Raw genomic sequence first — 107500 nt, 5'->3', positions numbered from 1 at the left:
AATTACATTGTAGCTATGTTAGGGTTAATATTTATTTTACAGGTAAATAGTTAATTATTTTAACTAGGTATAATAGATATTAAATAGTTATTAACTATTTAATATCTACCTAGTTAAAATAATTACCCAATTACCTGTAAAATAAATACACCTACACTATCAATAAATGTAATAAACTACAAACATCTATCTAAAAATACAATTAAATTAACTAAACTAAATTACAAAAAAAAACAAACACTAAATTACAAAAAATAAAAAAAAGATTAAAAGATTTTTAAGCTAATTACACCTATTCTAAGCCCCCTAATAAAATAATAAACCCCCAAAATAACAAAACTTCCCTGCCCTATTCTAAATTAAACAAATTTCAAAGCTCTTTACCTTACCAGCCCTTAAAAGGGCCTTTTGTGGGGCATGCCCCAAAGAATTCAGCTCTTTTGCATTCAATAAATACAATCCCCCCCCCCCCCATTACAACCCACCACCCACATACCCCTATTCTAAACCCACCCAAACCCCCCTTAAAAAATCCTAACACTACCCCCCTGAAGATCTCCCTACCTTGTCTTCACCACACCGGGCCGAACTCCTGATCCGATCCGGGCGATGTCGTCCTCCAAGCGGCAAAGAAGAAATCTTCCTCCGGCGATGTCATCCTCCAAGCGGCAAAGAAGAATTCTTCCTCCGGCGACGTCTTCCTCCAAGCGGCAGCAAAGTCTTCATTCTTCCGGCGGCATCTTCAATCTTCTTTCTTCGCTCCGCCGCCGCGGAGCATCCATCCCGGCCGACTGCTAAACTTGGAATGAGGTACCTTTAAATGACGTCATCCAAGATGGCGTCCGCCGAATTCCGATTGGCTGATAGGATTCTATCAGCCAATCGGAATTAAGTTAAAAAAATCTGATTGGCTGATTGAATCAGCCAATCAGATTCAAGTTCAATCCGATTGGCTGATCCAATCAGCCAATCAGATTGAGCTCGCATTCTATTGGCTGATCGGAACAGCCAATAGAATGCGAGCTCAATCTGATTGGCTGATTGGATCAGCCAATCGGATTGAACTTGAATCTGATTGGCTGATTCAATCAGCCAATCAGATTTATTTAACTTAATTCCGATTGGCTGATAGAATCCTATCAGCCAATCGGAATTCGGCGGACGCCATCTTGGATGACGTCATTTAAAGGTACCTCATTCCAAGTTTAGCAGTCGGCCGGGATGGATGCTCCGCGGCGGCGGAGCGAAGAAAGAAGATTGAAGATGCCGCCGGAAGAATGAAGACTTTGCTGCCGCTTGGAGGAAGACGTCGCCGGAGGAAGAATTCTTCTTTGCCGCTTGGAGGATGACATCGCCGGAGGAAGATTTCTTCTTTGCCGCTTGGAGGACGACATCGCCCGGATCGGATCAGGAGTTCGGCCCGGTGTGGTGAAGACAAGGTAGGGAGATCTTCAGGGGGGTAGTGTTAGGATTTTTTAAGGGGGGTTTGGGTGGGTTTAGAATAGGGGTATGTGGGTGGTGGGTTGTAATGGGGGGGGGGATTGTATTTATTGAATGCAAAAGAGCTGAATTCTTTGGGGCATGCCCCACAAAAGGCCCTTTTAAGGGTTGGTAAGGTAAAGAGCTTTGAAATTTGTTTAATTTAGAATAGGGCAGGGAAGTTTTGTTATTTTGGGGGTTTATTATTTTATTAGGGGGCTTAGAATAGGTGTAATTAGCTTAAAAATCTTTTAATCTTTTTTTTATTTTTTGTAATTTAGTGTTTGTTTTTTTTTGTAATTTAGTTTAGTTAATTTAATTGTATTTTTAGATAGATGTTTGTAGTTTATTACATTTATTGATAGTGTAGGTGTATTTATTTTACAGGTAATTGGGTAATTATTTTAACTAGGTAGATATTAAATAGTTAATAACTATTTAATATCTATTATACCTAGTTAAAATAATTAACTATTTACCTGTAAAATAAATATTAACCCTAACATAGCTACAATGTAATTATTAATTATATTGTAGCTATCTTAGGGTTTATTTTATAGGTAAGTATTTAGATTTAAATAGGAATATTTTAGTTTATAAATTAATTAGATTAATTTAATATAAATTTAGTTAGGGGTGTTAGGGTTAGATAGAGTTAATATAGTTAATATATATAATGTAATAACTATATTAACTATAATATACTTAGGGTTAATATAGATAACATAGCTGGCGGCGGGGTAGGTAGATTAAATTAGGGGTTAATCATTTTAATAGAGATGGCGGCGGTGTAAGGGGCTTACATTAGGGGTTAATAATTGTAATATAGATGGCGGCGGTGTTAGGGGCTCACTTTAGGGGGTTATAGATATAATATAGCTGGCGGCGGGGTACGGGAGCGGCGGTTTAGGGGTTAATAACTTTATTAGGTTGCGGCGGGGTAAAGGAGCGGCGGTTTAGGGGTTAATAGCTTTTTTATTGTTAGGCTAGTGAGGGGGGATAGCGGATAGAGGGTTAGACAGTGCGGGCTATGTTAGGGAGGCGTGTTAGACAGTGCGGGCTATGTTAGGGAGGCGTGTTAGACAGTGCGGGTGTTTTAGACTTTAGTCAGGTTTTATAGGCGCCGGCAGATTCTAACGTGCCGCAAGTCACTGGCGACGCCAGAAATTTGTACTTACGCAGATTTCTGGACATCGCTGGTTTGTGAGACTTACGGCACGTTAGCATCTGACGGCGACTTATATGGGGCGCGATCCGATATAGATCGCAGTTTGCGGCGCAAGCGAGGAGACCGGCGTCGCCCGCAGTTTCAGCTCGCAACTCGAGCCATCCCATATAAGTCGCCGTCAGATGCTAACGTGCCGTAAGTCTCACAAACCAGCGATGTCCAGAAATCTGCGTAAGTACAAATTTCTGGCGTCGCCAGTGACTTGCGGCACGTCTAAAACACCCGCACTGTCTAACACGCCTCTTAAACATAGCCCGACACGTCTAACACGCCTCCCTAACATAGCCCGCACTGTCTAACCCTCTATCCGCTATCCCCCCTCACTAGCCTAACAATAAAAAAGCTATTAACCCCTAAACCGCCGCTCCTTTACCCCGCCGCAACCTAATAAAGTTATTAACCCCTAAACCGCCGCTCCCGTACCCCGCCGCCAGCTATATTATATCTATAACCCCCTAAAGTGAGCCCCTAACACCGCCGCCATCTATATTACAATTATTAACCCCTAATGTAAGCCCCTTACACCGCCGCCATCTCTATTAAAATGATTAACCCCTAATTTAATCTACCTACCCCGCCGCCAGCTATGTTATCTATATTAACCCTAAGTATATTATAGTTAATATAGTTATTACATTATATATATTAACTATATTAACCCTAATTATATTAGGGTTAATATAGTTAATATAGTTACTATAGTATTTATATTAACTATATTAACTCTATCTAACCCTAACACCCCTAACTAAATTTATATTAAATTAATCTAATTAATTTATAAACTAAAATATTCCTATTTAAATCTAAATACTTACCTATAAAATAAACCCTAAGATAGCTACAATATAATTAATAATTACATTGTAGCTATGTTAGGGTTAATATTTATTTTACAGGTAAATTGTTAATTATTTTAACTAGGTATAATAGCTATTAAATAGTTATTAACTATTTAATATCTACCTAGTTAAAATAATTACCCAATTACCTGTAAAATAAATACACCTACACTATCAATAAATGTAATAAACTACAAACATCTATCTAAAAATACAATTAAATTAACTAAACTAAATTACAAAAAAAAAACAAACACTAAATTACAAAAAATAAAAAAAAGATTAAAAGATTTTTAAGCTAATTACACCTATTCTAAGCCCCCTAATAAAATAATAAACCCCCAAAATAACAAAACTTCCCTGCCCTATTCTAAATTAAACAAATTTCAAAGCTCTTTACCTTACCAGCCCTTAAAAGGGCCTTTTGTGGGGCATGCCCCAAAGAATTCAGCTCTTTTGCATTCAATAAATACAATCCCCCCCCCAACATTACAACCCACCACCCACATACCCCTATTCTAAACCCACCCAAACCCCCCTTAAAAAATCCTAACACTACCCCCCTGAAGATCTCCCTACCTTGTCTTCACCACACCGGGCCGAACTCCTGATCCGATCCGGGCGATGTCGTCCTCCAAGCGGCAAAGAAGAAATCTTCCTCCGGCGATGTCATCCTCCAAGCGGCAAAGAAGAATTCTTCCTCCGGCGACGTCTTCCTCCAAGCGGCAGCAAAGTCTTCATTCTTCCGGCGGCATCTTCAATCTTCTTTCTTCGCTCCGCCGCCGCGGAGCATCCATCCCGGCCGACTGCTAAACTTGGAATGAGGTACCTTTAAATGACGTCATCCAAGATGGCGTCCGCCGAATTCCGATTGGCTGATAGGATTCTATCAGCCAATCGGAATTAAGTTAAAAAAATCTGATTGGCTGATTGAATCAGCCAATCAGATTCAAGTTCAATCCGATTGGCTGATCCAATCAGCCAATCAGATTGAGCTCGCATTCTATTGGCTGTTCCGATCAGCCAATAGAATGCGAGCTCAATCTGATTGGCTGATTGGATCAGCCAATCGGATTGAACTTGAATCTGATTGGCTGATTCAATCAGCCAATCAGATTTTTTTAACTTAATTCCGATTGGCTGATAGAATCCTATCAGCCAATCGGAATTCGGCGGACGCCATCTTGGATGACGTCATTTAAAGGTACCTCATTCCAAGTTTAGCAGTCGGCCGGGATGGACGCTCCGCGGCGGCGGAGCGAAGAAAGAAGATTGAAGATGCCGCCGGAAGAATGAAGACTTTGCTGCCGCTTGGAGGAAGACGTCGCCGGAGGAAGAATTCTTCTTTGCCGCTTGGAGGATGACATCGCCGGAGGAAGATTTCTTCTTTGCCGCTTGGAGGACGACATCGCCCGGATCGGATCAGGAGTTCGGCCCGGTGTGGTGAAGACAAGGTAGGGAGATCTTCAGGGGGGTAGTGTTAGGATTTTTTAAGGGGGGTTTGGGTGGGTTTAGAATAGGGGTATGTGGGTGGTGGGTTGTAATGGGGGGGGGGGATTGTATTTATTGAATGCAAAAGAGCTGAATTCTTTGGGGCATGCCCCACAAAAGGCCCTTTTAAGGGCTGGTAAGGTAAAGAGCTTTGAAATTTGTTTAATTTAGAATAGGGCAGGGAAGTTTTGTTATTTTGGGGGTTTATTATTTTATTAGGGGGCTTAGAATAGGTGTAATTAGCTTAAAAATCTTTTAATCTTTTTTTTATTTTTTGTAATTTAGTGTTTGTTTGTTTTTGTAATTTAGTTTAGTTAATTTAATTGTATTTTTAGATAGATGTTTGTAGTTTATTACATTTATTGATAGTGTAGGTGTATTTATTTTACAGGTAATTGGGTAATTATTTTAACTAGGTAGATATTAAATAGTTAATAACTATTTAATAGCTATTATACCTAGTTAAAATAATTAACAATTTACCTGTAAAATAAATATTAACCCTAACATAGCTACAATGTAATTATTAATTATATTGTAGCTATCTTAGGGTTTATTTTATAGGTAAGTATTTAGATTTAAATAGGAATATTTTAGTTTATAAATTAATTAGATTAATTTAATATAAATTTAGATAGGGGTGTTAGGGTTAGATAGAGTTAATATAGTTAATATAAATACTATAGTAACTATATTAACTATATTAACCCTAATATAATTAGGGTTAATATAGTTAATATATATAATGTAATAACTATATTAACTATAATATACTTAGGGTTAATATAGATAACATAGCTGGCGGCGGGGTAGGTAGATTAAATTAGGGGTTAATAATTTTTATATAGGTGGCGGCGGTGTAAGGGGTCAGATTACGGGATAGATAAGGTAGATGGCGGCGGTTTTAGGGGCTCACAGTAGGGGGTTAGTTTATGTAGATGGCGGCGGGGTCGGGGAGCGGCGTTTTAGGGGGTAATAACTTTATTAGGGATTTCGGGGGGGGGGGATCGCGGTTGACAGGGAGATAGACATTGCGCATGCGTTAGGTGTTAGGTTTATTTTAGAAGATCGCGGTTGACAGGGAGATAGACATTGCGCATGCGTTAGGTGTTAGGTTTATTTTAGCAGCTAGTTTAGGGAGTTACGGGGCTCCAATAGTCAGCGTAAGGCTTCTTACGGCTGCTTTTTGTGGCGAGGTGAAAATGGAGTAAGTTTTCTCCATTTTCGCCACGTAAGTCCTTACGCTGCATATTGGATACCAAACTGCGTGGGTTTGGTATACCTGCCTATAGCCCAAAAAACTGCGGGCGACGGCAGAAATATACGCGCGTAACTTCTAGCTTACGCCGTATATAGGATACCAAATCCGCGCAATTATTGGCGTCGCCGGCTTTTGCGGGCGACGCTTTATATCGGATCGACCCCTAGGTGTCCAGGTACTTAGGGGTTGATTGCAGTAGGGCTCTTGAAGCTTAGTGTGGGATTGTGGTTAGGGTTACTGCTCATTGTGTGATCTGGGAGATCCCCCAATATAAATACGTAACACTGATTATTTATTGCGGTTACGGACAGAAGCTACTTAACAGCTAGAAGAAGCGATTATTATTTAGTGATGACTGATTTAAATGTGATAGCTCCTTAAAAATGTAGCAAATATTAATCATTTGCTGTTGCTATGTTATGACATTTTATTTTGCATGCTGACTGAGGTTATGTGTCTTTTAATGGTATGTGTCCAAAATAGCACAAACAAGTTTGCAAGTCTAGGAGGTGTTTTTATCTAAGTCTGACAGAAAATCTTTAGAGTTCACTATTTCAGGAAGTGTTTTTATCTAAGTCTGACAGATAATCTTTATTATAACTTTCTACAAGCAGTTTTGTCTTATCTCTTTTTTAGTGAAGTAATCCCTAAGACTATGGCCCCAGTGCAACCATCTCTGGCAACCAAATGGTTAAATGTATATAAATAAAACTGGTAGTACCAGTAGTTAAAGGGTCATTATAGTGAAAAAAAATACATACTCTAATTTGTTAGAGCATGTAATTTTGTCACTAGCGACCCTGCAACTCAACGTGTTTAACTCAAGTAAACGGATTAAACACATATTTAAAGTACCACCACAGATAACTGCTTGTGCAGAGAGCAAACTTGCACTAACTCAATCAGCAGCTATAATCACATGACCTAACTGCACGATCGCTGCTGCTGATTGGTTAACCGGCTTCTTCTGCTCTGGACCAGGAGCTCCCAAGCAGTATTTTAACTAGATGCTTAGCCCCCTTTGCAAGAGTTAAACATATAAAGTTGCTAATAATAAAATGACATGCTCTAATTCATTTTAGGTTAGGGTCACAGGGTCCATACTTATTTTTATTGCTGCCAGCAGTAAGAATACAGTATTATCTAGTTAGCGCTCTGCCACTAAATAATAGCAATTTAATTGTGAAACAACCATAAAAATGTAGCCACTATTGACAATTTGATGTTGCAATTTTTTTAACATCAGCTCCTTTTTTTGTGCTTCTACTAATTAAAGGGACATGAAACCCAAAATTTTTCTTTCATTATTCAGACAGATCATGCAATTTTAAACAAGTTCCTCATTTACTTCTTTTATCAAATTGTATTTGTTCTCTTTGTATCTTTTGTTCAAAAGCAGGGACATAAGCTCAGAAGCGTGCATGTGTCTAGAGCACTATACGGCAGCAGTTTTGCAAGAATGTTATCCATTTGCAAGAGCACTAAATGGCAGCACTGTTTCCTGCCATGTAGTGATCCAGATGCCTACCTAGGTATCCAGCAACAAAGAATACCATGGGGATAAAGCAAATTTGATAATAAAAGTTAATTGGAAACTTTTTTAAATTGTATGCTCTGTCTAAATCACAACAAAAATATTTGGGTTTTATATCCCTTTAAACCCTTCTTGCCGGGACTGATTTGTCTACATCGGAACAAAGTTCCAATGTATTATTATTATTATCATTTATTTGTATAGCGCCGCCAAATTCCGTAGCGCTGGAACAAATAAGTACAAATTGAAATCATGCAAACATTCATGCGATCACTTGATATTAATGATGGGATCGGGTCAGGGGGTAGTGCTTATGACACTAGACACCCCCTCCAGCCCGCGTTCCCATTTAAGAAGCGGCTAGGACTGCAGTCTAAAATCGTCTAAAGTAATACAAATAGTTCATCTTCAACAGACTGACATTTTTACTGAAATCTGAAAGGCAATCTTTACAAATACCTTTCCAGTGCAATTTTTATTTTCCAAAATGACTTTTTCCAGTGTAAAGTTAGACTCCTCTATTAATATCCCTCAGTCATTTCTAAAGGAATCTTGATCCTGTCTGGAAGTGCACACTTGTCACGTATATTGTCCTGTCTTTGTTTCCACCAACTGTCTTAAAACAAGGAATTCTGACAAACAAGGGGGATTCAGCAGTGCAGTAAATTGAAAGTGCGTAATCATTTTGGCTCCTCCTTTTTGCTTCACCTCTAGAGCTTATTTAAGCGCTGATTCTGCTTCTCAGTTCTCAAAACTGATATCATCTGAGAAGCCAAATCTATAGAGAATAATAAAAATCACTTAGACCATGGTGACAACTTTAAATAGGTAAGAAATTGTGAGTTTGGAAGACAAACGATATAGGTGCATTTTTCTGTACACATTTATTTCTTATGCTCATATGTGTTCTGGACATAGGTAGATAACAGACTGCCAATAACTGGAAATGCGAAGTGATGTGTTTAAAATAGGAAAGCTACAGTGCGCCACCTAGTGACTAATATATATATTATTTTTCTTTGCTTTTTTTTTTTTATATCTGTAATTCAGCCAAACACACCACAGGTTTAAGTTTAAATCAGAGGTCTGTCTTCAAAGTTTAGAAGATTATCAACTACCTTAAAAATGTTTATCTTGGGTGTTTGCGTGCATCGGGTGTAGCATTTGAATGCATGAGCACAATCAGAATTTTCACTAGAATGATTATCGCGTCCTCAGAGCTGTGGTTAAATCTTTTGCAAAACAAAAAATGTCACAAAACACATCAAAATGCATTACAAAGACAGCTACTCTCATAATAACACCATCTCATTAAAAAAATGTTTGTAAAAATGCACAAAAACAGTTATAAGTGGTCAAATATATATATGCACATACATACATATACGTCTTTCAAAATGTATATGCATCTATCTTTATGTTAAAGCCCTTTGCTTGCCTTTTTTATATATATATATAAGGCAAAGGTCTTTAACATAAAGATAGATACATATACATTTTGAAAGACGTATATGTATGTATTTATGTTTATATGAATTTAGATATGTATTTGTGTATTTATATGTGTATATATGTATTTACATATGTATAGATATCTATAGATATGTATATATTTATATATAGATATACTGTATATGTGTGTGTGTGTGTGTCCAGAGTCGCCATCAGGGAGTGAATAGGTTGACTCCTGTCAGGGGCCCAGTGGTCTAAGGGGCCCCATGAGGCAAGCACAACTATTATTAAAAAAAAATTAAAAAAAATTGGCAGCCACTAGAGGGCGCTACAGAAGAGTGCTATTGAGCGTGAGAAATGTCATTACAAGGAGTAAAGCATTAGCATTTGAGAGGATTTCTGAGTGTGCACTAAACCACAGTGTGAGACAGACTTGGCACTTCAGTTTGTACAGTGTGTGCCGGAGTCAGACGGCAGATCACTTTCATTTGCAGGGTAGGTAGGACTTACTTAGTAAATGTTTTTTATTTATTTTGGATTGTAACTTCAGTGTGGTAGTTGTATGGTTGGCCATGGGTCCATAAAAACACAATTTTTAGCAATATGCAGCAGTGTACTTATGATGCTGTAGAAATTCTATATTTAAAACCATGCAGAAATGTTTCCTCCTCAATACATAAATATTGTTTTTTATTTATTTATATAAATATATTTGAATTACATTCCAGTTTACTGCCCCTTTATGCAAGGACTTTCCAGATGCCAGGAGGCATTTTATCTAAAATGTGTACATCTGCATAAAATGTTATACTAACTTACTACCTTTACAACATTTCCAAGTTTGACTACACGTAAGAAAAAAGTGCATATACGTTTTAGTCACTTGGTCAAAAATTGCACATGTCAAAGGTTAAGTATGGGGCCCCAAGATTTCTAGTGGTGGCCCTGTGTGTGTGTGCACGCGCATTGGAGTCCTTTGCAGTTAAGCAGATGAAAACATGTAAAAGCATGTTTATGCAATATTCATTTTAATAAAGTGTTATACTATGTATTTACTCTAAATATTTCACATTCCAATGTTCTGCACATAGTAGAATATATTCTATGTATATGTATCATGTATATATATATATTTATACATATATATATATATATATATATATATATATATGTATAGATATATATTGTAATGAAATTCAATATATATATATTTATACAGGGAGTGCAGAATTATTAGGCAAATGAGTATTTTGACCACATCATCCTCTTTATGCATGTTGTCTTACTCCAAGCTGTATAGGCTCGAAAGCCTACTACCAATTAAGCATATTAGGTGATGTGCATCTCTGTAATGAGAAGGGGTGTGGTCTAATGACATCAACACCATATATCAGGTGTGCATAATTATTAGGCAACTTCCTTTCCTTTGGCAAAATGGGCCAAAAGAAGGACTTGACAGGCTCAGAAAAGTCAAAAATAGTGAGATATCTTGCAGAGGGATGCAGCACTCTTAAAATTGCAAAGCTTCTGAAGCGTGATCATCAAACAATCAAGCGTTTCATTCAAAATAGTCAACAGGGTCGCAAGAAGCGTGTGGAAAAACCAAGGCGCAAAATAACTGCCCATGAACTGAGAAAAGTCAAGCGTGCAGCTGCCAAGATGCCACTTGCCACCAGTTTGGCCATATTTCAGAGCTGCAACATCACTGGAGTGCCCAAAAGCACAAGGTGTGCAATACTCAGAGACATGGCCAAGGTAAGAAAGGCTGAAAGACGACCACCACTGAACAAGACACACAAGCTGAAACGTCAAGACTGGGCCAAGAAATATCTCAAGACTGATTTTTCTAAGGTTTTATGGACTGATGAAATGAGAGTGAGTCTTGATGGGCCAGATGGATGGGCCCGTTGCTGGATTGGTAAAGGGCAGAGAGCTCCAGTCCGACTCAGACACCAGCAAGGTGGAGGTGGAGTACTGGTTTGGGCTGGTATCATCAAAGATGAGCTTGTGGGGCCTTTTCGGGTTGAGGATGGAGTCAAGCTCAACTCCCAGTCCTACTGCCAGTTTCTGGAAGACACCTTCTTCAAGCAGTGGTACAGGAAGAAGTCTGCATCCTTCAAGAAAAACATGATTTTCATGCAGGACAATGCTCCATCACACGCGTCCAAGTACTCCACAGCGTGGCTGGCAAGAAAGGGTATAAAAGAAGAAAATCTAATGACATGGCCTCCTTGTTCACCTGATCTGAACCCCATTGAGAACCTGTGGTCCATCATCAAATGTGAGATTTACAAGGAGGGAAAACAGTACACCTCTCTGAACAGTGTCTGGGAGGCTGTGGTTGCTGCTGCATGCAATGTTGATGGTGAACAGATCAAAACACTGACAGAATCCATGGATGGCAGGCTTTTGAGTGTCCTTGCAAAGAAAGGTGGCTATATTGGTCACTGATTTGTTTTTGTTTTGTTTTTGAATGTCAGAAATGTATATTTGTGAATGTTGAGATGTTATATTGGTTTCACTGGTAAAAATAAATAATTGAAATGGGTATATATTTGTTTTTTGTTAAGTTGCCTAATAATTATGCACAGTAATAGTCACCTGCACACACAGATATCCCCCTAAAATAGCTAAAACTAAAAACAAACTAAAAACTACTTCCAAAAATATTCAGCTTTGATATTAATGAGTTTTTTGGGTTCATTTAGAACATAATAAAATTAATCCTCAAAAATACAACTTGCCTAATAATTCTGCACTCCCTGTATATATATATATATATATATATATATATATATATATATATATATATATATATATATATATATATATATATATATATATATATATATATATATATATATATACATATATATATATATATATATGTATAGATATATATTGTAATGAAATACCATTAGATATAGAAATATGTATTTATGCATAAATAGAACATATGCTGCTATTTGAAGAACATTGGAATGTGAAATATTCCTATTTCTCTTGTTAAGTGTATCCAGTCCACGGATCATCCATTACTTATGGAATATATTCTCCTTCCCAACAGGAAGCTGCAAGAGTCCACCCACAGCAAAGCTGCTATATAGCTCCTCCCCTAACTGCCATATTCAGTCATTCTCTTGCAAGCCTCAACATAGATTGGAGGTTGTGAGAGTCTGTGGTGCTTTCTACTTAGTTTATTCTTCAATCAAAAGTTTGTTATTTTTAAATGGCACCGGAGTGTGCTGTTTATCTCAGGCAGTATTTGGAAGAAGAATCTGCCTGCGTTTTTCTATGATCTTAGCAGACGTAACTAAGATCCATTTGCTGTTCTCACACATTCTGAGGAGTGAGGTACTTCAGAGGGGGAATGGCGTGCAGGTTTTCCTGCAGATAAGGTATGTGCAGTAAAATATTTTTCTAGGAATGGAATTGACTAAGAAAATACTGCTGATACCGAAGTAATGTAAGTAAAGCCTTAAATGCAGCGATAGCGACTGGTATCAGGCTTATTAATAGAGATACATACTCTTGTAAAAATGTGTTTTAAAACGTTTGCTGGCATGTTTAATCGTTTTTTAACATATGTTTGGTGATAAAACTTATTGGGGCCTAAGTTTTTTCCACATGGCTGGCTTAAATTTTGCATAGAAACAGTTTCCTGAGGCTTTCCACTGTTATAGTATAAAAGTTACAGTTGGTGCAGTTAAAATTACAAACAGTGACATTCAGCTTCCCTCAGCAGTCCCCTGCATGCTATAGGACATCTCTGAAGGGCTCAAAAGGGCTTCAAAAGTAGGAGCTGTTATGACTGTTTAAAACATATTTTTCGTTTTGTTAATCTGTTTTTTGTATTAAGGGGTTAATCATCCATTTGCAAGTGGGTGCAATGCTCTGCTAACTTGTTACATACACTGTAAAAATTTTGTTAGTTTAACTGCCTTTTTTCACTGTTATTTCAAATTTTGGCAAAATTTGTTTCTCTTAAAGGCACAGTAACGTTTTATATATTTGCTTGTTAACTTGATTTAAAGTGTTTTCCAAGCTTACTAGTCTCATTATTAGTCTGTTCTAACATGTCTGACATAGAGGAAGCTCTGTGTTCATTATGTTTTAAAGCCATGGTGGAACCCCATCTTAGAATGTGTACCAGATGTACTGATTTCATGTTAAACAATAAAGATCATTTTTTGTCTTTAAAAACATTATCACCAGAGGATTCTGTCGTGGGGGTAGTTATGCCGACTAACTCTCCCCACGTGTCAGACCTTTTGACTCCCGCTTTAGGGACTCACGCTCAAATGGCGCCAAGTACATCAAGGGCACCCATAGCGTTTCTTTACCAGGGGATTCTGTCGAGGGGAAAGTTATGCCGACTAACTCTCCCCACGTGTCAGACCCTTCGACTCCCGCTTCAGGGACTCACGCTCAAATGGCGCCAAGTACATCAAGGGCGCCCATAGCGTTTATTTTACAAGACATGGCAAAGGTGGTGAATAATATTCTGGCAGCAGTATTAGTCAGACTACCTGAAATTAAAGGAAAGCAGTTAGCTCTGGGGGTAGATACAGAGCATACAGACGCTTTAAGAACCATGTATGATACTACCTCACAATATGCTTAGTCTGTGGGTGATTTTTTTTTTTTTTTGACTCAGGGAAGATGATTTAACCTGATTCTGATATTTCTACATTTAAAATTTATGCTTGAGAACCTCCACTTGTTGCTCAGGGAGGCTTTGGCTGCTCTGAATGAATGTGTACAATCGCAGGGCCAGAGAAATTGTGTAGACTGGATAAATAATATGCAGTGCCGGTGTGTACTGATGTTTTTCCAATACCTAAAGAGGTTTACTAAAAAAAAAAAAAAAATTTTAATAAGGAATCGGATAGACCAGGTGTGCCGTTCTCTTCCCCTCCTATTTTTTAGAAGAATGTTTTCTAATAGTTTCCACCACACGGGACTTCTGGCAGACAGTTCCTAAGGTGGAGAGAAGAGTTTCTACTCTAGCTAAGCGTACCACTACCTCTGACGAGGACAGTTGTGCTTTTTAGATCCAATGGATAAAAAATGTTTATTCAACAGGGTTTTATTATGCAGCCCCTTGCATACATTGCTTCTGTCACTGCTGCTGCGGCGTTCTGGGTTGAGTCTCTTGATGAGGCTTTACAGTTAAGCGACTCCATTGGATGAATATATTTGACAAGCTTATGCTAGCCAATTCCTTTGTTTTCTGATGCCTTGTTCATTTGACTAGACTAACGGCTAAGAATTCTGTTTTTTACTATACTGGCGCGCAGAGCGCTATGGCTTATATCATGGTCAGCTGTCGTGACTTTAATAAATAAGCTACTTAACTTCCCTTCAAGGGGCAGACCCTATTCGGGCCTGGTTTGAAGGAGATTATTGCTTATATCACTGGAGGAAAAGGTCATGCCCTTCCTCAGGATAAGTCTAAATCAAGGGCAAAAAAAAAAAAAAAAAAAAAAGTCTAATTTTCGTACCTTTTAAAAACTTCAGGGCAGGTGTGGCATCCTCTTCCTCTAAGGCAAAACAAGAGGGAATTTTTGCTCAGTCCAAGGCGGTCTGGAGACAATCGGACCTGGAACAAAGATAAGCAGGCCAAGGAGCCTGCTGCTGCCTCTAAGGCAGCATGAAGGAACGGACCCCTATCCGGTAACGGATCCTATAGGGGGCAGACTTTCATTCTTTGCCCAGGCGTGGGCAAGAGATGCCCAGGATCCCTAGGCATTGGAATTTATATCCCAGAGATATCTTCTGGATTTCAAAGATTCCCCCCCAAAAAAAGGGGAGATTTCGCCTTTCACAATTATCTGCAAACCAGATAAAGAAGGAGGCATTCTTACATTGTGTACGAGATCCATCCAGTTCCAAGAGAGGAACAGGGACAGAGTTTTTACTCAAATCTGTTTGTGGTTCTCAAGGAGAGGGAACCTTCAGACCTATTTTGGATCTAAAGATCTTAAACAAATTCCTCAGAATTCCGTCATTTAAGATGGAAACTATTCGTACCATCTTAACTATGATCCAGGAGAGTCAATAGAGGACTACAATGGATTTGAAGGATGCTTATCCTCACATTGTGATGCATAAAGATCACCATCGTTTTTCAGGTTTGCCTTTCTAGACAGGCATTACCAGTTTGTAGCTCTTTCCTTTGGGATATCTACAGCCCCAAGAATCTTTATGGAGGTTCTGGGGTCGCTTTGGCGGTCCTTAGACCGCGGGGCATAGAAGTGGCCCCTTATTTAGACGACATCCTGATACAGGCGTCAAACATCCAAATTGCCCAGTCTCATACGGACGTAGTACTGGCATTTCTGAGATCACATGGGTGGAAAGTGAACAAGGAAAGAGTTCTCTATCCCCAATCTCAAGGGTTTCCCTCCTAGGGCCTCTGATAAATTCTGTAGAAATGAAAATTTACCTGACGGAGTCCAGGTTGTCAAAGTTTCTAAATTTCTGCCGTGTTTTTTTCATCCCATCCGCGCCCTTCGGTGGCTCAGTACATGAATGAAATCGGCTTAATGGTAGCGGCAAGGGACATAGTACCGTTTGCACGTCTACATTTCAGACCGCTGCAACTATGCAGAGGAACGGGGATTACACAGATTTGTCCCCCTGTTAAACCTGGACCAAGAGACCAGAGATTCTCTTCTCTGGTGACTATGTCGGGTCCATCTGTCCAAGGGTATGACCTTCCGCAGGTCAGATGGGACAATTGTTACAATAGATGCCAGCCTTTTAGGTTGGGATGCAGTCTGGAACTCCCTGAAGGCTCAGGGATAGTGGACTTAGGAGGAGACCCTCCTTCTAATAAATATTCTGGAACTGGGAGTGATATTCCATGCTCTTCAGACTTGGCCTCAGTTAGCAACTCTGAGATACATCATACTCAGTCGGACAATATACATGACTGTGGCTTACATCAGCCATCAAGGGGGAACAGAAGTTCCCTAGCGATGTTAGAAGTCTTACAATAATTCACTGGACAGAGACTCACTCTTGTCTATCAGCTATCCATATCCCAGGTGTTGAGAACTGGGAGGTGGATTTTCTAAGTCGTCAGACTTTTCTTCCGGGGGAGTGGGATTTCCTCCGGAGGTCAAGACCAAGCAGGAGAGGGCTTTGGTGTTTTTGACAGCGCCTGCGTAGCCACGCAGGACCTGGTATGCAGATCTGGTGGACATGTCATCCTTTCCATCACGGTCTCTGCTTCAGAGACAGGTCCCTCTACCTCAGGGTCCTTTCAACCATCTAAATAGAATCAATCTGAGATGGACTGCCTGGAGACTGAACGCTTGATGTTATCAAAGCATGGCTTCTCCGAGTCAGTCATTGATACCTTAATACAGACATGAAAGCCTGTCTCTAGGAAAATTGAACATAGATATGGTGTAAATATCTGATTGTTATGAATCCAAGGGTTACTCATGGAGTAAAGTCTGGATTCCCAGGATATTATCTTTTCTCCAAGATGTTTTTGAGAAAAGGGTTGTCAGCTAATTCCTTAAAAGGGGACAGATTTTTACTCTGTCTATTTTTTTGCACAAGCGTCTGGCAGGTATTCTAGACGTTCAGGCATTTGGTCAGGCTTTGGTTAGATCCAAGCCTGTGTTTAAAACTGTTGCTCCGCCATGGAGCTTAAACCTGATTCTTAAGGTTCTTCAAGAAGTTCCGTTTGAACCTTTTTTGTTCCATAGATATCAATCTTTATCTTGGAAAGTTCCTTTTGGGTAGCTAATTCCTCGACTCGTAGAGTCTCCAAGTTATCTGTGTTACAATGTGATTCTCCTTATCTGGTCCTTCGTACGGATAAGGTAGTCCTGCGTACCAACCTGGGTTTTTTCCTAAGGTGGTATCTAACAAGTACATCACTCAAGAGATAGTTGTTCCATGCTTGTATCCTAATCCTTCCTCAAAGAAGGAACGTCTATTACACAATATTGGACGTGGTTTGTGCTTTAAAGTTTTACTTACAAGCTACTACAGTTTTCATCAAACGTTCACCTTGTTTGTTGTCTATTCTGGACAGAGCAGAGGTCAAAAGACTTCAGCAGCCTCTCTGTCTCTTTGTTTAAAAAGCATAATTCATTTAGCTTATGAGCCTGCTGGACAGCAGCCTCCTGAAGGGATTACAGATCATTCTACTAGAGCTGTGGTTTTCACTTGGGCCTTTTTTAAATGTGGCTTCTGTTGAACAGATTTACAAGACGGAGTCTTGGTCTGCGCTTCATACTTTTCAAATTTAACAAATTTGATACCTTGCTTCTTCGGAGGCTATTTTTGGGAGAAAGGTTTTTTTACAGGCAGTGGTAACTTCCGTTTAAGTACCTGCCTTGTCCCTCCCATCATCCGTGTACTTTAGCTTTGGTATTGGTATTCCATAAGTAATGGATGATCCGTGGACTGGATACACTTAACAAGAGAAAACATAATTTATGCTTACCTGATAAATTTATTTCTCTTGTAGTGTATCCAGTCCACGGCCCGCCCTGTCACTTTAAGGCAGGTAATTTTTTCATTTGAACTACAGTCACCACTGCACCCTATGGTTTTTCCTTTCTCTGCATGTTTTCGGTCGAATGACTGAATATGGCAGTTAGGAGAGGAGCTATATAGCAGCTTTGCTGTGGGTGGACTCTTGCAGCTTCCTGTTGGGAAGGAGAATATATTCCATAAGTAATGGATGATCCGTGGACTGGATACACTACAAGAGAAATAAATTTATCAGGTAAGCATAAATTATGTTTTTAATGTCAGGTTAACGCACTTGAGAATATGTGATCTGATTTGTGCGCGAGTACAGTGTTTTTTCCACTTTTTTTGCTCCATTGACTTCTATGGGGGAATTCGTTAATGCAATCGCAATATTTTAAGTTCGGCTTTTTGCATGCATTGGGTAAGTGCGCAAGCAAAAACATTTTACTTTCAACTTGTAATATGAGCGCTTCCAGATGAGAGAAAAATGCTTACTTCTAGCAGAGTTAGTGCGCGAGTGGGAGCATAAAATACTGCTCCACTTGTAATCTGGCCCTATATGGGAAAATTTCTGCAGCTTTCAAGAAGTGAATCATCTTTTAAAGTAATATTCAACGCTCATTTGATAGAGGGGTTTTCTGACATTTCATACTAGATACCAGATTTTTTTGGTTATTGGGAGTTTCTATTTCTTCCTGTTTAAGCTACATAGAAAGAGAAGTAGTGCTTTTTTTGAATGATGGTTCATTTAATGCCCTAGGATGAAAATACCACAGTGAATATCAAGGGGGTATTCCATGTAGGATAGGTGACATTACAGCTTCTTTCTCCCCCCAATGAACTAAATAGAGGGTAACAACAACCCTCATTTAAAAGGGACTGAACTAGCTGTTTTTAATGTGTAATGAAATATCCTTCACCTAATATTCAACCTAAACACTAAGCACCAGGAACAGATTTTTGATAAGGGAAATGGGGCTTCCTCCAAAAATCACAAGACAGACAGAGGAAAGTTACAACTAAAGGTTTAGCTGAGCAAATAATTATTACTTTTTTTTGATTCAGAAACCAAACTAAGTCCTTCACATTATGACTGGTTATAAAGATCATTGAAATAAGGTCCAAATTAGCCATTGTTATTGATAATTGCAATTATTTGAACCCTGTTTAAGGACTGATAGCAGATATAATGTATTAGAGGATTACTTGTAATATAGTAACTTAGTGTAATGTTTTAATGCTTTGGAATAAAGTTACATTTTACCAAGAATGCTTTTTCTAGAAATGGCTGCCTTTTACCAAAAAATAATTAGTAGTAATATCTTGTAAATCGAGACTTCCGGTGAGCGGCACACCAAGATGGCAGCAAGGCATTGAAGCTCTGATATGCCATGTGAAAAAATCGTCTGAATGTAATGCCATCCACACCTCTCTTGACAATTTTTGTATCCGAGAACTATCGTGGATAGAGAATTAGACATCTTCTCTCCCCCGGAAGGCACTTTAAAAGATATTCACGAGACACAGTCACGGTGTCTTCTATCCTCCAAGATGGACTCTCTAACTAAAGAACTGATAGCTACATTTCTACCGCATCTAGGTAATCTTATAAAGTCTTTCCTGGCACTTCACAAGGAGATCCGGTCAGCTCAGGGACCACTCTTACCACTAGTTACCGCCCCTGTACTCGCTAAAGAAGATCTGCAATTCCTACACATACCTCAACATCATTCTTCTGGGGACGCAGCATGGCTAGCCGGCACTCAGTCAGACTCAGGAGATGGCGCAGATTGGCTTTCTAACTCTGGTGTACCCTCCTTGCTAGAAGATAGCTCTTACTGCGGATTAAAACCAGCACTGAAGGAAAACATCAACACAGCTCACGAATATGCCAACCTTCAATATATCCTCACACAAGCAGCAAATTGGTCCTACGTACACCCAGAGCTATGGATGGACTCAAACTGTGCATATAAGAGACAAAACCTGTTCGACAAATGCCTTCAATACCTACAGGACACAGTGTGAAGGCGCACTTGTGGAATTCAAGGAAAATGGCGGCACTGACTCTCATCTGGTGCTACATAGACTATCTGCAGCTGCAGTATAGCCCAAGTCTAATGTTACTCAAGAGTTCACTGGTGCAGGCTCCTAACGCTAGACATGGGAATGGCTGGAAAAACCTTCTCACACTTACCACCAGAGACATGAGTAAATTACTATGCCAGTCTATATGAAAACAAGTAGTGGTGGGATGAGTTACAAAATGTATTCCTTCTATAATCTGTAGCATAACGTTGAAAGGAATTCCTCACATAGTGGTGCCTTGACAGCTGCAATGAACTGTTTTCTTTTTGTATTTGCATTACTCTTGCATTGTTTGCCTCATTATTTGTTAGTTCTGTGATAGTCCAGGGGGATAATAATAATTTGACTGTCACATTAATTATCCCTGCACGCACTGAATATTTAATCTGCGACTATCACCTTTACATGGCCTATTATTATTTGAAAGTCAATTTAAACATAGTGTTAGTTTTATACTCTTGGTAGTCAGCATACTGATACTATGTTCTGATACCCTCTCCCTGCAATGGACAGACGTTTGTATTAGAGTTGTTTATATGTGTTTCTTCTTTTTTTTTTAACTGCTGGTACTTACTCTCATAAAATAATAGTTATTCTTTTTAAATATCTAATGTGAACAGTGTTTTGACATACTATGTTTCAAGCCACTTGTAATATAAAGTGACCACCTGCTCACTACACTTACAGATACATTCTAGCTGCAGTAATCACTTTAATACTGAAGATATATTGTGCAAACTACAATCCCACCACCTCATTCAAGCTCACTACTATAACCAATCCTGTAAAGCCTTTATATATACAATAAGAAAAACATACAGCCTTATTCTGAGGGATGGTTTATTTTAATACGGATATATCTCTCTAGCATTAACCTTCAGTCACTCTCTGTGCAATAATTATATATAGAAGGCTTGTGATTGGCTGTAGGATAATTTCTGGAGTCTTTCCAGGGTCACATCTACTCCACTGGGAGAGAGTATTAGCATTAGCCTGCTTTTGTTTGTTGTTTTTTAGTTTTGTTGTATTGAAAATATTAAAATCCCAAGAATGTGTACACATATTCTATAAGGAACAGTTATCGGACCTATAGCGGAACACATAAGAAAAAGTACCACCATATCTTACCTAATGTCAACATTTCCCTTTATGTATTTGATATCTACTTCTTTGCATGCTGTATGGTACTCTGCCCTGCGTGGCGCCTTGACAAGTAATTTGTATAACTTACACCTTGTTGGACATAAATAAAAGTTTAAAAATATATATATATTGTAAATCCCCAAGGGACATTACAAATCACAATTATCCACCTAGATTATTTAAAAAAATGTGCAAATAGTATTTGCATATGTACATTAAATCCAGGTCTTGTGTCAAGTCAACTGTTAATTCAGCATTGTTTTTTATGTTTGACTTTTGTCTATAGACTTTCCCAGACCGACACTCTTTCTGCAGTTTCTAATTAAGTTCTTCTTAATGAAACATCTACATGATCTTACAAAAACTATCGGCTAGATCACGAGTTTGGCGTTAGCCTTAAAAAGCAGCGTTGAGAGGTCCCAACGCTGCTTTTTAACGCCCGCTGGTATTACGAGTCAGGCAGGAAAGGGTCTATCGCTCACTTTTCTTCCACGACTCGAGGCAACCGCAAATCCCCTTACGTCAATTGCGTTTCCTATCTTTTTAATGGGATTTTGCCTAACGCTGGTATTACGAGTCTTGGAAGAAGTGAGCGGTAGACCCTCTCCTGTCAAGACTCCTAACGCATTTAAAAGTTAAGAGTTTTATGGGCTAATGCCAGAACATAAAGTTCTTAATTAAAGTGCTACAAAGTACACTAACACCCATAAACTACTATTAACCCCTAAACTGAGGCCCCCCACATCGCAAACACTATAATAATTTTTTTTAAACCCTAATCTGCCGACCGGACATCGCCGCAAGTTATATATAACACTCTCACAAACAATCCATCAGGTGCCAGGGTGCTAGAGTAGGTTTAGATATAGCGAACAGAAAACAGCACTCTCTGGACTTAACAGCAAGTAAACACTTTATTCGGTAACGTTTCGGGGAATGCTCCCCTTCATCAGACCAATATTGTACAAGTGAAACAAACATTTATGCACACATAAGTCCCTCCCCCAGTGAAAAAAACGCCAAACCTTGTTGCCATGGCAACCAATTGACAACATAACTCTTCATAGTTAATTAGTAGCAATAAACAATCAACAGAAAACTTGTGAGAGCAATCCAGATATAAAAGCATGCCATTATGTAGTATAGTGTAATGAGAGCACATTCATTTGGGGCTTAAATCAGAAGATGTAAAGAGCATTGTATGTAGCTCAATGGCAAATACCTAAATATGGCACTAATAAGATAATAGTTAAATAATAGGTAGTTGTATCTGGGCCGTATATAGATAGAGACAACAGTACCCGTACGTGAAGGCACACAGAAATGGATATACATCAAACAAAGTATCAAATCAATCGATACTAGAATAATTAAGCAAGAAACAGTGAAGTAAATGTAACAGCGAGACATGTGTGACCGGTAAAAAGCGTAATGTACATAATAAACATCTAATACACATAATCTCCCCCCGCTTGGATAGCCCAAGGATATCGAGCCACTGTACATTCTGTCTAACATTCAGTATATCAACTGCACTAACCGTATCAAATGTCCAAAATTGAATGAATATGTAATGCTACACACCGGATAGGGCTACTGGTTGTGTGTAAAACTTGCGATGCCCCCAATGTGAAAGGTTGCAAGGAGGCATTGACGCTCCCATGTAAGTCCGGTATCAGAGCCTCTGTGCCTAGTCTGCGCATGCGTATTAATATGCAGTGGAGCCCCGCCCCCTCCTCTAATCCCACTAGAGGTTTAGCAGTGATAGGTGCAGAGGAACAAGCCCCTATGTTTGTAAAAATCAAAGTATGTCCCACCAGTTTCTAGATGTAAAAATCGTCAGTTATAAGTGTGGGAAACGAACCGACTATGTGTGTAGCCATTTACAGGGCAAATCTGAACACGGTCTTACAACAATCGAAACCTGTGGAATCAGTAGTATAAGGGAAAACGGTGAGCGGCATGTCCAGTCTGTGTGTATAAGGTATAAACCTGTATCTGGTCTCAAAGTCAAATTTAGGAGAAAACAACAGGGGACCAGCCCATTATACAGGATAAACGCAAGGCGTGTAAACAATACATTAAACATTGTAGCAACATCATAAACGCAACTTGGTATAAAGTATACGTGTCCCAAAGCATAATGCAGAACATATAAATGGCCTGCATAAGAGACCCAGACAGGTAGAGAATACAGTGCAGAATCGCCACCACATAGGCGCTCAAGGTTGTTCAATAAATCACAATAGTACAGGATAATAATGCAGTCTCAGGGTTCAGCATAAACCCATGTAAACACATAGGTAAAAAAACTGTCACATATTGTAGAGGTTTAAATAGACTCATTGATAAATCATATACCATAAAGCAGCAGTGGGCCTGAGGAATTAACAAGTCCCTCTGGAACTACCATTGCCAGTCACAAAGTTCCACAAAGGCATGTGTACACACATAAATAAAGAACTAGTGGTTAGGCCAGAGCTGTTGATAGACTCATTAGTATACTAGCAGGGGACCTAAGGGATTAACAAATCATTCTGGGACCACCATTTCCAGCCAAATAGGCCTGTGTAAACACATAGGTAAAGTACTGTAGTGGTGTAAATCCATAGGTCGTATGACCTAGTGAATAGGGCGTACCTTAGTCTGTTCACAGGAAGCAATGCCAATCAATCCCCATGTTTAATCCTTTGGGGTGCACCATGTCCAGCTTATAGATCCATGCGGCCTCTTTTTTGGAGTAGCAGAGTATCACAATCACCCCCCCCCCCGTGGTATGGGTGAAATCATATATATATATGTGTGTGTATATATATGGGGGGGGGGAGGGAAAAAAACAAACAGGCCTGCAAAGCCAAGAGCGAGATTAATTTGGTCATAGCAAGTGATAACTCATAAATAGTGCTTAGTTAGCTATATCTAGCACTCAAAATAACAATATTTTGCTGGCTAAAATAATAGAGTTTCCTTTTTCCCATCTTCTCCTTTCCTTCTCCATTTCTTTGCTTATTACTTTTTTCCCTCCTTTTCTATAGGTCTATAAAAATCGTTACTAGACACCAATTAATAGCCTATACCATTGATCTTATAGATTTAAATAGTATTCTCTATGAATGAGCGCATTATGGTAACCCCCAAAACAGGGATTATACAAAGCTATAATATAAAGCTAGCAAAAGAAGTTTCCATATACATTTGAGCAGAATAACATGATTCTACACTCTATTCTACCAGAGAAATCCCAGAAGGATAAAAAATAAACTATCATATATGGGTCACAGTACGGGCATCATACGCTTACATAAGACATATAGATTTTAACATAATATATTAAACTTTAATAGAGATGACAAGATCTATCAACGACGCCCTTTAGTATGTTGCAGCTTTCAGTACTCCAAGCTGTGGTGAAATTGAAAAGTCAGCTGTTTATCAGTAAAGCATTCTGTTATATAAAAAAGCAGGATACCTCCCAGCAGGAACGTTCTGAATTTTAATGAACCACAGATATTTCAGCAGGGCGTCTTATGACCAGAAAATTGCCATCAACTCTCATCAATATATCCTAAATTATAGTAAGCCCAGCAGATCTCAGCAGAGCATCCTAAAAAATGCTAGGGCAGTTAAATCTTCAGAACGTGATCTGTGGTATAATAACACAGTCTTCAGCAAGCATGCAAGGCACTCTTGACAAAAAAAATCTTCCGGATCCCACAGAGAGATACAGCTAAGCACAAAAGCTAAATGGTAGTTTTAATATGTATCCCACAAACAAGGTAACTTCCAGAGTCCCGAGTATTAACAAGGATATAACTCTAAAATACCGTTTTTATTCTTGTGTGATTAAACCAACACACAGTATGGCTGGCAGAGTCTTTGTTTAAAGCTGCTGTACATCTTAGGTATAGTTACCGGTGAAGATTTCCACCTCTGGTCTTCAGTCGCGAGGATAGAGCAATGGGTACGACTTCCCCCACCAACCCAGCGCTCTTACCTGCAAGCGACACTTGGCTTGAGAGGGACTGGTCTATGCAGTTCTTCCGCTTGAATGTAAAGGCACTGTTTCCTCCCTGGGACATATACCTCCAGCACTTTTCATGACTCTGTATCATGCAGCGATAGCTTTATGCCAGGCGCAGCTGTGACCATCAGCAGAGGAGGCGTGCTTGCAAGTTGCGGTATCTGCCGCAAGCCAAACCAGCTGGTGAGGACTTATCGCACGGGTATTGGATTTACCGCAAGGCCCAAAACAAGCCCAAGAATCTTTATGGACCACGGGGTTAATGGCCTGGGGTACACGATCTTCGCACTGCAAACACTCCTGCAGCCGTCAAGGAGCAACTGACTTCCCCCACAGGAAGTCCTCGTCTTACCTGTATTATGTTACCTGGAGAATCAGGTACCAATAGATTTGAATTACCTGTTACAGCTTCAGAGGGCTCAGAAACAGCAATCTCCTCATCACAAGTGTGTTCAGCAAGAGCAGCATAGGAGTTTTGCAGTGGCAGAGGTTGTGGGAAATGCTTCTGGTTAGTGATGCACCGAAATGGAAATTCTGGACCGAAACCGAACCCAAAAATCCAGGATGCACTTGGCTGAAAACCGAAACAGATACTGAAAATGTCTTTTTTTTTTTTTTTCAAATTATTCTTAAATATTTTTTTTTTGCATAATTAGACTATTCGATGAATGAATCTGAATTGAAAACCTTCAAGCCAATAAAAAAACACTTTATTGAAAGTAACACACTAAAATTGGACAAAAATATCTTAAAACAATAATATGCTACACAATAATTTTACCAAAAAAAAAAAAACAGGCAAAAAATGATAATGCCATTTTCGGCCAAAATGTTTCTGCAACCAAAATTTCGGTGCATCCCTACTTAAAACAATATTAAATATCAATATATTGTATTATCCTTTAGTTCTACGTAACAGAATCAGATTTAACAGTTTTGGGTTTTTTTACCAATTATTCTAATAAAGTATAGTCCTAGAAAACTCATTACCTGTATATGCAAAACAGTAAGACAAGTAATGAACTTAAACAGCAGCTCTAGGCTAGCATCAAATTTGAAACATGCTACACAATAATTTTACCGAAAATAACAGGCAAAAAAAACCGAAAAATGAAATAGCCAAAAATGCCATTTTCGGCTGAAACGATTCTGCGGCCGAAATTTCGGTGCATCCATACTTCTGGTCTACTGTTTTAATTCTTCCAGAGCCTACAGTAACCCATCTGCCTCTCCCTGTTGATCTCTGGGATAGAGGGGCCTCTTTCCCTGTAAGAGGGAAAACTGCTTACAAACCGGACAGCCCTTAAATCTCCAAAAAGAAGCACGAAAAAAAAGTGCAAAACACCCATTGCACTGTATCTGAGACATTTTAAACTATGCAACACTTTAACAATAAGTAAAATAAAGTTATTCTTTACTGACTGACTAACCCTGAATAACTCTGAATAACTCCTGAAATAACTCAAATATCGTTATTTATTTAATCCTTTTTTAGCTTGATCCCTTTGCTAAGAAACAGAGCTAATTGTGGCAATAAAGGATGGAATCCAGCACAAAGCACAAGTCCTCAAAGTGGTGAGAATGTTTTCTTCAGAGTAACTGCCACACTCCAATATCATAATACAAAGGTTAAAGAAGGAGGAAATATTTCTCATATAATCCAAGATTTTATTGATACAGGATCAGACAACAAAAGACACAACGTTTTGGGGTCAATACCCCTTAGTCATGTGATAAAACACACCTAGAACACACCTGTTTAAATAGGCTAATCAATTAACCCCTTAATGCATCCTGCATAGTTATTTTAACACAGTAGTGTATTAACACTGACACCTGCTGGTCAGGTGTAAAATGGCATGTAAATTAAAAACAAAAACCTGTTAATCCAACAAGCCTACCAGGTAAAGAAAGATTTTTACAATTACTTAGTAAATTTAAACTTAGTGTCAGCACAAACAGAAATGCCTTCTCAGATATATGAACATTATAAATCATAAATTTGCATACAGAATTACATAATAGAACACAATATATTTGTGATGGACAAATATATGTTACAAAATCCGCCATGCAGACATTTCTCAGATGAGATAGCCAGATTTGATGAAAGTACCAATTTCATTTTATTATCACTTGATATGGATCACTATATTTCTAAGAGATATATGCTAGATGCCTAGAGTGATGACTCATAACCTAAATAATATCTCAATAGAAAACAGCCCAATTAATCTCTCTGTTCATCCCCTTCGGTTCCAGGGTATCTAATTTAAAGATCCAATAGGATTCACGTTGTTTCAATATTTGTGTCCTGTTACCACCACGTCTAGGGATTTTGACGTGGTCGATAACCTGGAACCGAAGCTGGCTGATGTTATGGCCAGCGGCCAAAAAATGATGTGCCACAGGGGCAGTGGTGACCTTACACCTGATGTTACTCTTATGTTCGGTTATACGGTCGCCCACCCGTCTGGTGGACACCCCTATATAAGCCCGCCCACAAAGACATTTAATCATGTAGATTACATAACTGGTATTGCATGTGTAATAATCTTTATACCTAAATTTATGTCCTGCTAGAGGGTGTGAAAAACAGGGGCTTTTAATAGATCCACAATTAGTACAGCCCAAACAGGGAAAACAACCCAGACTTTTCTTGGTGATATATGCCTGTTGAGGGGTTCTGCCAGGACCCACATCCGCCCTCACAAGAGTGTCTCTCAAACTTCTATTCCGCTTATAGGCTGGCATAGGGTATTGACAGAACTCCTCAACATTAGGAACACAGTTCTGTAAAATGTTCCAATGTTTGCGTATAATGCGTATAATGTTTTGACTTTGTCTACAAAAACCAGAGACAAACACCATTCTCCTGTTCTTGTTCTGCACTGACCTTGGTCTAAACAGTATTTCCCTATCTATGGCAGAAACATCATTCATGGTCTCTTTAATCAATGTGGGTGGGTATCCCCTCTGGATGAACTTATCACCCATCTCTTTGAGTCTGAGCTGTGACTTGTCAGCATCATCCACAATCCTTCTAATCCTGAGCATTTGACTGCGTGGGAGAGATTTCACCAGGGGTAGAGGATGTGCACTCTCATAGTGGAGTAGACTGTTCCTATCAGTACTTTTTCTGAACAAGTCAGTCTTAAAACCCCTACCATGCTTGGTAATAGTCACATCTAGAAAATCAATATTGGATTCGCTCCATACCAGTTTGAATTTAATGTTATTTGTTGAATGGTTTAAGTCAGTTACAAAGGACTCCAGAGCTCCAACGTCGCCCAGCCAAATACCAAAAATATTGTCGATGTAGCGCCACCAGGTGGCGCCACACCGATGAAATTCAGGATGCTCAAATACAAATTTTTCCTCAAATGAGTTCATAAAGATATTGGCATAATTAGGGCGACGTTGGAGTCCATAGCAGTCCCCTGTAATTGCATAAAAAACTGGTTCTCAAATAGGAAATAATTGTTATATAGAATTATTTCCAAGAGTTGCAAAATGAAGCAAACCTCAAAAGTGGAATATAGCCCACATGAAGACAGTGCATTACTGACCGCGCCGATGCCACCAGCATGTGTGATTGAAGTATATAGGCTGGTGACATCAAGGCTAAAAAGAATCAATTTGTCAGTAGTTAATTCCAAGTTGTGCAACTTTGTAAGGAAGTCATTGGTATCCTTAATGAAAGTGCATGACTGCTCCACCAGGGGTCTTAAAATTCTATCCAAATATATTGCTATGTTAGAAAAAATAGAGTTTGTCCCTGCAACAATGGGACGACCTGGTGGAGCAGTTATGAACTTATGAACTTTCGTTAGCACATACAGGACAGGAGTAATAGGGTCCTTCACCTGTAAAAACTGACCAGTTTTCTTATCAATGACTTCAGACCTCAATGCAAAGTTAACACACGATTGGATTTCCTGTCGCAATTTAAAGATTGGATTAAAAGAAATAGGCTTATAGACTGATTGAACGCTCAGCTGGCGATAAATTTCATCTTTGTAACTAGACTTATTGAGAATAACAGTTGCTCCGCCCTTGTCGGCTGGCTTCAAGATGATATCTGCATTCCCCCTAAGTCTAGACAAAGCCTGGTGTTCACTCTTAGAAAAATTATTTTCCTTAAATTGACCCTTTAAGTGCTGATTACTCATACGCTGTTGTAATTTCTTCATATCAGACAATACTAACCTTTCAAAGGTTTCAATACCATAGTGTGTCTGCTGTGGGTTAAAAGCACTTTTATTTCTTAAACCCAAATCACTGATGTTAAGAGACAATTTAGGGGCAGGTAATGCTGCATTAACACCATTTTTAAGGATCCCAGTACCTTGCATCAAATCAGAAGACAACTTAGGTTTCAAACATACTTCACCCAGTCCCAATTGAGTCCCATGTGATGTAGCATACCAATGCTTTAATCAGATATTCCTAAAGAACCGATGAATGTCCTTATAGGTCTCAAAGGGGTTGAAATCACTTGAGGAGCAAAATGACAGGCCCTTCTGCAGTACAGCCGTCTCATAGTCATCAAGATGATAATCGGAGCTATTTATGACTATGTCTTGCGGGATCGTGTTACCCTCACAAATTGAGGCTTCCCTGTCGATCTCACCTTGGCCAACTGGTTTCTGCCTGTGTTTGCGGCTGCCATGTTTCCTGGGACCCCTTCGCCATCGCTCTGGGTAAAATCCGGATTCAATTAGGACTGGGTGAAGTATGTTTGAAACCTAAGTTGTCTTCTGATTTGATGCAAGGTACTGGGATCATTAAAATGGTGTTAATGCAGCATTACCTGCCCCTAAATTGTCTCTTAACATCAGTGATTTGGGTTTAAGAAATAAAAGTGCTTTTTACCCACAGCAGACACACTATGGTATTGAAACCTTTGAAAGGTTAGTATTGTCTGATATGAAGAAAATACAACAGCGTATGAGTAATAAGCACTTAAAGGGTCAATTTAAGGAAAATAATTTTTCTAAGAGTGAACACCAGGCTTTGTCTAGACTTAGGGGGAATGCAGATATCATCTTGAAGCCAGCCGACAAGGGCGGAGCAACTGTTATTCTCAATAAGTCTAGTTACAAAGATGAAATTTATCGCCAGCTGAGCGTTCAATTAGTCTATAAGCCTATTTCTTTTAATCCAATCTTTAAATTGCGACAGGAAATCCAATTGTGTGTTAACTTTGCATTGAGGTCTGAAGTCATTGATAAGAAAACTGGTCAGTTTTTACAGGTGAAGGACCCTATTACTCCTGTCCTGTATGTGCTAACGAAAGTTCATAAGTTCATGACTGCTCCACCAGGTCGTCCCATTGTTGCAGGGACAAACTCTATTTTTTCTAACATAGCAATATATTTGGATAGAATTTTAAGACCCCTGGTGGAGCAGTCATGCACTTTCATTAAGGATACCAATGACTTCCTTACAAAGTTGCACAACTTGGAATTAACTACTAACAAATTGATTCTTTTTAGCCTTGATGTCACCAGCCTATATACTTCAATCACACATGCTGGTGGCATCGGCGCGGTCAGTAATGCACTGTCTTCATGTGGGCTATATTCCACTTTTGAGGTTTGCTTCATTTTGCAACTCTTGGAAATAATTCTATATAACAATTATTTCCTATTTGAGAACCAGTTTTTTATGCAATTACAGGGGACTGCTATGGACTCCAACGTCGCCCCTAATTATGCCAATATCTTTATGAACTCATTTGAGGAAAAATTTGTATTTGAGCATCCTGAATTTCATCTGTGTGGCGCCACCTGGTGGCGCTACATCGACAATATTTTTGGTATTTGGCTGGGCGACGTTGGAGCTCTGGAGTCCTTTGTAACGGACTTAAACCATTCAACAAATAACATTAAATTCAAACTGGTATGGAGCGAATCCAATATTGATTTTCTAGATGTGACTATTACCAAGCATGGTAGGGGTTTTAAGACTGACTTGTTCAGAAAAAGTACTGATAGGAACAGTCTACTCCACTATGAGAGTGCACATCCTCTACCCCTGGTGAAATCTCTCCCACGCAGTCAAATGCTCAGGGTTAGAAGGATTGTGGATGATGCTGACAAGTCACAGCTCAGACTCAAAGAGATGGGTGATAAGTTCATCCAGAGGGGATACCCACCCACATTGATTAAAGAGACCATGAATGATGTTTCTGCCATAGATAGGGAAATACTGTTTAGACCAAGGTCAGTGCAGAACAAGAACAGGAGAATGGTGTTTGTCTCTGGTTTTTGTAGACAAAGTCAAAACATTATACGCATTATATGCAAACATTGGAACATTTTACAGAACTGTGTTCCTAATGTTGAGGAGTTCTGTCAATACCCTATGCCAGCCTATAAGCGGAATAGAAGTTTGAGAGACACTCTTGTGAGGGCGGATGTGGGTCCTGGCAGAACCCCTCAACAGGGATATATCACCAAGAAAAGTCTGGGCTGTTTTCCCTGTTTGGGCTGTACTAATTGTGGATCTATTATTAAAAGCCCCTATTTTTCACACCCTCTAACAGGACATAAATTTAGGTATAAAGGTTATTACACATGCAATACCAGTTATGTAATCTACATGATTAAATGTCCTTGTGGGCGGGCTTATATAGGGGTGTCCACCAGACGTGTGGGCGACCGTATAACCGAACATAAGAGTAATATCAGGTGTAAGGTCACCACTGCCCCTGTGGCACATAATTTTTTGGCCGCTGGCCATAACATCAGCCAGCTTCGGTTCCAGGTTATCGACCATGTCAAAATCCCTAGACTTGGTGGTAACAGGACACAAATATTGAAACAACGTGAATCCTATTGGATCTTAAAATTAGATACCCTGGAACCGAAGGGGATGAACAGAGAGATTAATTGGGCTGTTTTCTATTGAGATATTATTTAGGTTATGAGTCATCACTCTAGGCCTCTAGCATATATCTCTTAGAAATATAGTGATCCATATCAAGTGATAATAAAATGAAATTGGTACTTTCATCAAATCTGGCTATCTCAATGGAGAAATGTCTGCATGGCGGATTTTGTAACATATATTTGTCCATCACTCTATTGTGTTCTATTATGTAATTCTGTATGCAAATTTATGATTTATAATGTTCATATATCTGAGAAGGTATTTCTGTTTGTGCTGACACTAAGTTTAAATATACTAAGTAATTGTAAAAATCTTTCTTTACCTGGTAGGCTTGTTGGATTAACAGGTTTTTGTTTTTAATTGACATGCCATTTCACACCTGACCAGCAGGTGTCAGTGTTAATACACTACTGTGTTAAAATAACTGCAGGATGCATTAAGGGGTTAATTGATTAGCCTATTTAAACAGGTGTGTTTTATCACATGACTAAGGGGTATTGACCCGAAACGTTGTGTCTTTTGTTGTCTGATCCTGTATCAATAAAATCTTGGATTATATGAGAAATATTTCCTCCTTCTTTAACCTTTGTATTAAGAAACAGAGCTAAACAGATCCCTTTAAAAACCCTCAGAAAGATAGGGTGTGGTCCCTCCTAACTGCTCACCTATTCAAACAATCTAATTGTTATCTAATTGCAATACTAACAACCAGAATACAAAAGAATGCAAATTAACTCAAACCTTTAACTATTCAATTGCTGTAGTGAAACTCTAATTCACAGCTCAGGTCTACCACCTGTGTAAAAACAGTAAATATAATGGTCTAGATTACGAGTTTTGCGTTAGAGGTTATGCGGTGCTAACGAGCAGTTTTGTCTCACCCGTCGTTAAAAGGCAAGAAGTGAGTGTTGAGCAAAATTTTGCTCATTACCGCACTACAATACCAGTGCTGCTTAAGTCAGGGGTGAGTTGGTCGTACGTGCTCGTGCACGACTTCCCCATAGGAATCAATGGGGAGAGCCGGCTGAGAAAAAGTCTAACACCTGCAAAAAAGCAGCGTAAAACTCAGTAACACAGCCCCATTGATTCCTATGGGGAAATAAAATTTATGTCTACACCCAACACCCTAACATGAACTCCGAGTCTAAACAACCCTAATCTTACACTTATTAACCCCTAATCTGCCGCTCCGTACACCGCCGCCACCTACATTATACTTATGATCCCCTAATCTGCTGCCCCCAACATCCTCGCCACCTACATTATATTTAATAACCCCTAATCTGCCGCCCCCGACGTCGCCGCCACTATAATAAACATATTAACCCCTAAACCCGCCGCACTCCCGCCTCGCAAACATTAGTTAAATATTATTAACCCCTAATCTGCCGTCCCTAACATCGCCGCAACCTACCTACATTTATTAACCCCTACTCTGACGCCCCCAACGTCAACGCCACTATACTAAATGTATTAACCCCTAAACCTAAGTCTAACCCTAACCCTAACACCCCCTAACTTAAATATAATTTAAATAAATCTAAATAACAATTCCTATCATTAACTAAATAATTCCTATTTAAAACTAAATACTTACCTATAAAATAAACCCTAAGATAGCTACAATATAATTAATAGTTACATTGTAGCTATTTTAGGGATTATTTTTATTTTACAAGCAAGTTTGTATTTATTTTAACTAAGTAGAAGAGTTATTAAATAGCTATTAACTATTTAATAACTACCTAGCTAAAATAAATACAAAAGTACCTGTAAAATAAAACCTAACCTAAGTTACACTAACACCTAACACTACACTACAATTAAATAAGGATTTCGGGTATAGTGCCAAAGATGAGCACCTATAGCTCTGAACAGTGGGCTAACTAGCTAGCTTGGAAAATGTACTAAGAAAATAAATGTGTTCAGGGCGCCTCAAATGGGCTAGGTGTTCAATGTGTAGAGTGTGTATATAGAAATATTTTAATTGTAAATCTAGTACTTTACACAAGAATAAAACATGCCACGGTGGGTACAGTGGTAATAAATGACAATAAAAACAATAAGATGTGGATCCACTCTTGTACAAATTAAATATTGAATATATCTATATAAAAACACTGAATATAAAATGATCCAGAGGCAATAATAATAGTAGCCCCAATAAAAATATGAGAAAGTTAAAATTCCAAACAATGTCTGAAAGAAATCAATCCAATGTGTGGATTAAAAAATACAGTAAATCAAATGAATGGATTTCTGATATCGACTAGGAGGAGGATACCGTAAGATATATTGTGTACCAGTGTTGGTGGGGATAATGTGTATAAAAAAGGGAGTGAAAAATTATCCTTAGTGATTGCAAATATAAAGAAAACAGACAGTGTCAACTTGCTTATTCAAAAGTGAAAAAAATGATGTGAAAAATTTAAAAAATTACAAAGGAAAATATGAAAAAATGCTGCTCAAAAAATGGAAAAAAGAGAACAAAGTCAGTGATAAAAAAAAAAGGAAAAAAGAGAACAAAGTCAGTGATTGTAATCCAACAAACAAAATCCTAAAAAAGGCTAAATGTGAAGATCCAAATAAAAGTCAAAAGTTAATAATGTGTAGAAAAGGAAACCTTATTTTCCTAGTGGTGAGAGTCCGTCTGAGGTTCCTGATGGTGAGAATAAAGTCAACGGTCTTTTAGGTCAAACCCAATTAATGGGTTAGTGTTCCTGTTCCTGATGATGAGAACCTTTGGTGGTTGGGAGAAACTCCAATCCAAAAAAAAAAAAATTCTTTCTAAATCATAAATTAAACCTAAAGGCAAATAAAAACAACAATAGTGTAAATGGTACTAAAAACTTATATAAAATCAGAATAGTGCTTACCAGCTGTGGTCACTGCATTTCGGCCTCCTCTAGGCCTTTCTCAAGACTCTTCAAGACAGTCTTGAGAAAGGACAGTGTAGGTTGTAAGTATCCCTGAACAGTAGAGTCTTTAGGGAACGCTTGAAGTTTTCAAAACTTGGGGAGAGTCTTGTGGATCGAGGCAGAGAGTTCCACAATATAGGAGCCAATATAGGAGCCAGTCTGGAGAAGTCCTGTAAGAGGGAGTGTGAGGAGGCAACAAGAGAGGAGAAGAGTAGGTCATGAGCAGAGCAAAGAGGATGGGAGGGAGAGTATCTGGAGACAAGTTCTTAGATATAGGGGGGAGCAGTGCAGTAGAGTGCTTTGTATGTCAGAGTGAGAATTTTGTGTTTAATCCTGGAGGCAAGAGGAAGCCAGTGAAGGGATTGGCAGAGAGGTGCAGCAGATGAAGAGCGATGTGTAAGGAAGATGAGCTTGGCAGAGGCATTCAATATGGGTTGTAAAGGAGCTAGGCGGCAGTTGGGGAGACCAGAGAGGACAGAGTTGCAGTAATTGAGGCGGGAAAGGATGAGTGAGTGGATTAAAATCTTAGTTGTGTCTTGTGTAAGGAAATGTCTAACTTTAGAGATGTTTTTTGAGGTGGAAGCAGCAGGATTTAGTCAAGGACTGAATGTGAGGAGTGAAAGAAAGATCTGTGTCAAGTGTGACCCCAAGTCATTTGGGCATGCGGGGTAGGGGTAAAGATGGAGTTGTCGACAGTTATAGAGAGATTGAGGGTGGAGATTTTGAAAGAAGGGGGCAAGATAAGGAGCTCAGTTTTGTAGAGATTTATCTTGAGGTAGTGTGAGGACATCCAGGAAGAGATGTGAGAAAGACAGTTAGTGACACGGGTTAGCAAGGAAGGAGATAGGTTTGGTGCAGAGAAGTAGATTTGGGTGTCATCAGCATACGAATGATATTGGAACCCATGGGACTTTATTAGGGAACCTAATGATGACGTGTAGATTGAGAAAAGAAGGGGACAGAGGACAGAGCCTTGTGGTACCCCAACAAAAAGTGGTGATGGGGCAGAGAAGGTCCCAGAGAAGGCTACACTAAAAGTACGATTTGACAGGTAGGGAGAGAGCCATGAGAGGGCTGTGTCACAAATGCCGAAGGATTGGAGGGTTTGGAGCAAAAGAGGGTGGTCAACAGTATCAAAGGCTGCAGACAGATCAAGGAAGATAAGCAGAGAGAAGTGGCCTTTTCATTTTGCTGTAAGTAGGTCGTTGGTAACCTTAACAATTGTTGTCTCTGTGGAGTGATGGGGATGAAATCCAGGTTGCAGTGGGTCAAGGAGGGAGTTTAATGTAAGGAAATGGCATGCGTATACTAGCATTTTCATAAGCTTTGAGGCAAGAGGGAGTAGGGAAATAGGGCGGTAGTTGGATGGGGAGGTTGGATCAAGAGAATGTTTTTTGAGAATAGGTGTGACCAGTGCATGTTTCAGAGATGAGGGAAATATACTGGTGCTGAGGGAGAGGTTGAAAATGTGTGTGAGTATAGGGGTATGGGTAGAAGAGAATGAGGGGAGTAGCTGTGAGGGGATAGGGTCAAAGGGACAGGTAGTGAGGTGAGAGCGCAGTATAACTTCTTCCTCAGTAACAGGGGAGAAAGAGCTAAATTTATGGCTATGTGGGTTGTGGTTGATTGCAAGTGTTTGAGGGGTGAGAGAATGGTAGTATGTTGAGAGCTGATTTCATTTCTGATGGAGTCGATTTTGTTATTGAAGTGACTGGCAAAGTCTTGAGCTGACAAAGTTGTATTAGGGGGTGGGCAGAGAAGAGTATTAAAAGTGGAAAACCGACGTTTGAGATTGAAGAAAGAGTAGAGATAAGAGCAGAGAAGTAATGTTGCTTATATAGATTAAGGGCAGAATAGTATGAGTTCAAAATTAACTTGTAATGAAGGAAATCAGTTGAACTCCGAGATTTTCTCCAGTGCAGCTCAGCAGTACGGGAACATCTGCGTAGGTATCGTGTCAGAAGAGTATGCCAGGGCTGAGGATGAGTGTGTGCTTTCCTAGCAATGGTAAGAGGTGCCAGATTGTCAAAAACCGATGTACGGGTGGAATTATAGTGGCAGATAGATGGGTTATGGCTGGAGAAGGAGGAGATGGATGAGAGGAGAGGTTTGAGGGAATTAGCAAGCTGTTGCTGATCTAATGACATAATGCTTCTGTGAAGTTTGGTGTGAGGAGTAGAAGGAGGAAGATTTGTAGGGAGCGATGAGATGTTGCAAGTGAGGAGATGGTGGTCAGAAAGAGGAAAAGAAGAGTTTATGAAGTTTGAAATAGTGCATTGATAGCTAAAGATCAGATCGAGGGAGTCACCATCTTTGTGAGTGGGAGAGTCAGTCCATTGTGACAAACCGAAAGAGGAAGTGAGTTGCAGAAGTTGTTTTGCAGAGGAGGCAGTGGGATTGTCAAGAGGGATGTTGAAATCGCCATGAATGAGGGCAGGAGTGTCTAAGGAAAGGAAATAAGGTAGCCAGGCAGCCAAGTGATCTAGAAATTAAGTTGAGGAGCCAGGGAGTCGGTAAATGACTGCAACATGTATAGAGAGGGGAGAGAATAAGCAAATCATGTGGTTTTCAAATGAGGAAAATGAGAGGGAAGAGATGGGATGTATCTGTTAGAAGGTGCAATGGGAGGAAAGTAAAATACCTACACCACCTCCTTGTCTATTACCAGACCTAGGAGTGTGGCTGAAGTGGATACCCCCATGTGACAGAGCAGCAATTGATGCTGTGTCTAGGGGAGAGAGCCATGTTTCTGTTATAGCCAGGAGGTTGAGGGAGCAGGAGATAAAGAGGTCATGCACAGAAGTGAACTTATTGCAAACAAAGCGAGAATTTCAGACACAATATTACAAGAGCACTTGCCTTATATCTTGCCCCTTGTCCAATCCTTGTTGAATTCTTGTATAAATCTTATCTTAGTGCCTTACTTATAAAATGTTCACTTAATTCTTGTAAAATTATTATATTAGTGCCTCACTTTTAAAATGTTCACTTAATTCTTGTATAATTCTTATATTAGTGCCTCACTTATAAAATGTTCACTTTAGAAATGTGAACATATGCTATTGTAACAATGCATACTGTCCAGGCAATGCACCCCCAGTGCAATGCACAGCACAAGCTAGTATTAAATATATAGGCAGGACAATCAGCTGGGTCCACTAAATACTTGATTGCTAAGTCAAAAGACAATTTCAAAGGCCAATTGAAAGCTAGATTCTGGTCAGGTCAGGGTGAGATAAGTTAAGATAAACAAGACAGTAACATTTTGAGGAGGTGGGAGCTATGGCATATAACAGCTTTAAATTTAAGAATAATAGCAAGTATTGATAAGGATTGAACATCACATGGCAATTAACAAAATATTAGAAGTAAGACATTGGGATAACATTACGATAAATGCAGGACTAAATTAAAACCTAAAATCATTTGCTCAATATACATATACATATACCAAAAGAGAGTTACAGGAGAGGAGAGAGCACTAGAATGCAGTGAAAAGGTTGCAGATGAGGAGGGATACTATTCACGAACCAAAAGAGAGTTACAGGAGAGGAGAGAGCAGTAGAATGCAGTAAAAAGGTTGCAGATGAGGAGGGATACTATTCACGTACCAAAAGATAGTTACAGGAGAGGAGAGAGCACTAGAATGCAGTGAATAGGTTGCAGATGAGCAGGGATACTATTTACGTACCAAAAGAGAGTTATAGTAGAGGAGAGAGCACTAGAATGCAGTGAATAGGTTGCAGATGAGCAGGGATACTATTCACATACCAAAAGATAGTTACAGGAGATGAGAGAGAGCACTAGAATGCAGTGAAAAGGTTGCAGATGAGGAGGGATACTATTCACGTACCAAAAGAGAGTTACAGGAGAGGAGAGAGCACTATTTTCAGTTTATTTTTCTCAGCTAAGCTATGAAGGTACATGATCATGCAGCTTACAAACTGGGTTTAATGTCCCTTAAATTCCTATAAAATATTTCTTTGTTTCTACTTCATAGTAGTAAAATGTTTAATTTAATAAAAACTACTTTACAGAAGGTAAAATGTAGCCTTAGAATTGTTTTACACTTGGTAGATTTAGAAAGGAATTTATAGAAACCCCTAGTCTATAACATTGCTTTGTTGTGTGGAAATAGGATCCTCACCTTGTAACAGCTGTTGAGTTAGACTGCATTTTCCCAAGGAAGCGAGTACTGGCAAATAGTAAAGTCTACAGGTTACAAGATACAAGAGCTGCATGTAAGTCTAATTCTGTTAGTGTTTTTGGAATATTACTGATAGCAATGTCTTATTTCTATCAGTTAAACAAAAGCCAGGGGGTAAAACAGGTTTCTTTCTTTTAAAGAGAAACAGAGAAGCACTTAATCTGAGAACGAACAATCGCATAATAGCTTGTTCTATGGCCAGTTACCACCCAAGAAGCAGCCTCTTTTTGCTCAACATGTGCCTTTCACAGAGAAGAACTTTCCTGAAGCATATCAGTCTGATCCTGACTTAAAGGGATAGGAAAGTCAAAATTAAACTTGCATGATTCAGATAGACAGAGCATGTAATTTTAAGACACATTTAAATCCACTTCTATTTTTAAATGTCCTTGGTTCTCTTAATATCTCTTGTTAAAAAAGAATACCCATACATTCTACACTAGTGGGAGCTAGCTGCTGATTGGTGCCTGCACCCATTTGACTCTTATGATTGGCTAACTAGGGCAATGAAAAAGAGCTGTATGCCCTTTTAAGGGCAATGGCTCATACAAATTCCCTTTTCAGGGCAATGGGTAGCTTAGATTTTTTTTAGAGTTATGTTTTTTATTTTGGGGGGTTGGTTGGATGGTGGCTTTTACTGTTGGGGGGTCTTTGTATCTTTTACAGGGAAAAGAGCTGATTTCTTTAGGGCAATGCCCTACAAAAGGCCCTTTTTAAGGGCTATTGGTAGTTTATTGTAGGCTGGGGGGTATTTTGGGGGGCTTTTTTATTTTTATAGGGCTATTAGATTAGGTGTAATTGTTTTTATTTTGGATAATTTCATGTTATTTTTCGCAATTTAGTGTTTGTTATTTTTCACAATTTAGTGTTTGTTATTTATTGTACTTTAGTATTTTTTTTATTTTTTGTACTTTAGAATGTTTTATTTTTTTGTAATTATAGATTTAATTGTATTTAGTAGGGTTAGGTTTTTTAATGTGTAATTTAATTTATTTAATTTGTAGTTATTTTAATTTTAGTATAATAGTAATGTTAGTTTAATTTACAGTTTAAATTTAGGTTTCTTTCCTAAGATACGGTGAGTCCACGGCTTCATCAATTACTGTTGGGAATATCACATCTGGCCAGCAGAAGGAGACAAAGAGCACCACACCATGGCCATTTTTTTCAGCGTTAAAACACGAACGCAAAACTCGCAATCTAGGAATATATTATCTATATCATTTAGATACATCATAGACTGATCGATAGATATATAGATTGATAGAGATAGATAAATAGATATATACTAGATAGATAGATAGATAGATAGATAGATAGATAGATAGATAGATAGATAGATAGATAGATAGATAGATAGATAGATAGATAGATAGATAATAGAAATAGATGATAGATAGATAGATAGATAGATAGATAGATAGATAGATAGATAGATAGATAGATAGATAGATAGATAGATAGATAGATAGATAGATAGATAGATAGATAGATGATAGATAGAGATAAATAGATAGATAATTGATAGATAGATAGATAGATAGATAGATAGATAGATAGATAGATAGATAGATAGATAGATAGATAGATAGATAGATAGATAGATAGATAGATAGATAGATAGATAGATAGATGATAGATAGATAGAGATAAATAAATAGATAGATAGATAGATAGATAGATAGATAGATAGATAGATAGATAGATAGATAGATAGATAGATAGATAGATAGATAGATAGATAGATAGATAGATAGATAGATAGATAGATAGATAGATGATAGATAGAGAGAGATTCTATAGAGAGATAATATATAGATAGAAAGAGATAAATAGAGATAGATAGATAGATAGATAGATAGATAGATAGATAGATAGATAGATAGATAGATAGATTAGAGAGATTAGATATTGATAGATGATTGATTAATAGATGATAATAGATATATAGATAATAGAGAGAGGGGGAGATAGATAGATAGATAGATAGATAGATAGATAGATAGATAGATAGATAGATAGATAGATAGATAGATAGATAGATGATAGAGAGATTAGATAGAGAGATTAGATATAGATAGATAGATGATTGATTAATAGATAATAGATAGATAATAGATATATAGATAATATAGAGAGAGAGAGAGACAGAGAGAGAGAGAGAGAGAGGGAGAGATAAATAGATAGATAATAGATAGATAGATCAATATATAATAGAGATATAATATAATAGAGATAGATAAATAGATAATAGAGATAAATAGATAGATAGATAGATAGATAGATAGATAGATAGATAGATAGATAGATAGATAGATAGATAGATAGATAGATAGATGATAGATAAATAGATAGATAGATAGATAATAGAGATAGATAGATAAATAGAAAATAGATATAGATAGATATCTATCTATCTACACATACAGTCCTAGCTGAGGACTGTATGTGTATCTAAATACTGACATATCAGTTTGCTAACTATATTCCCATTCTCAATCTAAGATTTACCCATTATTCCTGATGCAAGTGTTATAATCTATAACCTAAGACCGGATTTAAATAGCAGACGTTGATTTTAAATGTTTTGTCCTTTGTATATAATTTTAAAGATTTCTATTAAAGGTTACATTTTATATATTCTAGCTCTGTACTCCATCCAGGAGTCTCAAATGTTCTATCCTTTCTAATTCAATTACAGGAAAGTGAGTGCTAAACAGGTGTACAATAACATCAGTTTTTTTACTGATTTTGTTCTAGATAGATAGATAGATAGATAGATAGATAGATAGATAGATAGATAAATAGATAGATAGATAATAGAGATAGATAATAGAGATAGATAGATGATAGATAGATAGATCAATTTGCTCCCTAGGAGATGAATTTCCCAGCATAAGCCTCTGTGTTGTCTTGCTACTTCTCCTTCTGTTGTAGTGAATATTCATGAGTTAAGCAGGAGATCAGGTTTCCAATGGCAACAGTAAACAAACTGGAGCGTGTTGCTCTCTTTAATGTTTACTTCAGCTTTAAATAAAGAGTAAAACACAACTCATCATCAGTAACTTAGCAGAAGACTTGGCACAGAGTGCAGGATCTCTAAAGATATGTAGCACTGAGAAATGATATTTTGTTCATACAGTTGTGTTGTTCTATTGTACATTTGGCATAATTCTTAAATCCAACAGTTCAGTATTGCACCATTACTAACAAGCTCACTGTGCCTACCCAGTGTACTTAGTGTGTAAAGATGGGCAGCAGACAAGTGACTATCAGGAGGGCCACATCAGCGGGATACAGATTGCCAAACAAGGGTCCAGCACATCTTGCCTCAGTGTCTTCGTCCTCTCTTGGCAAAACACACCCAGGAGCCAGGCAGGCCCCGGTGCAGAGTGCCCAGGACAAGGCAAAGCAAGCCTGGGAGGATGCCGTGAGAAAGGACTGCGTCTGGAAGGAGTTTGTGGAAGCTGAGAAAAGGGGCAATAAGCGCTGGTGAGTCATTTATTGTGTCATTTTTATGCTGCCTATAGGACAAATCATAAGTTCCTTTTTCCCCTCTGATTTAGCAATATGTTTTAAACATCTGTTGTCTGTTTATGGAAATAATTTGATATTGAATTCTAAAACAATTCTATTAATCTAGGGAATATATTTTTACATTAATTTATTAGATATATTAATAAGAATTGGAGAGATACCTCATGGTTTAGTTAATTTAGGTATATAAATTAACAGGATTTTTTCTCACCAGGAAGTTCTATGAAGTCTTATTACATCATTGACTATATACTAATTCTGGCGCACTAATGTTAGCTTGAGACAAGCAATATCACAACCGTGCATATTATGAGTTGAAAGTAAACAGTTTTGCTCGAGCGCAAACAAAAAGCTCAAAGTATTAGAGCGGCATCAGACCTAGCGCAAAGTATAAAGGTTAAATAAAAATGTTAACAAACACATCACAATAAATTACTACACTCATATATACACCTTTTGATTAAAAAAATGTTTTATAAGGGTTAAAAGAGATATGTATATAACAAGGACTTTTATTGGGAAGGGCCTTAAATGTGTGTATATATGTTTGTGGGTGGGAGTATACTGTATATGTGTAAATATGTATATAAATGCATATATACACATATAAACAAACACATCTATACACATGAATACACACACACACACACACACACACACACACATATATATATATATATATATATATATATATATATATATATATATATATATATATATATATATATATATATATATATATATATATAAAAACACACACATACTTTGGAGCCCTTTTCAATCAAATATCTTTAAACATAAAATATCATTTTTAATCAATTTTAATATTGTTTTTGTGTTTTGAATAGAAATACATAACATTCCAATGTTCTTCACAATGTTCTTTGCATTTATATATATATATATATATATATATATATATATATATATATATATATATATATATATATATATATATATATATATAGCAGGACTGTACAAATGTCTTTAGCACTCTATGGCAGCGGTGTGTAGCAATGTTATATATTATTGCAAACACTGCTGCCTGTGAGGTTTCTTACTTTCACCAGTTGAGAAGGACCCGGTCTCAGCAAACACAGAGGGTGCAGCGCCAAGATCCGTCTGCATAGCAGCTGCAACTGCAGCTCTCTAGAAGCACACAGCTGCGTCCTGCCTAGATTTAAAGGGCCATTCCCTAAATAAAGGAACTCCCACCTGGAGGACTCAAGTGTGGGAGTTAATAATAAAGTTAATAATAAATGGACTTATTGCTCTCTTAACTGGCTCTTGTGTATGTTAACCTTGCTCCTGAGTCCAGCATACTTACCTTGTTACCTGTGTATGCTCACCTTGCTCTTGGCACCAAGCATACTTACCTTGATGCCTGTGTATGCTCACTTTGCTTCTGGGAACAGACCTACTTACCTTGATACCTGTGTATGCTCACCTTGCTCCTGAGGCCAAGCATACTTACCTTGATACCTGTGTATGCTCACCTTGCTCCTGAGGCCAAGCATACTTACCTTGATACCTGTGTATGCTCACCTTGCTCCTGAGACCAAGCACACTTACCTTGATACCTGTGTATGCTCACCTTGCTCCTGAGACCAAACATGCTTACCTTGATACCTGTGTATGCTCATCGTCCTCCTGAGACCAAGCATGCTTACCTTGATACCTGTGTATGCTTATCGTCCTCCTGAGAGCAAGCATACTTACCTTGATACTTGTGTATGCTCACCTTGCTCTAGGGACCAAGCATACTCATCTTGATACCTGTGTATGCTCACCTTGCTCCTGGAACCAGGCATACTTACCTTGATACCTGTGTATGCTCACCTTGCTTCTGAGAACATGCATTCTTACCTTGATACCAAGGTGAACATACACAGGTATCAAGGTGCTGTTACCAAGCATACTTACCTTGATACCTGTGTATGCTCACCTTGCTCCTGAGACCAAGCATGCTTACCTTGATACCTGTGTATGCTCCCCCTGCTCCTGTTACTAAGCATACTTACCTTGATACCTGTGTATGCTCACCTTGCTCGTGAGACCAAGCATACTTACCTTGATACTTGTGTATGCTTATCTTGCTCCTGAAAATAAGCATATTTACCTTGATACCTGTGTATGCTCACCTTGCTCCTGAGAACAAGCATGCTTACATTGATACCTGTGTATGCTCACCTTGCTTCTGAGACCATGCATTCTTACCTTGATACCTGTGTACGCTCACCTTGCTCGTGAGACCAGGCATACTTACCTTGATACTTGTGTATGCTTATCTTGCTCCTGAAAATAAGCATATTTACCTTGTTACCTGTGTATGATCACATTGCTCCTATTTCCAAGCATACTTAACTTGATACCTGTGTATGCTCACCTTGCTCCTGTTACCAAGCATACTTACCTTGATATCTGTAGTTGTTTACCTTGCTCCTGAGACCAAGCATGCTTACCTTGATACCTGTGTATGCTCACCTTGCTCCAGGGACCAAGCATACTCACCTTGATACCTATGGTTGCTCACCTTGCTCCTAAGACCAAACATACTTACCTTGATGCCTGTGTATGCTCACCTTGCTCCTGAGACCATGCATTCTTACCTTGATACCTGTGTATGCTAACCTTTCTGATTCTGTTACCAAGCATACTTACCTTGATACCTGTGGATGCTCAACTTGCTCCAAGGACCAAGCATACTCACCTTGATACCTATGGTTGCTCACCTTGCTCCTAAGACCAAGCATACTCACCTTGATACCTGTGTGTGCTCACCTTGCTCCAGGGACCAGGCATACTTACCTTGATATCTGTGTATGCTAACTTTGCTGATTCTGTTACCAAGCATACTTACCTTGATACCTGTCGATGCTCAACTTGCTCCAAGGACCAAGCATACTCACCTTGATACATGTGTATGCTAACCTTGCTCCTGAGACCAATCATGCTTACCTTGATACCTGTGTATGCTCACCTCCAAGGACCAGGTATACTTACATTGATACCTGTGTATCCTCACCTTGCTCCTGAGACCAAGCATACTCACCTTGATACCTGTGTATGCTCGCTTGGCTCTTGGGACCAGGCATACTTTCCTCGATACCTGTGTATGTTCACCTTGCTTCTGAGAACATGCATTCTTACCTTGATACCTGTGTATGGTCACCTTGCTCCTAAGACAAAGCATGCTTGCCTTGATACCTGTGTATGCTCATCGTCCTCCTGAGATCAAGCATACTTACCTTGATACCTGTGTATGCTCACCTTGTTCTAGAGACCAAGCATACTCACCTTGAAACCTGTGTATGCTCACCTTGCTCCTGGAACCAGGCATACTTACCTTGATACCTGTGTATGTTCACCTTGCTTCTGAGACCATGCATTCTTACCTTGATACCTGCGTATGCTCCTCTTGCTGTTTCTGTTACCAAGCATACTTACCTTGATACCTGTGGATGCTCACCTTGCTCCAGGGACCAAGCATACTCACCTTGATACCTATGGTTGCTCACCTTGCTCCTAAGACCAAGCATACTCACCTTGATACCTGTGTATGCTCACCTTACTCCAAGGACCAGGCACCTTGATACCTGTGTATTGTCACCTTGCTTCTAAACCCATGCATTCTTACCTTGATACCTCTGTATGCTCACCTTGCTCCTGAGACCAAGCATACTTACCTTGATACTTGTGTACACTCACCTTGCTCCTGAGACCAAGCATTCTTAACTTGATACCTGTGTATGCTCACCTTGCTCCAGAGACCGAGCATACTCACCTTGATACCTGTGTATGCTCACCATGCTTCAGGGACCAAGCATACTCACCTTGATACCTGTGTATGCTCACCTTGCTCCTGTTACCAAGCATACTTACCTTGATACTTGTGTATGCTCACCTTGCTCCTGAGACCAAGCATTCTTACCTTGATACCTGTGTATGCTCCCCTTGCACCTTTTACTAAGCATACTTACCTTGATACCTGTGTATGCTCACCTTGCTCGTGAGACCAAGCATACTTACCTTGATACTTGTGTATGCTCACCTTGCTCGTGAGACCAAGCATTCTTACCTTGATACCTGTGTATGCTCCCCTTGTACTTTTACTAAGCATACTTACCTTGATACCTGTGTATGCTCACCTTGCTCGTGAGACCAAGCATACTTACCTTGTTACCTGTGTATGCTCACCTTAATACCTATGGTTGCTCACCTTGATACCTATGGTTGCTCACCTTGCTCCTAAGACCAAACATACATACCTTGATGCCTGTGTATGCTCACCTTGCTCCTGAGACCAAGCATACTTACCTTGATACCTGTGTATGCTCAACTTGCTCCTGAGACCAAGCATGCTTACTTTGATACCTGTGTATACTCACCTTGCTCCTGAGACAAAGCATACTCACCTTGATACCTGTGTATGCTCACCTTACTCCAAGGATCAGGCATACTTACCTTGATACCTGTATATGCTTATTGTCCTCCTGAGAGCAAGCATACTTACCTTGATACATGAGTATGCTCACCTTGCTCTAGGGACCAAGCATACTCACCTTGATACCTGTGTATGCTCACCTTGCTCCTGGAACCAAGAATGCTTACCTTGATACCTGTGTATGCTCACCTTTCTCTAGGGACCAAGCATGCTTACCCTGATACATGTGTATGCTCACCTTGCTCCAGGGACCAAGCATACTCATCTTGATACCTATGTATGCTAACCTTGCTCATGGAACCAGGCATGCTTACCTTGATACCTGTGTATGCTCACCTTGCTCTAGGGACGAAGCATTCTTACCTTGATACCTGTGTATGCTCACCTTGCTCCTATTTCCAAGCATACTTACCTTGATACCTGTGTATGCTCACCTTGCTTCTGAGACCATGCATTCTTACCTTGATACCTGTGTATGCTCCCCTTGCTGCTCCTGAGACCAAGCATGCTTACCTTGATACTTGTGTATGCTCACCTTGCTCCTGAGACCAAGCATTCTTACCTTGATACCTGTGTATGCTCACCTTGCTCCAGAGACCAAGCATACTCACCTTGATACCTGTGTATGCTCACCATGCTTCAGGGACCAAGCATACTCACCTTGCTACCTGTGTATGCTCACCTTGCTCCTGTTACCAAGCATACTTACCTTGATACCTGTAAATGCTCACCTTGCTCCTGAGACCATGCATTCTTACCTTGATACCTGTGTATGCTCCCCTTGCACCTTTTACTAAGCATACTTACCTTGATACATGTGTATGCTCACCTTGCTCGTGAGACCAAGCATACTTACCTTGATACTTATGTATGCTTACCTTGCTCCTGAAAATAAGCATATTTACATTGTTATCTGTGTATGCTCACCTTGCTCCTATTTCCAAGCATACTCACCTTGATACCTGTGTATGCTCACCTTGATACCTATGGTTGCTCACCTTGATACCTATGGTTGCTCACCTTGCTCCTAAGACCAAACATACATACCTTGATGCCTGTGTATGCTCACCTTGCTCCTGAGACCAAGCATGCTTACCTTGATACCTGTGTATACTCACCTTGCTCCTGAGACAAAGCATACTCACCTTGATACCTGTGTATGCTCACCTTACTCCAAGGACCAGGCATACTTACCTTGATATCTGTGTATGCTCATTGTCCTCCTGAGAGCAAGCATACTTACCTTGATACCTGTGTATGCTCACCTTGCTTTAGGGACCAAGCATACTCACCTTGATACCAGTGTATGCTCACCTTGCTCCTGGAACCAAGCATGCTTACCTTGATACCTGTGTATGCTCACCTTTCTTTAGGGACCAAGCATGCTTACCCTGATACATGTGTATGCTCACCTTGCTCCAGGAACCAAGCATTCTTGCCTTGATACCTGTGTATGCTCCCCTTGCACCTTTTACTAAGCATACTTACCTTGATACCTGTGTATGCTCACCTTGCTCGTGAGACCAAGCATACTTACCTTGATACTTGTGTGTGCTTACCTTGCTCCTGAAAATAAGCATATTTACCTTGTTACCTGTGTATGCTCACTTTAATACCTATGGTTGCTCACCTTGATACCTATGGTTGCTCACCTTGCTCCTAAGACCAAACATACATACCTTGATGCCTGTGTATGCTCACCTTGTTCCTGAGACCAAGTATACTTACCTTTATACCTGTGTATGCTCAACTTGCTCCTGAGACCAAGCATGCTTACTTTGATACCTGTGAATACTCACCTTGCTCCTGAGACAAAGCATACTCACCTTGATACCTGTGTATGCTCACCTTACTCCAAAGATCAGGCATACTTACCTTGATACCTGTGTATGCTTATTGTCCTCCTGAGAGCAAGCATACTTACCTTGATACATGTGTATGCTCACCTTGCTCTAGGGACCAAGCGTACTCACCTTGATACCTGTGTATGCTCACCTTGCTCCTGGAACCAAGCATGCTTACCTTGATACCTGTGTATGCTCACCTTTCTCTAGGGACCAAGCATGCTTACCCTGATACATGTGTATGCTCACCTTGCTCCAGGGACCAAGCATACTCATCTTGATACCTATGTATGCTAACCTTGCTCATGGAACCAGGCATACTTACCTTTATACCTGTGTATGCTCACCTTGCTCTAGGGACCAAGCATTCTTACCTTGATACCTGTGTATGCTCACCTTGCTCCAGAGACCGAGCATACTCACCTTGATACCTGTGTATGCTCACCATGCTCTAGGGACCAAGGATTCTTACCTTGATACCTGTGTATGCTCACCTTGCTCCAGAGACCGAGCATACTTACCTTGATACATGTGTATGCTCACCTTGCTCTAGGGACCAAGCGTACTCACCTTGATACCTGTGTATGCTCACCTTGCTCCTGGAACCAAGCATGCTTATCTTGATACCTGTGTATGCTCACCTTTCTCTAGGGACCAAGCATGCTTACCCTGATACATGTGTATGCTCACCTTGCTCCAGGGACCAAGCATACTCATCTTGATACCTATGTATGCTAACCTTGCTCATGGAACCAGGAATACTTACCTTGATACCTGTGTATTCTCACCTTGCTCTAGGGACCAAGCATTCTTACCTTGATACCTGTGTATGCTCACCTTGCTCCAGAGACCGAGCATACTCACCTTGATACCTGTGTATGCTCACCTTGCTCCAGAGACCGAGCATACTCACCTTGATACCTGTGTATTCTCACCATGCTTCAGGGACCAAGCATACTCACCTTGATACCTGTGTATGCTCACCTTGCTCCTGTTACCAAGCATACTCACCTTGATACCTGTGTATGCTCACCTTGCTCCTGAGACCAAGCATTCATACCTTGATACCTGTGTATGCTCCCCTTGCAACTTTTACTAAGCATACTTACCTTGATACCTGTGTATGCTCACCTTGCTCGTGAGACCAAGCATACTTACCTTGATACTTGTGTATGCTTACCTTGCTCCTGAAAATAAGCATATTTACCTTGTTACCTGTGTATGCTCACCTTGCTCCTATTTCCAAGCATACTTACCTTGATACCTGTGTATGCTCACCTTGCTTCTGAGACCATGCATTCTTACCTTGATACCTGTGTATGCTCCCCTTGCTGCTCCTGAGACCAAGCATGCTTACCTTGATACTTGTGTATGCTCACCTTGCTCCTGAGACCAAGCATTCTTACCTTGATACCTGTGTATGCTCACCTTGCTCCAGAGACCAAGCATACTCACCTTGATACCTGTGTATGCTCACCATGCTTCAGGGACCAAGCATACTCACCTTGCTACCTGTGTATGTTCACCTTGCTCCTGTTACCAAGCATAATTACCTTGATACCTGTGAATGCTCACCTTGCTCCTGAGACCAAGCATTCTTACCTTGATACCTGTGTATGCTCCCCTTGCACCTTTTACTAAGCATACTTACCTTGATACATGTGTATGCTCACCTTGCTCGTGAGACCAAGCATACTTACCTTGATACTTATGTATGCTTACCTTGCTCCTGAAAATAAGCATATTTACCTTGTTACCTGTGTATGCTCACCTTGCTCCTATTTCCAAGCATACTCACCTTGATACCTGTGTATGCTCACCTTGATACCTATGGTTGCTCACCTTGATACCTATGGTTGCTCACCTTGCTGCTAAGACCAAACATACATACCTTGATGCCTGTGTATGCTCACCTTGCTCCTGAGACCAAGCATGCTTACCCTGATACCTGTGTATACTCACCTTGCTCCTGCGACAAAGCATACTCACCTTGATACCTGTGTATGCTCACCTTACTCCAAGGACCAGGCATACTTACCTTGATACCTGTGTATGCTAATTGTCCTCCTGAGAGCAAGCATACTTACCTTGATACCTGTGTATGCTTACCTTGCTCTAGGGACGAAGCATTCTTACCTTGATACCTGTGTATGCTCACCTTGCTCCTATTTCCAAGCATACTTACCTTGATACCTGTGTATGCTCACCTTGCTTCTGAGACCATGCATTCTTACCTTGATACCTGTGTATGCTCCCCTTGCTGCTCCTGAGACCAAGCATGCTTACCTTGATACTTGTGTATGCTCACCTTGCTCCTGAGACCAAGCATTCTTACCTTGATACCTGTGTATGCTCACCTTGCTCCAGAGACCAAGCATACTCACCTTGATACCTGTGTATGCTCACCATGCTTCAGGGACCAAGCATACTCACCTTGCTACCTGTGTATGCTCACCTTGCTCCTGTTACCAAGCATACTTACCTTGATACCTGTAAATGCTCACCTTGCTCCTGAGACCATGCATTCTTACCTTGATACCTTTGTATGCTCCCCTTGCACCTTTTACTAAGCATACTTACCTTGATACATGTGTATGCTCACCTTGCTCGTGAGACCAAGCATACTTACCTTGATACTTATGTATGCTTACCTTGCTCCTGAAAATAAGCATATTTACATTGTTATCTGTGTATGCTCACCTTGCTCCTATTTCCAAGCATACTCACCTTGATACCTGTGTATGCTCACCTTGATACCTATGGTTGCTCACCTTGATACCTATGGTTGCTCACCTTGCTCCTAAGACCAAACATACATACCTTGATGCCTGTGTATGCTCACCTTGCTCCTGAGACCAAGCATGCTTACCTTGATAACTGTGTATACTCACCTTGCTCCTGAGACAAAGCATACTCACCTTGATACCTGTGTATGCTCACCTTACTCCAAGGACCAGGCATACTTACCTTGATATCTGTGTATGCTCATTGTCCTCCTGAGAGCAAGCATACTTACCTTGATACCTGTGTATGCTCACCTTGCTTTAGGGACCAAGCATACTCACCTTGATACCAGTGTATGCTCACCTTGCTCCTGGAACCAAGCATGCTTACCTTGATACCTGTGTATGCTCACCTTTCTTTAGGGACCAAGCATGCTTACCCTGATACATGTGTATGCTCACCTTGCTCCAGGAACCAAGCATTCTTGCCTTGATACCTGTGTATGCTCCCCTTGCACCTTTTACTAAGCATACTTACCTTGATACCTGTGTATGCTCACCTTGCTCGTGAGACCAAGCATACTTACCTTGATACTTGTGTGTGCTTACCTTGCTCCTGAAAATAAGCATATTTACCTTGTTACCTGTGTATGCTCACTTTAATACCTATGGTTGCTCACCTTGATACCTATGGTTGCTCACCTTGCTCCTAAGACCAAACATACATACCTTGATGCCTGTGTATGCTCACCTTGTTCCTGAGACCAAGTATACTTACCTTTATACCTGTGTATGCTCAACTTGCTCCTGAGACCAAGCATGCTTACTTTGATACCTGTGAATACTCACCTTGCTCCTGAGACAAAGCATACTCACCTTGATACCTGTGTATGCTCACCTTACTCCAAAGATCAGGCATACTTACCTTGATACCTGTGTATGCTTATTGTCCTCCTGAGAGCAAGCATACTTACCTTGATACATGTGTATGCTCACCTTGCTCTAGGGACCAAGCGTACTCACCTTGATACCTGTGTATGCTCACCTTGCTCCTGGAACCAAGCATGCTTACCTTGATACCTGTGTATGCTCACCTTTCTCTAGGGACCAAGCATGCTTACCCTGATACATGTGTATGCTCACCTTGCTCCAGGGACCAAGCATACTCATCTTGATACCTATGTATGCTAACCTTGCTCATGGAACCAGGCATACTTACCTTTATACCTGTGTATGCTCACCTTGCTCTAGGGACCAAGCATTCTTACCTTGATACCTGTGTATGCTCACCTTGCTCCAGAGACCGAGCATACTCACCTTGATACCTGTGTATGCTCACCATGCTCTAGGGACCAAGCATTCTTACCTTGATACCTGTGTATGCTCACCTTGCTCTAGAGACCGAGCATACTTACCTTGATACATGTGTATGCTCACCTTGCTCTAGGGACCAAGCGTACTCACCTTGATACCTGTGTATGCTCACCTTGCTCCTGGAACCAAGCATGCTTATCTTGATACCTGTGTATGCTCACCTTTCTCTAGGGACCAAGCATGCTTACCCTGATACATGTGTATGCTCACCTTGCTCCAGGGACCAAGCATACTCATCTTGATACCTATGTATGCTAACCTTGCTCATGGAACCAGGAATACTTACCTTGATACCTGTGTATTCTCACCTTGCTCTAGGGACCAAGCATTCTTACCTTGATACCTGTGTATGCTCACCTTGCTCCAGAGACCGAGCATACTCACCTTGATACCTGTGTATGCTCACCTTGCTCCAGAGACCGAGCATACTCACCTTGATACCTGTGTATGCTCACCATGCTTCAGGGACCAAGCATACTCACCTTGATACCTGTGTATGCTCACCTTGCTCCTGTTACCAAGCATACTCACCTTGATACCTGTGTATGCTCACCTTGCTCCTGAGACCAAGCATTCATACCTTGATACCTGTGTATGCTCCCCTTGCAACTTTTACTAAGCATACTTACCTTGATACCTGTGTATGCTCACCTTGCTCGTGAGACCAAGCATACTTACCTTGATACTTGTGTATGCTTACCTTGCTCCTGAAAATAAGCATATTTACCTTGTTACCTGTGTATGCTCACCTTGCTCCTATTTCCAAGCATACTTACCTTGATACCTGTGTATGCTCACCTTGCTTCTGAGACCATGCATTCTTACCTTGATACCTGTGTATGCTCCCCTTGCTGCTCCTGAGACCAAGCATGCTTACCTTGATACTTGTGTATGCTCACCTTGCTCCTGAGACCAAGCATTCTTACCTTGATACCTGTGTATGCTCACCTTGCTCCAGAGACCAAGCATACTCACCTTGATACCTGTGTATGCTCACCATGCTTCAGGGACCAAGCATACTCACCTTGCTACCTGTGTATGTTCACCTTGCTCCTGTTACCAAGCATAATTACCTTGATACCTGTGAATGCTCACCTTGCTCCTGAGACCAAGCATTCTTACCTTGATACCTGTGTATGCTCCCCTTGCACCTTTTACTAAGCATACTTACCTTGATACATGTGTATGCTCACCTTGCTCGTGAGACCAAGCATACTTACCTTGATACTTATGTATGCTTACCTTGCTCCTGAAAATAAGCATATTTACCTTGTTACCTGTGTATGCTCACCTTGCTCCTATTTCCAAGCATACTCACCTTGATACCTGTGTATGCTCACCTTGATACCTATGGTTGCTCACCTTGATACCTATGGTTGCTCACCTTGCTGCTAAGACCAAACATACATACCTTGATGCCTGTGTATGCTCACCTTGCTCCTGAGACCAAGCATGCTTACCCTGATACCTGTGTATACTCACCTTGCTCCTGAGACAAAGCATACTCACCTTGATACCTGTGTATGCTCACCTTACTCCAAGGACCAGGCATACTTACCTTGATACCTGTGTATGCTAATTGTCCTCCTGAGAGCAAGCATACTTACCTTGATACCTGTGTATGCTCACCTTGCTTTAGGGACCAAGCATACTCACCTTGATACCTGTGTATGCTCACCTTGCTCCTGGAACCAAGCATGCTTACCTTGATACCTGTGTATGCTCACCTTTCTCTAGGGACCAAGCATGCTTACCCTGATACATGTGTATGCTCACCTTGCTCCAGGGACCAAGCATTCTTGCCTTGATACCTGTGTATGCTCCCCTTGCACCTTTTACTAAGCATACTTACCTTGATACCTGTGTATGCTCACCTTGCTCGTGAGACCAAGCATACTTACCTTGATACTTGTGTGTGCTTACCTTGCTCCTGGAACCAAGCATGCTTACCTTGATACCTGTGTATGCTCACCTTTCTCTAGGGACCAAGCATGCTTACCCTGATACATGTGTATGCTCACCTTGCTCCTGTTACCAAGCATACTTACCTTGATACCTGTGTATGCTCACCTTGCTCCTGAGACCAAGCATTCTTACCTTGATACCTGTGTATGCTCCCCTTGCACATTTTACTAAGCATACTTACCTTGATACCTATGTATGGTCACCTTGCTGTTTCTGTTACCAAGCATACTTACCTTGATACCCGTGTATGCTCACCTTGCTTTAGGGACCAAGCATACTCACCTTGATACCTGTGTATGCTCACCTTGCTCCTGGAACCAAGCATGCTTACCTTGATACCTGTGTATGCTCACCTTTCTCTAGGGACCAAGCATGCTTACCCTGATACATGTGTATGCTCACCTTGCTCCAGGGACCAAGCATACTCACCTTGATACCTATGTATGCTCACCTTGCTCATGGAACCAGGCATATTTACCTTGATACCTGTGTATGCTCACCTTGCTCTAGGGACCAAGCATGCTTACCCTGATACATGTGTATGCTCACCTTGCTCCAGGGACCAAGCATACTCACCTTTATACCTATGTATGCTCACCTGGCTCATGGAACCATGCATTCTTACCTTGATACCTATGTATGCTCCCCTTGCTGTTTCTGTTACCAAGCATACTTACCTTGATACCTGTGTATGCTCACCTTGATCCAGGGACCAAGCATACTCACCTTGATACCTATGGTTGCTCACCTTGCTCCTAAGACCAAGCATACTTACCTTGATACCTGTGTATGCTCACCTTGCTTCTGAGACCATGCATTCTTACCTTGATACCTATGTATGGTCACCTTGCTGTTTCTGTTACCAAGCATACTTACCTTGATACCCGTGTATGCTCACCTTGCTTTAGGGACCAAGCATACTCACCTTGATACCTGTGTATGCTCACCTTGCTCCTGGAACCAAGCATGTTTACCTTGATACCTGTGTATGCTCACCTTTCTCTAGGGACCAAGCATGCTTACCCTGATACATGTGTATGCTCACCTTGCTCCAGGAACCAAGCATTCTTGCCTTGATACCTGTGTATGCTCCCCTTGCACCTTTTACTAAGCATACTTACCTTGATACCTGTGTATGCTCACCTTGCTCGTGAGACCAAGCATACTTACCTTGATACTTGTGTGTGCTTACCTTGCTCCTGAAAATAAGCATATTTACCTTGTTACCTGTGTATGCTCACTTTAATACCTATGGTTGCTCACCTTGATACCTATGGTTGCTCACCTTGCTCCTAAGACCAAACATACATACCTTGATGCCTGTGTATGCTCACCTTGCTCCTGAGACCAAGTATACTTACCTTGATACCTGTGTATGCTCAACTTGCTCCTGAGACCAAGCATGCTTACTTTGATACCTGTGTATACTCACCTTGCTCCTGAGACAAAGCATACTCACCTTGATACCTGTGTATGCTCACCTTACTCCAAAGATCAGGCATACTTACCTTGATACCTGTGTATGCTTATTGTCCTCCTGAGAGCAAGCATACTTACCTTGATACATGTGTATGCTCACCTTGCTCTAGGGACCAAGCGTACTCACCTTGATACCTGTGTATGCTCACCTTGCTCCTGGAACCAAGCATGCTTACCTTGATACCTGTGTATGCTCACCTTTCTCTAGGGACCAAGCATGCTTACCCTGATACATGTGTATGATCACCTTGCTCCAGGGACCAAGCATACTCATCTTGATACCTATGTATGCTAACCTTGCTCATGGAACCAGGCATACTTACCTTGATACCTGTGTATGCTCACCTTGCTCTAGGGACCAAGCATTCTTACCTTGATACCTGTGTATGCTCACCTTGCTCCAGAGACCGAGCATACTCACCTTGATACCTGTGTATGCTCACCTTGCTCCAGAGACCGAGCATACTCACCTTGATACCTGTGTATGCTCACCATGCTTCAGGGACCAAGCATACTCACCTTGATACCTGTGTATGCTCACCTTGCTCCTGTTACCAAGCATACTTACCTTGATACCTGTGTATGCTCACCTTGCTCCTGAGACCAAGCATTCTTACCTTGATACCTGTGTATGCTCCCCTTGCAACTTTTACTAAGCATACTTACCTTGATACTTGTGTATGCTTACCTTGCTCCTGAAAATAAGCATATTTACCTTGTTACCTGTGTATGCTCACCTTGCTCCTATTTCCAAGCATACTTACCTTGATACCTGTGTATGCTCACCTTGCTTCTGAGACCATGCATTCTTACCTTGATACCTGTGTATGCTCCCCTTGCTGCTCCTGAGACCAAGCATGCTTACCTTGATACTTGTGTATGCTCACCTTGCTCCTGAGACCAAGCATTCTTACCTTGATACCTGTGTATGCTCACCTTGCTCCAGAGACCAAGCATACTCAACTTGATACCTGTGTATGCTCACCATGCTTCAGGGACCAAGCATACTCACCTTGCTACCTGTGTATGTTCACCTTGCTCCTGTTACCAAGCATAATTACCTTGATACCTGTGAATGCTCACCTTGCTCCTGAGACCAAGCATTCTTACCTTGATACCTGTGTATGCTCCCCTTGCACCTTTTACTAAGCATACTTACCTTGATACATGTGTATGCTCACCTTGCTCGTGAGACCAAGCATACTTACCTTGATACTTATGTATGCTTACCTTGCTCCTGAAAATAAGCATATTTACCTTGTTACCTGTGTATGCTCACCTTGCTCCTATTTCCAAGCATACTCACCTTGATACCTGTGTATGCTCACCTTGATACCTATGGTTGCTCACCTTGATACCTATGGTTGCTCACCTTGCTCCTAAGACCAAACATACATACCTTGATGCCTGTGTATGCTCACCTTGCTCCTGAGACCAAGCATGCTTACCTTGATACCTGTGTATACTCACCTTGCTCCTGAGACAAAGCATACTCACCTTGATACCTGTGTATGCTCACCTTACTCCAAGGACCAGGCATACTTACCTTGATACCTGTGTATGCTCATTGTCCTCCTGAGAGCAAGCATACTTACCTTGATACCTGTGTATGCTCACCTTGCTTTAGGGACCAAGCATACTCACCTTGATACCTGTGTATGCTCACCTTGCTCCTGGAACCAAGCATGCTTACCTTGATACCTGTGTATGCTCACCTTTCTCTAGGGACCAAGCATGCTTACCCTGATACATGTGTATTATCACCTTGCTCCAGGGACCAAGCATTCTTGCCTTGATACCTGTGTATGCTCCCCTTGCACCTTTTACTAAGCATACTTACCTTGATACCTGTGTATGCTCACCTTGCTCGTGAGACCAAGCATACTTACCTTGATACTTGTGTGTGCTTACCTTGCTCCTGGAACCAAGCATGCTTACCTTGATACCTGTGTATGCTCACCTTTCTCTAGGGACCAAGCATGCTTACCCTGATACATGTGTATGCTCACCTTGCTCCTGTTACCAAGCATACTTACCTTGATACCTGTGTATGCTCACCTTGCTCCTGAGACCAAGCATTCTTACCTTGATACCTGTGTATGCTCCCCTTGCACCTTTTACTAAGCATACTTACCTTGATACCTATGTATGGTCACCTTGCTGTTTCTGTTACCAAGCATACTTACCTTGATACCCGTGTATGCTCACCTTGCTTTAGGGACCAAGCATACTCACCTTTATACCTGTGTATGCTCACCTTGCTCCTGGAACCAAGCATGCTTACCTTGATACCTGTGTATGCTCACCTTTCTCTAGGGACCAAGCATGCTTACCCTGATACATGTGTATGCTCACCTTGCTCCAGGGACCAAGCATACTCACCTTGATACCTATGTATGCTCACCTTGCTCATGAAACCAGGCATATTTATCTTGATACCTGTGTATGCTCACCTTGCTCTAGGGACCAAGCATGCTTACCCTGATACATGTGTATGCTCACCTTGCTCCAGGGACCAAGCATACTCACCTTTATACCTAGGTATGCTCACCTGGCTCATGGAACCATGCATTCTTACCTTGATACCTATGTATGCTCCCCTTGCTGTTTCTGTTACCAAGCATACTTACCTTGATACCTGTGTATGCTCACCTTGATCCAGGGACCAAGCATACTCACCTTGATACCTATGGTTGCTCACCTTGCTCCTAAGACCAAGCATACTTACCTTGATACCTGTGTATGCTCACCTTGCTTCTGAGACCATGCATTCTTACCTTGATACCTATGTATGGTCACCTTGCTGTTTCTGTTACCAAGCATACTTACCTTGATACTTGTGGTTGCTCACCTTGCTCCTGAGACCAAGCATATTTACCTTGATACTTGTGGTTGCTCACCTGGCTCCTGAGACCAGGCATACTTACCTTGATACCTGTATATGCTCACAATGCTTCAGAGACAAAGCATACTCATCTTGATACCTATGTATGCTAACCTTGCTCATGGAACCAGGCATACTTACCTTGATACCTGTGTATGCTCACCTTGCTTTAGGGACCAAGCATTCTTACCTTGATACCTGTGTATGCTCACCTTGCTCCAGAGACCGAGCATAGTCACCTTGATACCTGTGTATGCTCACCATGCTTCAGGGACCAAGCATACTCACCTTGATACCTGTGTATGCTCACCTTGCTCCTGTTACCAAGCATACTTACCTTGATACCTGTGTATGCTCACCTTGCTCCTGAGACCAAGCATTCTTACCTTGATACCTGTGTATGCTCCCCTTGCACCTTTTACTAAGCATACTTACCTTGATACCTGTGTATGCTCACCTTGCTCATGAGACCAAGCATACTTACCTTGATACTTGTGTATGCTTACCTTGATCCTGAAAATACGCATATTTACCTTGTTACCTGTGTATGCTCACCTTGTTCCTATTTCCAAGCATACTTACCTTGATACCTGTGTATGCTCACCTTGCTTCTGAGACCATGCATTCTTACCTTGATACCTGTGTATGCTCCCCTTGCTGCTCCTGAGACCAAGCATGCTTACCTTGATACTTGTGTATGCTCACCTTGCTCTTGAGACCAAGCATTCTTACCTTGATACCTGTGTATGCTCACCTTGCTCCAGAGACCAAGCATACTCACCTTGATACCTGTGTATGCTCACCATGCTCCTGTTACCAAGCATACTTACCTTGATACCTGTGAATGCTCACCTTGCTCCTGAGACCAAGCATTCTTACCTTGATACCTGTGTATGCTCCCCTTGCACCTTTTACTAAGCATACTTACCTTGATACCTGTGTATGCTCACCTTGCTCCAGAGACCAAGCATACTCACCTTGATACCTGTGTATGCTCACCATGCTTCAGGGACCAAGCATACTCACCTTGCTACCTGTGTATGTTCACCTTGCTCCTGTTACCAAGCATAATTACCTTGATACCTGTGAATGCTCACCTTGCTCCTGAGACCAAGCATTCTTACCTTGATACCTGTGTATGCTCCCCTTGCACCTTTTACTAAGCATACTTACCTTGATACATGTGTATGCTCACCTTGCTCGTGAGACCAAGCATACTTACCTTGATACTTATGTATGCTTACCTTGCTCCTGAAAATAAGCATATTTACCTTGTTACCTGTGTATGCTCACCTTGCTCCTATTTCCAAGCATACTCACCTTGATACCTGTGTATGCTCACCTTGATACCTATGGTTGCTCACCTTGATACCTATGGTTGCTCACCTTGCTCCTAAGACCAAGCATACTTACCTTGATTCCTGTGTATGCTCACCTTGCTCCTGAGACCAAGCATGCTTACCTTGATACCTGTGTATTCTCACCTTGCTCCTGAGACAAAGCATACTCACCTTGATACCTGTGTATGCTCACCTTACTCCAAGGACCAGGCATACTTACCTTGATACCTGTGTATGCTCATTGTCCTCCTGAGAGCAAGCATACTTACCTTGATACCTGTGTATGCTCACCTTGCTTTAGGGACCAAGCATACTCACCTTGATACCTGTGTATGCTCACCTTGCTCCTGGAACCAAGCATGCTTACCTTGATACCTGTGTATGCTCACCTTTCTCTAGGGACCAAGCATGCTTACCCTGATACATGTGTATTCTCACCTTGCTCCAGGGACCAAGCATTCTTGCCTTGATACCTGTGTATGCTCCCCTTGCACCTTTTACTAAGCATACTTACCTTGATACCTGTGTATGCTCACCTTGCTCGTGAGACCAAGCATACTTACCTTGATACTTGTGTGTGCTTACCTTGCTCCTGGAACCAAGCATGCTTACCTTGATACCTGTGTATGCTCACCTTTCTCTAGGGACCAAGCATGCTTACCCTGATACATGTGTATGCTCACCTTGCTCCTGTTACCAAGCATACTTACCTTGATACCTGTGTATGCTCACCTTGCTCCTGAGACCAAGCATTCTTACCTTGATACCTGTGTATGCTCCCCTTGCACCTTTTACTAAGCATACTTACCTTGATACCTGTGTATTCTCACCTTGCTCCAGGGACCAAGCATTCTTGCCTTGATACCTGTGTATGCTCCCCTTGCACCTTTTACTAAGCATACTTACCTTGATACCTGTGTATGCTCACCTTGCTCGTGAGACCAAGCATACTTACCTTGATACTTGTGTGTGCTTACCTTGCTCCTGGAACCAAGCATGCTTACCTTGATACCTGTGTATGCTCACCTTTCTCTAGGGACCAAGCATGCTTACCCTGATACATGTGTATGTTCACCTTGCTCCTGTTACCAAGCATAATTACCTTGATACCTGTGAATGCTCACCTTGCTCCTGAGACCAAGCATTCTTACCTTGATACCTGTGTATGCTCCCCTTGCACCTTTTACTAAGCATACTTACCTTGATACATGTGTATGCTCACCTTGCTCGTGAGACCAAGCATACTTACCTTGATACTTATGTATGCTTACCTTGCTCCTGAAAATAAGCATATTTACCTTGTTACCTGTGTATGCTCACCTTGCTCCTATTTCCAAGCATACTCACCTTGATACCTGTGTATGCTCACCTTGATACCTATGGTTGCTCACCTTGATACCTATGGTTGCTCACCTTGCTCCTAAGACCAAACATACATACCTTGATGCCTGTGTATGCTCACCTTGCTCCTGAGACCAAGCATGCTTACCTTGATACCTGTGTATACTCACCTTGCTCCTGAGACAAAGCATACTCACCTTGATACCTGTGTATGCTCACCTTACTCCAAGGACCAGGCATACTTACCTTGATACCTGTGTATGCTCATTGTCCTCCTGAGAGCAAGCATACTTACCTTGATACCTGTGTATGCTCACCTTGCTTTAGGGACCAAGCATACTCACCTTGATACCTGTGTATGCTCACCTTGCTCCTGGAACCAAGCATGCTTACCTTGATACCTGTGTATGCTCACCTTTCTCTAGGGACCAAGCATGCTTACCCTGATACATGTGTATTCTCACCTTGCTCCAGGGACCAAGCATACTTACCTTGATACCTGTGTATGCTCCCCTTGCACCTTTTACTAAGCATACTTACCTTGATACCTGTGTATGCTCACCTTGCTCGTGAGACCAAGCATACTTACCTTGATACTTGTGTGTGCTTACCTTGCTCCTGGAACCAAGCATGCTTACCTTGATACCTGTGTATGCTCACCTTTCTCTAGGGACCAAGCATGCTTACCCTGATACATGTGTATGCTCACCTTGCTCCTGTTACCAAGCATACTTACCTTGATACCTGTGTATGCTCACCTTGCTCCTGAGACCAAGCATTCTTACCTTGATACCTGTGTATGCTCCCCTTGCACCTTTTACTAAGCATACTTACCTTGATACCTATGTATGGTCACCTTGCTGTTTCTGTTACCAAGCATACTTACCTTGATACCCGTGTATGCTCACCTTGCTTTAGGGACCAAGCATACTCACCTTGATACCTGTGTATGCTCACCTTGCTCCTGGAACCAAGCATGCTTACCTTGATACCTGTGTATGCTCACCTTTCTCTAGGGACCAAGCATGCTTACCCTGATACATGTGTATGCTCACCTTGCTCCAGGGACCAAGCATACTCACCTTGATACCTATGTATGCTCACCTTGCTCATGAAACCAGGCATATTTATCTTGATACCTGTGTATGCTCACCTTGCTCTAGGGACCAAGCATGCTTACCCTGATACATGTGTATGCTCACCTTGCTCCAGGGACCAAGCATACTCACCTTTATACCTATGTATGCTCACCTGGCTCATGGAACCATGCATTCTTACCTTGATACCTATGTATGCTCCCCTTGCTGTTTCTGTTACCAAGCATACTTACCTTGATACCTGTGTATGCTCACCTTGATCCAGGGACAAAGCATACTCACCTTGATACCTATGGTTGCTCACCTTGCTCCTAAGACCAAGCATACTTACCTTGATACCTGTGTATGCTCACCTTGCTTCTGAGACCATGCATTCTTACCTTGATACCTATGTATGGTCACCTTGCTGTTTCTGTTACCAAGCATACTTACCTTGATACTTGTGGTTGCTCACCTTGCTCCTGAGACCAAGCATATTTACCTTGATACTTGTGGTTGCTCACCTGGCTCCTGAGACCAGGCATACTTACCTTGATACCTGTATATGCTCACAATGCTTCAGAGACAAAGCATACTCATCTTGATACCTATGTATGCTAACCTTGCTCATGGAACCAGGCATACTTACCTTGATACCTGTGTATGCTCACCTTGCTTTAGGGACCAAGCATTCTTACCTTGATACCTGTGTATGCTCACCTTGCTCCAGAGACCGAGCATAGTCACCTTGATACCTGTGTATGCTCACCATGCTTCAGGGACCAAGCATACTCACCTTGATACCTGTGTATGCTCACCTTGCTCCTGTTACCAAGCATACTCACCTTGATACCTGTGTATGCTCACCTTGCTCCTGAGACCAAGCATTCTTACCTTGATACCTGTGTATGCTCCCCTTGCACCTTTTACTAAGCATACTTACCTTGATACCTGTGTATGCTCACCTTGCTCATGAGACCAAGCATACTTACCTTGATACTTGTGTATGCTTACCTTGATCCTGAAAATACGCATATTTACCTTGTTACCTGTGTATGCTCACCTTGTTCCTATTTCCAAGCATACTTACCTTGATACCTGTGTATGCTCACCTTGCTTCTGAGACCATGCATTCTTACCTTGATACCTGTGTATGCTCCCCTTGCTGCTCCTGAGACCAAGCATGCTTACCTTGATACTTGTGTATGCTCACCTTGCTCCTGAGACCAAGCATTCTTACCTTGATACCTGTGTATGCTCACCTTGCTCCAGAGACCAAGCATACTCACCTTGATACCTGTGTATGCTCACCTTGCTCCTGTTACCAAGCATACTTACCTTGATACCTGTGAATGCTCACCTTGCTCCTGAGACCAAGCATTCTTACCTTGATACCTGTGTATGCTCCCCTTGCACCTTTTACTAAGCATACTTACCTTGATACCTGTGTATGCTCACCTTGCTCCAGAGACCAAGCATACTCACCTTGATACCTGTGTATGCTCACCATGCTTCAGGGACCAAGCATACTCACCTTGCTACCTGTGTATGTTCACCTTGCTCCTGTTACCAAGCATAATTACCTTGATACCTGTGAATGCTCACCTTGCTCCTGAGACCAAGCATTCTTACCTTGATACCTGTGTATGCTCCCCTTGCACCTTTTACTAAGCATACTTACCTTGATACATGTGTATGCTCACCTTGCTCGTGAGACCAAGCATACTTACCTTGATACTTATGTATGCTTACCTTGCTCCTGAAAATAAGCATATTTACCTTGTTACCTGTGTATGTTCACCTTGCTCTTATTTCCAAGCATACTCACCTTGATACCTGTGTATGCTCACCTTGATACCTATGGTTGCTCACCTTGATACCTATGGTTGCTCACCTTGCTCCTAAGACCAAACATACATACCTTGATGCCTGTGTATGCTCACCTTGCTCCTGAGACCAAGCATGCTTACCTTGATACCTGTGTATACTCACCTTGCTCCTGAGACAAAGCATACTCACCTTGATACCTGTGTATGCTCACCTTACTCCAAGGACCAGGCATACTTACCTTGATACCTGTGTATGCTCATTGTCCTCCTGAGAGCAAGCATACTTACCTTGATACCTGTGTATGCTCACCTTGCTTTAGGGACCAAGCATACTCACCTTGATACCTGTGTATGCTCACCTTGCTCCTGGAACCAAGCATGCTTACCTTGATACCTGTGTATGCTCACCTTTCTCTAGGGACCAAGCATGCTTACCCTGATACATGTGTATTCTCACCTTGCTCCAGGGACCAAGCATTCTTGCCTTGATACCTGTGTATGCTCACCTTGCTCCTTTTACTAAGCATACTTACCTTGATACCTGTGTATGCTCACCTTGCTCGTGAGACCAAGCATACTTACCTTGATACTTGTGTGTGCTTACCTTGCTCCTGGAACCAAGCATGCTTACCTTGATACCTGTGTATGCTCACCTTTCTCTAGGGACCAAGCATGCTTACCCTGATACATGTGTATGCTCACCTTGCTCCTGTTACCAAGCATACTTACCTTGATACCTGTGTATGCTCACCTTGCTCCTGAGACCAAGCATTCTTACCTTGATACCTGTGTATGCTCCCCTTGCACCTTTTACTAAGCATACTTACCTTGATACCTATGTATGGTCACCTTGCTGTTTCTGTTACCAAGCATACTTACCTTGATACCCGTGTATGCTCACCTTGCTTTAGGGACCAAGCATACTCACCTTGATACCTGTGTATGCTCACCTTGCTCCTGGAACCAAGCATGCTTACCTTGATACCTGTGTATGCTCACCTTTCTCTAGGGACCAAGCATGCTTACCCTGATACATGTGTATGCTCACCTTGCTCCAGGGACCAAGCATACTCACCTTGATACCTATGTATGCTCACCTTGCTCATGAAACCAGGCATATTTATCTTGATACCTGTGTATGCTCACCTTGCTCTAGGGACCAAGCATGCTTACCCTGATACATGTGTATGCTCACCTTGCTCCAGGGACCAAGCATACTCACCTTTATACCTATGTATGCTCACCTGGCTCATGGAACCATGCATTCTTACCTTGATACCTATGTATGCTCCCCTTGCTGTTTCTGTTACCAAGCATACTTACCTTGATACCTGTGTATGCTCACCTTGATCCAGGGACAAAGCATACTCACCTTGATACCTATGGTTGCTCACCTTGCTCCTAAGACCAAGCATACTTACCTTGATACCTGTGTATGCTCACCTTGCTTCTGAGACCATGCATTCTTACCTTGATACCTATGTATGGTCACCTTGCTGTTTCTGTTACCAAGCATACTTACCTTGATACTTGTGGTTGCTCACCTTGCTCCTGAGACCAAGCATATTTACCTTGATACTTGTGGTTGCTCACCTGGCTCCTGAGACCAGGCATACTTACCTTGATACCTGTATATGCTCACAATGCTTCAGAGACAAAGCATACTCATCTTGATACCTATGTATGCTAACCTTGCTCATGGAACCAGGCATACTTACCTTGATACCTGTGTATGCTCACCTTGCTTTAGGGACCAAGCATTCTTACCTTGATACCTGTGTATGCTCACCTTGCTCCAGAGACCGAGCATAGTCACCTTGATACCTGTGTATGCTCACCATGCTTCAGGGACCAAGCATACTCACCTTGATACCTGTGTATGCTCACCTTGCTCCTGTTACCAAGCATACTCACCTTGATACCTGTGTATGCTCACCTTGCTCCTGAGACCAAGCATACTTACCTTGATACCTGTGTATGCTCCCCTTGCACCTTTTACTAAGCATACTTACCTTGATACCTGTGTATGCTCACCTTGCTCATGAGACCAAGCATACTTACCTTGATACTTGTGTATGCTTACCTTGATCCTGAAAATACGCATATTTACCTTGTTACCTGTGTATGCTCACCTTGTTCCTATTTCCAAGCATACTTACCTTGATACCTGTGTATGCTCACCTTGCTTCTGAGACCATGCATTCTTACCTTGATACCTGTGTATGCTCCCCTTGCTGCTCCTGAGACCAAGCATGCTTACCTTGATACTTGTGTATGCTCACCTTGCTCCTGAGACCAAGCATTCTTACCTTGATACCTGTGTATGCTCACCTTGCTCCAGAGACCAAGCATACTCACCTTGATACCTGTGTATGCTCACCATGCTCCTGTTACCAAGCATACTTACCTTGATACCTGTGAATGCTCACCTTGCTCCTGAGACCAAGCATTCTTACCTTGATACCTGTGTATGCTCCCCTTGCACCTTTTACTAAGCATACTTACCTTGATACCTGTGTATGCTCACCTTGCTCCAGAGACCAAGCATACTCACCTTGATACCTGTGTATGCTCACCATGCTTCAGGGACCAAGCATACTCACCTTGCTACCTGTGTATGTTCACCTTGCTCCTGTTACCAAGCATAATTACCTTGATACCTGTGAATGCTCACCTTGCTCCTGAGACCAAGCATGCTTACCTTGATACCTGTGTATGCTCACCTTGCACCTTTTACTAAGCATACTTACCTTGATACATGTGTATGCTCACCTTGCTCGTGAGACCAAGCATACTTACCTTGATACTTATGTATGCTTACCTTGCTCCTGAAAATAAGCATATTTACCTTGTTACCTGTGTATGCTCACCTTGCTCCTATTTCCAAGCATACTCACCTTGATACCTGTGTATGCTCACCTTGATACCTATGGTTGCTCACCTTGATACCTATGGTTGCTCACCTTGCTCCTAAGACCAAACATACATACCTTGATGCCTGTGTATGCTCACCTTGCTCCTGAGACCAAGCATGCTTACCTTGATACCTGTGTATACTCACCTTGCTCCTGAGACAAAGCATACTCACCTTGATACCTGTGTATGCTCACCTTACTCCAAGGACCAGGCATACTTACCTTGATACCTGTGTATGCTCATTGTCCTCCTGAGAGCAAGCATACTTACCTTGATACCTGTGTATGCTCACCTTGCTCCAGGGACCAAGCATACTCACCTTGATACCTGTGTATGCTCACCTTGCTCCTGGTACCAAGCATGCTTACCTTGATACCTGTGTATGCTCACCTTTCTCTAGGGACCAAGCATGCTTACCCTGATACATGTGTATGCTCACCTTGCTCCAGGGACCAAGCATTCTTTCCTTGATACCTGTGTATGCTCCCCTTGCACCTTTTACTAAGCATACTTACCTTGATACCTGTGTATGCTCACCTTGCTCGTGAGACCAAGCATACTTACCTTGATACCTGTGTGTGCTCACCTTGCTCCTGGAACCAAGCATGCTTACCTTGATACCTGTGTATGCTCACCTTTCTCTAGGGACCAAGCATGCTTACCCTGATACATGTGTATGCTCACCTTGCTCCTGTTACCAAGCATACTGACCTTGATACCTGTGTATGCTCACCTTGCTCCTGAGACCAAGCATACTTACCTTGATACCTGTGTATGCTCCCCTTGCACCTTTTACTAAGCATACTTACCTTGATACCTATGTATGGTCACCTTGCTGTTTCTGTTACCAAGCATACTTACCTTGATACCCGTGTATGCTCACCTTGCTTTAGGGACCAAGCATACTCACCTTGATACCTGTGTATGCTCACCTTGCTCCTGGAACCAAGCATGCTTACCTTGATACCTGTGTATGCTCACCTTTCTCTAGGGACCAAGCATGCTTACCCTGATACATGTGTATGCTCACCTTGCTCCAGGGACCAAGCATACTCACCTTGATACCTATGTATGCTCACCTTGCTCATGAAACCAGGCATATTTATCTTGATACCTGTGTATGCTCACCTTGCTCTAGGGACCAAGCATGCTTACCCTGATACATGTGTATGCTCACCTTGCTCCAGGGACCAAGCATACTCACCTTTATACCTATGTATGCTCACCGGGCTCATGGAACCATGCATTCTTACCTTGATACCTATGTATGCTCCCCTTGCTGTTTCTGTTACCAAGCATACTTACCTTGATACCTGTGTATGCTCACCTTGATCCAGGGACAAAGCATACTCACCTTGATACCTATGGTTGCTCACCTTGCTCCTAAGACCAAGCATACTTACCTTGATACCTGTGTATGCTCACCTTGCTTCTGAGACCATGCATTCTTACCTTGATACCTATGTATGGTCACCTTGCTGTTTCTGTTACCAAGCATACTTACCTTGATACTTGTGGTTGCTCACCTTGCTCCTGAGACCAAGCATATTTACCTTGATACTTGTGGTTGCTCACCTGGCTCCTGAGACCAGGCATACTTACCTTGATACCTGTATATGCTCACAATGCTTCAGAGACAAAGCATACTCATCTTGATACCTATGTATGCTAACCTTGCTCATGGAACCAGGCATACTTACCTTGATACCTGTGTATGCTCACCTTGCTTTAGGGACCAAGCATTCTTACCTTGATACCTGTGTATGCTCACCTTGCTCCAGAGACCGAGCATAGTCACCTTGATACCTGTGTATGCTCACCATGCTTCAGGGACCAAGCATACTCACCTTTATACCTGTGTATGCTCACCTTGCTCCTGTTACCAAGCATACTTACCTTGATACCTGTGTATGCTCACCTTGCTCCTGAGACCAAGCATTCTTACCTTGATACCTGTGTATGCTCCCCTTGCACCTTTTACTAAGCATACTTACCTTGATACCTGTGTATGCTCACCTTGCTCCTGAGACCAAGCATACTTACCTTGATACCTGTGTATGCTCACCTTGCTCATGAGACCAAGCATACTTACCTTGATACTTGTGTATGCTTACCTTGATCCTGAAAATACGCATATTTACCTTGTTACCTGTGTATGCTCACCTTGCTCCTATTTCCAAGCATACTTACCTTGATACCTGTGTATGCTCACCTTGCTTCTGAGACCATGCATTCTTACCTTGATACCTGTGTATGCTCCCCTTGCTGCTCCTGAGACCAAGCATACTCACCTTGATACCTATGTATGCTCACCTTGCTCATGAAACCAGGCATATTTATCTTGATACCTGTGTATGCTCACCTTGCTCTAGGGACCAAGCATGCTTACCCTGATACATGTGTATGCTCACCTTGCTCCAGGGACCAAGCATACTCACCTTTATACCTATGTATGCTCACCTGGCTCATGGAACCATGCATTCTTACCTTGATACCTATGTATGCTCCCCTTGCTGTTTCTGTTACCAAGCATACTTACCTTGATACCTGTGTATGCTCACCTTGATCCAGGGACAAAGCATACTCACCTTGATACCTATGGTTGCTCACCTTGCTCCTAAGACCAAGCATACTTACCTTGATACCTGTGTATGCTCACCTTGCTTCTGAGACCATGCATTCTTACCTTGATACCTATGTATGGTCACCTTGCTGTTTCTGTTACCAAGCATACTTACCTTGATACTTGTGGTTGCTCACCTTGCTCCTGAGACCAAGCATATTTACCTTGATACTTGTGGTTGCTCACCTGGCTCCTGAGACCAGGCATACTTACCTTGATACCTGTATATGCTCACAATGCTTCAGAGACAAAGCATACTCATCTTGATACCTATGTATGCTAACCTTGCTCATGGAACCAGGCATACTTACCTTGATACCTGTGTATGCTCACCTTGCTTTAGGGACCAAGCATTCTTACCTTGATACCTGTGTATGCTCACCTTGCTCCAGAGACCGAGCATAGTCACCTTGATACCTGTGTATGCTCACCATGCTTCAGGGACCAAGCATACTCACCTTGATACCTGTGTATGCTCACCTTGCTCCTGTTACCAAGCATACTCACCTTGATACCTGTGTATGCTCACCTTGCTCCTGAGACCAAGCATTCTTACCTTGATACCTGTGTATGCTCCCCTTGCACCTTTTACTAAGCATACTTACCTTGATACCTGTGTATGCTCACCTTGCTCATGAGACCAAGCATACTTACCTTGATACTTGTGTATGCTTACCTTGATCCTGAAAATACGCATATTTACCTTGTTACCTGTGTATGCTCACCTTGTTCCTATTTCCAAGCATACTTACCTTGATACCTGTGTATGCTCACCTTGCTTCTGAGACCATGCATTCTTACCTTGATACCTGTGTATGCTCCCCTTGCTGCTCCTGAGACCAAGCATGCTTACCTTGATACTTGTGTATGCTCACCTTGCTCCTGAGACCAAGCATTCTTACCTTGATACCTGTGTATGCTCACCTTGCTCCAGAGACCAAGCATACTCACCTTGATACCTGTGTATGCTCACCATGCTCCTGTTACCAAGCATACTTACCTTGATACCTGTGAATGCTCACCTTGCTCCTGAGACCAAGCATTCTTACCTTGATACCTGTGTATGCTCCCCTTGCACCTTTTACTAAGCATACTTACCTTGATACCTGTGTATGCTCACCTTGCTCCAGAGACCAAGCATACTCACCTTGATACCTGTGTATGCTCACCATGCTTCAGGGACCAAGCATACTCACCTTGATACCTGTGTATGCTCACCTTGCTCCTGTTACCAAGCATAATTACCTTGATACCTGTGAATGCTCACCTTGCTCCTGAGACCAAGCATTCTTACCTTGATACCTGTGTATGCTCCCCTTGCACCTTTTACTAAGCATACTTACCTTGATACATGTGTATGCTCACCTTGCTCGTGAGACCAAGCATACTTACCTTGATACTTATGTATGCTTACCTTGCTCCTGAAAATAAGCATATTTACCTTGTTACCTGTGTATGCTCACCTTGCTCCTGTTACCAAGCATACTTACCTTGATACCTGTGTATGCTCACCTTGATACCTATGGTTGCTCACCTTGATACCTATGGTTGCTCACCTTGCTCCTAAGACCAAACATACATACCTTGATGCCTGTGTATGCTCACCTTGCTCCTGAGACCAAGCATGCTTACCTTGATACCTGTGTATACTCACCTTGCTCCTGAGACAAAGCATACTCACCTTGATACCTGTGTATGCTCACCTTACTCCAAGGACCAGGCATACTTACCTTGATACCTGTGTATGCTCATTGTCCTCCTGAGAGCAAGCATACTTACCTTGATACCTGTGTATGCTCACCTTGCTTTAGGGACCAAGCATACTCACCTTGATACCTGTGTATGCTCACCTTGCTCCTGGAACCAAGCATGCTTACCTTGATACCTGTGTATGCTCACCTTTCTCTAGGGACCAAGCATGCTTACCCTGATACATGTGTATTCTCACCTTGCTCCAGTGACCAAGCATACTTGCCTTGATACCTGTGTATGCTCCCCTTGCACCTTTTACTAAGCATACTTACCTTGATACCTGTGTATGCTCACCTTGCTCGTGAGACCAAGCATACTTACCTTGATACTTGTGTGTGCTTACCTTGCTCCTGGAACCAAGCATGCTTACCTTGATACCTGTGTATGCTCACCTTTCTCTAGGGACCAAGCATGCTTACCCTGATACATGTGTATGCTCACCTTGCTCCTGTTACCAAGCATACTTACCTTGATACCTGTGTATGCTCACCTTGCTCCTGAGACCAAGCATTCTTACCTTGATACCTGTGTATGCTCACCTTGCACCTTTTACTAAGCATACTTACCTTGATACCTATGTATGGTCACCTTGCTGTTTCTGTTACCAAGCATACTTACCTTGATACCCGTGTATGCTCACCTTGCTTTAGGGACCAAGCATACTCACCTTGATACCTGTGTATGCTCACCTTGCTCCTGGAACCAAGCATGCTTACCTTGATACCTGTGTATGCTCACCTTTCTCTAGGGACCAAGCATGCTTACCCTGATACATGTGTATGCTCACCTTGCTCCAGGGACCAAGCATACTCACCTTGATACCTATGTATGCTCACCTTGCTCATGAAACCAGGCATATTTATCTTGATACCTGTGTATGCTCACCTTGCTCTAGGGACCAAGCATGCTTACCCTGATACATGTGTATGCTCACCTTGCTCCAGGGACCAAGCATACTCACCTTTATACCTATGTATGCTCACCGGGCTCATGGAACCATGCATTCTTACCTTGATACCTATGTATGCTCCCCTTGCTGTTTCTGTTACCAAGCATACTTACCTTGATACCTGTGTATGCTCACCTTGATCCAGGGACAAAGCATACTCACCTTGATACCTATGGTTGCTCACCTTGCTCCTAAGACCAAGCATACTTACCTTGATACCTGTGTATGCTCACCTTGCTTCTGAGACCATGCATTCTTACCTTGATACCTATGTATGGTCACCTTGCTGTTTCTGTTACCAAGCATACTTACCTTGATACTTGTGGTTGCTCACCTTGCTCCTGAGACCAAGCATATTTACCTTGATACTTGTGGTTGCTCACCTGGCTCCTGAGACCAGGCATACTTACCTTGATACCTGTATATGCTCACAATGCTTCAGAGACAAAGCATACTCATCTTGATACCTATGTATGCTAACCTTGCTCATGGAACCAGGCATACTTACCTTGATACCTGTGTATGCTCACCTTGCTTTAGGGACCAAGCATTCTTACCTTGATACCTGTGTATGCTCACCTTGCTCCAGAGACCGAGCATAGTCACCTTGATACCTGTGTATGCTCACCATGCTTCAGGGACCAAGCATACTCACCTTTATACCTGTGTATGCTCACCTTGCTCCTGTTACCAAGCATACTTACCTTGATACCTGTGTATGCTCACCTTGCTCCTGAGACCAAGCATTCTTACCTTGATACCTGTGTATGCTCCCCTTGCACCTTTTACTAAGCATACTTACCTTGATACCTGTGTATGCTCACCTTGCTCCTGAGACCAAGCATACTTACCTTGATACCTGTGTATGCTCACCTTGCTCATGAGACCAAGCATACTTACCTTGATACTTGTGTATGCTTACCTTGATCCTGAAAATACGCATATTTACCTTGTTACCTGTGTATGCTCACCTTGCTCCTATTTCCAAGCATACTTACCTTGATACCTGTGTATGCTCACCTTGCTTCTGAGACCATGCATTCTTACCTTGATACCTGTCTATGCTCCCCTTGCTGCTCCTGAGACCAAGCATGCTTACCTTGATACTTGTGTATGCTCACCTTGCTCCTGAGACCAAGCATTCTTACCTTGATACCTGTGTATGCTCACCTTGCTCCAGAGACCAAGCATACTCACCTTGATACCTGTGTATGCTCACCATGCTCCTGTTACCAAGCATACTTACCTTGATACCTGTGAATGCTCACCTTGCTCCTGAGACCAAGCATTCTTACCTTGATACCTGTGTATGCTCCCCTTGCACCTTTTACTAAGCATACTTACCTTGATACATGTGTATGCTCACCTTGCTCGTGAGACCAAGCATACTTACCTTGATACTTATGTATGCTTACCTTGCTCCTGAAAATAAGCATATTTACTTTGTTACCTGTGTATGCTCACCTTGCTCCTATTTCCAAGCATACTCACCTTGGTACCTGTGTATGCTCACCTTGATACCTATGGTTGCTCACCTTGATACCTATGGTTGCTCACCTTGCTCCTAAGACCAAATATACATACCTTGATGCCTGTGTATGCTCACCTTGCTCCTGAGACCAAGCATGCTTACCTTGATACCTGTGTATACTCACCTTGCTCCTGAGACAAAGCATACTCACCTTGATACCTGTGTATGCTCACCTTACTCCAAGGACCAGGCATACTTACCTTGATACCTGTGTATGCTCATTGTCCTCCTGAGAGCAAGCATACTTACCTTGATACCCGTGTATGCTCACCTTGCTTTAGGGACCAAGCATACTCACCTTGATACCTGTGTATGCTCACCTTGCTCCTGGAACCAAGCATGCTTACCTTGATACCTGTGTATGCTCACCTTTCTCTAGGGACCAAGCATGCTTACCCTGATACATGTGTATGCTCACCTTGCTCCAGGGACCAAGCATACTCACCTTGATACTTATGTATGCTCACCTTGCTCATGGAACCAGGCATATTTACCTTGATACCTGTGTATGCTCACCTTGCTCTAGGGACCAAGCATGCTTACCCTGATACATGTGTATGCTCACCTTGCTCCAGGGACCAAGCATACTCACCTTTATACCTATGTATGCTCACCTTGCTGTTTCTGTTACCAAGCATACTTACCTTGATACCTGTGTATGCTCACCTTGATCCAGGGACCAAGCATACTCACCTTGATACCTATGGTTGCTCACCTTGCTCCTAAGACCAAGCATACTTACCTTGATACCTGTGTATGCTCATCTTGCTTCTGAGACCATGCATTCTTACCTTGATACCTATGTATGGTCACCTTGCTGTTTCTGTTACCAAGCATACTTACCTTGATACTTGTGGTTGCTCACCTTGCTCCTGAGACCAAGCATATTTACCTTGATACTTGTGGTTGCTCACCTGGCTCCTAAGACCAAGCATACTTACCTTGATACCTGTGTATGCTCACCTTGCTTCTGAGACCATGCATTCTTACCTTGATACCTATGTATGGTCACCTTGCTGTTTCTGTTACCAAGCATACTTACCTTGATACCTGTATATGCTCACCATGCTTCAGAGACCAAGCATACTTACCTTGATACCTGTGTATATTCACCTTGCTACTGAGACCAAGCATGCTTATTTTGATACCTGTATATGCTCACCATGCTTCAGAGACAAAGCATACTCACCTTGATACCTGTGTATGCTCACCTTGCTCCTGAGACCATGCATTTTTACCTTGATACCTGTGTATGCTCACCTTGCTCCTGAGACCATGCATTCTTACCTTGATACTTGTGTATGCTAACCGTGCTGCCGAGACCAAACATACTTAACTTGATATCTGTTAATGCTCATCTTGCTCCTGAGAATCAATGCATACTTACCTGATACCTATATGCTCTCCTTGCCTTTGAAATCATACATACTTATCTTGCTTCCATGTATGCTCACCTGTATCCTGAAAGTCAAGCAGAATAACCTGATACTGGTGTATGCTCACATTGTGTCTGCTGTACCTACCTGGTATCATGTGACAGTCTCACCAACAGTACCCCCTGGGTATCCTGTGCCTGCTGAGAAACCTGAGTCTACCGTACCAGTGACAGCCTTCTTCAGATCAGCTGTGCCTGCCCTACCTTTTTTTTAATTATTTATTTTGAGCCAACAGTTTATAAACTTAGATATAATACATCACATTGACGCCACACAGGGCGATTTTCCGACCATAATATAAACAAAAACTCACAAAGTCACATTTTTAGCAACATTGTCAGGTATTATTGTCCAATAACCCAATATATATACCTTGTTGGGGTTTTAATCAAATAAAAAATTGATAATAATCCAACAACAACAACAACAACAAAAACAAGTGAAATTTCCCCTCTCTCATCTCTCATATTCATTTCTTTCTATTGCATAAGTGAAATACTCTGATCCCTTAAAGGGAAGAATTAAGAGGATTTGTATTTCTTTGGGATATGACTGTATTCATTTTGGGATTTTTGGGCAACTCCAAAAGTAATGATATAAGTCAGGTGCTGGAAAGCTGCATTTGCAACATTTATTATTGGATGCTTTATCCCATTTTATTTTCAATGCATGGGTGATATACATTTTATTAATTATTTTTGTATGAGATTCTCTCCAATAAGCTGATAATGTTGCCTTGTCTGTTAAATGAATTTTCTTTGAATCATGTCTATTGATTGATGCCAGTTATTAGCTATCTTTTCCATGTTTTTTAGGCCTTGAAAAGTTTTAAGTGCTTTATATAAGAAAGAGATGGAATTAAAAAATGTTTAATATTGGTTCTATTATTGTCCATGAACTATCCTCAGAATATTCTTTCACGGTTTCATTAAAAAAATGTTGTACTTGTAAGTAAGCAAAAAAATTCTTTATCAGGGAGGTTGAAAAGTTCTTGAATCTTTTTCTTTAAACTGCTCAAGATAAATAAGTCCTTTCCTTTTCCAATTATGGAACACTTTTGTTCTTAATGCCGGATCAAAATTGGGGTTTCCAACTATTGTAAGATATTTAGACCAGATAGAATTGGCTTGTATTATTTTAACAATTTTTTGCCTGATATGCAGCGCCACTCGCAAAAGCCGGCGACGCCAAATTTTGCGCTGGTTTGGTATCACATATAGAATAAGAGCTGCTGTAATTCTATTGGCTGATTAGAATAGCCAATAGAATTACAGTAGCTCTTATTCTATTGGCTATTCAAATCAGCCAATAGAATTAATGTAGCTCTCATCCGATTGGCTGATTTGAATTTGAAGGCTCAAATCAGCCAATAGGAATTCAAAGGACGCCATTTTTAATCGCGTACCTTGAATTCCTATTCAGTGTACGGCGGAGATCGTATGAAGAGGATCCTCCACGCTCCATGGCTCCGGTCTTCAGTTCCAGCGTCGCCGATCTTCAGTTCCTGCATCGCCGGTCTTCAGTTCCAGAAAGGACGGTCTTCAGCTCCGTGGTCATCGGTCTTCAACTCCTCCGCTCCGCGCCGGCTGGTTCCTGGAAGAAGAAGATGTCGCCGCCTGGAACAAGACTTCTCCGCCTGGAACAAGACCTTCTCCGCCGGTCTTCAGGACAGGTAAGGACCACTTGGGGGTTAGACTTAGGTTCTTTTGTGCGAGCTGAAACTACGTGCAGCGCAGGTTTCCACACTTGCACTGAAACCTGCGCGTATATCGGATCGCGCCCCTAATGGTAGATTTCCTTTACAGTGTAGTAAACCTTTTAAAGAATAAGGGCTAACTATTTATTCTTCTAACCCCATAATTGAATAGTAATCTGTTTCCGTTAACCAATCCATCGCAAATTTCCCCATACATACTACCACCTAGATTACGAGTTTTATGTTACGTTTTTAATGCTGAAAAAATGGCATTTTCAGCGTAAAAACAGTAATGCAGCCATTACAAGTCGTGTCGGTATAGCTATAACACAAGCATTTTAGCCTGTAACGCAACGTCAATCCTGCACTCAAAAAAATGACGTTTTTGAGTGGGATTTTCATAGCGCCGGTATTACAGGTTGTGCGGTGAGGCTAAAAATCTTACAGCCTATACCGACACAATCCATACCACCATCTGAGACCAGTAGTTATGGATTTTGTGTAACAAAAATGTTTCACAAAACTCATAACTAAAGTGTTACAAAGTACACTAACACCCATAAACTACTGATTAACCCCTAAACCGCCATCCTCCCGCATCGAAAACACTATTTAAAACTTATTAACCCCTAATCTGCCACCCACCCACATCCCTGCCACTATAATAAAGTTATTAACCCCTATTCCGCCGCTCCCCGCCACTGCCGCCACTAACTAAAGCTATTAACCCCTAAACTGCCAGCCCTTCACATCGCCACTACTAAATAAACCTATTAACCCCTAAACCACCAGCCCCCCCACATTACCAATAATAAATTAAACTATTAACCCCTAAACCTATCACCCCCTAACTTTAAATTAAAATTACAATATCCCTATCTTAAAATAAATAAAAACTTTCCTGTGAAATTAAAAAAACCTAAGTTTAAACTAACAATTAACCTAACATAACTATTATACTAAACTATTATACTAAAATTAAATTACACATTTAAAAAAACCTAACCCTACTAAAAAAATGTAAGTCTAAAATTACAAAAAATAAAAAATACTAAATTACTAAAAATAACAAACACTAAATTACGAAAAACAACAAAGGAAATTATCCAAAATAAAAGCAATTACACCTATTCTAATAGCCCTATAAAAATAACCCCCCCCCCCCCCGCAATAAAAAAAACCCTAGCCTATAATAAACTACTAATAGCCCTTAAAAGGGCATTTTGTAGGGCATTGCCTTAAATAAATCAGCTCTTTTACCTGAAAAAAAAATACAAAGACCCCCAACAGTAAAACCCACCACCCAACCAACCCCCCAAAATAAAAAACCTAACTCTAACAAAAACCTTAGCTACCCATTGTCTTGAAAGGGGCATTTGTATGGGCATTGCCCTTAAAAGGGCATTCAGCTCTTTTACCTAAAGCCCAAAATCCTAATCTAAAAGAAAACACCCCAAAAAATGTAAAAATAACTAACACAACCCCCAAAGATCCACTAACAGTTTCTGAAGTCCGGACATTCATCCTCATCCAGGTGGCTAGAAGTCTTCATCCAGGCGGCATCTCCTATCTTCATCCCGGCGGCGCGGAGTGGATCCATCCTTGAAGGCATCCGGCGCAGTGCGATCTTCGGGGGGTTAGTGTTAGGTTTTTTTCTTGTTTTTTTTGGGTGTTATTTTTTTGGGGGGATTAGGGTTTTGGGCTTTAGGTAAAAGAGCTGAATGCCCTTTTCACAGCAATGCCCATACAAATGTCTTTTACCTACCTTTGCTACCTAATGCAATGGGTAGCTTAGGTTTTTGTTAGAGTTAGGTTTTTTTATTTTGGGGGCTTGGTTGGGTGGTGGGTTTTACTGTTGGGGGGTCTTTGTATTTTTTTCCAGGTAAAAGAGATGATTTCTTTAGGGCAATGCCATACAAAAGACCCTTTTAAGGGTTATTGGTAGTTTATTGTAGGCTAGGTTTTTTTTTTTTTATCATTATTTAGCAGCATGGTACAAAAGGATGTCATTGTTGATATAAAAGTTTAAACAGAAACAAAAGAGGGAGAAACCATCAGTCTCCAAAAGAAAGGAGAACAAACTCCCCGTATAGTAAAATGAAATAGTAGAGCTAGACTGTCCGTGATAAGTTCATTTGAAAACAGTAGCCCCACTCCATATAAATGCATGGTGATTGACAATGACACCAATGTACAAAACATAACTCAAACAACAACAAAACTATGCCGAAATTTCTTAATTTAAGATCACTTTGTATATATTCTACACATCTAGTGGTATCCCTCGACTTTGTATTTAACTATCAACCTTTGAGAGAAGTGCTAAGCTAAAGAGGTCATTATTAGAGTATCAGGCAGGGGTGGGACCACGTCAGCCATACCCCTCTAAGATAACACTAGGCCTGTCATTCCTCCTAGGTCACTCCTGTAACTTGTGTAAAGCTCCCCCCTTCTATCCTCAGATCATTTTGGATTTCATCCCAGATGAATTTTAAATCATGGAAGAATTCTAACCTATTCGATTTAAAGAAACCGTATTCTTCCATTCTCAAGGTATCTGTCATGTGAGAGTGCCAGTCCTTTAGGGTCGGGCAGATTTGAGATTTCCAGAGCCTAGCGACTAAGGACCTAGCAGAATTCAATGCCAACTGAATTAGTTGTGTTCTTAATTTACATTTACATTTAGGTAACAGGTTCAGTAGGGCCGTTGTCGGGTCTAGCTGAGAGGAATCCCCCCGCCTCATTATGACTTGTAGGATATTCTGTATGCCCTCCCAAAAAGGTGACAATTTAGGACATGCCCACCATATATGTGTCATCGTCCCCCTTTCCCCACAACCCCTCCAACAAAGGTCCGACGAGGCAGGGAAAATGCATTTAAGTCTGGTAGGTGTCAAGTACCACCTAGTCAGGAGTTTGTAATTTGTCTCTAAAAATCTAGCTGAGGATGAAGATTTTCTTGTATTATTAAACATTTTAACCCACTCTGCTTCTGTGATAATCTTATTCAATTGCCTATGCCAGCTTTCTATATAATCATGAAGTTTCGAGCTCTGTGCATTAACTAGGAGTCTCTTAGCCCATGATAAGGTGTGATATGCTGAACTTGTCATAGCGCATGTCTGTTCGAAGGGTGTGAGATTTCTTGTAAGTGACTGTTTGAGAGGGTGGGTATGGAGAAAATGGTGTACTTGGTTATATTTTAGCCACCTAACAAAAACTCCACCTAGGATGTCTGTAAGGTCTAACCTGTTTTTGAGTTTGCCCTCACTGAGTAAATTAAATAGGGGAACCGTGTAACCCATCTCCCAATTATTCAGGTTATTCCTGTCAAACATTACCCCCCCCCCCCCTAATAGCTCAGCATTCAGGGAAATTAGGGACATGGGTGATCTGAGTGTTGATATTCCTGGGAATCTCTTTATCAAAGTGTCCCATAATTCAAACACATGGTGTAAAAGCGGGTATGCCTTCAACCATGGGGGTCGATTCTGCCCTGCTATCCAACATAAAGCTCCCGGAGAGGGGGAGTGAAGTATATGTGAATCTATTGGAATCCAAGCCTTAGAGTCCCTATTTCTGTGCCACTCTATGATTCTCTGTAAGCCCGTGGCCTGATAATAGGTTTCTATCTTAGGCAGACCCAACCCTCCCTCTCTGGCTGACCTGTACATAGTTGCCTTCTTAACTCTGGGTTTTATGCTACCCCAAACGAAGGAATCTAAAATGTGTTGTATCTGAGTAAGGAGGCCCTGTGGTAGGGTGATAGGGACCGCTTGAATCGCGTACAGCAATCTAGGGAGTACATTCATTTTCAAAATTTGGAGTCTACCCCACCATGAAAAGGGACGGTCCTTCCAAGTCTTTAAATCTGTCGATATAGTATTAAGTAGATTAGTGAAGTTAAGCTCCAGGAGGGCTTTCATGTTTGGAGCAAGATACATCCCCAAATATTTGATCGCTTGTGGTTGGTGTTTAAGAGTGCAGGACTGTAACAGGGTCTGGAATTCTTGAGGTGGGAGGGAGATATTTAAGATTTCTGACTTTTGTTCATTAATCCTGAAATTGGAAAAGTCACCAAATTGAGAACTTTCAGGACCTCAGGGACAGATGTCTTGGGTGATGATAATGTGAACAGGACATCGTCTGCGTATAGCGAGAGTTTACAATCTAAAGGGCCTACTTTAATGCCGGAAACCAGCGGATTATTTCTTATTTTCTGTGCTAAGGCTTCCATGCTGATTATGAATAAGATAGGGGAAAGCGGACAACCCTGCCTTGTGCCATTGTGGATAATGAAGGGATCAGACATCATATTATTTACTCTAACCCTTGCTGATGGTGCATGATAAAGGCTCTGAATTCTATGAAGCATACCCTCCCCCAGACCCACCTCCCTAAGTGTAGCAAATAAAAAATCCCAGTTTAGGCGATCAAACGCTTTCTCAGCGTCTGTGGAAATAACCACCATGTCCGTGTTTGTATGTTTAGCGTGATCTATTAATTGAAGTGATCTGATGGTGTTATCCCTGGCCTCTCGACCAGGCACAAAGCCAGCCTGATCAGAGTGGATAATCTGTGGGAGTATTCGGTTCAACCTATTAGCCAGTATATTTTTAAAGATTTTTAAATCAGTGTTCAATAAAGAGATGGGCTTGTAATTACCGGGATGCGTGGGGGGTTTACCTGGTTTGGGAATAACTGAAATCTGGGCTTCTAAGTATTCCGGGGGGAGATGTCCTTCCTTATCTATATACCTATATAACTCTAATAGATGTGGCGCTAAGATATCCTTATATGTTTTGTAATATTTGTTTGAAAACCCGTCTGGTCCAGGACTTTTATGTGATGGAAGGTCATTAATAACTTTCAGTATTTCATGTAGTTTGATCGGTTCGTCTAAGCTCTCTTTGTCCTCTCTTTGAATCTTACTCAAATCTGCACTTTGAATATAAGTGTCTAAAAATTCTGCTTGCGTTACCCGCTCATTACAGGGGAGATTGTAAAGATTCCCATAGTAGGTCATGAATGATTTAGCTATCAGATTTGAGTCCGACGTTTCCGTGCGGTTGTCTGCTGTTATATTGAGAATGTAGTTGTGTAATGTTTTGCGCTTTAAGGCCCTAGCGAGCAGGGTACCAGATTTGGTACCTCCATGGAAGTATATCTTCCTAAGATATAAAGCCTTTACGCATGCCTCCTTATGTAAGTAGTTTTTTAGCTGGGATCGTGATGTGGCTAGCACCTGCAAAAGATCCTGTCTCTGGGGATTACTATTATGTGAATTTTCGTCAGTTTGTACTTTCTGTAGTAGTGTTTTGTATTGTGCTAGCGAAGAACGCTTTTTAATAGCTTTCTGTTTCAGCAACGACCCCCTGAGAACAGCCTTATGTGCGAACCAAGTAATTGGAGTGTACATCGTGGAGTTGCAGTTTAGCTGAAAGTACTCTGTCAAAGCTTGCTGGGTTTGTTGTATGACTAGTGGGTCATGTAGCATAGCCTCATCCAGTCTCCAGTGAAACGGGTGTATTGGTACCGAGGGCCAGGTCAGAGTCAACAATATTGAGGAGTGGTCAGACCATGTTATTGGAGAAATATCAGCGTCTGTAACTAATGGCATATTACTATGGTTAATAAACCAATAGTCTATGCGTGAGTATGATTTGGCTGGATTAGAATAAAATGAATAGTTGCGTGCGGTGGGGGGAAGTGTGCGCCAGGTGTCCAAAAGGGTGAGGCCCCTTAATGTGTTAAGAATTAGATTTCTAGTTTTAGATGTAGTGATACTGCGGCCTTGTGAACAATCTAAAGTCGGGAACAATGCTACATTTAGATCTCCCCCTAACAGGAGTGTGCCTTTTTGGATCTCTAGGAGTTTGTTACTGACTGTCGTCAAAAAGTGAGCTTGTCCTATGTTGGGTGCGTATACGTTAGCCAGGGTAATTGGTCTATTAAACAACATACCCACTAGTATTATATAGCGACCTTCCCTATCCACCAATTTCTCCAACAGCTGGAAGTGTGTATTTTTATTGAATAATATTCCCACCCCATTCTTTTTCTCTGTGTTAGAGTGAAGGTACGAAGTTGGGAAGTCTCTAGATTAGAATGTAGGTTCTTTGTTGGTGACAAAATGGGTTTCTTGAACAAAAATAATGTTAGCTTTTTCTTTTCTCCCCCAATTAAGCGCTATGGATCTTTTAGTTGGGGAATTTAGGCCCTTACAGTTTTGAGAGATTAGTTTAATTTCCTTAATTTGTGTACCTGCGTCGGTGTTGTGGGATAAAGCTCATTACCTTACGTCGGAGGAGTTGCCCAGTCATGTAGTGTCTATACTCAGCCATCGCAGCGCAGTGTCAAAGAAAATGGCACCATTGAAGTGTTGGTCCGGCCCACCCCTGCCTGTGGTTAGATAGTGGATGGAAGTAACTCTCTTATACGTGTATGCAAAAACAACTCTTAGTCCTGGATCAGAAGTAAGCAATACAAAAGTATCATTATTTCGGCATAAACAACAAAACAATAAACAATACAACCAAACAAGAAACCTGAAAACAAAAAACATTTCATAACAAAAATTCCCTGTAAAACCTTCCCAAGTAATATTGGGGTTCATAGGGGAATTAGTTCAACCGAAAGAGGTTGAAAGGCTCCTGTGAAAGAGAGAAACAGTGTTAAAGGGGAGAAAAGGGGAGAGAGAAGACCATAGCATAAACAATCTATCTCAGGAGCAAATGAAACATAGCACCAAAGTAAGACCATGATAATAATCATGCTTAAGGCTAATCTCAGGAATGTCTCAAGTATCTTTATCGGCCGTCCAGGCCTTCACTGCCAGAGGAACTGTATAGATAGTCTAAAGATCCCTCAACTCGGGTCTAGCTAGGGTTTTTTTTTATTTTGGGGGGGGGGCTTTTTTATTTGGATAGGGCTATTAGATTAGGTGTGAAAAAGAAGGAAAAAGGAGTTCAGGTCCCTTGTCTATTTTTCATCAAACATCCAAACTTTATTGGGTTAAAACTTGTATGCAACAACACGTCTGTTACAGTCACAAAAGCTGCAGCACGGGTTGGTGGTCACTACTTCTGACGCGTTTCAGCACTCCCCGCCGTAGTCATAGCATGCTATGCTATGACTACGGCGGGGAGAGCCGAAACGCGTCAGCAGTAGTGACCACCAACCCGTGCTGCAGCTTTTGTGACTGTAACAGAAGTGTTGTTGCATACAAGTTTGAATCCAATAAAGTTTGGATATTTGATGAAAAACAGACAAGGGACCGGAACTCCTTTTTCCTTCTTTTTCACATTTGCTTCAAATCAGCTAGGAGCACCGGTGATTATACCTTACCTGCACCCTTTCGACCACCACAGACGAGCATAGGAGCAGTGACAGGGACGCAATGTCACACGCTCAGCTGGATACAGACGCACGGACGCGACCGCAGACGGCGGGTGGCTTGAGGAGGGGAGAAAGCGGCAGAGCCGGATCGCTGCAGGAAGCGGCTAGGATACATCTCCCCCAGGACCGAGCAATGGATGATAGCGGCAAGTGAGTCCCATATACACACATGTATTGATATATGTCTGCGCTAATGATGTGAACCTTCTTTATTATTTATATTCACAACTGCTCTGTCGTGGTACAAAAGAGAGGAGTGCTTAGCAGTCAATATACAGAAGGGAGTACAAACTCTGAGCTATATCAATACTATTAGATTAGGTGTATTTGTTTTGATTTTTGATAATTTCGTTTGTTATTTTTCGCAATTTAGTATTTTTTATTTTTTTGTCATTTTAGACTATATTTTTTTTAGTAGTGTTCGGTTTTTTAATGTGTAATTTAGTTTTTTTAATTGGTAGTTATTTTAATTTTAGTATAATAGTTTAGTATAATAGTTATGCTAGGTTCATTGTTAGTTTAAACTTATGATTTTTTAATTTTACAGGTAAGTTTTTATTTATTTTAACCCTTTGAGTGCTAAGCTGAATTCTATATTTTTCTGTTTTTTACTATTTTAAAAAAACTTTTTTTTTACTTTTATATTTTTCCCCCCAGATCCCCAAGACTTATACCATTGGAAAAATTAGGCGATTACCTTTCCAATGGTAGGTCTTGGGGGTCTGTAACTGCTTAGATCCCTGAGATACAGGTTTCTAAGCAGCATGCCCCCTTTCCCTATACTTTGTATGGACAATTTTAAATAAAGTTGCACGGTGACGTCATCACGTCATTGCGCGTGATGTCACCACACGTAACGGGAAGCCCCGGCGATGCCTGTCACTATGCAGGCCCGATTGCCGGGGTAGGAGCTGGTGGGGGCCTCCAGATTGGAAAAAAGTAGTTGAGTGCTAATGACGGCTCTGAGCCGTCATTAGCACTCAAGGGGTTAAGATAGGGATATTGTAATTTTAATATAAAGTTAGGGGGTTGTTAGGTTTAGGGGTTAATAGTTTAATTTAGTTTTTTGCGATGTGGGGGGCTGGCGGTTTAGGGGTTAATAGATTTATTTAGTGGCGATGATGTGGGAGGCCAGAGGTTTAGGGGTTAATACATTTATTATAGTGGCTGCGTTGTTGGGGAGTGGTGCAATAGGGGTTAATAACTTTTATTAGTGGCGGCGATGTCGGGGAGCGACGGAATAGGGGTTAATAACTTTTATTAGTGGCGGCGATGTCGGGAGCAGCAGATTAGGGGTTAATAACTTTTATTAGTGGCGGTGATGTCATGGCAGCAGATTAGAGCTGTTTAGACTTGGGGTTTATGTTAGGGTGTTAGGTTTAAACATAACTTTTTTCCCCCCATAGACATCAATGGGGTTGCGTTATGGAGCTTTTCATTCCGCGCTTCATATGTTAGTTTTTTTTTTCTAACACTATCTCCCCATGATGTCTGTGGGGAAAGCATACACGAGCACGTCAAATCAGCCCTTGGATTTTGTGCGGTATGCAGCTTATTGCCACCATATCACACGCACAAGGAGGCTTTTCAGAAACTCGTAATGGCAGCGCTAAGGAGAGTGAAATAGCGCAACTTTTGTTGCATTTGTTTCGCACCCTGTTTAGCGCAAAATTCGTAATCTAGGTGTAGGTTATATAGTTTAACATCAGGGAAAGACATTCCTCCCTCTATTCTAAAATGAGATTTTTTTTTTCGAAAGCTAAAGCCCTTCATCTTTTACTTTAGAAGAACCTCACACATTTTTGTTTGAATAGTAACAAGTCTCTGCGTTTGATAAATAAAGATAAATTTTGTACTAAATATAGCAATTTGGGAAACGTCACCATCTTAATCAAGTCAATATTTTCGCAAAGATGTGGGGATAATTTAATTGTTAGGGTCTCTGGAAAATGTAATACCTAAATATTTTAATTCATCCTTTGTTTCTATAAACTGGCATTTTTTATAGCTACTTCTGTTTTATAGATAAAAACATTTCTGTTTTAGTTACATTTACTTTGTAACCAGAGAACAAACTAAACTTTTCTAAAATTGTAGTTAATATGGGAATGTTTTTCCTCGTACCTGCTATACCTAATACTCTCACCTTATGACTGCTCTAAGCAAACGCCAGAGTCTAATGGACTTTGTTTCTGCTAAAAGACAAGTGATTTGCGTAACCTCTTCTGTGACCATTAATCTGCAGTAGCTACTGTTCCTTTTATTTTTGACACTGTAAAGCTTTCAAGAAAGACTTTCATTGTCCTGTGTATCTGTTCCTGTATTCTGAGTTTCCCACACCCAAACCCTCACATTGCCATAGAGTACTGAAGAACATTTTTACAGTCCGGAACTTCTATGATCCTACCTAGATGTAATTATAAGCAATGGATACGAAGAGAATGAAACAAATTTGATATTAATAGACGTAAATTAGGAAGTATGTTCCTGGGAGATCTTGGAAAACTTAGATTTAGCAGTATGTTAAAGCTCGTAATGTGTAATACATATTTACTAGACTCTCTCTCTAGATTTGTAGTTTTCCAGACCAGCAGAGGGACAATCAAATAGTTATTGAGAAACGTTTTAATTATAATATACTCCATTCTAGAGTCTACTTACTCTAAGCTATATATTTTTATGAGTGCAATGTAATTGTAATCATATGTTTGTTTCATTTCTTATATACAAGTTTACACCCCGCAGGCCATCAGTGTGGGTTTCCTTTTCTTTCTCTGAGGCCTGTGGGTGATCTTGAAATCCTTAAAGGGACAGTCAAAACTAAAATTGTTATTGTTTAAAACGTTAGATAACGCCTTTTGTGCAAAGCTGGGGAATGGGTACCCAGCTTTGCACAACCAACATTGTTATTTTAATATACTTTATAACATTCAAACCTTTACATTTCTGCCTGTTTCTAAGCCACTATAGAGAGCATCTTAAAGGACCAGTCAACACATTAGATTTGCATAATCAACAAATGCAAGATAACAAGACAATGCATAGTCTGAACTGCAAATAAGTAGTAGATTTTTTTATAACAAATTTCAAAGTTATGTATATTTCCACTCCCCTTGTACCATGTGATAGCAATCAGCCAATCACAAATGCATATACGTATAGTCTGTGAATTCTTGCACATGCTCAGTAGGATCTTGTGACTCAAAAAGTGTAAATATAAAAGACTGTGCACATTTTTTTTAATGGAAGTAAATTGGAAAGTTGTTTAAAAGTACATGCTGTATCTGAATCATGAAAATTGTATTTAACCTGAGTGTCCCTTTAATAAGATGCTTTTTTATTTGCTCTTCACAACAGGAAACTGCTAGCTCCTCTTGGCCATATAGATCATATTTTCTCACACCCGTGGGTTCTGCACAACACAGCTAAAATGCAAGTCAATAGATAATAAATAAAAAGTCATGTGATCAGGGGGCTTTGATACAAGGTAATCACAGAGGATACAAGTATATTAATATAAACATGTTGGCTGTGCCAAACTGGGGAATGGGTAATAAAGGGATTGTCTATCTTTTTAAAGAATAACAATGTTTGAGTTGACTGTCCCTTTTATTTCCTCCAGTTGTTTATTGTTCTACATTTTGAGAGGTCTAAGAGTGACATCATATTACTTCAGGAGGTTGAAAATCGAGAGTTGCCTATTATTAATGATTTACTTATATTGTATTGATTATTTGATCTGTGAGTCATGTGCAACATATATTATTATTCTACTCTTATGATGTAACTTGTTTATATCGTCCTTTGTTTCTTTTTTGAGTATTCCATATAACCCTCAATAGAAAAATATTTTAGAAACCAAAACATAAATTTATTGAAATGCCACCTACAAATAATAATTATTAGAACTAATACCAGTGGCCACTGGAAGAAAAAAAATCCTGAATTCAAGAGCTCAAAAAAATGATCTAGTTCTTGGTTGTTGCAGATGGTAACAGATGCTGGAGTGCCCAGTAAAAAGAGCAATAATCATGCAGTGATTTCCATAAGTGATCATACAATTAAAGTAATACATTTGGCCTTATATAAAGTCAAGGCAAAACAACTCCACACAAAGAAAGACTGTCAAACATGCAGCAAAGTGAGTGGAAAAGCACAACTTGTAATTAAAGTATCCGGCAAAAGTAGAGGCAGCCAACATAAAGCAACGCAAATATCACAATGAAGCAGCATAACTTTAATAACTTTAGCAGGTTTGAAAGTTCACCAGCACAATTCGGTATGAGTTAGCCCCTCTTTCAGGGGAAAAACCTTCTGAGGACAATTCTTTTGCCTAAGGAACCCCACTGAGGGACCACACGCTGGTATATCTCACCACATCGATGTACGTCACCTCCTCCAATGAGGTACTAGCCTGCTGCTGTGTTCAATGCTGCTGGGTCCGCTTCTCTAAAAGGAGAATATCCCCTATGTTGTCAGAGACTATCCCCTGCTTGTAAAAATAAAGTGAGCAGATAGAGGATCCTTAAATGGCCATGGTAACCAGGACGTGCTCGGATGGCCCAACCGAATGTATAGTGGTAATGCAATACGTTGGGTTGCGCTTGTATTACAAGTTAAAAGTAAAAAGTTAGCACATGAGCGAAAAACATGCCCTATCTGAATCAGGAAAGTTGAATTTTGACTAGACTCTCCCTTTAAGATTCAGAGGGTGACACATCCTGAATTTTAATAAGACCACTGATGTGTGAATAAAATAAAGTGTATCACAATGATAAATAAAAACACAAAAATGTAACAACGTAAAAATAAAAAGTGTTATCCAATAAAATGTGTTATCAAATACAAATGCTTTCAAATACTGACCCTAAACAATACAAATATCAAAAGCTAGAGAGTTCTGGAAAAATCCTCAAAGGAAAGAATAGCTAGATACGTCCAGTGAAACGTACGTCGGAGTAAACTGCTTAACGGACTAGTTACACCGTGAAAACTGTGAAACAGCTGCTACAAAGCGTGTCATAAATTGCATATGCTGTACACCCTTAGTGACCTCTATATTTGCTTTTAATAAATTTTGTATGCTGTGAACCAGGAGCTTTTTATACATAAAGGAGTGCTTACGCTAGAGCTGGTCATAGCTCTATGACACTTGAGTAGGATTGACTCAAGTGTGGGATTGGTGCAATTTGTATGTACGGTGTTACGCTATGGTTATTTCTTTCTAATGACACGGTGAGTCCACAGATCATATAATTACTTTTGGGATATTCACCTCCTGGCCAGCAGGAGGCAGCAAAGAGCACCACAGCAAAGCTGTTAAATATCACCTCCCTTCCCTCCAACTCCAGTCATTCTCTTTGCCTACGTTAGAGTAAGGAAGTGGTAAAGTTAGGTGCTGGAAAGATTCTTCAATCAAGATTTTATTATTTTATTTGCAGTACAAGTATGTGCTGTTTTTACTCCAGGGTGTAGCTGTAGTCCATTTCAGTCTCTTCAGTAGAGCATTGGTGGCTTTTAAGCAAAGGGAACTTGTGGGACATAATTCTCACTGCGCCTCCCTCATATTTAAATAAAAGTTGCTGCCCTTATTATTATTTTCCACAGGTCAATGTGAGGGAAAGGACCTCTCCAAACCTAGTGAGCTGCATTGTTGCCAGGCAGATTTATTGAGGTAAGTGCTAATTTATTTTCTTAAGCAGCTTTAAGGAAAAAACATGGCACTTTACCATTTCCCTGACAGGGATATTTAATACATTACTCCTAGTGTTGTAAGGGGGATTATGTATGGCAGTTTTGCAGGCACTGGGGACTTGAGGAGAACTTGGCACATTTTGGTGGTTTTATTAGGGCTTGTGTGAGGTAAAAATGTATCTGTTGCACATTTATTTTTCTCTCACTTCCTGTATATGGAGGAGAGATATCTGCATCTTAATGTTTTTTAAATCAAACGGTTATTTGCTAGCCTGACATTTCTGAAACAGCTCCATTTTGAATTTAAGAATCAGTTATTTCATTATCCTGCTAGGATAGGCACCTCAGCAAAGCTATAGCTGAGGTGTAGAGGCTGTTTGAGGTGTTATTAAGACGTTTTTATTTCACATATCTTGAAAAATAAAGTAGTAACGTTTTTGTTTTTATTCAAAAAAATAAAGCAGTTTATTTTTTGCATTGCATCAAAAATAAAGCAGTTTCTTTTTAAAATTTAAAGAGACAGTAACGTTTTTTTCTTTATTAAATTTGTTAATAATTTAATTACTGTATTTATATTTATTCTGTTAAGATGGACAAAGACTCTGTTGTAGATTACAGATGTCCTTTATATTTGAATGCTAATATTGAACCACCAATTCCTTTTTGTTCCTCATGTGTTGAAAGAACTAAAAATTTTAAGGATAGACTTTTTGAGCCAATATTGTCTAAGACGTATGCTGTCCAGGAGTCTTCTGACAATGTTCAAAATATGCCGCATTTTTCTTCTCAGGTGTCCCAAATTTTAGTACCCATTAATTCAGTGCCCTGCGCTTCCTCTCAAGCTCCAGCTGGGGTCTCCTTGCAAGACATTGCTTCTCTCGTGTCTTCTGCAGTTCCTGATGCGTTGTCTGCTTTTCCCATGCTACAGGGAAAGTGCAAGAGGAAGTCTAAAGAATCAGTGCGTAAGGTGTCTGACTCGGTCGTGGCTATTCCGAATATTTTCTCTCATAGATCTGATGGGGAAGATTCTTCGGTAGCATCTGAGGGTGAGATCTCAGATTCTGACAGTGTAATTCCTTCCTCTGATGCTGAAGTTGTATCCTTCAGGTTTAAGCTAGAGCACCTCCGTTTACTACTCTAGGAGGTTTTGGCTACTCTGGACGACTCTGACATTACTGTCGTTGTCAACTCTAATCTAGCAAACTTAACAAGTACTATGATGTACCTTCTATGCTGGAATGTTTTCCCGCACCAAATCGGGCTACAGAAATTATTGTTAAGGAAGGGAGAAAGGTTTTCTCCTTCTCCTATTTTTAAGAAGATGTTTCTCATTGATGACTCTATTAACCCCTTAATGACCGGACCATTTTTCAGTTTTCTTACCCTTAATGACAATGGCTATTTTTACATTTCTGCAGTGTTTGTGTTTAGCTGTAATTTTCCTCTTACTCATTTACTGTACCCACACATATTATATACCGTTTTTCTCGCCATTAAATGGACTTTCTAAAGATACCATTTTTTTCATCACATCTTATAATTTAATATAAAAAATATATAAAATATGAGGAAAAAATGGAAAAAAACACACTTTTTCTAACTTTGACCTCCAAAATCTGTTACACATCTACAACCACCAAAAAACACCCATGCTAAATAGTTTCTAAATTTTGTCCTGAGTTTAGAAATACCCAATGGTTACATGTTGTTTGCTTTTTTTGCAAGTTATAGGGCAATAAGTACAAGTAGAACTTTGCTATTTCCAAACCACTTTTTTTCAAAATTAGCGCTAGTTACATTGGAACACTGATATCTGTCCGGAATCCCTGAATATCCCATGACATGTATATATTTTTTTTTAGAAGACAACCCAAAGTATTGATTTATGCCCATTTTGGTATATTTCATGCCACCATTTCACTGCCAAATGCGAGCAAATAAAAAAAATTGTTCACTTTTTCACAAATTTTGTCACAAACTTTAGGTTTCTCACTGAAATTATTTACAAACAGTTTGTGCAATTATGGCACAAATGGTTGTAAATGCTTCTCTGGGATCCCCTTTGTTCAGAAATAGCAGACATATATGGCTTTGGCGTTGCTTTTTGGTAATTAGAAGGCCGCTAAATGCAGCTGCGCACCACACGTGTATTATGCCCAGCAGTGAAGGGGTTAATTGGGGATCTTGTAGGGACCTTGAAGGGTTAATTTTAGCTTTAGTGTAGTGTAGTAGACAACCCAAAGTATTGATCTAGGCCCATTTTGGTATATTTCATGCCACCATTTCACCGCCAAATGCGAGCAAATAAAAAAAAAGTGAAATTTTTCACAATTTTAGGTTTCTCACTTAAATTATTTACAAACAGCTTGTGCAATTATGGCACAAATGGTTGTAAATGCTTCTCTGGGATCTCCTTTGTTCATAAATAGCAGACATATATGGCTTTGGCGTTGCTTTTTGGCAATTAGGAGGCCGCTAAATGCTGCTGCGCACCACACTTGTATTAAGCCCAGCAGTGAAGGGGTTAATTAGGTAGCTTGTAGAGAGCTTGCAGGGTTAATTTTAGCTTTAGTGTAGAGATTAGCCTCCCACCTGACACATCCCACCCCCTGATCCCTCCCAGACAGCTCTCTTCCCTCCCCCACCCCACAATTGTCCCCGCCATCTTAAGTACTGGCAGAAAGTCTGCCAGTACTAAAATAAAAGGTGTTTTTTTTTTGTTTTTGTTTTTTTTTAATTATTCAGCTGTGATGGACCCCTGCCTTAACCCCCAACCTCCCTGATCCCCCCAAACACCTCTCTAACCCTCCCCACCTACCTAATTGCCACCATCTTGGGCACTGGCAGCTGTCTGCCAGTACCCAGTTTTCCCCAAAAAATAAAGTGTTTTGTTACATGTTTTATTTTTATTTTTTCTGTAGTGTAGCTGCCCCAACCCCCCCCCCCCCCAGATCCAGATCCTGATATTGATCATTTATTTGAAAAATTCTGCCCCCCTCCCTCTTACCAAAATTCATTGGTGGCAGTGCCAATGATTGCTGCGCGCGTGCACGCAGCCCCCGCACACTCCCGGCATCCGGCGTGCACAATGCACTTGAAGGAACCGGATGCCGGGTAGCGATGGGCCACCCACCCTCCTCCCTGTAAGCTCCCACCCACCAACGAACGGCCGCATCGCTACCGGTGAAGAGAGGGCCACAGAGTGGCTCTCTCTGCATCGGATGCTTTCTAAAGGGTATTGCAGGATGCCTCAATATCGAGGCATCACTGCAATACCCTGAGAGCTGCTGGAAGCGATTGCGATCGCTTCCAGCACTCTCTAAGACAACTGACGTACCAGGTACGTCCATTGTCACTAACTGCAAGTTTTTGCAGGACGTACCTGGTACGTCAGTTGTCATTAAGGGGTTAAGGAGTCTTGGCAAACGGTCCCCAAGGTGGAAGGGGCTATTTCCACTTTAGTTAAGAGAACTACTATTCCCATAGAGGATAGCTGTTCTTTTAAGGATTCTATGGATAAGAAACTGGAGGGTTTTCTTAAGAAAATGTATGTTTACCAGGGGTTACAATGGCAACCTGCGGTGTGTATTGCTACCGTTTGTAGTGCGGCGGCATACTGGTTTGATGCGCTGTCTGATTCCATTCAAACAGACACTCCCCTTGATGAGATCTAAGACAGGATCAATGCTCTTAAATTGGCTAATTCTTTTAATTCTGATGCTTCCCTTCAAGTTATAAAATTGGGAGCAAAGATTTCTAGTTTTGCCATTCTGGCTCGCAGAGCTTTATGGTTGAAATTTTGGTCTGCAGATGTGTCCTCTAGGTCTAGGCTTTTGGCTATTCGTTACAAGGGTAAGACTTTGTTTGGCCCAGCCTTGGCTGAGATTATTTCTGACATTACAGGAGGAAAAGGACATCTCCTTCCTCAGGATAAGAGAAATAAGCAGAAGGGACTTCAGAGTAATTTTCGTTCCTTTCGAAACTTCAAGGGTAAACCTTCTCCTCCCTCTACAAAACAGGAACAGTCCAAACCTGCCTGGAGACCCAACTAATCTTGGAATAAGAGAAAGCAATCAAAGTCAGCATGAAGGGTCTGCCCCCGATCCAGGACCAGATCTTGTGGGTGGCAGACTTTCCTTTTTCGCTCAGGCTTCGGTTCAGGATGTTCAGGATCCTTGGGCGATAGACATCGTGCACCAAGGATACAAACTAGAATTCAAGACCCTTCCCCCCCAGGGGCAGATTTCTTCTCTCAAGATTATCTGTCGACCAGATAAAAAGAGGCATTCTTACGTTGTGTTCGGGATCTATCCGTACCTTCATGTTCCCATCCACAGGGATCATCACAAGTTTCTGAGATTTGCCTTTTTCCACAAACACTTTCAGTTTGTGGCTCTTCCCTTCGGACTTGCTACAGCTCCCAGAATTTTTTCAAAGGTTCTGGGATCTCTGTTGGCAGTGCTCCGGTTACAGGGTATTGCAGTGGTGCATTATCTAGACGACATTCTGGTTCAGGCCCAGTCCTTTCAACTAGCTATCTCCCACACAGAGATGCTTTTATCCTTCCTGCATTCTCATGGTTGGAAGGTGAATCTGGAAAAGAGTTCCTTAATTCCATCTACAAGGGTAGTCTTCTTGGGAACCATAATAGATTCAGTTCTAATGAAGATATTTCTGACAGAGGTCAGAAAATCCAAGATTTTCGATTCTTGTCTGTCTCTTCAGTCCTCTCCTCAGCCATCAGTGGCTCAATGTATGGAGGGGATTATGCAGATCTGTCTCCGTGAATTCATTTGGATCAGATGACAAGAGATTATCTTCCTTGGTGGTTGTCTCAGGATCATTTCTCCCAGGGAACCTTTTTTTGCAGACCTAACTGGGTGATAGTGACAACGGACACCAGCCTGATAGGTTGGGGAGCAGTCTGGGGCCTCCTAAGGGCTTAGGCGACATGGACTCGGGAAAATCTGTTCTCCCCATAAACATTCTAGAGCTAAAAGCATTCTTCAATTCTGGCCTCAGTTAGCTTCTGCCCGGTTTATCAGATTTCAGTCGGACATCATAACCTCAGTGGCTTACATCAAACATCAGGGTGGAACTCGGAGTTCTTTGGCCATGAAAGAGGTGTCTAAGATTATTCAGTGGGCAGAGACCCACAACTGTTGTCTATCTGCGATCCACATTCCAGGAGTGGACAATTGGGAAGCGGATTTTCTGAGCAGACAGACCTTTCACCCGGGAGAATGGGAATTACATCCGGAAGTGTTTTCCAACTTGATTCTCAAATGGGGACAGCCGGATCTAGATCTCATGGCATCTCGTCAGAATGCCAAGCTCTCAAGGTACGGGTCGAGGTCCAGGGACCATCAGGCGGTTCTGATAGATGCTTTGGCAGTTCCTTAGAACTTCAGTCTTGCATACCTATTTCCTCTGTTGGCTCTCCTTCCTCGAGTCATTGCTCGGATCAAGCAAGAGAGAACATTGGTGATTCTCATTGCTCCGGCGTGGCCTCGCAGGATTTGGTATGCAGACCTAGTAGAGATGTCATCTCTCCCCCCTTGGGAGGGCCCTTCCTTCATCCAAATCTAGTTTCTCTGAAGCAGACTGCTTGGAGATTGAGCTCTTAATTTTATCTAAGCACGTTTTTTTGGATTCGGTCATTGAGACCATGATTCAGGCTCGCAAGCCTGTTACCAGGAAAATTTACCATAAGATATGGCGAAAATATCTGTATTGGTGTGAATCCAAAGGCTATTCTTGGAGTAGAGTTCGGATTCTAGGATTTTATCTTTCCTCCAAGAAGGTTTGGAGAAGGTTTTTATCGGCAAGTTCCCTGAAGGGTCAGATTTCTGCCTTGTCTATTTTGTTACATAAACGTCTGGCAGAGGTTCCAGATGTTCAATCGTTCTGTCAGGCCTTGGTCAGAATCAGGCCTGTGTTCAAACCTGTTACTTCTCCCTGGAGTCTTAATCTTGTGCTTAAGTTTCTTCAGCAGGCTCTGTTTGAGCCTATGCATTCCTTAGATATTAAGTTGTTATCTTGGAAGGTTTTGTTTCTTGTTGCTATTTCTTCTGCTCATAGAGTCTCTGAGCTCTCCGCTTTACAGTATGAGTCTCCGTACCTTATTTTTCATTCGGATACAGTTGTTTTACGTACTAAATTAGGTTTTCTTCCTAAAGTAGTTTCAGATCGGAACATTAATCAGGAGATTGTTCCTTCTTTATGTCTTAATCCTTCTTCTCTTAAGGAACGTCTTCTGCACAACCTAGAGGTGGTTAGTGCTCTGAAATTCTATTTACAGACAACTAAGGATTTTCGTCAGTCTTCTGCTCTGTTTTAAAAACAGCAGAAAAAGGAGAGAGGCGCCGTATGTGTGAATCAATCAACAACTGAAGGAGAGTACAAAGATAGTACAGGGTACTCACATTCTGTGAAGGCACTCCATGTGCCAATAGTTACAGGCTGGTTTTCAACAGCAGACCAGCTAGCTGATACAAGCAGTAGCTAGCTGGTCTGCTGTTGAAAACCAGCCTGCAACTATTGGCACATTGGAGTGCCTTCACAGAATGTGAGTACCCTGTACTATCTTTGTACTCTCCTTCAGTTGTCGATTGATTCACACATACGGTGCCTCTCTCCTTTTTCTGTTGTTTTTAGAGCTGTTAACCACACATTTTTTTATATGTTATAAACCTCAGGCACCTCTGCACCTTGTTGCTTCCTTTCTCTCCTTCAGTCAATGACTGGAGTTGGAGGGAAGGGAGGTGATATTTAACAGCTTTGCTGTGGTGCTCTTTGCCGCCTCCTGCTGGCCAGGAGGTGAATATCCCAAAAGTAATTATATGATCTGTGGACTCACCGTGTCAAGAAATAAATAAATTTATCAGGTAAGCATAAATTTCGTTTTCTTTCCTTTGAGGCTTTTTCCTGAGGATAATTAAGAATAAAGACTGTTTTTTTTCTCACATCAGAGGACTCTCTGGCTTGTGATATTTGTATAGTTTATGGTTGATATTTCAAAGTATTTGTATTTGATAACACATTTTATTAGATAACATATTTTATTTTCACTGATGTGTGAATACCAGGAATGTTCTGTGCCAGATAATCCAGGCTATATCTACTAAAGTATGAGTCTATTTTAAAAGTTGTCCCTCGGCAAGTGATTGCATTTAACAGTTGTTAGTTTTTCTTTGTTTTTCAAAAAAACATAATCTATGTGCAGATCTGGGAAGGGTGACTGTTATTACTAAGACGTTTGCACAACAATTCCATATTTAAATTTGATGCTTAAAGATATTCAATACCAGTTCAAGGACAGGCAAATTGGCAGCATACATTAGAGAAAAGGTGAATTAGTGCTTTATTATAATAACCTACAGTTATGGTTGGGAATTTAGTGATTGCTAAATTTTTCCTCCCGGCGTTGAAGTCCTCATCCAAGCGGTGAGAAGTCTTCATAGAATGAGAGCTGCTTAAATCCTATTGGCTGATTTGAACAGCCAATAGGATTTTAGCAGCCATAATTCCTATTGGCTGATTCAAATTTTTCAGCCAATAGGAATGCAAGGGACGCCATCTTGAATCGCGTCCCTTGCATTGAAGATTCAGTGTACGGCGACGACCGTATGAAGAGGATGCTCCTCACAGATGTCTTCAGGATGGACCCGCTCTGCGCCACCGGGATCAAGATAGAAGATGCCATCTGGATAAAGATTGAAGAGGCCGTCTGGATGAAGACTTCTCACCGCTTGGATGAGGACTTCAACGCCGGGATGAAAATCATTCAAGCGGGACTTCAAAAACTGTAAATGGATCGTCGGGGGTTAGTGTTAGGCTTTTTTAAGGTTTATTTTTGAGTGGGTGTTTCTTTAGTTTAGGGTTTGGGCAGTAAAAAAAAAAAATGCCCTTTTAAGGGCAATGCCCATACAAATGCCCTTTTCAGGGCAATGGCTAGCTTAGGTATTTTTAGAATTTGTTTTTTTATTTTGGATGGTTGGTTGGGTGGTGGGTTTTTCTGTTCGGGGGGTCTTTGTTTTTCTTTTACAGGTAAAAGAGCTGATATCTTTGGGGCAATGCCCCACAAAAAGCCCTTTTAAGGGCTATTGGTAGTTTATTGTAGGCTAGGTTTTTTTTTAATTTTGAGTGGGCTTTGATAGCGCTATTAGATTAGGTGTAATTAATTTTTAGTTTTGATAATTTCGTTTTTTATTATTTGTAATTTAGTGTAAGGCAGCTTAAGTTTTATTTTCACATGTTAGCTCTAGTTTAATTATGTTAAAGTTAGGGGGTGTTAGGGTTACGTTAAGGTTAGGGTTACGTTAGGTTTAGGTTTATGGGGTTAATAGATCTATTTAGTGATAGTGATGTGGGAGGCCAGAGGTTTTGGGAGTAATAACTTTATTTAGTTTTGGTGATATCAGTGAGCGGCGGAATAGGGGTTACTAACTTTAATATAGTGGCGGCGATATCGGGAGCAGCAGATTAGGGGTTGATAGATTTATTTAGGTGGCGGCGATATCGGGGGCGGCAGATTAGGGGATAATAACATTATGTAGGTGACGGTGATGTCGGTGGGGGCAGATTATGGGTGTTTAGACTCGGGGTTTATGTTAGGGTGTTAGGTTTACACATTAGTTTTCTTTCCCCATAGACATCAATGAAGCTGCGTTAAGGAGCTTTTCTTTCCGCGATCGCAGGTGTTAGGTTTTTTTCTGACACCTTCTCCCCATTGATGTCTATTGGGGAAGCGTGCAAAAGCCCGTCAAAACAGCGTTTGTATTTTGGTGCGGTATGGAGCTCAACGCAACCATATCGCCCGCACAAGCCGGGTTTTTTAAAACTTGTAATGGCTGCGCTATAGGGGGTTAAATAACTTTTGTTGCGTTCGTTAATTTCCCTATATCGCTCAAAACTCGCAATCTAGCCGAATATGAGTAGACCCTAGTAGTTTTAGGTTATTAGCCATCATCACAGTATATGCTATAGGGTCACTTTTTGTTGTCTACAATCAACACTGTTGAATCTTGAATCCAAAGCTCGTTTGTGGGACAGTGACCAGTGGGACTGAAAAGGACAATATTATTTTACATTAAAAAAATCATAAATGTCTTAATATTATGGAAGACGAGCATATCCACCAAGAAAAGGCTTTAATCAATGCTGTGGTAATTACATTAATCATATGTGGGTCTCTGAGATGTTAATGTGACATAAAATGAAACAGTATGGAGGAGATATACAGCCTCAGCATACTAATGACATTGGTACCTTGTGCACGTATCCATTGCTGCTCTCAGAGGTTATATGGGCAGTGTCTGCTGCATGAACAAACACTATGTAGTATCTTGCCTGTCGATTAAACTAGTGCATGAGTATACTTTCCAACATTTGTTTATGCACCTGGGAGCCTTTTGTAATTGTATTGCATTAGTATGTTGGGGCTATACATCCTATTGTTAGATGTTAAGTTCCTTTAAGTGAAAAAAAGAAAAGGAAAGGAATAAAAGCACACAGCATGAGAGAGAAGAAAAGGCACGAGGAATAAAACAGATAAGTAGAAAAAGCAATATGACTGTGTGCCAAGTGGGCTTGTGTACACGTAGCCTATACCAATAGAAAATATTATACCTGTTATACCACTTAAATAAGGAGATCTATAAAATAATGGTGTCATTTATATCGGATGAACAGAAGGTTTATTAGAAGAATGGACTAGTTAACAGTATTAAATGCAGCAGATTGCTGAGAGGTAAAGAAAATACCCATTTAGGTAGGGACGTGGATGCTTTTGTAAGAAAAAATAGGAAACAAACTAGAGTGATAAATGAATGCAGAGGTTTTTGTAAGAAACAGGTAAAGAGGTAGGGAAGGGGGGGGGTTCTCTTGTGTCTTCATCACTACACTACATAGCAAGGTACTTCTGATTAGCTGGTATCTTTGTATTATCTGCATTGCTCTTAGATATATTAAAACCATAAAGTTAATTTTTAAAAAACCCATAAAGTTGGTAGAGTAAAATGCAGTAAACAATGGAATCTTTTTTCTTATAGGGAAGAAAATTGGAACTTCCTTGCAGAGTATGATTCAATGGTAAGTCTATTTTTATTCATTTTATTTTATTCCTTGGATGCTTTTATGAATAAGGTTACATCTGCTGTATCCCACACCTGCTGTTTGATTTGGTGGTTGTATCATTGTCATTCTGTAGGAAGATATTTATTGTCTTCTACTGAGTCTTTCCACAGAGGTGACTTAAGTTATAACAATACACAATCACACAGCATTGAAGAGATTTACACATATATCAGTAGAAAGCAGTGGGGTATTTAGTATTTTTTCTGTCCTAGACATTGGGAAATGCCACAACAATTTTAGCTCATAGATGCCTCATATATTTCTCACATCTGGAGGCCAAGGAGGTATGGAGGGGTCATGTATCTGAACTAGACAACCACAGTTAATAGAATGCAATAAAATTGAGAAACAAAACCTTTTACATAGAAGAGGCAAAGCACCATGCGCCTCAACATTTGCAGCTGACCCTAAATTTGGTTTGGCTTGGCACAAGCCCAGTTGGTCTTGGTTAAAATAAACCATTGATAAAAATACTACAAAAAGCTTACAATATTATTAGAATGTAGACACCATACACATATGACCCCTTTAAAAGCTCTCCCAAAAATACATTGGGTTTACTGGACATCAAGCCAAGGTTTAGGTGGGTGCTGCAACTTAAACCCTTTGGTCCAAATTGATCAAAACATGAATTGTAAAATGCCAATGTAAGCAGAGATTAACAGCTGCAAAGTGAGCATTATCAAATCAAATATAAAGTCAAAGGGGCATATTTATGAAAGTGCAAGCGGACATGATACTACGTAGCGTATCATGTCCGCTGCACATTGATATGCTGTTGGCATTTATCATTGCGCAAGCAGTTCACCAGAACACACACAAACAATCTCATACACACACACGTCTCTATGACGTTTGTGAGAAAAATTAAAGGGACACAAAACCCAATTTCTTTTAATAGGAGTAAAATTGTATGCTCTATCTGAATCATGAAAGAAAATATTTGGTTTATGTTATGTGTCCCTTTAATGACAATATTCATTCAATAAGGCTGTTTGGATGGATTGAAACAGGGTTTGACAGACATCCCAAAGACAAGTTAATGCAGTCGGAAGTATGGCTTTACTCATTTATTGTTATGGCCTAGAATGATACAACAGTTAGTTGGAATGCAGTAATCTGTGTGATAAGCTGATTATCAAAACTGTATTCTACAGCAGGGAATGGACTCAAACTCATATAATGTCAGCCACCTCCTAAAGCAAAGGGGGAAATGATTTCCACTAAATCCAAACATTTTCTATAACATGGTATTGAAATTAACAGAGGATGAAATAAACGGTCACTACATATATGAGTATCAAACATGTTCAATATTATATAAAGTCACAGGAATTAAATACATTGCAGTTTATGTTGTATTCCCAGCTACAATTCCATATTTGTAATTTGATATAATGCTATTTAAGTTTTGTATGAATATATGATTAACAATGCAACATTATTTTTCTTCATTTATTTTTCTTCATGTAGGGCAATAAAAAGGAGGAGGAGCCCCTACCAGAACATGCGCCTATTTTTTCTGCACACTCACCCAATACAACCAATGAAAATATTGGTAGTAGGATAAACACAGACCTGGGTCAAACTCTAATACACATGGACTATTTTCTCACTGGTGGAAATCAAAAGAAGAAACTTGGACATGAACTTTTACCATGTTAGAATAAAATCATTTTAAAGTTCATGAAAATTGTGCTTGGGGCTCGGGGTATCTTAATAGCATGCAAAAAAATACCACTTTTACTGTATCATCAAGAAAATTGGTGAATTTGGAGGGTGCATTTTTACATTTCAGTAGATGAACTCCTTTGTTGTCAGCTCTGCTCAAATGCCATGTGATCAGAATGTTACTAACCTGGGTAGTATTGTTAACCCTTAGGCTGCCAAAGAGGGCATCAACACTTGTTTTCGATAAAAACTACTCTCTCTCTCATAATCAAGAATCCCTCTGCCTAAAACTGAACCATTTATGTTGTGGCTAAAATGATGGAAAGAACATTATGGGCTAGATTACAAGTGGAGCGCTAAATATAGCTTGCGTGCAAGTGAAATTAGCACTCCCTTTTGTAATACCAGTGCAAGCTAATATTGGTATTACACGATAAGACGTCATCAGAAACTAAACACAGTGAAGCGGGAGTAAGTCGCAAAGCGATTGCAGCATTTTTAATATATGTATATGCTTATATACAAATATATGTATGTGTTAAAATGTATATATACACATATTAACACATAAATACATATATATATATATATATATATATATATATATATATATATAACCATAGTAACAAAGAAAGCACTCTCCGTTTACAATTTCGTTTATTGGTAAACGTTTACCAATAAACGAAATTGTAAACGGAGAGTGCCTTCTTTGTTACTATGGTTATGTGAATGCTTTGGAAGCGCACCCCGGCAGTTGAAAATTACAGAGTGCTGGTTCCCTGCTTATGTGGTTATATATATATTTATATATAAACACTTGTAATGGCTGGTTATTTATGGCGCGCCCGCAAACATGCAAATTTGCCCGTTTGCAGGTGCACGATAATTTTGTGCTCCACTTGTAATCTAGCCCTATATTATAGGCATTATAAGTGACAACACTTTTGTACAATTTCATGGCAGCCCTGTTCAGACCACCAGTAACTCTCTAGTCTCCTTGTACATGAGTCTGATTGCTCTGATTAGAAACATCCAACGGCTGTAATTTGTGCTGCTTTTCCCTAGGCTTTTTTTTTTTTATTTATTTATTTTAACGTCTATCCAGTAGCAATATGTGAAAGAGTTGCACATCTACATATTTCACTTATGTAGCTTGTTAATATAACAATCTTTGATCCACCTTGAAAACTAGCTTAAGATTGGTAAAATTCCACCTTTATTAAATGACGCAGTTATATTTAAAAAAAATAATTACAAAAAAATAAGCAAGCAACATTTCTTTATCTCCTTAAAAAACTTAAATATAAATTAGAAGAGCTCAAAACCTGAATGCATTCCGAGTTAGCATCAGTTGATAAGAAAATGTAGTGCTGGTATTCCTTTAAATTAACCTGCGTTAACACATTTTGGTGCAAAAAGGTTTATACAGCGTCATGTTTTGCTTCAGGTATGGTTCATCTTTTGTGCATTATACATTTCCCTTATACATAATGTTCAGTGACCATGTTAGCGGGAATTAAATGAATACTCCTGATAAATTAATGTAAAGTAAGAAAACACCTGTAGGCTCAAAGCCGTTTCTTTCCTGATATCAGATCTCTCAGGTAGGAACAGTCCTCTGTGCTCTGTCCCTTTGAGGTGGTCTGAACAGGTAACATTTGCTATTTCATAGGACAAAATAAATGTAAAGGAACAATATGAAAACTATGACATACACTCCAACAGGTAAAACTGAACTTTTGGGACACATTAAAGGGGAATCAATTTTATACTACAATGTCCCTGTCATCATTCAGATAGAACATACAATTTAATAACAAACAAAAAAAGACATATTTACAAAAGTACCTTTTTCTCTCTGCATCCTTTGTTAAAACTTAACTCCTTTCTATGAGGGTATAGATATTCTCATTGTATGCAGCAATATTTATTACAGTGCTATACTCAAAATATGTGCACGCTCCTTAGTTTATTTCAGTATGTTCTCATGGGAAGGAGCTAGAATGCCAAGATAAAGGGTAGATTTGTTCACAAACTTTTAAGTTCTTTATAAAAAAAAAAATTTGGTCAAACTTCTAACAAGCGAGGTCCACAGATCAATATTTTAGAAGCTTTTAGGGCTGCACATAAATTTATGGCTAGTAAACACTAATATACACCAGTGCACAGGACTAGGAGGGCCACAAAAACAGTGCAATACACACTTAGGGCTAGATTTATTAAGCCCCTACGGCAGCAAGTTCTCTCAAGAACTTGCTCGCCGGGATTTATCAAGCAGCGGTCACCAGACCGCTGCTTCCCTAACATCTACGCCACCTCTATTGTGGCGAAATTCAATCTCCTCGGTTGAGTCCGACTGAGGAGATTGACAGCTCCTGGCCGCGCGTGATTGGCTGTGCGCGGGCAGGGGGCGGGATTGCACGCGAGTGCAAAATTGCGCTCGTGTGCAATGTTAATTACCTGCGGGTAATTTCGCCCCGCCACAGGCGAGCTGAGGTGTACAGGGGCGCGTATACGCGCCCCTGTACGCCTCAGCGTTCATAAATCTAGCCCTTAGTTCTGTTTTTTCCCAGGTGCAGTGGGCTATACCTGGTCAGCTGGTCATCCCCTGTCTAAATCATAAGAGCTTCATTTTGACTTCCACTTCAACTTAAAAATAAAACAGTTAATAAAGTCTTCTCTTAAATCAATAGAAACAATGTGCAGGGGAGTGTAGAATAGAAAACAAAATGTGCACTATACTTCCATTAGCAAAAATGCTTATAGTAAAAGTTGTTAGGGTTTCTCAGTGGCATATGCACATATGCTGTGAGTGCCCTGTGCACCAGCATTTAAATGCCATGCCTGCTTAGTCAGCAGTGGCCTGTATGACACAAATTAAATACTCACTGTTGCAACACACACTACTGCTAGCTCTCTGACAAGGGCACTCACAGCATATCTGTGTATGCTGCTAAAACAGTAATGATTTCTTGTTAATGAAAGTATATTACAAACATTTTTCAATTTTGACCTTTTTGTTCCTTTAATTGTTCCCACCACAATAACAGTCTAAGACCTCACAGCACTCCACTTTCCTAAATTGTAAGACAATTCAATTCCTAATAAAATATACAGTACCTAGTCCTACTGTTTATTTCCTAGAATCTTCACATGAGCCGTATTATTTTAAAGTAACCTCTTCCTGCTTGACTGATGATCGTGTTTCATGACCAGGGTAAAATAAGGCACATCCCTTTTAAATAAATAACATACTAAACCATACATTTATGCTCGAGTTTGTCCTTACCAAAGCAGAAAAAAAGCCTTAGAATTCTGATTTCAACATCTAGAATAAAACTCATGAAAAGTAATCTTAACGCGTTTTATGCTGAAAAGCTTTTCCACAGGGATAACTCTCTATTGTCCACTGCATCGTTTAAAAGCATTTCCTCAGGGATAACAATCTATTGCCCACTGCATTGTTTAAAAGCATTTCCTCAGGGATAACAATCTATTGCCCACTGCATTGTTTAAAAGCATTTCCTCAGGGATAACAATCTATTGCCCACTGCATCGTTTAAAAGCATTTCCTCAGGGATAACTCTCTATTGCCCACTGCATTGTTTAAGTGCCGAGAGGCACGAAATGCGTAAGGATCGTTTTCTGTCCTCCAGTGTTGGTGTATTTTTTACTTGACCATTTAATAAAGTATTGGATTTTAACATTTTTCCCCCTAGAGTGCTGCCTTTTTCCATTTTTCTATTTGTTTTTTTGCGGCTTGGTCAACCGCTGATGTGCACCACGCTGTAGTGTCTTAGTGCGGCACGTATCGTGTCATCAGTACCTCCCACAAGCTCACCTTTTTGGAAAGAGACTGGTATCTGAAATTGGAGCGTCGTCGTCGGATGGTTTATAAAAATAATTTCTTCAGGGATAACAATATATTGCCTAATTCATGGTTTAAAAGCTATTACAATTGTAACCCCTAGTTTGACAAAATTAATTTAAATATTCTTACTGTTTAAAAGGACAATAAACACCTTCACATGTTTATATAATATCTTTATTTTGCCCCATTTTTATGTAATTTAGCTCAGAAAATTAATTATTTACTCCTGGAAATTCACCCTGCAGAGGTCTCAATGCTAACCTGGCTACATATCTTTCCATTATTGACTTTAGCAGATAACAACTAAAAACAATACACTTTATACTGACATAATGACTATGACAAGCCTTGTTGTCTGCAGAATAAAGCCAAGATTGGTTCCTCTAAATAAGGCAGATTGTGGGAGGAGTTTGGTTGCTGAAAACAAATACAGCAAACAAGATGCTAGTTTGTTTTAAAAATGCTTAAACTTTGCTGAAATTATATTCTACAGCAGGACAATAGAAATGTATTGTATTTATAAGCTGGTTACTGTCCATTTAACTCTATGTATAACATTGTAGACTTATTCTACTTCATAGCAATTTTATTTTAAACTCTTGGTAAATATCTCTCTTGCAAATGGAAATTTCCTAATTACTTTTTTTAAAACTTTAATACTCAAATAAAAATGTTTTACTTTTAATGGAATACTATATCTGTCTCTTTACTGAGTCCAACCGACCGGGTTACGTAGCTACATAGCATATGCAGATAAACTGCTTGTCCCCTTACGATGGGCTAGATTACGAGTGGAGCGTTATTTCGCTCTCCCACTCGTATTATAAGTTGAAAGTAAAAAGTTAGCGCGCAAGCGAAAACTCAACGCGCACAAAAAGTTGAACTTTGAATATTGCAACCGTGTTAACGTATTTTCCCATAGACTTC

The 107500-nt window shown here is 40.7% G+C and overlaps 1 protein-coding gene across 1 annotated transcript; it reads left to right on the top strand.

The window, feature by feature from the left end:
• Window positions 1–42313: 42313 nt before the first annotated feature.
• On the top strand, window positions 42314–102746 carry C4H2orf50 (chromosome 4 C2orf50 homolog). The gene is made up of 3 exons (XM_053708941.1): window positions 42314–42555; window positions 100947–100986; window positions 102505–102746. Exons 1-3 carry the CDS (start codon window positions 42314–42316, stop codon window positions 102694–102696), a joined length of 474 nt encoding a protein of 157 aa, XP_053564916.1. The 3' UTR covers window positions 102697–102746.
• Window positions 102747–107500: the final 4754 nt, after the last annotated feature.

This window comes from Bombina bombina, chromosome 4 (genome assembly GCF_027579735.1).
Source record: "Bombina bombina isolate aBomBom1 chromosome 4, aBomBom1.pri, whole genome shotgun sequence".
NCBI classification, from domain to species: domain Eukaryota; kingdom Metazoa; phylum Chordata; class Amphibia; order Anura; family Bombinatoridae; genus Bombina; species Bombina bombina.
This window is presented reverse-complemented; position numbering and strand designations above follow the sequence as displayed.

Coding starts and splice junctions, on each gene's coding strand:
- C4H2orf50 (XM_053708941.1), top strand. CDS start 42,314: ATGGGCAGCAGACAAGTGACTATCAGGAGGGCCACATCAGCGGGATAC. Junction 42,556..100,946: donor AAAAGGGGCAATAAGCGCTG/GTGAGTCATTTA, acceptor TTTTTCTTATAG/GGAAGAAAATTGGAACTTCC. Junction 100,987..102,504: donor TTGCAGAGTATGATTCAATG/GTAAGTCTATTT, acceptor TTCTTCATGTAG/GGCAATAAAAAGGAGGAGGA.